Consider the following 140,545-nt stretch of genomic DNA (forward strand, 5'->3'; position numbering starts at 1 on the left):
AAAGAGTGGTATTAAAAAAAAAGAGTGGTATTTACACACAATGGAGCACTACTCTGCCACACAGGATGAACTTGTTTTGCAGCAAAATGGATGCACCTTCAGAGCATAATGTTAAATAACTCACACACACAAGCTTAAGTATTACATGGTATCTCATATGAAAAACCCAAAATATAAAGAGCAAAATAAAAGACAGACAATAGGAAGTATGTGAAAGAGCTCAAGAGATGGAGGGAAAGGGGAGGGAAGGGAGAGAAAGGGGATGGAAAAAGGAATTCAGATGTGTTATCGGGCCAGAGATTTAGCTCAGTGGCACTGCGCCTGCTTTGCAAGTGCAAGGTCCTGAGTTTGATCCTCAGGACTACCCCCCTGCAAAAAAACAAAGAAGTTTAACCAGACTGTTTCTTATCCTGGACACCAGAAACCACCATTCCCTGGTAACCATCCAGCAGTACTGACAACATTGCTCTGTCTCCCCTCTGTACATCCCTGGAATTAAATCCTAAATCTAGCTGGGCATGGTGGCACATACCTGTGCCATCTGCACAGAGGAAGCTGAGGCAGGAGGATTGCCGAGAGTGTAGCTCAGTATACAGTACTTGTCTAGCATGTGCAAGGACCTGGGTTCAATCAATCAGTCAAATCACCCTATAAACTTAGTTGGCCCTATACACTAACAATGAATTGTCTGGAAAGCAAATTAAGGAAATAATTCCAGTGCTGGGGGTGCAGCTCAGTGGCAGAGTACATGCTGAACATGTGTGAAGGAGGCCCTGTGATCCATCACCAGCAACCTCCCCTGCTCAACAGAACAGAAAACAATTCAGTTTACAATAGCATTAAAAAGGGGGGGGGCTGGGGATTTAGCTCAGTGGTTCCGGCACATGCCTTGCAAGCCCAAGGTCCTGAGTTCAATCCCCGGTACCAAAAATAAAATAAAATAAAATAAACTCACCTACTAGGTGTGAGACCCTGGGTTTGACCCCCAGCACCACAGATAAATAAGATAGAATACATAAAAACTGGACTCAGCCAAGGAGTGAAAAACTTGTACATTGACAATTACATAACACTGATGAGTGAGATTAAAGGAGACGCAAGTGAATGTAAAGACATTCTGTGTTCATGGACTGGAAGACTTTATATTGTTAAACTATCCATACCACCAAAGCAATCTAAAGGCTCAATGCAATGCCTATCAAGAACCTGATAGAACTTTTTACAGAAATAGGAAAAAATTTAAACATTTCTATAGATCTACATAAAAACTTGAATAGCCAAATTATTAGAGAAAAAACAAAGTTGGAGGCACCACACTTGCTGATTTTAAATTGATTACAAAGCTTATAGTAGCCAGGCATGGTGGCACACACCTGTAATCCCAGGACTTCAGAGGCTGAGACAGGAGGATTGCTGAGTTCAAGGCCAGCCTGTACTACATAGTGAGACCCTGTCTCAAAGCACCAAACAAAGCGACAGTAATAAAAATGTATGGTACTGGCATAAAAACAGACACTAAGCACAATGGAGCAGAGCCCTGGAATAATGGCCAACATAATTGACCCTTCTTGGCATGGGGCTGTGGATCAAACCCAGGGCCTTGTGCAGGCTAAGCATGTCCTCTACACTGAGCTACACTGCCAGCCCCCATCAAAAAAATTTTTTTTGGCTGTAGTAGGGGATTGAACTCAGGGCCTTCACACTGGGTTATATCCAAATCTTTTTTTTTTTTTTTGGAAAGGATTTTGCTAAATTGATAAATTGCTCAGGCTGGGCTCAAACTTGCTATCCTCCCACCTCAGCTTCCCAAAGTGCTGGGATTATATGCGTGTGCCACCATGCCCAGCGAAAAGTCAGTCTTTGACTACAGCTCCAAGAACACAATGGGGAAGGTCAGAGATGTAGCTCTGTGGCATCTGGAAAGAACAGGTCCTGAGTTTGATCCCTGGTACTGATCGGAAAGCCCCCCCCCCACCAAAAAACCCCACCCACAATGGGGAAAGAACAGCCTCTTCAATTAAGTGTTCAAAACCAGATATCCACATGCAAAATAATCAAATTGGACATTTATTAAGTATCATATACAAAATCTGATGCAAAATGGATTAAAGACTTGAACATAAGATTTGAAGCCTTTAATAAAATTCTTAGAGGAAAAAAGTCCAAATGCTCTTTGCCATTGGTCTTGGCAATGATTTTTTTGAATATGATGCCCAAAGCACAGGAAATGAAAGTAAAAATAATCAAGTGGGACAATGTCAACCTAGTTTCTACACAACAAAGAAAACAACCCACACATGAAAAACCAAATAGATTGTGAGTAAATATTTTCAAACAATTTATCTGATAAAGGGTTAATATGCGAAATATATATAACTCATGTAACTCAATAGCAAAACAAAGAAAAAGGACCTGAAAACACACTCCTCCAAACACATACAAATGGCCAAAAGGTAAATGAAAAGATGGTCAACATCTCTAATCATCATGGAAATGCAAATCAAATCCCTGATGAGGTACACCTGCACACTGGTTAAAATGACTTCTAGCAGCCAGGGATATAAGCACACACCTATAATCTCGGCACTCTAGGAGGTTGAGGCAGGAGGATCTCAAATTCTAGCTCAGCCTGGGCAATTTAGACCTAGCAAGACCCTGTCTCAACATAAACAAAGCCTGGGGATAAAGACCATTTTGAAGGCCTTGGGTTCAATCTTCACTACCATCAGAAAAAAAAAAAAAGATAGCTAGCATCAAAAAGTCAAAATAAGGGCCGGGGATTTAGCTCAGTGGTTCTGCGGCCTGCCTCACAAGTGGAAGGTCCTGAGTTCGATCTCTGGTGCCAAAAAAAAGTCAAAATACAGGCCAGGCATGGTGGCACACAGCTGTGATCCTAGCACTCAGGAAGATCACTTTGAGTTCGAGGCCAGCCTGGGCTACATGGCCAGACTGTCTCAAAAACCAAAACCAAAACCAAAACCAAAACAACAACAAAAAAAACCAAACCAAAAACTCAAACAAACAAACAAAAAGCATGGGAGACTGAGACATAAAGATCTCAAGATCAAGGACAGCCCAGGCAATTTAGCAAGCCCCTATCTTCAAAATCAAATTAGGGCTGCCCACGTGGCCCTTCCTGAGCCTCACTCTTCCTGCCCCCCACTGAGGCCTGGCTCTGCATGGTCTCCCAAGACCCCAAAACCCAGACCTGGGGTACCTGGGCCAGGACTGAGAAGATCCCCCTGGAGGAGGCCCAGGCAGTGTGGCCTTCTCAGCTCTTCAATCCACTCTTTTTTTTTTTTTTTTTTTTTTTGGTACCGGGGATCGAACTCAGGTCCTTGTACTTGCGCAGCAGGTGGCGAAACCACTGAGCTAAATCCCCGGCCCTTCAACCCACTCATTTGAAAGAAAAACAGAAGCGTCTGTGTTCTTAACAGTAAAACATAAATGATTTTTTTTGTTGTTTATTTGAGACAGGGTCTCGCTATGTAGTTCAGCCTGGCTTTCAACTCATGTAGCCCAAGCTGGCCTCAAACTGGTGGCAATCCTCCTGTCTCAGCCTGCTGAGTGCTGGAATTACAGATGTGCGCTACCATGCCCAGCTAAATTTGAGTTTTTAAAAGCAAAAAATAAAGATAAAATTTAAAAAGGGGTGTAGCTCTGTGGCAGAATACTTGCCTAGTATATGCAAGGGTCTAGATTCAATCCCTATTACCAATTTTTAAAAATCAAAACACGGCAGGCCTGGTGGCACAGGGCTGAGATCCTAGCACTCAGGAGGCTGAGGCAGGAAGATCACTTCTACTCAGTAGGCTGAGGCAGAAGGATCAGTTCAAGGCTAGCCTGGGCAACTTACAGAGATCCAGTCTCAAAATAAAATTTACAAAAGGCTGGAGGTATAGCTTACTGGTAGAGCAGACTTGCCTAGCCCACATAAGGTCCTGTATTCAATCCCCAGCCCTGCCAGAAAAAAAAAAAGTCATGCCAGGTCTGGTGTCACATGCCTGTAATCTCAGCACTCAGGAGGCTGAGGCAGGAGGATTGCAGAGTTCATGAAGAAACATGCACTGCTGGTGGGAATGTAAATTGGATAGCCATTGGGACAACCAGTATGGAGGTTCTTCAAAACATTAAGAGTAGAACTACTGCTACTCATGGTATATGCCTATAATCCCAACTACTCGGGAAGCTGAAACAAGAGGATCACTTGCAAAAAATCATTCTTCCAGGCGAAGGAGAAATAAAAATATTCCCAGAAGTGACCAAAAAAAGGACCTCAAACCCAGGAGTTCAGGACCATAGCCAGATCCTGTCTCACCCTCCCACAACAAAATAAAAAAATGTAATTATGATAGGATCCAGCAACTCTATTTAAGGAATAATTCCAAAGTACATGGAGCCAGATGTGGTGGCACACGCCTATGATCCCAGCACTTGGGAGGCTGAGGGAGGAGGTTTGCTGAGAGTTCGAGGCCAATCTGGGTTACATAATGAGACCCTGTCTCAAAAAAAAAAAAAGGTACATGGAAATCTGTATCTCAAAAAGGTATCCACCCTCCCATTTTTATTGTAGCATTATTCACAAAAACCAAGACATAAAAAAGGAGCTGGGCATGTTGACACACTCCTAGAATCCCAGTACTCTCATACGGAGGCAGGATTACAAATTCAATACCAGGCAGGGCAACTTAGTGACTTAATGAGAACCTGTTTTAAAATAAAAAAGGGGCTGGGGATTTAGCTCAGTGGTTTTGCCACCTGCTTCGCAAGCACAAGGACCTGAGTTCGATCCCTGGTACCAAAAAAAAAAAAATAATAATAATAAAAAAATAAAGGGGCTGAGATTGTGGCTCAGAGTGAAGACTCAGTTCAATCCCCAGTATTCCCCCTATATAAAAACAAAATCAAAACACATTACAAAAAACTCCCTAGAATGTCCACAACAGATGAATGGCTAAATGTGGTACACAATCTTTTTTTTTGAGACCAGGTCTTACTATGTAGTCCAGGCTGGCCTCAAATTCATGGTGATCCTCCTGCCTCAGTCTCCTGAGTACTGGGATTACACGTGTATATCACCATGCTCAACTCATAGTCACTTTTCTTGTTTTTTTTTCCTGAGACAGGGTCTATGTAGCCCAGACTGGCCTCGAACTCTCGGCAATCCTCCTGCCTCAGCCTCCTACGTGTTGAGATTACAGACATGTGGCACCACACCTGGCTCATATTTAGCCACATAGAAAAAGTAAAGTGTGCCACATAGAAAATGCATGAACCTATATTACATCTTAAGTAAAATAAGCCAGTCACATTAAGACAACTGTCCAATCCAAAAATGTTAGCTGGGTGTGGTGGCATACACCTTTAAACCTCAACATTCAAGAGGCTGATGCAAGAAGATCACAAATTTGAGGTCAATCTTGGCTATACTGTGAGTTTGAAGCCAGCCTGAGCTACAAGATTCTGTCTCAAAAAATAAAAATGAAACAGTACAATAGCAATCAGCAGAGGCTGATGAATGGGGAAAATGGTGGTCAAAGGATATAAATTTTAAGATGAGCAAGTCCTGGAGATAAAACGGCCACAATGTCTATGACTGACAGGGTACACTGTAAGATCTGCACAGTAGATGAGCATTTCCACCATAGTCACAAAAGGAAGCATGTATACTATTTTCATCAGCCACACATTAAGAGGGTAAAATTTTAAACAGCTGGGCATGAATCCCAATTAAAATTCCAACAGTATATTTTACAGAACTAGAGAAAGCAATCCGAAAATTCATTTGGAACCAGAGGAGACCTAGAATAGCAAAAGCAATTCTAGGCAACAGAGACATGGCAGGGGGTATCACAATTTCAAATTTGAAACTATACTACAAAGCTACTGTGATAAAAACAGCACAGTACTGGCAAAGAAACAGACCCAGCATGGTACTGGCAAAGAAACAGACCAAGGGGCCGGGGATTTAGCTCAGTGATTCTGCCGCCTGCCTTGCAAGCTCAAGGACCTGAGTTCGATCCCCGGTACCAAAAAATAAATAAATAAATAAAGAAACAGACCAAGGATCAGTAGAACAGATTAGAAGATGCAGAAACAACTCCAGACATACTCAGCCACCTCATTTTTTTTTTTTTTTTTGCTACCTCATTTTTGACAAAGGAGCCAACCATCCTCACTGGAGGAAAGATAGCCTCTTTACGTTGGAAAAACTGGATTTCAACCTGCCAAAGATTAAAACTAGACCTTTATCTTCCACCATGCACTAAACTAAAATCGAAGTGGATTAAAGATCTAAATATTAAAACAGAAACACTGAACTTGGTGGAACATAAGTTAGGTAGAACTCTTGAAGACATTGGCCTAGGAAAAGACTTTATGAACAAAACCTCAGTAGCAAGGGAACTAGCACAAACAAGTGGGATCTCTTATTAAAAAGCTTCTGAGGGCTGGGGATTTAGCTCAGTGGTTTCGCCGCCTGCTGCGCAAACGCAAGGATCCGAGTTCGATCCCTGGTACCAAAAAAAAAAAAAGCTTCTGCACTGCAAGAGAAACCACCAATAGTGTAAAGAGACAACCCACAGTATGGGAAAATTTTATCAGCTGTTCCTCAGACACAGGACTGCTATCTAGACTATATAAAGAACTTTAAAAAAATCAGACCTCCCAAATATAAAGACCCAACTCAAAAATGGGCATCTGAAATGAACAGACATTTCTCAGACAAAGAAGTAAAAGCAGCAAATAAACATATGAAAAAATGTTCATCACTGGTCATTTGAGAGATGCAGATGAAAACAACACTGAGACTCCACTTCACCCCAGAAAGAATGGCTGCTATCAAGAAATCAACCAGTAACAAATGTTGGCGGGGCTGTGGGGAAAAAGGGACCCTTCTCCATTGTTGGTGGGAGTGCAGACTGGTGCAACCACTGTGGAAATCAATATGGAGACACCTCAAACAACTAGGATTAGGCAGGGGATTTAGCTCAGTGGTGCCACCACCTGCCTCGCAAGTGCAAGGTCCTGAGTTCGATCCTCAGTACCACCCCCCCCCAAAAAAAACCCCCCTAGTATTAGAGGTCCCATTTGACCCAGCTATTCCTCTGCTGGGTATCTTCCCAAAAGAATCATACCACAGTGATATATGTGCACCCATGTTCATAGCAGCACAGTTGCTAATAGCTAAGGCTTGGAAACAGCCCAATTGCCGATCAACTGGAGACTGGATAAAGAAAATGTGGTTTTTTAATAAAATGGAGTACTACTCAGCCATAAAGAATGAGAAGCTAGAGACATTTATAGCTAAATAGATGCACATCGAGGCCATTAGTGAAATAAATAGGACACGTGTAAATACCAGTTTCTCTGCTGTGAGAAACTGAATGTAAACAAGGATCAAAATATATTTAATTGATAATGTGAAATAGGAAGAAAGGGTCTAAAGGGGTAGGGGAAGTGGGAGGGGTAGGGGAAAGGAAAGAAGGGAAAGGAAAAAATATGAGAAAAGGGAAAAATGGAAACAAAGTCTCTGTAAATACGGTGGAGGAGTTGAAGGGAGGGCAGGGGAATGGGGAAAAAATAAGAACCAAGACACATCATGTAAAGGTACAAGTTCCCAATGATGAATATAACTGTATTGTATACCTAAAATGTACTAATGAGCTTAATGGAAAAAAAAAAAAAACCAGCCAGACATGGTGGTGCACACAGGAGGCTGAGGCAGGAGGAAGCCAGCCTGAAGAACACATTGTTGAAGACCAGCTTGAACTACATAGTGAGATGCTATCTCAAAAGAAAAAAAAAAAACCCAAACAAAACACATACAAACTGAAAAGTGTGTGGGGAATAAGGCATTTATTCATTTTACAAATTGAGTATTTTTTGTTTTTTGGTACCGGGGATCGAACTCGGGTCCTTATGCTTGCGGGGCAGGCGGCAGAACCACTAAGCTAAATCCCCAACCCTCTGCAAAGTGAGTATTCACAGCCATGACTGTAAATTGTTTAAAGCTAAATCCCCGACCCTCTACAAAGTGAGTATTCATAGCCATGACCGTAAATTGTTTATCTGCTAGGAGTGTGCTGGGTGATGAGTAGGTGAGTGTGCCTTCTCAGCAGGCACATTCCCTAAGTAAAGGTTTTTGTTCCAGTTAAATCTCCTAGGAGACACAGGAAAATCATTACATAAATTATCTTTTAGTAAGACAACTAGCAAAGTCTTGTTCCATGCTGTGCACTTTGGGGATCATGGAGCACAAACCCATCTCCAAGGCAGCCAAGTCCCACGAACTCTGTATTCTAAGGCTGATGTTACAACTCGTGCTTCTAGAGGCCTCAGGTCACTCCTTTACCAAATGGTTTCTCACCACCGGGGGTTAACTCATTCAGACAGGGCCTGAGTGCTACAGCACTGGAGGGAACATTTTTAAAGGGAACATTTTACAGTGCTAGAGTGCTTGTCTTTCATGCGTGAGGCCTTGCATTTGATTCCGAGTTTCTCAGGGCAGAATGTGCTTTTTATTTTACAATGCAAGAGTCGTGTTGATCTCCAGCCTTCAGTGTAACATGAAGACATATGTCATAAACAATGGGGGCTGGAGATCAAACTCAGTTTTAGTGTTGTATTTACCTTAGAATGTACTAAGGTCCTGGGCTTGACCCCCTCAGCCTCACCAAAAGACAATGTATTTAAAATGTCATGAACTGTTTTTAGCACTATGGAGACCCACGCCTGTAGTCCCAGGACTTGGGGAGGCTGAGGCAGGATTGCCATGAGTTCAGAGGCTGGCCTGAACTACATAAGACCTTGTCTCAAAAAACCAAAAAACATGTTTGGCAAACTCAAGGGCCGGGGATTTAGCTCAGTGGTTCCGGCGCCGGGCTAGCAAGCACAAGGTCCCGAGTTCGATCCCTGGTACCAAAAACAAAACAAAAAAACCAAAAAAGAAAAACCAACCAACCCAAAAAAGAGAAATGGAAACAAAGCTTTGTACATAAGGGGGGAATGGGGAAAAATAAGCAAGATTATCATGTACTGGTACAAATTCCCTAAGATGAATGTTATTACGTCTAAAATGTACCCATAAAAAAAAAAATTCAGCCAGGGATTTAGCTCAGTGGCACTGTACCAAAAAAAAAAAAAAAAAGATTCCCCTCAACACAGGATCTGAGACAGCTCTTCATTACTATTAATCCTATTTCCAAGGCAAGCCTTATGTGTAGCCAGTCAGAAGCAGGTGGTGGTCATGGGCGAGCCTCAGCTAGTTAAGGAGAAAGGAATGCAGCTGGGAAGAGGAAGGCAGGTTTCACCCTTACAAACAGGTGTGATTGCAAAAAATACTGGCTATGGTCATTTCTTTTGATACTGGGGATCAAATTGGGGACCTTGTGCTTGCAAGGCAGGTGGCAGAACCACTGAGCTAAATCCCTGGCCCTGGTCATGTTTTATAGACACAATATTCACAGCAACTTAATCAGGTTTTGGTTTTTTTATAGCCTCCAAATCTATGTGGGCCAGAGGGTGGAGGAAGCGTCACAGACCTGGCCTGTTCCGAACATCATGCATCTGGTATTTCCAACTCCTCTGGGAGATGGGTGCCATTTCTATTTTATGTAAGGTGAAACTGAAACAGCTGAAATTAAGCTGGAAGTAGGGCCTGAAAGCGATTTTTCTTTTTTGTACCAGGTATCTCACTCAGGACCTTGCGCTAAAGTGACTTGTATGAGATGGGGATTTGGAAATTCATCTGTAGTTTATTCTGGAGCTCAAAGGGAGTAAGGGGAAGGGGGATGCAGCTTGGTGGTAAAGTACTTGCCTAGCATGTACAAAGCCCTGGGCTTGAACCCTGGCGCCAACAGAAATTTTCCATAGGCTCTTTAAGTACAGACAAGATCCAGGAGTTGAAAACGACATCTTTCCAGACTTTAAAATATTTTTCAAGGTATCTTTGAATGTTTGAGGCTTCTCGAAAACCCTATTCCTTTGTGAGATGTCGGCCAAGCCAAATCAGACCAACAAGCACTTTAAAAGAAAACTGCTGTAGTGCTTGCTTCAGCAGCACATATACTAAAAAGAAAACTGCTGTGCATTTTCTATGCCCTTTTCCTTAGAACCAAGTTAGTGATTGGGCCTCCCATGGCTGAACTGCAATTTATCTATTGACATCTAGAAAGCAGAGCCAGTTGCAGTGTGTGAGGCTACCTGGGTCTTTTCTGATTCCTAAGGAGTTTTTTTGGAGGGTTGATTGTAGGATGCTACCACAGGTACACAGAAGGCAAGAGGAACACTTTCCCTCCTGAAACAAGGACGGGATGTCCCACCACTTAGAGTAGTAACAGTGGTCCTCCCACCAGCTCCCAGTGCCTTAGCTTCTCGAAGGCCCAGCACATGCTTTTCCTCAGACCAAGGCACCTAGTGGGGGTCACCACAGTGCCCCCTAAGTTTGAGTCTCCATCAACCTGCCAAAGCAAATCCATGACCATCCAGGTGAGAGAAAGGCTCCTCTGGGACCCAAGAAAAGGCCTCCAAGACCAAGACTAACTGTACAGGTATCAGGTCCCATGAATACTGGGATACCATTCTGGAGCTTACAACCTGCTACTATGGACCTAACGATTGTTATAAACTGGGACTACTGGAGAAGTAACACCCATGGGGCCTTAATATAGATAGCCACTAGAATCATGGTGAAAGGGGGTCAGCAGTAGGAAACCTAAGAGCATCTAGACACAAAACAATGAGACTACAAAGGGCCACCATCATCTTACCACCCAAGACCCACCCAGAGCAACCCAATGCCTCAGCTCTGCCAACTGTCCTCTGTGGCTTCGTGTGCCTTCGCCTAACCATGGCAAATGTAAAATACCCACATAGAAAGGTTAAGTGACTGTCAAAGGTCAAACAGCTGGTGTGCTGGAGTCTGGGGTCTTACAACCCTATTTTCAAACCAGGTTTGTCATGTCTTACATGAACATGAATTCCATACCCAACTCCTATGACTTCAGGGGAGGGAATCAGTGTTACTGTTTGACAGGGTCTAGAGATCAGGTGCTCTTGTTTTTTTTTTGGCACTGAGGATCGAATTTGGGTCCTTACATTTGTGCAGCAGGCGGCAAAACCAATGAGCTAAATCCCCAGCCCATCATCATTTTTTTTTTTTGGTACCAGGGATCGACTCGGGACCTTGTGCTTGCAAGGCAGGCACTGGAACCACTGAGCTAAATCCCCTGCCCCAGGTGCTCCTGTTTGTAAGACAATCTTTTGGGGGAGGGGTTGAGGCAAGGTCTCACTATGCAGCCCACACTAGCATGAAACTCATGGTGATCCTCCTGCCTCAGCCTCCCAAGTGCTGGGATTGCAGGTGTGTGCCATCATGCCCAGCTCAGAACAATTTTGCTATGAGAGGGTGCTCACCTAATGGTCAGAGGCTAGGGAGAGTCAAACATTGATTAAATGAGACCAAGAAACCACATCAAGAAACCCAACTCCAGTAAGATAGTTTTACCTGTACCTGCTACACTCTAGGCCTCAACATATACCCAAACCAATCCCAAGCATGAGGACTCTACCCTTCCAGCAGTCCTTGCCCATCTTCCCACTAAATATTCTGTTAATCTTCCTTCTTCTTGACCTGCCTCCATTTTAAATTTATAAACTGTAGCGAGGAAAAAGCACTATCAGTATCAATTTGTGTTCAGGTTTCATCTTTTTAATCAGCTCTGAAGGTCATTCTAAACACTACATGAGACACAAAAGAATATTTTTTCTTCCAGTATTAAAAAAAAAAATGACATTCACAAACATTTTCAAGAAGCTCTTTTCATGATGGTGGATCTTGAATAAAAAACAGCTCTAGGCAATCATTTTTGATGCAGACTGCTTACAGGTACATTCAAAAATTTTCTAATCATGATAAAAATTTTGTACAAGTTTTAAAAATGACCCTAGATACATGTTAATTAAAAAAAAATCAGTCTGGCCAATTTTTTTTTTTTTTGCCAGAAGCAATAATCCTGAGAGTCCAAACTAAAAACTTAATAAAGAAAAAAAATCCCCATACTCTACAAATGTCCCAGAAATTTGTCTTTAAATGGGGGGGAAATTGAACACATCGAGCTTTCTAAAAGGTCTTTAACAAGGTACCTTGGGAGCTCAATTCAAAAATAGGTAATATACTAAAACAGAAGTTTCAGCGCAGCTCCAAAAATCTTTATACAGCAATTTGGAAGGACGATCCTGGACCAGAAGTGTTATTCCTTGTGTATCTGAGAACAGTAAGAAGGGGTAAATTGTGATGTCAGGGAGAAACAGGCTGACATTTTCACCACCCAGAGTGGATAAAGATGCTGATGGCTGGATAATACAAGTATCTCTTCATCTGTAAAGAGTAGGGGGTCATAGGAGATGGGTTTTCAGACCCCCACCCCCACCCCACAGACATGCACCTAAGAGCAGGGGCAGCCTGGAAATGGTTTGGTGGGTGGGCTGTTGAGGTATGTGAAGGGAGAATGTTGATCAATCCAGCCAGAATAAAAGGGGAGAAGAACATGACAGGGTCCATCCAATGGGAAGAGGTCTGCAGTGCCAATATTCAGGTATCACTTACGTCATGTGTACATGCTCCTCAGTTGTCATAATTGTCTCTGTAATTCCCTCCTGAATAGCGGTCATAACCACCCTGGCTTCTGGGAAAAAAACACAACTGTAATGACAAGAATGCATTCTAGACCACAGATAAAACTGCCAGGCGTGGTGGTGCACACCTGTAATCCCAACACTTTGGGGAGCTGAGGCAGGAGGATTGTTGAGTTCAAAGCCAGCCTGAACTACATAGCAAGACTGTCTCAAAATAAAAGAAACAAAAAAACCCAACCACTGAAACCATACACACATTTTTTTGGTACCAGGGATTGAACTCAGGTCCTTGTGCTTCTGAGGCAGGTGGCGGAACCACTAAGCTAAATCCCCGGGCCTAAATCAATGTTTGCAAACAACCTCAATTTTTTTTTTGGTACTGGGGATCGAACTCAGGTCCTTGCACTTACGAGACAGGTGGTGGCACCACTGAGCTAAATCCCTGGCCCCATACATACATTTTATAGTCTGTACCATAATGTACAAACTTTAAATGTATAAAGATAAGCAAAACACACATTCATGCAACAAACATACTAAACTGTATTTCGTATTAACCCAATAGACAATACCCAACATAGTATGATCAACATGCATAATTACCACTCACCATGTCCTAATTTATATGACCATGCAATTACTATAGTAGAGTACAAGATAAGTTTCACACTCAAGTTACCCACCTGCCACTATAGTCTCTGGATCGCCCATATCCATATCCATATCCTCCAGGTCGACTGTCATACCTGCCACTCCCATAGCCCTGGTCCCCACCACCTAAAGCACATAGAAATGATTAACTGACAGTTGTCCAGACACAGGCCACTAACAGAGATGGCCCTCCTCCCTCACCTCTTGAGAACCTTATTTCTGCACTTACCTCTAGAGTAGCTGCGACCACGACCATGGGCCCCAAAGGTACCCCCTCCTCTGGTGCCCCGGGCAGATTTGCCTGCATGGTCCACACGGATCTGGCGACCATCCAGGGACTAGGTGTGGGGGGGAGACACAAGGAAGGTGGGTTGGCGGTCAGTCAAGGCAATGGTGAGGGAAGAGTGGGCATGGGCAGGTGGGCAAGAGCCCAGAAATTCCTGCTGGGCACCAGATTCTGGGTGCCACGTTCCAGAACAAGCTCCTTTCACCAAAATGGCTTCATCAGGAGCAATGGAATCCCACAAAAAGTCCTGAATCCACCGTGTTTCCCCCTTGCTACTACTTACATCTTGACTGAACTCAGGCAGAGTTCTCCTCCCCACTCCTCTAAGCTGCCCGACTATTAGGGCTAGCTAGACAGACACCTCTCTTGGTTTGAGGCTTCAGAGTCCATCCCAGAAGACTCACGAGGTCCTCTCCGGGCCAGGCCCACAGGTCTGCAGACTCTACTACCTAAGCCCAGGGCAGGTCAACCATCCACAGGTGGCTTCTCGGCCTCATGCAGGACCAGTCGTCGCCTCCCAGGCAGCCCGGCTCTGTCTGCCGTTGCCCTCCACCCCCTAGAACAGAAGGCAGTCACGCTCCTGTGAGTGGGCACTGCGGGGCTTCATGGCCGCGCTGCCCCTAGCAGACAGAAGGAAAAACAGAAAGAATGGAGAAAGTGGCAGATGTAGACAGGGGCCCTCTGCAGGTAGGAGACCTCACCTCTCCATTCATGGCTCTCATGGCATCTGAGGCATGCTCTGGATTGGTGAAGGTGATGAAGCCAAAACCCCGGGATCGCTGAGTTTCCCGGTCCTTGACAACAACCACTAGAAAAAGAGGAGGAAGTGAGGATCAGACAGCATCAAGAGATTCACTGGCAAGGAAAGGTCTGCAAAGGGAGTTAATAGTGAATGGACTCGCTCTCACTAACCGTGTATCCTACTGGGTTCTGAGTCTAAGAATATTACAGTCCAAAAGATACAAGGGAAGTTCTTTTTTTCTTTTGCGACAGAGCCATACCCAGGCTGGTCTCAAACTTGCTGTGAACCTTTTGCCTTAGCGTCCCAGTGTGCTCGGATTACAGGCATGCGCTCTCATGCCCAGCCTTGTTTAGAACTTTAAGGCCCTAAGTTCTGATTATTAATATTCCACGAGACGAAAATGTCTCAAATTTGCTCTCTTCCCCGCCCCTGGCCCATGTCTCACCCTCAGAAATAGGCCCAAAGCTGCTGAAGTGGTCTTCCAGCGCCTGCTCATCGGTGTTGAAGTTGAGCCCGCCGACGAAGAGCTTCCCTTCTTCAGAAGACATGGCAATGAATTCGAGTTCTACTTCCGTAAAGGATGGGAAAAAGTTTAGATAGGGCGAGAAGAGAAAAGTATCAGAGAAGCCAAGAAGGGTGAAGCACAGAAAACAAGAGAAGTAAAAGATAAATCAAGAAGTAACTTACGAGGAAGACTCAAAAGGCGGGAATCTAACATGCTGGGCCACCGCGGTCGCCATTTCTAGGGCGCCGCCACGCATGCCCACAACATCCCCAGCGACCACGCCCGTCATTTTGTGCCGCCGCGCAGGCCCAGAACAGCCTTGCAGATCCTCTGCGCTCCCAGAACAAAATGGCGGCGATCACGTGGGAAAAGGGGACTGCGGGTCTCCGCTGTCGCCTGGTTACTGCCACCACGGACGCCACCAGTCCCTCCTGGCAGTCCTCGCCCTCTGGCACTGCGCGCCAGGCTCCCAACAACCCTCTGAGAACCAGATCTCCCCCCCTCCGGGGACGCCCAAGCCTATATGTCGGCGGCCGCTACTCCCCAACTCGTGTCTCCCGCTCCAGCCGCACGACGCACGTGAAACGAGAAGCTGCCCCGCAGGGTGTATGTCGCTTACCTTGGAATTAGAAAATAATAAGGCCGCAGAGACGGCAAGCTCAGACGAACACGGAGAACAGGGAAGCTACTGCGCGGGAAGGCGCCTGATAAAGCCTACGTAGGAGAAACGTCACGGAACGTCCTCCAGCGCCTGTTGGCGTATGTGTTCATTGGCTGAGGCCAGAAGGGGCGGGGATACGGGAAAGGAAGCGACGGCAAAGCAGAGGGAGCAAAGCGCCCTGCGTGCTTCCGGTAATACAGGTGAACTTTGTGCGATTGGTGTAGCCTAAAGTCAGCATCTGTCCACCAGCCGAGCTGTCTTCATTTCTTCTGCGCGTGACCATTTTAGCTCACATATCCCTTTCTGTCCCCGATGTCATCCTTACCGTCTATGAGCTCACTTTCCTTATTGTATCTGAGTTCCTTCACACTATAGCTCTATGTCCCTGCCAACATAATCACTGTCTTCTGATGTGACGCTCCCTTATTTCCTAGTTCTCTAACCTCATAACCCTCAAGGGCAAGACGTTTTATTCCCTAGTGTCCTGGAAGTCATCACTTTTCACAGTCCTGGCCATCAGACCCTGCATTTTCTCAGGACCCGATCCTAACCCATTTACTTGCTCTTCTGTGCCCATCTAGCCACCTGTCAATGGGACGCTCTTCCCTCGTGTCATCCTTTTTAATCTCTGACTTCAACTTTCATCCTTATCTCACTGCCTCCTTAAACCAGTCTCCTGATTTTTTTTTTTTTTTTTGTACCGGGGATCCAACTCGGGTCCTTGAGCTTGCTGGGCAGGTGGTGGAACCACTGAGCTAAATCCCTGGCCTCTCCTGATTTTCCTATCAGTAGATTACCTTCTGATGCCTTCCAAAAGATCGGGATGTATTGTGTTTCCAGAGGGTGTAAATCCAAATCACTGAACGAATTTTTCTGTCACTCAGGGCAGCTGAGGCTTTGATCCACAGAGGGGACTTATATAATACACAATGAAATCTAAAGTAAAAGTACTGTAAGTCCACTGGCAACAATTTAGTCTTGTCTGGCCTTCAGTATCTGAGCTGCCTTTACAGAGAATGGATTTGGCACATTTATCATTTCTGAGCTCCCCATCAATGAAGAATAAATTTCTTTATGCTAAGAAACTAAATTATTTACGTGTAGAATTAATTTGTCCCACCTCCTAAGGTCCTGCCCCTGTCCTCCTGGCACCAACGCAAATTACATCTGTTAACCTTTGGAGTGCGGTATTGCTAGACATCCATATTCCTATTGGGCCAATTCCCGTAAATCTCTTTTTGATTTTCGGGGTTCCTCACATAGTCTATTAATCTTACAAGTGTTGGAAATTGTAAACCCACCCTCCCATTCCAGCTTGGAGAGTCATTAACTTTGTAAGTTATATCTTTATTTAAATAAAGACCTTTAATTTTGATGTAATTGCACTTGGGAGGTTGAGGCAGGAGGATCACCGTGAGTTCAAGGTCAGCTTGGACTACACAATGAGACACTGGCTCAAAAAAAAGGACCGGGCATTTAGCTTATTGGCCCCTCGCTTGCCTCACAAGCACCAGGTCCTGAGTTCGATCCCCGGTACTGCAAAAAAACCCCAAAAAAGACAAAACCCTCCCCTGCAAAGCAGTCATCCCCCCCCCCCCCCCCGTGGCCTGTGCTTCTAAAGAAATCCTTCTCTTCTCCTAGGTCATAAAGATGTTCTACAGTTTCTTCTAGTAACTTTATAGTTTTGCACTTTTTGTTTTGCCATACTAGGAATTGAACCTAGGGACTTTGGATTGAGTTAAGTTCCCAGCCCCCTCCCCCATTGGAGGTATTGGAGATTGAACCCAGGTCCTTCACATTAAGCTACATTCCTAGCCTTTTTACATTTTTTTTTTTGGTACCTGGGATTGAACTCAGGACCTTGCCTTTAGGAGGCAGGCGCCGGAACCACTGAGCTAAATCCCCAGCCCTGCCTTTTTACATTTTTTATTTTGAGCCAGGGTCTCAGTGATGCACTAAGTTGCCCAAGCCGTGCTTGAACTTGAGATCCTCCTGCTTCAACCTCCAAGTTAGAATTACAGACGTGTACTACCATGTCTTGCTTATAATTAGGGCTGGGGATGTAGCTCAGTGGTAGAGCACTTGTCTAGCATGGGTGAGACCCTGTGTTTGATCCTTAATAGAAGAGACAAAGAGGAAGATGAGAGAGAAAGGAAGAAGGGGAAGGAGAACAAGAGGAGGAGATCGTGTATCACTTTCTTTTTCTTTTTTTCTTCTTTCTTTCTTTTTTTTTGGTCTTTTGAGACAGGGTCTCACTATGTAGTTCAGGCTGGCCTTGAACTCACTATGTAGTCCAGGCTGGCTTCGAACTTGCAGCGATCTTCCTGTCTCAGCCCCCTAAGTGCTGAGATTACTGTAGTGCACAACAACCACACCAGATTCATAGTGTGTCATCACTTTCAAGTGTCATGAAAGACACTTGTGCTTCCTGCCTCACGCAGCTTGCTCACCGTGGGACCGTTAGCTGATCTGTCAGGAGCAATCTTAGAGAGGGTTCTACAGAATCCTGTACTGTGGCCTTCTGCCAACAACCCTGTGAGCAAGGTTTCCTACCAGTGTGCCTAAGCCTTCAGACAACTGCAGTTTTAGCTGAGATATTGACAGAAACCTCATCAGAGACTTTGAAACAGAAACGCCCAAAAGCTAAGTTGCTCCCTGAATCCTGACTCTCCAAAACCATGGAAGATAGTGCTTATTGTTTTAACCCTACATGTTTTGGGGTAATGAAAATCTTCCTAGCAAAGATACATATGTGTGTGTATGTGTGTGTGTATATATATATATATCAGTGGAATTTCTAATTGTACCTTGGTTTCTATCTACTACTTAAGAGCAATTTATAAAAAAAGAACAATTTATATAGTTAAGTGGTCTTTATAGACAATCTGCATCCATCTCAAACATATTCTACAATAGTATAATGATGAGGTCACAATATTTTTGGGGGGAGACCTCTTAATGTAGTGATTTTAATATCAATGTTATTCATCCTTTGAAATATAAAGTGTTTTTTTCATTGTTGTTTTTGGTACTGGGGATCAAACTCAGGTCCTTGTGCTTGCGAGGCAGGCAGCAGCACCACTGAGCTAAACCCCCTGCCCTGAAATATAAAGTGTTTTAACTGAATTAAGGTTACACATTATTTTTTCTTTGGTACCGGGAATCGAACTCAGGGACTCATGCTTGCCAGGCAGGCACTGCACTGCTGAGGTACATTCCCGGCCCTACACATTTTTAAATACTACATACATCATGACTAGTATATTAAAACTATACTATTTATATCTAATACCCAAAGAAAATTTACTACCTAATTCTTACAGTAGCTATTAATCTGCCATGCTTGTAAATTGATCCCATAGTTATAATTATAGATCAGCATGATTTTAGTGCCTAATTCTTTCACTTTCCTAATCAGAAACATATACAGAACAGCATGTACAGAACAAATAAGTGGTGCAGCCACCCAAGGATCAGGATAGCTCAAGTTAGCTGTCACAAGCTCAGATACAAATCCCCACCATGTTAGCAAAGTTGGATCCAATTCATCACAAAGTGCTGGTGGAGGTTGTCAGATGCCTTCCAATGTAGATCTCCAATCCAATGGCTAGTGGATGAAGCGGCAGCAGAGACAGAAGAAAAACCTTTAGAAATTCTGCTGAGAAAATGCCCCCTTTCTTCATAACACTTGTTTCTCACGCGGAGCAGCTGTGTGCTTTGAAGGTTTAAAGAGGAACTCCTTGGGAGCATATTTTCTGGCTGACTTGACCAATCTCATATCCAATCTGAGTTTTTCAGATGCTTTCAACTTCTTTCCTTCTCTCGATATAATCCTCCTTGAACTGAGAGCTTTTTTCTCCAATGCTATGTGTATCTGTTTCAGAAGCTCTATTAGCATCTTGTGTCTATGAGTGAGGTGTACTGTCCCAGTGAGAACTCTTAAAGCTATTCTGTCCAGATTCATGCTGGACATCTAGCAGTATTTTTTCTATGTCACCGTTATAAACAGGAACTGACCTGCCTCAGCCTCTTGAGCACCATGGTAACAGGCATGCACCATCATGCTCTAGGTACATAGCTCTTTTTTTTCCCCTTTTGAGACAGGGTCTCACTATATAGCCCAGGCTGCCCTTGGACTCACTGTAGCCCTCCTGCCTCACTTCCTGAGTGCTGGGATTACAGGTGTGCACCAGCATGCCTGCCTTTTTTTTTTTTCTTTTGGTACCAGGATCGAACTCCGCACCTTGTGCTTTCGAGGCAGGTGGCGGAACCACTGAGCTAAATCCCCAGTCCACTCCTGCCTTTAAAAAAAATAAAACCCATCATAAACAGGTACTGTTATCAAATATTCTTCTGCTTTAGGCTAATCTTATGATTTTATCCATTATGTGGTTAAAAAAACTCTTTTGGCAGTTATTGGGGGTCAAATACAGGGGATAGCACTTTAGGCAAGTGCTCTAGGTAAATTATATTCAATAATTTTTTTTTTTTTTTTTTGGTACCGGGATCGAACTCATTTTTTTTTTTCAGACAGGAATTTGCTATGTAGTTCAGGGTGGCCTCAAACTTGATGATCCTCCTGCCTCAGCCTCAGGAGTGCTGGGATTACAGGCATGGGCCACCATGCCCCACCCTGGCAATTTTGTAATTAGGATCATGTTTGCATTCTTGAGATAAATCCTATTATTTGTTCTGAAGTAATACACTGTTATAGCTGGACATGATAGTGCATGCCTATAATCCTAGTAATCTGAAAACTAAAGCAGAAAGATCTCTGAGTTTGAGGCCAGCCTGAACTGCATAGTGAGACCTTGTCTCCAATAAGCAAACAAACAAGAAAAGAAAATTAATAGATCTTTTTAAATCTGGTCTCTCTCTCTCTCTCTCTCTCTCTTTTCACAGAGTCTTGCTGTGTAGTTGAGACTGGCCTTGAAGTCACTATGTAGTCCAGGCTGGCCTTGAACTTGTGGTGATCCTCCTGCCTCAGCCTCCTGAGTGCTGGGAATACAGGTGTGCGACACCATGCCTGGCTCCTCAGCCTTTAATACTGACACTAAATTTAGGGCCAGGGATTTAGCTCAGTGGCACCACACCTGCCTCACAAGCGCAAAGTCCTGAGTTTGATCCCTGGTACTGGAAAAAAAAAAGTGGGAATATTGATGCTAAATTTATGAGGCTGTCTTTGTGCCCTAACATGGTCTACTTTTGTCATTTATGAGTGTAAGCATAACAGGAGTCTTCTTATTTTAAGTAGAGGGTTACATAGATATGTTTTATATATGTGTATGTCTACATATGTATAAAAACCACGTAGCTATATGGTGTATAACAACGTGATAACTGAGATACATATCTGAAGCCTAAAAATGTTCTATCCATGGAGGGAGGGGAGGGGAGGGAAAGGGGACATAAAAAGAATTAAGATGTGTTATGTACATGTATCAACTCTCCATGATGAATACAATCATTATGTACTACAAACATGTACAAATAAAAAGTAAAATTTTATGTGCTGGGCCCAGTGGCACACCCAGCATGAGAGAGGCTGAGGCAGGAAGATCACTGTGAGTTCAAGGCCAGCCTGTGCTACATAGTGAGACCCTGTCTCAAAATAACTAAAACCAAAACAAATCCAAACCTCATAAATTAAAAATTTAAAAACGTGTTATCTGGAGCCTTTTAGGAATATACATGTTTAGGGAGTGGTGACCAGCAGAGAAAACCTCTCTGAAATTTGGTGTCCTGACACTGGAATATAGCAACGTGAGAGAAGGAGGGAAGTGGGACCCCAGGACTCAGGAAGGATCTGAAGCAAGAATTGAAGTCCAAGGGGAGACCAAAGAGGAGAGCAAAAATGAGGGAGATAGCAAGCAGCACTCCCTCCCAGAGCCTGGACTCATGGCGTAGAAACAGCGGGTTGAACGGTGACTACTGGTGACCCCAGAGGCCTCCACAGAGAAATGAACCAGTGGAACAGAGCAGTGGATGAAGTGGACTGCAGCAGCTGGTGAGTTATCTGAGTTGAGACCTCACCCAGGAGAGGGTGGTGATTGGCCAGTAGCCATCTTGGAGAGGGCCCAACTGAGCTTGGAACTCAGAACAGCTGCAGGCAGACTACATCCAGTGGCTCCCAGTGGCTCAGTGCTAGTGCTCAATTCCAGTCAGCAGAAGGTCAGGGAGCAGAGTTCAAGCTGGCAGGAGGCACATAGACTGTTGTAGGCTCAAGGAATTTGGTTCCAGCCTCATAGCCAGAAACTGGCTTGAACTTTAGAAGAACTAGAGGGGCAGGCCGGCTGGGATTATCCACTGCCCCACTGTGAAGCTGTGCTGGCTTGCTGGGATTAATGAACTCAGATTTGGACTCTGTCTGCCCTCGTTGTCTACCAATGACAGCAGACAGACCTTGAATTGGACTTTTTTTTTCTTTTTCCTTTTGGTACCAGGGATTGAACTCAGGACCTAGTGCTTGCCAGGCAGGCACTGTGCCACTGAACTACATCCCTGACCTCTTTTCTGGTTCTAGTTTTGTTTTTTCTTGATTGTTTCAACATGGTTTCTAGTGTTTTTGTTGTTGTTGTTGTTGTTGTTGTTGTTCTGTTCTGTTCTTGTTTTTATTTCTTCCTTTTCTCTTTTCCTCCTATCTTCTTCACCAGTTTCCTAAAGTATGTACAAGCTTCCTTTGTCCTCCAGCCTTGCTTCTGATCTCTTCCTCTTCTATTTCTCTGGTTTTTTTCTCCCTTAACCCCTATTAAATCTTCTCCCCTAAGGGTAAAGTTGCCATATTAAGGGCTTTTTTATTGTATACAATTTTCTGGTTTGTTTTAGATTTTGTTATGTAACTACAAATCTAGTCCAAACATTAAAGGTGGCAAATTAATAGTTACTACAGTTTGTCATTTTCTAGGCTGTGTTTGATCCTATTGTTATTGCTGATTGTACTACTTTAGCCAAGGTGACAAAATTGTGCTAATCACTTGTTCTTCCTGGTATACCAAGGCTGAGATTGCCCAAGGGTCTTAAAAACAAACTATAGGCCAATGCCAAAGAACTGGTGGCTGGGCCAAGTAGGCAGAAACTTCCCATCTCCAATAAACTGAAGAGGTAGGATCCTGCAACAGACTCAAAACCCAAAGCCAGCTACACCTGAAAGACATTCTGAGAAGTAGTCATTTCCTAAGGGTTCTGAATACTGGCAATAAAGCTACTTGCCATAAGCAATTTACAAGCATCAGCCCAGGAATTAAACTTAAAAAACAATAGAAAATGAGAAGACACTTAAACAAGATGCAACACCCCCCCCCCCAGACCTTCAGCTCCCCAAAGGCAAACACCCCAGGGGGAAATGAGGTGGAAGAATCCGAAAGCCAACCATGTGGACTCTCTGAAGTGGTAAGAGTAGAAGTAACAAAGCAGATGAACGAGGCTTTAGAAAAAAAATCAAAGCAGAAATAATTTCTCAGATAACTACAGAGATGGTGACCATAATGGAAGACATGGTTAGTGACTCTAGAGATACAGATAAAAAAAATAGAGGAGCTCAGGAAAATGATGGAAACCATGAATGCCCAACAATGAAAGAAATGGAATCCAATAATATACATGTTGATGGAAGACCTATCTACCTACTCAATGAGAATATGTCACTTTTTGGCTTTTTTAGTGTTCATTTTTATTTTGTTTATTTTGGGCTGGCCATCTCAGCTTTCTGTGAGGTTTTATCATGGTAAATCCGTTGTTTATCCTTTAGTTTTCAACATTTCTAAATCCTTATGTGTGTGTATGCTGTTGGACTTTTTTGTAGTCCAGTGAAGATCTCTGTATTTTAAATTTTTGTAATTACTATTGTATCAGGACTTGGCTTATACATGATATATCCTGCCTCTTCTTTTTTTCAGGCTTGGGTTTTTTTAAACTTTTAAAATTTTTTTCAGTGCTGAGTGTTGGAACCCAGGGCCTCACACGTGCTAGGCAAATGCTTTACCACTGAGCTACACATCCCCAGTCCCTCAGAACTTAGCTGTGGCATCTCATTTCTCTTTCTTTCTTTTTTTTTTGGTATCAGGGATTGAACTTGGGTCCTTGCACTTGTGGGGCAGGCAGCAGAACCACTGAGCTAAATCCCTAGCCCTTCATTTCGTTTTCTTAATTGGTATATTCTAGATATACATAACGATCACATTCATCATAGGGAATTTGTAGCTGAACATGATATATCTCGCTGTTTCTTTCTTGTCCCATTCCTCTCCTCGTCCTTCAACCCCTCTTCCCCTCATTTACAAAAGCTTTATTTCCATTTTTTCCTTCGATTCTTTTTTTTTGTCCCTTTGCTTTCCCCCTACCCCTCCCTTGTTCCCCTTCTCATTTGAACATTTTCTTCCCATTTCCCAACATATATTATACAGTTTGGTCCTTATTTCCACTTTCAGTTTCTCACACCAGAGAAACAATGCAATACTTAAATATGTGTGTCTGATTTATTTCACTTAAGAGTATGCTATCAGGGTGTATTCATTTAGCTATAAATGTCTCAAGCTTATACCTCTTTATGGCAGAGTAGTACTCCATTGTATTAAAAAAAAATCCCTTTGCCAGATGTGGTGGCACACACCTGTAGTTCCAGCACTCGGGAGCCCAGGGCAGGAGGTTCTCTGTGAGTTCGAGGCCAGCATGTGCTACATAGTGAGTTCAGGGCCAGCCTGAACTACAAAGGGAGACCCTGCCTCAAAAAAACCAAAAGAACAACAACAAAAAGCCCTGATCTTCTTTGGGCTGTTTCCAAGATTTAGCTATTATAAACTGTGCTGCTATAAACATGGGTTTGCATGTGGCATCTCATTTCATATTTTTTACTTACTATATATATTTTTTCTTTTTCCTTTTTTTTTTTTTTGAGACAAGGTCTCGCTATGGAGTTCAGGCTGGGCTTGAACCCCCTATGTAGCCCAGGCTGGCCTCAGACTCATGGAGATCCTCCTGCTTTAGCCTCCTGAGTGCTGGGATTACAGGTGTGTGCCACCATGCCTATTTTTTTTCATACCAGCATATGCATACCTAACATTTTGAAGATCTTTATAAAATACCCTTTTCCTTTATATTCAGATATTGTCTTATTCTTTTTCATTTCATTTTTTTGTCTTATTCTTATTTAAAATTCTTCATTAGTTCATCTCTTATACTTCTGGTTATTGTTATGTAGGGTAGCAGCCAGTGTCTAGTATAGCTCCTTGTGTGGGCCTCTCACATGTTGTATTAGGATTGGTCTGTGTGACTGGTAAGATGCAGCAGAAATGATCATCTGTCTTTTTTTTTTGGTCTGCCTCAGCCTCCCAAGTGCTGGGATTACAGGCATGGGCCACCAGGCTGGGATTCATCTGTGATTTGTGAGATTAAGTTGTAATAGACTGTTACAGCTTGTGTTTAGATGTCCCCCCCAAAGCCTCATGCGAATGAAGTGGGGCTTTTTTTTTCAGAGGTGGCTGAATCTAGTGTGATGCTGGAATTGAGGGCATGTGATTACTAAATCAATTCACTGATTAGTTTGACATTGCCCTAAGCCTGGTAGCCTAGAGTATAAAAGGGCAGAAAGATGCTGTTAAGCTCTCTGTTGCTTTGCTACTGTCTGCCTGCCATGAACTGTTGCCCCTCTGCCACCCTGCCTTGAAGCCAGCCGATTATGGACTGAAACCTCTATGAACTGTAAGCTAAATAAACCTTTTTTCCTTTAAGTTTGGGTGTCGGGTAGGGTATTTTGTCTCAACAATGAGAGAAAAGTAACTAAGACATAGACATTGCAGCTTCTGTCTTATGGTCTCGTCTCGACTGCTTGCTTGGAACATGTTTTGTGGAGCCCCATGAAAATGCTCAGGTGATGAGAAACTGAAACCTCCTCCTGTGGCCCTCTGAGTGGCCATGTTGGAAGTGGATCCATCAGCTGCGTCAGGGCTTTAGCTAACTGCAATCCTGCTGACAACTTGACTGAAATCTCAGGAGCAACCAAACCCTAAACCACCCAGTTAAACTGGGCATGGTAGTGTACACCTATAACCCCAGCTACTTGGGAGGCTGAGGCAGGAGGATCACAAGTTCAAAGCGAGCCCAGTCAACTGAGTGAGAACCTGTTTCAAAATAGAAAATAAAAGGCTTGGGCAGGGGATTTAGCTCAGTGGTGCTGCCACCTGCCTCGAAAGCGCAAGGTCCCAAGTTCAATCCCCAGTACCAAAAAGAAAAAAAAGAAAAGGCCTGAGGGTATAGCTCAGTGGTACAGCACCTCTGAGTTCAATCTTGGTTAAGATTCCTGGCCCTCAGAAACTGTGAGGTGGTAAAATCCTGTGGTTTTAACCTGCTAAGTTCAGGGGTATTTGTTATACTGCAGTAGGTAACACACAACTGGCGGGAGCTACACGGCCCCCACGTCTAGTGTTTTTGGTGGTGAGTTCAGACTGTCCAGAAGTTGTCAGCTCGATGGCTGGCACTTGTCCTGAGGAAAGGCTAAAGGCCAGACCCCAGTCTGCTCACTTTCCTGGAGTGCAGGGGCACTGAGTCCCATGTGGGAGATGAGCCAGAGGCTGCATAGTCCCAGGTGCCACAGAAGCCTTTCTCACTCCGACAGTGCCTAGTGAGGCGATCACCTCTGCACCGCCAGGAGCACAGCTGTAAGAAAGAGGCAGTGGTCTCCCTGCAAGGAATCTACCAGCCCTGGCACCTGGAGGGAGAGGTGCAGGACTGATTGCCTCTGGCTGCCCATTTCTTCCACCAGCAGGGCACTTGATACCCTGACACCAGCCTTCCTGCTTGACACCTGTCCCTGGGGTCTGGACAGCCTTCCCTTCTGCAGCAGACTTCCCAAGGCAACATGGGGAAGAGAAAGGCCAAAACTTGCACCCCTTTTTCCCGAGCCTACCCTCTATTTGCCGTCTCTAGCCACGTGCCCTTCACACACACACACACACACACACACACACACCCCTGCACACAGCAGTTGGCCTTCCATTTTGTGGAGGGTCTCAGCTATGCTGTGGTCTCTGGACTTTGTTTCCCTTGTAGTTTCTCCAGGGTTGGTTTTAGGCAAAGGAACCAGCAACTTGTACTGTTTGCCATCTTGGCAGGAACCAGAAGGCTGTCGTATCCTGGGGAATATTAGAGGTTTCTGCCCACCTGAGCTTCCTATTCACAGAAAGGACTCTGGCCCTCAAAGCTCATAAGCCGCCAAACACAGAATTACTTGGCAGGCCCTTGAAATAGCTAAGTTTATTAATCACAGCACATATCTGACAGGGTGTCAGTGGGACTGCAAGACATTTTAGGGCCAGGGATTTAGCTCAGTGTTTCCTCTGCCTGCCTCTCAAGCGTAAGAACCTGATTTCGATCCCCGGTACCAAAAACCAAACCAAAAACAAAACAAAACAAAAAGAGACATTTTAGGTAGGTCCCCACAAGACCAGACACCCCCATGAGGTGGACATTCCCAGGGGAGTGTGAGCACTTTATCTACAGCACCCACTTGGTAGGGACAGTGTTTGTACCCTGGACAGAGTGGTTCTGTCCTGTTCTTCAGGTGACTCAGCTCTCATCTGAGAAAGGGTCAGCTTGCCCTCCAATCCATGGGGAGGGATGACAGCAGCCTTTCAAGGGTGCTTTTTGTGAGACCAGGTATCACTAAATCCCTCCATTGCCCAGGTGGGGCTCAAATTTATGATTCTCCTGCTTTAGCCTCCCAGAGTGCCTGGATTACAGGCCTGCACCACCATGCCCACAGGTGGTTAACTTCTTAAAAGACTCCATCTTCTACCTCCTCACATGTTCACTCCTCAGCTTTTTATGGCAATCTGGGGGAAAACACAAGAGGACAGTTGCCCCAATGCCCCCGTATATCTGGCAGCATTGCTAAGTGTAGCAACTTTGGGCCACAAGGTGGTTTGGCTAGACCATGACCTAACCCCTGGTCACTCACCTGTCATCTGTCCTATGCTTTGCAGAGGACAGCACCTGGCCTGGGAGAAAAATCCCACCTTCTGAGAAGGTAAGTGGGAAAAAGGACCTGCTGTTGATAAGTATCTTCCCAATAAATAGCTTCTGAATTTTATTAGTGTTGGATTTGTTTGTCCACAGTCATGGAGCAGAGAAGGCAAATAAGTGGTTTCTACTGCTACAATGACTAAGACAGGTACTCATGAGCTAGAAACCCAGTTTAGGCCTGAGGAAGGTCTAGATCCTGGGAGGCTTATGCATAAATGCTGGCAGCCCTGAGCAGGGGTATCAGCTTGCTAGCTTGTCACTTGCTTTGGAGCCAGCTTGAAGGACTGTGGGCTTGTCATGCCTTGGGCCTAAACTAGGTTTCTAGGTCACATGTGGAATGCCAAGGGTGGCTGGCCAGCGTTTCTAAGTAGGCCCTGACTTCCCAGTCTTTGTGATGAATCTTGCCCCCTTACCTTTCTGAGACAGGGTCTTCCTATGTGGCAGGCCTCAAACTCTCTAATACTTTTTTTTTTTAAGAGTATGAAAAATTTATTGGGAGAAAGAAAGCTTCTGCCTAAGAGAAACAGAAGGGGGACTGGAAAGTGGGTTGCCCGCTCACCCCACTTTTCAAAGAGGTTTTATACAGCAAAGCCTTGTGGTGAGGCGGGTACATGGGACAAAACTGTAAGACCCAATGGAAATTTACAAGGTGGGCATGAGGTGGGACAAAACCATGACCAACCAATAAGATTGTGAGTACAGTCAACCAGGTAATATTGATTAAATGGGGGAACAAGTCCCGTAGCAAGCATACAACGATTTTCAGTAAGGGTGGGGGTCAGGGATATTTCCTGGAGAGGCTGGGTTAAGACCTTGACCCCCCACCCAGGTGATTGATACCTATTTAGAATATCAATCACTGCTATTTATCCCCAGGGGAAGCACAAGGGTGTGTAGTTTCTCTCCTTTTCTTTTAAGAGTAGGAAAAATTTATTGGGAGAAGGAAAGCTTCTGCCTGAGAGGTGGAAGGGGGACCGGAAAGTGGGTTGTCCCTCTCCAATACTTCTGCCTTAGCCTCCCAAGTGCTGACAATTACAGGTGTATGTCACCATGCCCAAGTCAATCTTGCTTTTTTTTTGGTACCAGGAATTGAACTCAGGACCTTGCGTTTGCCAGGCAGGCACAGCCCCGCTAGTAATGAATTCTTAACTTTCTCCTTTTGCCACTCTCCTTGGGGGCTGTCCTAAAAACTTAAGACTCACGGCCAGAATACGGACACTTACCGGAGGACAGATGTGCCAAGAAACAGACTTAGGCTTTCCGGAGCAGTCCTCCACCTGGGCTCACTTTCCATAAATGACTCAGCAGCCACTCTCCCTGTGACTAAAGAATCCAGAGCCACCCTCCACCAACTGAAGTATTTCAGCCCAATCAGGTAAAGATCCCCTGGGCACTCCATCTACAGCAAAATCCAGGGAGGACAGAGAAATACACAGACCACAGTGACCTTCATGTGTGCAAAGTATAGTTGTTTAAAAACAAAATAGGAAAAAGAGGCTGTGGCCTCCATGGGACAGTGCCAAAGCAGAGCCCCACACACTCAGACCTGGGGAGAGCAGGCCTCAGGCTTCAAAGGGTCTAGGGCTGGCAGGAAGGGAGGTGGGGTCTTAAGTGTAGGTCCTCATGGCAGAGGATGGACATTTGGTGGGGCTGATGGGATGCTGGAGGGAGCCTGTTCAGGACGGGGCTGTGGCTTCAGCGCCCTCCTCTGAGTCCCACATCTCAGACTGCAGGTAATCAGCAAAGAGAGCCTTGGCCCTTCGCAGGACTCGCCCCAGGTGATGTTTGCGCACAAGGCGGTCAAAGTGCATGGCCAGCTCGTTGTAATCCAGCCCGTTGCGCATGATGTGGTCACGGTGCTCCAGCAAGATGGCCAGGCAGAGGAACAGCATGAATGGGTTTCCCCGGCCAAACTCCTGGGGTGGGGGCAAGCCTGCCGGGGCTGGGGGTGGCAGGGACTTCCCAGGGTCTCTAGGGGAGCCTACCTCTAGCATCAGGGGGGATCCCACGGCCATGTCACCAGTGGGAGAGGCCTCGGGGGTGGATGGTGGAGAGGAGGTAGATGGGGAATCAGGGCGGGAAGAGGAGGAGAGCAGTGGGTCTGGGGAATTCAGCAAGGGCTCAGAGAGGGACTTGGAGCAGATGAGGGCAGCAGGGTGGGGCAGCTGGACTCGAGGGTTCCTCTTGGGGCCCATGTTATCCCTGAGTTGCTGGAGGCCATCCAAGCTGGCTTGTCTCAGGAGACGCCCCCCACCACCAGGCCCCTGGCTGGACCTAGCCAAGTGGTCAACCACATCTTCGAAGGTACCACTTCCTCTGCTGCCAGCAGGCCTCAGCATGTGCCGCTGTCGCACAGGTCGCCCCCTGCAGCCACTGAGGCCAGTGTCTGCCACTTGGCTGGGTGGTCCAGTAAGCTCTACTTCGTGTTCAGGAGGATCAGGGGGCAGTGAGCTCCAGGTGACCTCAAGCATTCGAAGGGCATCGTCAAAGGCAAACTCCCGCTTGAGCTCCAGCAGCAACCAGCGGTAACAGAAGAAAAGGTCATCGGCACCTGCTTCTTGCAGGTATTGATAGAAGTCAGGGTCAGCGTGTCGCAGTAGCAGCTTGAGGTGGGCAAATTTGGTGGCCATGGCTCGGCCATCAGGATGGAAGTTGGCAGCTAGGCGCTTCATGATGCCACAAAAGCAGACGAAGGCGTGGCCCTCATGGTCCATAACGGCAAGGATGGGTGAGGCCAGGTCGCTCATGCCCTGGCAGTAGGATACCTGTGGGTGGGTGACAGCGTAGGTAGTGAGCAGGTCGTGCAGCGCCCGCAGGTGAGGGCCATCCTCAGGCCCAGCATAGTAGGGGTGGGCCCGATCGGTGCGCAGGACATCCTTGAGAACTGTGCTGCGGATGAATTCCAGATCCTCGGGGCTTGCCCGCTGCGCCCACTCGCTCTTGAGCTGCTCATACTCACGACTCTTGCGTTTCATGTAGTCCATCCTCTCGCGGCCTGTGAGCCCATCTGGGTAGACATTCAGCAGGTACCGCCACACCACCTGCCAGGGAGGCAAGAACGAGATGAAGCCAAGGTTCTATAGGTGAGCCACCATCTGTGGCTCTGGGGGCCTCTGTCCTCCTTGTGTCGTCTGCCTCCCACTGATGACTCCTAGCCCCTCATAGAAGAGAGCTTCTCCCTGGAAGATCTCCACTGCCTGTGGCTCCTGAGGCTCCAGTGAAGACAGGACCAATGGATGTGGGCTCACCTTTCTTAGCGAGGGCTCCACACCACCATGGTAGATCCGCAGGCGCAACTCCTCGGGACGGGATAGCTGGCCCTCATGGTTCAGGTATGTGTGAAACTCAGCATCACTCAGGGGTGGCTTGAAGGGCTTGATGTCCTCCCCATATGACCAGCTCAGCACCTGCTGGACCTTGGACAAGGTGCGGCCCACCTGGGAAGGAGGGAGGGAGAAATTCACTGGTCAGCGGGACAGCTAGTGGCAAAAGCCAACCAGCATGCTCTGGATTGGGGTTCCAGATAGGCCTGCCCTCCAACCACAGCCAGGCCCCCGAGGTCCCTGAAACCACCTGAGAGAGGATGGACTGTGTGAAGGGCAGGGCAGCAGTTGTCAGCGATGAGCGTTTCTCAGCCAGCAGCACATCAGAGCCAATGACATCCTTGGGGCTGATTATGTCCCAATCTTCGAGCAGTGGGCCTGGACACACAGAGTGAAGTGCCATGAGAACCCCGACTTCAGGGAAGCTGCTCTCCTGCTCCCAAAGCCAGGCTACCTGCAGGGTATAAAAGACTCCCACTCCTCCTTCCCATACCATTGCCATCATAGAAAATATCCAATCCTGAACAATTCTGGGAAATGTCTCACAAAAGGGCTAGGTAGCCTCTAATATCTTAATGATATAAAGTAATGTTTATTGACCACTTACTGTGTGGGTCAAGGGCTTAGCAATAACACAGGAAATAATATTACTAGGGAGCTCGGTGTGGTGGTGGGGGGCGCCTATAGTCCCAGCTACTTGGTGGGGGTGAGGCAGGGGGATCACTTTAGTCCACGAGTTTGGGGTCAGCCTGGGCAACAGCAAAACCTTGGCTCAAAAAAACCCTAAAAATGAATAAATACATAAGTAAATAAATAAAAAGGACCAACTGGGTTGGTAACCCTTAAAAACAATAATAGAGGGAAAGGGAAAAAAAAATAATGAGACTAGCTAATACTTCCATTGAACTGAGTGCCAGGAACTGTTCTGAGCTCTTTGCAAATATTAACTCGTTTAAAATTCCCACCAATCCTATCAGTTAGGTGTTACTATTATTATTGTAGATAGGTAAGTTAATTAGATATCTTGTAGGCAGTTTGACAGGGCCGGCCTTTGAAGAACCAACATGGAAGACAATCAAGGCACATTCACTGAAGGCCAGCATTGTAAAAGAAGAGAAACAGGGCCGGGATTTAGCTCAGTGGTGCCACTACCTGCCTTGCAAAAGCAAGGTCCTGAGTTCAATCCCCAGTACCACCCCCACACACACAAAAAGAGAGAAACTTCCACACCCCCATGCTTCCCCTAAGGATGAATAGCAGTGATTGATAATCTAAATAGGTATCAATCACCTGGGTGGGGGACGAAGATCTTCCCAGAAAGATCCCTGACCCACTCCTTACCGAAAATCCTTGCTCATTCCTTGTACGCTTGCTAGGTGACTTGTTTCCTCATTGGATACCCATTTAATCCATACTACCTAAGCAACTATACTTGTCATAATCTTATTGGTTGTTCATAGTTTTGCCCACCTTGTGATTTCTAATTGGATCAATATTACCTAAGTGACTGTACTTGCAATCTTGCTAGTTGACTATAGTTTTGTCCCATGTTGAACCTGCCTCACCTCATGGCTTTGTCCCATAAACACCTTTGAGAAGCTGGGTGAGCAAGTAACCCATTTTTCGGTCCCCCTTTTGTCTCTCTTAAACAGAAGCTATCTTTCTCTCAATAAATTTTTCCTACTCTTGACTTTCGTTGTTCCTAGAATTCATCTTGGATTTTAGAGAACACAAACTCGCACTTCGGATATCTAGCAGGTTTGGGAGTTGCATCTATTCCCCCTATATCATTATCAGCACTTTTATATGAGGAAAGGTACAGCTATGGTAAGATACTTGCTCAGGGCTCCAGAGCTAGTAAGGAACTGACATTTGAAGACCAGGCCCAACGCCTAAGAGCCCAGACTCCTGATCTCACATTCATGCTAGTCTTCCCTCAATGAATGACAGAGGCTGCTGGGCTTGGTGGCACACACCTGTGACCCCAGCACTTAGGAGGCTGAGGTAAGAGGATCGCTGTTTGAGGCCAGCCTGATCTCCATAGTAAGTTCAAGGCCAACCTGAACTACATAGTAAGACCCAGTCTCAAAAAAAAAAAAAAAAGGCAGAAGCTGCTATTCATTACCATTCTCATTTTATAGACCAAAAGGTTTGGAACAACTAGTAAGGACTGTATTGGAACCTCATTTGCCTACTCCGGAGCCCAGATGTAGTTTGTCTGTTTGTTTATTTTGTTTTTTGAGGCAGGGTCTTGCCATGTATTTCAGGCTAGTCTTGAACTCATGGCATCCTCCTGCCTCAGCTTCCCAAGTGCTGGGATTACAGGTGTGCCACCATGCCCAGCTGTAAGGACATTTTTGATCATTAGTGTACATCTAACTCATGCATCCCACTAGAGGAGAACAAAGAAATACTCAAAGCAAATGACCACAAGGGCTCAAGAGAAAGTTAGGGGGCCAAGGTGTAGCTTAGTAGTATACATGCTGAGTGGGCAGTGCAATGCCCTGGGCTTTATCTCCAGTACCAAACAGTAAATAGAGGAACTAGGCATGGTGATGCATGCCTATAATCCCAGCTACTCCAGAGGCTGAAGCAGGATGATCTAAATTTGAGGCCAGTCTGTGTCAAAATGAAATGAAGTAAAATAAAGGGCTAGGAATGTAGCTCAGCATTCCCTGGGTTCAATCCCCAGTACCACAAAAAAAAACCCCAAACCAAAACCAAAAGGGCCAGGTATGGCAGTGCATGCCTGTAATCTCAGAACTCTAGGAAGTTTAGGCAGGAGGAGCCCAGCCTGGGCAATTTAGCAAGTTAGCAAGACCCTGTCTCTAGAAAAAATTTAAAAAGGCCGAGGAAGCTGGATGCTTATAGTTTCTGTGCTCAGGAGCCCTAGGCAAGAAGTTTTTCCATGAGTTCAAATCCAGCCAGTGAGAGTTCAAGGCAAGCATGAACTACATAGCAAGACCCTGTCTCAACAAAACTAGAACCAAAAAAAGGTTGACAATTAAAGAAACCTAAAGATAAACCTGACAAACACAAAGAGAAGCAGCAATGTGAATGTCAGAAAATGTTGGCTGAAGGTCAAAAGCATTTAACAGGCAAAGAGAGGCATTATATACTGGGTTTTTTTTTTGGTATGGGAGATAGGGGATCGAACTCCGGACCTTGCGCTTGCAAAGCAGGCGGCAGAACCACTGAGCTAAAACCCTGGCCCCATATACTGATAAACAAAACAAAAAACCCAAACACCCATTAATTAATAAAATAGGCAAAGGGGACGGGGATTTAGCTCAGTGGTTCCGAAGCCTAGGCCCCGCAAGCGCAAGGACCCGAGTTTGATCCCTGGTACCAAAAACAAACAAACAAAAAAATGGCACGAGACTACAGTATAAATAGTTATTACATAATCCACTTACCACGAATATACACACATTTCATGCAGAAACATCTAAGTGTGTCATCACAATGGGCTGCTGGCCTAGACCCTGTGCTGTCTTATCATAAAGTCTTTAAATTTGCCAAACTCAAATTCAGTACAGTGCCAAGCAGAAATCTAACCAGTTTTTTAAAAAATTGGTACTGGATAAAATCATTTTAACGTTTATATGGAAGAATTCATGTTTAAGAATAGCTAAGAAAAAGAACAAGGGGAGAAGGGAAAAGGCTTGTCTTTTTAAAACTGACCAGAAAACCACTGTGGTAAATATAATGTGGTGTTAGCATAGCAGCAAACAAATAGAGCTGTTTGATGGACTGCAATAGAAGCCAGAAATGAATCCAAGTGTATATGGGAACTTAGTATGTGACAAAGGTGGCATTTCAACTCAGCGCAGAAAAGTTAGTTATTTAGTAAATGATATTGGCATAATTGATCTGATTTTTTGAAAAATTATTTTAAAAAATTTTTTGTTGTTTTTTGAGACAGTATCTCACTATGCAGTTCAGGCCAGACTTGAACTCACTATGAAGCCCAGGCTGGCCTAGAATTCTCAGGGATCCTCCTGCCTCAGCATCTTAAGTGCTGGGATTACAAGCATGGGCCACCTTGCCCATCTTGAAAAATTTTTAGAAGCAAGACCACTTGTCAAATGTTGACAGATTTGTATGCAAAAAGGAAACAATAAGTATATTAGAATAAAATGTATGAGAATATTTATATAAGTGTGTGAATAAGGAAGACAGTTCAAAGTAGGAGGAGAAATTCAGAAATCATAAAGAAAAAGATAACCCAGGTATGGTGGCACAAGCTTATAATCCCAGCACTCTGGGAGGCTGAGGCAGGAGGATTGGATGTTCAAGCCCAGCCTGGGCAACTTAGCAAGATCCTGTCTCAAAAAAAAAAAAGACCAAGAGATAGGGTGAGGGGGAAGGGGAAGAAGAAAGAATTAAGATGTGTTATGTACATGTACCAACTCCCTAAGATGAATGTAATCATTATATACTATAAACATGTACTAATAAAAATTAAATACAGGGCTGGGGATTTAGCTCAGTGGTTCTGGTGCCTGCCTTGCAAGCGCAAGGTCCCAAGTTCGATCCCTGGTACAAAAAAAAAAAAAAAATTAAATACAAAGAAGGCTGGGGATGTAGCTCAGTGCAAAGGCCCTTGGTTAAATACAAAAAAAAAAAAAAAAAAAAGAAAGAAAAAGAAAAAAGGAAGGAAGAAAAGAAGGAAGGAAAAAATCTGAAAGAAAGAAGCCAGGCGTGGTGGCACATGCCTCTAATCCTAGCACTCAGGAGGCTGAGACAGGCAGATAGCCTTGAGTTTGAGACCAGCCTGGCCTATGTAGGGAGTTCAAGGCCAGCCTGGAATACATAGCTAGTCCTTGTCTCAATAAAATAAAATAAAATTTAAAAAGACAGACAGATGGAAAGACGGGCTATAGACAAATGACAGAAGAGAGACGTAAAGACAGACTGACAGAAAGCCAGACAGACAAAAAGAAAAACAGACCAAAAGATAATCAGAAAGACAGAAAGATAAACAATCAGAAAAAGACATACAGACATATAGATGTACAGACAGAAAAACAGACAAAATGTGACAAAGGAAGACTGACAAAAAGTCAAATAGAAAGCAGACAGAAAGGCATTCAGAAAGACAGATATTTAGAAAGACAGAGACAGAAAGATAGAAAGACAGCAGACAGGCAGAAAGAAACAGGCAGACAGAAAGCTAGATGGAGAGCTGGGTGTGGTGGCACACACCTGTAATCTACGAGTTTAATGCCAGCCAAGGGTACATAGTGATTTCAAGGCCATCCTGAACTATATAGAGTGAGACCCTGTAGCAAAGAAACAAACAAAAAACCCCAACCAATCAACCAAATAAGCAAATAAAAAAGCCAGGTGTGGTGGTACACACCTGTAATCCCAGTGCTTGGAAGGCTGAGGCAGGAGAATCCCTTAGTTCAAGGCCAGCCTGAGATACATAGTGAGTTCAAGGCCAGGCTGACCTGCATAGTAAGACCCTGTCTCAAGAAAAAAAAATCAGACAGACAGACACAAAGACAAAAACGGACAGACAGACTGAAAAACAGAGACAGAAAAAGACAGGAAAATAGAAAAAAAAGGACAAAACACTCCGACAGACACAGAGACAGAAAGCCAGCCAACCAGACAGAGATAGACAGACATACAGATAAGACGATGTACAGAGATGATGTATAGACAGCTGGAGTTATGGCTTATCCCTCCAAAGTCTCGTGTGCCCATAGGTAGCGCTTTTCAGAGGTGGCTGCATCTAGAGTGTGTGAATCTGGATCATAGGTGCCCAATAAATCCACTGATTGAATTAGCATAGTTCTGTTTATGGCTGAATGGATTTACTGAAGACAAGAGACCCATCTTGGGTGTGAGTGGGACTGACCAATAGGGTTGTAGCTTGGATAGAATAAAGAGGATAAGAGAGGCTCACTGCTTTGCTGCTTCCTGACTTGCCATGGACAGGTTCTCCTCTGCAATGCTCCTCTGCTATGCCACCTTGCCCTGGAACCAGCAGACTATGGACTGAAACCTCTACAAACTGTGAGCTAAAATAAACCTTTCTTCCTTTAACTTGTGGGTATCAGGAACAAGAAGGTAAGACAGACAGACAGAAATATGGAAACAGACCAAAGGACAGATTGACAACAAGATACATAGACAGTCAGAAAAAAGACAGACACAAGGAGACAGAAAGAAAAAAATGGGCAGACAGGTGGACTGAAACACAGAAGAACAGAAAGACAAACAGAAAGACAAAAAGATGAATAGACAGGCAGTCGTACAGAAAAATAGAAAGACAGGCAGATAGAAAGCCAGACGGACAGAAAGATGAACAGACCAGACAGAAAGATAGACAAAAAGAGAGAAAGACAGACAGACATACAGTGGGGCTCAGGCAAGAGGATCATGAGTTGAAGGCCAGCCTGGGATAGAGGGTGTTCAAGGCCAGCCTGAACACATAGTGAGACTTTGTCTGGAAAAAATTTTAAAACCCTAAACATTAAAAACTGCAACTCCAACCCAGACTTGGTAGCTCATGCCTATAATCCCAGCTACTCAGGAGGCTGAGGCAGGAGGACCCAAGTTGGAGCCTAGCTTGGGCAATTTACTGAGGCCCTCTCTCAACATAAATAAAAAGGGCCAGGTATAGTGGTACAGGTTGAGATTTCTGTGAGTTCAAGGCCACCCTGTACTACATAGCCAGACCCTGTCTCAAACAAATGAAACAAAACAGAATAATGGGCAGAGGATTAAGCTCAGTGGTGCCACGCCTGCCTTGCAAGTGCAAGGTCCTGAGTTCAATACCTGTGCCAAAACAAACAAACAAACAAACAAACAAACCACAGAATAAAAAGGTCTGGGGGATGAGTGGAAGAGAAACCCTGGGTTCAATTCTTAATATCATATCAAAATGCAACATCAATCAAATTCCCATCAGGATTTTATCATTATTATTATTTTTTTGTGGCAACAGGGATTGAACCATTGGGCCTTCACACTGAGCCTCATTCCTTGGTTTTTTTGGTACTGGGAATCAAACTCAGGGCCTCACGCTTGCCAGGTAGGTGCTGTGCTGCTGAACTAAATCCCTGGCCCTCCTCCTTCCTTTTTTATTTTTTGAGATTGGGTCTTGCTGAGTCATTAAATTGCCCAGGCTGGGCTCCAACTTGTAATCCTCATGCTTTAGCAGCCCAGAGTGTTAGAATTACAGGTGTGTGCCACACCTGGCCCAATGAAGACATTAATGGAATGTAAGATAATTCTTAAATCTGAGGAAGAGTAAGTACATGAAATTACTCAAGAAAAAATTTTGAGCTGGGCATGGTGGCACATGACTTTAATTGCAGCTTTCTGGTAGCCTGAGGCAGGAAGACTGCAAGTTGAAATCCTGCCTGGGCAATTTAGCAATACCCTGTCTCAAAATTTAAATAGGGTTGAATGCCAGGTACCATAAAAAAGAGAGGGGAAATAAAAAAGAAAAGGAAAGAAAGAAGAGGGAGGGGGGACTCTTTTAGGGCTGAGAGTATATCAGAGAATATAGCTTGAGCATTAGCATCCACAAGCCCTGGGTTCGATCCCAGCACCACACACAGAAAAGAAAGGAAGGAAGGAAGGAAGGAAGGAAAGAAAAGAAAAGAAAAGAAATTTTATAAAGGAAAACTTAAAAACCTGTCATAAAGGTATAATGATTAAAACTCCTTCTGCAGGGCATGGTGGGGCACACCTGTAATCCTAGCACTTGGGATCACCACAAGTTCGAGGCTAGCCTGGAATATATAGTGAGACCTTTTTGAAAAAAAAGAAAAAAAAGGTGAAAAGCCTCCTCCTACAACTGGTTTAGGATTAAAGAGATCAGTGTAAGAAAATCAGGAGTTTGGGGACTGAACGCAGGACTTTGTTCTTGTGAGGCAGGCGGTGGCACCACTGAGCTAAGTCCCTGGCCCAGAAAATCAGGAATTTAAAACAGACCTATTCATGTTCAGGAATTTGGTAAACAAGACAGATAGTTTCTGGAAACTATAGGGAGAGAACTGCCTCATCAATAACTGGAAAGCTGATTCTTTTTAGAAATATATTTTTTTGAGACAGGGTCTTCCTGTATAGTTCAAGCTGGCCTTGAACTATGTAGGCTAGGCTGGTCTTGAACTCAAGGTGATTCTCCTGCCTCAGCTTCCCCAGTGCTGGGATTACAGATGTGTCTTACCACGCATGAGCTAGAAAGATAACTTTTTAAAATGTGTTTCTGCCAAAAAGACAGGTATCTTTGTTTTTGCTTTACTGGAATTCCTCTCAGTTCTTAGGTAGTTGTGTTTTTCCTCACATGTTTATTAGCCAGACAGATTTATTCCTCTACTGAAAGAGTGTTATTCTATTTTTTTTCTATTTTTATTTTTATTTTTTGGTACTGGGGATCGAACTCAGGACCTTGTGCTTGTGAGGCAGGCGGCAGAACCACTGAGCTAAATCTCTGGCCTGAAGTGCTATCCTATTTTATAGGTGAGGAAATGAGGCATGGAGAATTAAGTGACTAAGTTCCTGATGCAGTGGCAAAGATAACATGTCTCAAGTTACCTCTCCTTTTCTCTCTGTCTCTGTGTTTGCTTAACATTACTGTGACAGAAGTAACTGAGAGAAGTGAACTTGAAGGGAGGTTTATTCTAGTTTCAGGGCTTTCAGACCATGGTCTGCTGGGTCCATTACTCTGGCCTATTGTGAGGCAGAACATCATGGCAGAAGGACATGGTGGTACACTCCCAGGAAGATGGAAGAGTGCTGAACAGCAGAGAAAGAGCCTCTTTGCCCACTCTGTCTACCAATGACAGCAGACACAACCTGAAGTGGACTTTTTCTTTCTGTTTTTCTTTTCTTTTTTTTATTGGTTGTCCTTGTTTTTATATGTGTGGACACTGTTTCCAGTTTTCTTGTTGTTGGTATTCTGTTGTTCTTGTTTTTATTTCTTCCTTCTCTCCCTCCTGTCTTCACCAGTTTCCCAGGGTTTGCATAATCTTCCTTTGTCCTCCAGTCTTGTTTCTAATCTATTCTTCCTCCTCTATTTCTCTATTTTTTCCCCCTAACCCCTTTAAAATTTTCTGCCCTGAGGGTAAAGTCACCATAGTGAGGACATATTTACTGTATACAATTTTCTGGTTTGTTTTAGATTTTGTTATATAACCACAAATATACTTCATACAGTTAAACATGGCAAATTAATAGTTACCACAATTTGTCATTTTCTAGGCTGTGTTTGATGCTATTGTTATTGCTGATTGTACTACTTAAGTCAAGGTGACATAATTGTTCTAATCAGTTATTCTTCCTGGTATGGCAAGACTGAGAATGCTTAAGGGTCCTAAATGATACTATAGGCCAGTGCCAAAGAAACAGGGGCTAGACCAAATAGGCAACAACTTCTTATCTCCAATAAATTGAAGAGGTAGGATCTCTTACTTTTTCTTTTTTTTTTTTTAACTCAGGACCTTGTGCTTGCAAGGCAGGCGGCTGGAACCACTGAGCTAAATCCCCAGCTAGGATCTCTTTTTTTTGGTTTGTTGACATAGGGTCTGGCTTTGTAGTTCAGGCTGGCCTTGAACTTGTAGCAATCCTCCTGCCTCAGCCTCCTGAGTACTGGAATTACAGGCTTGTGCCATCATGCCCCACTAGAAAGTTAGATCTGCAACAGATTCAAAATGTAAAAACTGGGCCGGGGATTTAGCTCAGTGGTTCCGCTGCCTGCCTCACAAGCACAAGGACCCGAGTTCGATCTGCGGTACCAAAAAAACAAAAAAACAAAACAAAACAAAAATGTAAAAACCTGGAAGATATCTCTCAGAATTAGTCATTTCCTAATGGTTCTAAATACTAGCAATAAATAGGTCTAGGGATGTAGTTCAGTGGCACAGTGCCTGCCTGGCAAGTGTGAGGTCCTGAGTTCAATCCCTGGTACCAAAAAAATGCTAGGAATAAAGCTACCTGTCATAAGCAATTTACAAACATCAACCCAGGAATTAAACTAAAAAAAAAAAAAAGAAAATGACACAACACTTAAGCAAGATGAAACCCCAGACTTCCAGGTCACCAAAGGCAAACCCAGGAGATAATGAGGTAGAACAAGTTGAAATCCACCCACCTGAACTCTCTAAAGTGCTAAAAGTGGAAGTAACAAAACAAAAGAATGAGGTTCTAGAAAAAATCAAAACAGAAATCTCTCAGATAACTACAGACATGGTGACCATAATGAAAGGCATGGCGAGTGACTCTAGAGCAGATACATATTAAAAATATAGAGAATCTTAGGAAAATGATGGAAACCATGACAGCCCAAAATAGGAAAGAAATGGAATCCATGAAACAGATTCAAACAGATATGCAGGAGATTAAAAATTTCATTGAAAGTATAGGCAGTAGAATGAGGCAATGTGAGGACAGAATATCAGATAGAGAAGACAGGATTTTGGTTAGTGATCATGAAAAGAAAGATTTCGTATAAATAGCAAGGGTCCATGAAATATCAATCCAACAGCTGCTAAAAAGAATAACAAAGAATAACAGTCAATGAAAAAGTAGGAGATAGTCCAAATGACAATAAAAAAACTCTTTGCAGAAGTAATGGCAGAAAACTTCCCAAGCATGGAAAAAGAATTTGACATACAGATAAGTGAGACATACAGAACTCTAATTAGCCATGATCAAAAAATCTACACCAAGGCATATAATAGTTAAGACTCCGGAAATTCAACACAAGAACGGAAGCTGTTAAAGAAAAGAAATCATCTATAAAGGAAAGCCCATCGAAATCACAGCAGACTTCTCAACACAAACCCTCAAGTCAAGGAGAGCTTGGAGGGAAGTATTTCAAGCCCTAAAGGAAAACAGCCTCCAACCCAGATTGATGTATCCTGCAAAACTATCTTTCAAAATTGGTGGAGAAATAAGATACTTCCATGACAAAGAATACTTGAAGAAATTCATGACCACCAAACCAGCACTCCAAAGGTTCTGAAGAACATTCTAGAAAGAGATAATGAGAATTACAACTTCATGAACCCCAACAGAATGAACCCACCAGGCAAGACAAGTAATTAAACAGAGGAGGGTTTAAAAAAGGGAACCAACAACAGGGAAAAAACATGACAAGAATAAGTCAATACATATCAGTTATAACCATCAATGTGAATGGTCTCAATTCACCAATCCAAAGAAACAGACTGGCAGAATGGGTCAAGAAACAAAATCCAACAATATGCTGCATACAAGAAACACATTTAATTCAAAAAGAAATTCCTAGGGCCAGGGATTTAGCTCAGTGGTTTCGCTGCCTGCTGCGCAAGCGCAGGAACCCGAGTTCGATCCCCGGTACCAGCCCCCCGCAAAAAGAAATTCATAGACTGAAAGTCAAAGGATGGAAAACAATAATCCATGCCAGAGGAACCTGGAAAAAAGCAGGGGTAACTATTCTATTTGCAGATAAAGTGGATTTCAAGCCATGATTGATTAAGAGACAAAGAAGGTCACTACATCCTTGTAAAGGGAACAATCCAAGAGAAAATGATAACAATCATAAATATAAATGCATTGCTGGGGATGTAGCTCAGTGGCGCTGCATCTGCCTGGCAAGTACAAGGTGCTGAGTTCAATTCCTGGTACCAAAAAAAGAAAACAACTTAAACAAATAAATATATATGCACCAAATAACAGTGTACCCAACTATATAAAACAAATATTAACTGATATGAAAAGTCAAAAAGCACTAATACAATTGTAACGGGAGACCTCAATATACAACTGTCACAAATAGGCAGATCAACTAGATAAAAAAATCAACAAAGAACTATTAGAACTGAAGCAAACTTTTGAACAAATGGACTTAGTAGATGTCTACAGATTTTTCCACCCCACAACATCAGAATACAGAATACTGAATCAGAATTCTTCTCAGCTGTACATGGGAAATTCTCCAAAATTGACCACATACTAGCTCATAGAACATGCTTAAGTAAATGTAAAAGAATTGGAATTATCCCATGTATATTATCACACCACAGTGCAATGAAATTGGAAGTCAATGGCAAAAAAAACACAAAACTTTCATAAACACATGGAAATTAAATAACATCCTCCTGAACAACCAATGGTCACAGAAGAGATCAGACAGTTTCTACAATTAAATGATAATGCCAATACAATATACCAGAACTTGTGGGACACAATGAAAGCAGTCCTATGAGGGAAATTTATAGCAGTAAATTCCCATATCAAAAAAACAAAGTGAGGGCCAGGGATTTAGCTCAGTGGTTCCGCTGCCTGCCTCACAAGTGCAAGGTCCCGAATTTGATGCCCAGTACCAAAACAAAACAAAACAAAACAAAACCCAACAAAGTGAGCTCAAATAACCTAACGCTGAACCTCAGGCTTCTAGAAAAAAAAAGCAAGTCAAGCCCAAAGCTTGTATGAGGGAAGGAATTATAAAGATCAGGGCAGAAATTAATGCAACGGAGACTAAAAAAAAAAAAAAAACAATACAAGGAATCAATGAATCAAAGAGTTGAAAGATTTTCAATTTTGAAAGATTAAGTAAAACTGACAAAAGCTTAGTCAAAAAAAGGAAAGAAAAGACTCAAATCAATGCAAATTAAGAATGAAAAGGGTGGGCTGGGGATTTAGCTCAGTGGTTCCGCTGCCTGCCTTGAAAACGCAAAGACCCAAGTTTGAGCCCTGGTACCAAAAAATAAAAAAAGAATGAAAAGGGTGAAATCCCAGCAGATCCTGCGGTAATCCAGAAGTTCATCAATACCTACTTTGAGAACCTGTATTCTAATAAGATTGAAAACACAGAAGAAATGGACAGATTCCTAGATACATATGAAATAGCAAAGCTGAATCAAGAAGATAGAAAAATTCTAAATAAACCAGTATCAGCCAATGAAATTGAAGATGTAATTAAAAACTTAACAACAAAGTAAACTCCAGGCCCTGACGGATTCACTGCTGAATTCTACAAGAAATTTAGAGAAGACCTAATGCAACTACCTTTCAAACTCAACAACTGGGATCTCATCTTGTTAAAAAGCTTTTGTGAAAAAAAAATAATAATAAAATAAAAAGCCTTTGCGGCGGGTGGGTTCCAGCAGCTCTGGCGGTGGCGGGAGGCAAGATGCCCAAGAGGAAGGTCAGCTCCGCCGAAGGGGCGGCGAAGAAGGAGCCCAAGAGGAGATCGGCGAGGTTGTTGGCTAAATGTGCTCCTGCAAAAGTGGAAACGAAGCCAAAAAAGACAGCGGGAAAGAATAAATCTTCCGACAAAAAAGTGCAAGCAAAAGGGAAAAGGGGACCAAAAGGAAAACAGGCTGAAGTGGCTAATTAAGGACCTAACCCACGGAAAACGGAGAAACTAAAAACGAGGAGAATGCAGCCTCTGACGAAATGGAAGAGAAAGAAGCCAAGTCTGACTGAGCACACTGCGTCTTATCAGTGCTCCCTGTCTCCCTTCTTGTACAAGCCAGAGGAATATTTTTATCAACTATTTTGTAAATGCAAGTTTTTTAGTAGCTCTAGAAACATTTTTTAAAAAGGAGGGAATCCCACCTCATAGCATTTTTTAAATGTAAGTGATTTTTTTTTTAGAGGTGAAATCATTTGCTGGTTGTTTATTTTTTGGTACAACCAGAAAATAGTGGGATATTGAATTATGGCAGGCTTTGACTGTCCTGGGTGTCAGCTTAACATTCCATAGGTGGGGGTTAGTTTTATATCCTGCAATATAAAGCATACTAAACAGTAATTTGGAGTCACAGTCGTGCATTTAATATGTCTTGGGTATTTTAAATGACTTCTATTCCCATGTTTTTAGTAGAATTGTCTCCTAAAGAAAACTACTTCCTGATGTCAGAACTGTGTGCGCTCTGTAACATCTTTTTTTGGTCGTGCTAGTCCAGTTTGCCTAATTTTGCTAATGTGCTGTGAAAGATCGAAAATTTGAGTATGTAGTGTATATGATAAGAAATTGTGAATTGATGAGACTTAAGTAACACTTTATCAGGATTCAAAGATACTGGTACTTAATCCTCTAATGGAAAATTTGCCTCCAAATTTGAAGCTGGAAAGTCACTGGAATAATTGAAAAAGAAACAATACATAGTTTTTTTTGTTTTGGTACCGGTGATCGAACTCAGGACCTTGCACTTTCAAGGCAGGCAGCAGAACCACTGAGCTAAATCCCCAGCAATACAGTTTTTTAGATTTTCGGTACGTGTGTTAAAAATTGCGTACAAAGTGAAGTGTCTGTACCGATCCTCAACACAACCAATAAAATCTCAAATGTGGGAAAAAAAAAGCTTTTGTACAGCAAGAGAAACCACCAACAGAGCGAAAAGACAATCCACAGTATGGGAAAAAATTTTTGCCACCAGTTCCTCAGACAAAGGACTAATATCTAGAATATATAAAGAACTAAAAAACCCCACAAAAAACAAAAAACAGACCTTCCAAATTTAAGGACCCAATCCAAAAATGGGCATCTGAAATGAAAAGATACCTCTCAGATGAAGAATTAGAAACGGCAAGTAAATATATGAAAAAATGTTCAATATCACTGGTCATTCATGAAATACAAATTAAAATAACACTGAGAGTCCATCTCCAGAAAGAATGGCTACTATCAAGAAATCAACCAATAACAAACGTTGGTGAGGCTGTGGGGAAAAAGGAACACTTCTCCACTCTTGGTGGGAGTGTAGACTGGTGCAACCACTGTGGAAATCAGTGTGTCAGTGTGGAGATTCCTGAAAAAACTAAAACTAGGGGTTCCATTTGACCCCGCTATTCCCTTCTTGGTATCTTCCCAAAAGAATTAAAAGCATCATACCACAGCATTATATTCACACCCATGTTTATGGAGACACAGTTTGTAATAGCTAAATCTTGGAAACAGCCCAAATGTCCAGCAACCAATGAATGTATAAAGAAGATGGGATATTTTTATACAATGGAGTACTACTCTGCCATAAAGGATCAGCTTGAGACATTTTTAGATAAATGGATGTACCTTGAGACCATACTCTTAAGTGAGATAAATCAGACACACATATTTAAATACCGCATTGTTTCTCTAGTGTAAGAGTGAAAGTGGAAATAAGGACCAAAATGTATAATAGTTATTGGGAAATGGGAAGAAAATGTTCAAATGAGAAGGGGGGGAGAAGGGCCAAAGAAAAAAATATTAAGAGGAAAAAATAGAAATAAAGCTTTTGTAGGGCCAGGGATTTAGCTTAGTGGTTCCGCCGCCTGCCTCGCAAGCGAAAGGTCCTGAGTTGGATCCCCAGTACCAAAAAAAAAAAAAGAAAAAGAAATAAAGCTTTTGTAAATAAGAAGGGGAAGAGGGGTTGAAGAGAGGGGAGGGGAATGGGGGAAAAAAAGAAGCAAGATATATCATGTATAAGTTCAAATTCTCTGTGATGAATGTTATCATGTATATGTAAAATGTACCAATAGCTGGGCGTGGTGGCACATGCCTATAATCCCAGCACTGAGAAGGCTGAGACAGGAGGATTGCTTCCAGCCTGAGGCCAGCCTGCGCCACACAGTGAGTTTAAGGTCAGTCTGAACTACATAGCAAAACACTATCTCAAAAAGAAACAAATGTACCAATAAAAAAAAGGGCATGGTGGAAGAAAAGATGTTAACATATGGCAGTCAGGAAGCAGGGGATGAGGTGTGGGGGGGCAGAGGCAGAAGGAGATCAAAAGCAAGGAGCTGGGGGACTATAAAAATATGAAGTTTCCAAGTCACATCCCCACAACTCACTCCTTCATTCAGGCCCCACCTTGTAAGAGTCCTTCATCTTCCAATAATATTATTAAATTATAAATCTATTATTGGATTAATCCACCAACGAAGTTAGCACCCTCACAATCTAGTCACCTTCCAAAAGTCCATCACCTGCAACCTAATCCTCAGCACCTGGCCACTGAGAGCCTTTTTAGATCCAAACCATAACAGTCTCCCTGCCCATCTCTGTCAGTATCTCTCTCTGACTCTTACTCTCTCCCTCTCTCCTCTGTTTCTCAGCTGCCAATATTAACAAACCTAAAATATTGTATAGTCAAATGGTAAAGAGCAAGAAATCAAGCCAGTTAATCCACTGCCCAGATCCAAATCTTGCCCTTTAGCTTACTGTCTGTGTAACCTGGACAAGTGCTGTCACTTCTCTTAGCCTGTTTCCTCATCTATAAAGTAGGGAAGGGCTGGGGATTTAGCTCAGTGGTTCCAAAGCCTGCTTTACAAGCGCAAGGTCAGTAGTTCAATCCCCGGTACCAAAAAATAAATAAATAAAGAGAGTAAAGCAGGGAAAACAACAACCCCTATTATTATGGCTTGTATCTAGATGTTCCCCCAAAGCCTCATGCATGCATAGGTGGGGCTTCTGGGAGTGACTGTATCATGTGTGTGTGATACTGGATCATGGGTGCAATACTAGATTAGTCACCTAATCGGATTAGCATGGTTTGGAGTGTGGCTGAATGGATTTACTGAACAAACAAGACCCACCCTGGGTGCAAGAGGCACCAAACATGCAGTACCCAGTATGGAACAAAAGGGAAAGCAGAAGGAAGGCCATGGACTATTGCTGCTCTTCTGTGCTGCCCTGCCTTGGAGCAGGCAACCATAGATTTAAAACTCTACAAATTTTGGGCTGGGGATTTAGCTCAGTGGTTCTGCCACCTGCCTCACAAGCACAAGGTCCCGAGTTTGATCCCCGGTTCCAAAAAAAAACCTCCACAGACTTTGAGCTAAAATAAACCTTTCCTCCTTTAAAAAAATTTTTTTTTGAGACAGGGTCTCAATATGTAGTTCTAGCTGGCTTAAACTCACTACGTAGCCCACGCTGGCCTTGAACTTGAACTCACAGTGATCCTCCTGCCTCAGCCTCCCAAGTGCTAGGATTGCAGCCTGTGCCACTATGACTGGCCTTAAACCCTTCCTCCTTTAATTTATGGATGTTGAGTATTTTGTCCCAGCAAGGAGAAAGTAACTAAGGCACTTACCCTGTACAATTACTTTGATGATTCATTGGAAAATATGTGCTCTACTGTTAAATCCCATTAGCTATTTATACGTTACTCTGTCAATAAAATACTTCAGTCATCCCAATGGGCACGTGAGTATCCTGAGGCTGGGAACTGTATCTTCCATTCCATAACTTTTATTTAAAAAACTTTAAACCTAGTTTTATATATTTTTTGGCTTTATTAGTCTGGCTGTTAACCTGTGTTTATGATAATTAACTTGATAAAAATCTATAAATCTGATGCTGGCAAAAAAAAGAAAAAATTTAAAAAACAAAACAAAATGGGGGTGGAGGAAAAAGGGGGAAAAAAGAACTGAGATGTGTTATGTACATGTAACAATTCCTCACAATGAATGTTTTTTGTTTTGTTTTTGAGTACTGGGGATCGAACTCAGGACCTTGCATTTGCAAGTCAGGCACCGGAACCACTGAACTAAATCCCCAGCACCCCCTCACAATGAATGTAATCATGTCTGCAAACATGTACTAATAAAAAATAAAAATTTAAAAAATACAATAATAAAAAAGCATTGTCTAAAAATAGGCAGCAAATATCAGAATTACCCAGAAAGATCTAGAGAAGAGAGAAAGAGAAGGAGGGAGAGAAAACAAAGAGACTGAAAGACTCCTAACCCTTGAAGAATTCAGTAGGTCTGGGAATCTGTTTAAAAGCTACCCAGGTGCTTCAATTTTGTGAATCAATTCCTCAAAGTAACCATTATATTCATATCCCTATTTGGAACACTAAGGAGAAATTAGTGAATTAAGAACAAAAATACAAGGCCAGGAATTTAGCTCAGCGGCACTGCACCTGCCTTGCAAGCACAAGGTCCTAAGTTCGATCCCAGATACTGGAAAAAAAAATACAGACTCCTCCCCACCAAAATACAGAACCCTTCAGGGCCCAGGATCTTCAGAGTTGAAGAGGAAAAAAGACACTTTTTGTTCACTGATACTAAGCCTCATCTTCCCGTAGATGGAACCAGTTGGAAAATCCCTCACTGTGATGTGCTTTTTAACATCATTTGAAAAGTTTTCTTACTCTTAATAATAAATGAGGTCTGGGCCGAGGATATAGCTCAGTGGTTCCACGGCCTGCCCTGCAACCGCAAGGTCCCGAGTTCAATCCCTGGTTACCCCCACCCCCATAATAATAAATGAGGTCTAAAAAGAAAAAAAGTGAGGCCTACAAATTGTAAAAAATACTTTGACAGTTAAAAAAAGAATACATTCAACACCCATACATCCCTCATCTAGATATCATTAATATTTTGATGCTTCATTTGCTCTCACTTCCTCTACATATAAACATTTTGTTCAATTAATCTCAGACATGACACTTTACCCCTTCATACTGTTTTCCCTAAGAACAAAGACATTTTTCTCCAAAAGCCCCCATACCATTACCACACTACTATAGTTTGAGGGGTGGGGATTTAGCTCAGTGGTACCACCCCTGCCTCGCAAGCGCAAGGTCCTGAGTTGGATCCCCAGTACCACAAAAAATGAGAACTACTACAGTTCGAATGTGTGCCCCAAAATTCTTATGTGGAAATTTCACTGTCAGTGTGATTTTTTGGTTTTTTTTGGCCCTGGGAATCCAACTCGGGACCTTGCGCTTGAGAGGCAGGCGGTGGAACCACTGAGCTAAATCCCCAGTCCTAGTGTTTCTGTTTTAATATTTAAGATCTTTGATATATTTTGAGTTTAGTATGCTTAAAGATATGTGTCTAGTTTTAATGTTTGGCATGTGGAAAGCCAGTTTTTCCAGTACCATTTATTAAGAGGCTTTTTTTTGGTACTGGGGATCGAACTTGGGACCTTGCACTTGAGAGGCAGGCGCCGGAACCACTGAGCTATCTCCAGCCCCCTATTAAGAGGTTTTCTTCCAGTGAAAGTATTTAGCTCCTTTGTCAAAGATAAGGTGGCTGAGTAAGTTTAGAGTTGTTTCTGCATCTTCTAATCTGTTCCATTGATCCTTGGGTCTGTTTTTTTTGTTGTTGTTGTTGTTGTTTTTGGGTTTTTGAGACAGGGTCTCACTTTGTAGTTCAAACTGGCCCTGAACTCACTATGTAGCCTAGGTTGGCCTCAAACTCATAGTGATCCTTCTGCTTCAGCCTCCTAGTACTGGGATTACAGGCATGCATCACCACACCCAGCTTTTTTTTTGAGACAGAGTCTTGCTTTGTAGTTCAGGCTGGCCCTGAACTCACTATGTAGCCCAGGCTGGCTTCAAATTCATGGCGATCCTCCTGCCTCAGCCTCCTGAGTGCTAGGATTACAGGAGTGTGCCACTATGTCTGGCTGGGTCTGTTTTTTTTGCCAGTACCATGCTGTTTTTATTACAGTAGCTTTGTAATACATTTTCAAGTTAGGGATTGTGATGCCTCCTGGCTTTCCTTTGTTGCTCAGAATTGCTTTTGGTATTGTAGGTCTCTTCTGGTTCCAAATGAATTTTAGGATTGTTTCCTCTAATTCTGTGAAATATGCTATTGGTATTTTGATTGGGGTTTTAAAATTAGAGATGCTGAACTGAAAGTCTCTGAAAATATTGTGACATCTGAAATCTGAAACATTTTTGGCTCTAACCATTTCAGATAAGGAATACTCAACATCAATTAAGAGGTAGTTTCATTAAGAGATGATTAAATGACATGCAGAATCCTAAGGGGTGAGATCAAGACATTCATTCATTCATTCATTCAATCATTTGAGACAGGGTCTTGCTATGTAGTCCAGGCTGGCCTGGAACTCACAGTGATCCTCCTTCCTCAACCTCCTGAGTGCTGAGATTATAGGCGTGGACCACCATACCAGGCCTCTGAAATTTTATTATTATTATTTGTTGTACTGGGGATTCAACCAAGCCCTTTCCACTGAGAAATGTCCCCAGCCCTTTTTATTTTTTTGAGACAGGATCTCACAAAGTCATGAATTTGCCCAAGCTGGGCTCAAACTTGGGATCTTCCTGGCTCGGTCTCTCCGATTATTGGTATGCACCACCATATCTTTTCTTTTTTTCCTCTTTTGGAGACAGGTTCTTACTATATAGTCCAGGCTGGCCTTGAACTCATGATCCTCTTGACTGAGCTTCCTGAGCGCTAGGATTATAGGCATTGCGCCACCACTAGAATATTATTTCTATCTAACGTATGGTCCATAATCAAAGTTTTGGTACCATGTCTTAATTTTTGTGTGTGTGTTCAGGGTACCAGCAAAGGTGAAAGTGGAAAAAGAAAACAAAAATGAGAAAAGAAAAAGTAAAAAAAAAAAAAAAAAAGAAAGAAAAGAAAAAGTGGCTGAGAAATCAAGGGAACAAATGAATGAGCAAGAGTGGAAACAAATGAGCAAATGAATAAATACTACCACCATTATCATGATAAGCATTGGGATATTTAGATATCATTATAATCTAATTGTACAAGACTAGCTATACCCTTACACTGCATTGGATAATTGTATCTTACTAGGTTATATGCTATAACAGTACAGTATAATTATTGTTAGCACTAATACTTTCTGATTATTCACTATGCAGATATGCAGGTCCAGGTGTTTATATAAATTTCTCTATTTAATCCTCAAAATAGTCCTAAAATACCAATCCATTTTTTGGGTGTGTTTTTTGTTTTTTTGAGACAGGGTAACACTATGTAGTCCAGGCTGGTCTTGAACTCATTATGTACCCTAGGCTGGCCTTGAACTCCTGGCAATCCTCCTGTCTCAGCCTCCTGAGTGCTGGGATTCACTGTCACAGATTATAGCTGGATGTCCCCTCAAAGCTTCACGTGCTCAGAAGCCAGGGCTTGCAGAAGGTGATTGGATTATGGTGCACCACAGTTGGCTTGGTGTTGAGAGGTGGGGCCTGGTGAGAAGAGGCAGGTCACTGGGGGCGACCTGGGAGGGCACATCTCACTCCTTGGTTCCTCCTTCACTCTTTGCCTTCTGGCCAACATGATGGAGCAGCTTTTCTCCCCAGGCCCTTCCACCATGCTGCTAATCTTAGAAAGACTAAAACTTCTGATACATGAGCCAAAATAAAACTCTCCTCCTTTAAATTGCAGATGTCAGGTGTTGTGTCTCAGTGACAAGAAAGGGACCATAATCTCTACAGGTGAAGAAACTGTAGCCCAGTAGCTGAGCTAGAATCTGGATACCTTGCTGCCTAGCCTATTGAAGAAGGATACTGTGAGGTGTGGAATCACCCAATGGGAAAAAAGGTGGGTCCCAGAGCAACTCTCCAGGGAACTGTATACTCACTGTCCTCTGAGGGCCGAATGTCCACACGCAACTGCAAGTAAGGTTTGGAGGCAGTCGTGAAAGCTATGCTGAGGTCCCAGTCAGAGAGGAGGGACAGGTAAGCTTCCTGTCCTAGCCGGTCCCGGGCCAAGTAGCTGATGCCAAAGTTCTTCTTCCTGAATAGAAGATTAAGGGAGCTCTCAGGGCCTCTAGTACCTTGGAAGCCTCAGGGACAGTTCCACAACAAGGGAGGTAATATGGAAGGTACTGAAAATAACTTCCCACTATCTGCTGGGTACTACTGCTAAGGATTGTGGGCAGTCCAAGGTCAGGTCATTTATACCCAGTTTGTTACACAAACACAGAAACAGATACACACCTGCTTATATCTGGTGGGCACACTGAAAACTGGTAAAATGTTGGTCCCCGCTGGGGATAGGAACAATGTAGTTGAGGGATAGATGTGGGAAGAAAGCAGCCTTCCTACTACATAAAAAAATAAAGCAATCTGTATGTTTATTAATTTTCACAACAAAAATGTTTATGCCCAAAAGTCAAATAACAACTAAAAATTTATTCTTTAGATATACGTGTGCAACTATACCAAGAAGTATGTTGTGTAATAATTACCACAGAAACATCCTAAATACTCATTAATTCTGTACTGTTTAAATTTGTTACTATTAGGGCCGGGGATTTAGCTCAGTGGTTCCGGCGCCTGCCTCGCAAGCGCAAGGTCCCGAGTTCGATCCCCGGTACCAAAAACAAAAAAAACCAAAAAAACCAAAAAAATAAATTTGTTACTATGAAAAAATAAATAAATGTCTTATCACTGGCATGTAGTCCTTCAAAACAGCCATTACCACAAAATAAGCATCACATCTGTCTCCAACAGAAACTAATTTTCAGCTATCAGTTTGGCAAATTTTGTAATGTTTCATAGTAGCCACTATTTGTGAGGGCATGAGGGAAACACATTTTATCTGCTGCTGAGGAAGGTGTAAACTGGTAAAACTTCTGGACAGCATTTTATACACATCCATTGAAGGTTTAAAAAGCACACATTAGCTCAGCAATACCACTGGGAGGAATTTATCCTATGACTAGACTACCTCACATACCCCAAGATAGATAGGTAGGTAGATAGATCACTTTTTATTGTGGGATTATTTGTAATAGAAATAGAAACAAGCTGGGCATGCTGGCACACGCCTGTAATCTCAGCACTCTAATCTCAGCACTGGAGAGGCTGATGGAGGATTGCCATGAGTTCAAGGCCAACCTGAACTATATAGCAAGAACCTGTTTCAAAAACAAACAAAAAAGAAATATAAACAAACAAAACCCTATCAAACAAAGAAACAAAAAACTCAAAAGCCAGACAATCGCTGTTGAGGTAAGTGGTCCACTGGCTGGTCCCCAGCACCCCCCACTCACCCGTTCAAGTCAAAGGCTCGGATGAGGATGTGCTGTAACACGTCCAGTGAGGTGATCTGGGGATCTACAGCAAAAGACCGGAACTCGGGCGGCAAGAAACTCTCACATTTCTGCGGAGAGAAGACACGGGGTAGGCCATGAGTGGCCATATCAACATGCTGAAGACTGAGGGAAGTGCAAAGTGACAGAAGGCAAGGCCAGAGAGGGGGTGGGGCCAGATTGAGTCTGGGGTTCTGGGTCAAGGTGAGGACTTTGGCTTTTGGTCTGAGTAAAGGGAACCATGAGAGGTTTCTGAGCAGAGGAGGGTTGCAGCGTGAGTTAGGATTTAACATGATCCTTATGGCTGCTCTGCAAACAGACTTGGGGGAGTAGGGTAGAAGCAAGGGGTCTAGTGAGGAGGAAACTACTACAATACTCTGGGCATCCAAGCCTTCTACGTTCCTCTGGATATGGTTGTCAGAAGCACCACGTGTAATCTGGCTATAAATAAAGCCGTCCTCCAATCTGGCACATCTATCTACGACACTCTCCACTTAACTCTCTTCAAAGGCAACCGACACCAGGGTCTCCAGCAAGTGGAACTAAAGGGCTCCAGCTGGCTCCTGCTACACTGTCGTAGTACCTTTGGAAATTACCTCAAACACATCCTGGCCCCAAGCCTTTGTGTGTGCTGCTCCTTCTGTCGGGAACACCCTTCCCACTTCCTTCATCTGCCTCACTTACAGCTCAAGCACCATCTTTTTTTTGACTTTCCAAGCTTCTATCTTAGAGGTCTACTACACAGAAGTCATCTGATGACTCTCTTCTCGTCACTGCCAATATCACCACCCCAGTCACTGCTTGCGGGAAATCCTGCAACAGCTTTCTTCAGAGTACACACCAAAGGCCCCTTGCCAGCTGGCCCCTCTGACCTGATTCACCGCCTACCACTCTTTCCCTCTCACTGCTCCAGCAGTATGGTAACCTAAAGGAGCATGCCAAGCTTATGCGCACCTCCCAGCCTTTGCCCTTTCAAGTCCTTCTGCCTAGAGCCGCCCCCACTCATGCACATGACTGACCACTTCTTTTTTTTTTTTTTGTACCGGGGATCAAACTCAGGACCTTGCTCTTTCGAGGCTGGCGGCTGCACCACTGAGCTAAATCCCCAGCCCGACTGACCACTTCTTATTCGGGTCTTTGGCCCTTCAGTATTTCCTCTGGGGATTTCCCTGTCAAGCTTGGCTAAAGTGACTCCTTAGTTCATTACCTTTTCCCTTATTTCCTCATGGCATTCACCAGTGTCCGAAGTACCTCATTTATTTAGCAGTCTGTCTCACCCTCAAAAGCACAGGGCTCAATGGTGGGGACCCTATCAAAATGCACTCTCAACACCTATGCATTGGCTGACTTCAGAGCGCCCCTTTCAGACAGCAACAGCCCCGGAGTCAGTCATTAGGGCCCCACCCCTCCACGACTGCGGCCCCTCCTTCAACCTACAGCCCCGCCCCCACCCCAAGCCCCACCATCCACTCCACAGACCCCTATCCCTCTATTTTCAGTCCCACTAAGACCTGTCCCTAAGACCCACACCCCCAGGTCCCCTATCATTCTGTCCTCAAGCCTTACCCCTGAGGTAACGTCCCAAGTCGCAAGTCCCGCCCGCCATCATAAATCAGCCACTGCCTTCTCCTCCCCTGGGATGTCTGGGCAAGTTGGCCGACCAGCCGCCGGCCTCACCTTGACTCGGACCCGTACCACCTCTCGCTCCTCCTCCTCAGCCGCTGCCTGGGCTCCCCCGCCGGGCGGGGGCGCTCCGGAGCCTGCCAAGTCCGAGGACCCAGAGGCCATCGCCATCCCGCCACCGGCGGCTGGGTGACAACCGTTGCCCTCCACTACTGCGCGAACCCTACAGTAAAGGTGCTCTCACCCGAGCGCAGGCGCAGAGGGCGCGCCCCCGCCCCTCCCACCAGGCCCTGACCGAAGATCGTCACTGCGCATGCGTTTATCTTGTTCTTGCCCGAAGCCCTGCCCCCACAGCCGGGTATTTTGCTTCTTTTCAGTCAATGTACAGGCGCTCGTTTAGGCCCCGCCTCCTCTGGTCCGTTGGTTTAGTTTGGCATTCTACTTTCGGTGCTGGTGAGAAGTGGGCGGGGAAAGAAGCTTCAGCGTGATGACGTCAGGCTCCGCCCCCGCCCCAAATTGCCTTGCTTCTGCTGATGATGTCATCTGTTTCAAATACCTGTGGCCCTTGCTTTAAATGAATCCACTGAATGAAAAAAAAAACAAACTTTCTCTAAGATCTTTTTTTTTTTTGGTACCGGGGATCAAACTCAGGTCCTTGCGCTTGCAAGGCAGGCGGCGGAACCATTGAGCTAAATCCCCAGCCCTCTCCAAGATCTTTTTAATAATAATTTGCATGTGAAAATTCATGGAACTGTACACTTATGATATTTGCTTTTTCTGTAATGCTTGTTAGATGTCATTAAACTACCGAAGAAGGTCATTTTATGCTCTTTGGATGTCTACACATTTTTTTCCAGTTCAACAGATTTTTTTTTTTTTTTTTTTTGTACCGGGGATGAACTCGGAACCTTGTGCTTGCGAGGCAGGCACTGGAACCACTGAGCTAAATCCCCAGCCCTCAACAGATTTTTTTTTTTTTTTTTTTTTTGGTACCGGGGATTGAACTCGGGATCTTGTGCTTTCAAATCCCTGGCCCAACAGATTATTTTTTAAAGTCTTAAGTCTATGATTCCAGATTTTTAAAGTTTACCTTTGTTGGGCCAAGGATTTAGCTCAGTGGTTCCACCACCTGCCTTGAAAGCACAAGGTCCTGAGTTTGATCCCTGGTACCGAAAAAAAAACAACACATAAAGTTTACCTTTGTTGGCTGGCATAGTGGTACACGCCTGTAATCTCAACACTGGGCAGGCTGAGGCAGGAGAATTGCTGCAAGGCCATCCTGGGCTACATAGTGAATTCAAGGCCTGCCTGAACTACATAACAAGACCCTGTCTCATAAAAACAAACAGAAAATAAAGTTTGCCATTGTTTTATTTAATCTTCATGACACATTTAGGTCAGTCCAGTTACTAAACTGGGTGTGTGTTGCAGTGAGGTTGTAGTGCAGTGCCAGAGTGCATGCCTAGCATATGCAAGGCCTCCATGATCCCCAGCACTGCAAAAAGCCAAAACAAAACAGAAAAAAACAAAATCCAGCGTGTGTCTCCTAATGTTGGATAAATGAGCAAACATATCTTATGCTCTTTTGAGAAAATTTATGTATGGTCATATGCAAAAAGGTATTCTCAGCCAGGCGTGATGGTGCACTCCTATGATCCCAGCACTTGGAAGGCTGAGGCAGGAGGATCTTGGGGAGTTCCAGGCCAGCCTGTACTATGTAGTGAGTTCAAGGGCAGCCTGCACTACATAATGAGATGCTGTCTCAAAAAATAATAAAAATGTATTTGCTCCCTCTTTGTACAATATCCATGTGGTTTGGACAAAATACAGAGTGCCTTCACACATGTTATTTCTTTTTTGTTTGTTTGTTTTGGTTTTCTGAGACAGGGTCCTGCTATGTGTATAGTTCTGGCTGGCCTTGAACAAGCAGTGTTCCACCTGCCTCAGCCTCCTGAGTGCTGGGATTACAGGTGTACGCCAGGCATAAATGTTACTTTTTAATTTTTCTTTTTTTGAGACAGGGCCTCACTATGTAGTTCAGGCTGGACTTGAACTCCCTATGTAGCCCAGGCTGACCTCGAACTCGCGGTGATAGACCTCCCTCAGCCTCCCTCAGCCTCCCAAGTGCTGGGTTAACAGGCGTGCACCACCACACCTGGCCACAAATGTTATTTCTAACAAATGAGTCTTTATAAGATGACAAGATTTCAGCTACTGCAGTCTCCTACAGATGCTACCTTTAAATTTAATTTGTGTGTGTGTGTGTGTGTGTGGTATCAGGGATCGAACTCAGGACCTTGCACTTGCAAGGCAGGCATGGGACCACTGAACTAAAATCCCCGCCCCATAAATGTAATTTTTTAGACAAGTTTGCTATTCCACTTCAGCATATTTTTAAATAATTTGTTGGGTCAGGGATTTAGCTCAGTGGCACTGCCACCTGCCTTGCAAGTGCAAGGTCCTGAGTTTGTTCCTAATCAATGGAGATTTGTCTTTGAAAGCTAGAAGAAGGTTATTGGTTATGTCTCCTCCTCTGTTCCACATGCATGAAGTCAAAAACACCTATAACACTGCTGAATTTTCTGACAGAAACAAGATTGAAAGTTTGCTTCTCATTTCAGTTATCATGAGATGGGATAAGCAAATCATTAGCCCGAGGCTTAGAGTTTATCCTGAGGGCATTGGTCCACAGTTAGACAGGGTTATGATGTGGTCAGGTGCCTCTGTCTTAGTTGTGCAGTCTTGGATGGAAAGCTACAAATTCAAGGAGGTGAAAAAAGAGGCCATTGCCAAAGTGCTGAAAACTTTCTATTTCATTTGTTTGTTCATTCTTCCATTCAACAAATATAAATTATATGCTAGGGCCGGGGATTTAGCTCAGTGGTTTTGCCGTCTGCTACGCAAGTGCAAGGACTTGAGTTCGATCCCCGGTACCAAAATAAATAAATAAAGAAAATAAATAAATAAATAAATTATATGCTAGACAGTGTACATATATCAATTCATTTAATCTGTATAAAAACCCTATAAATTCACAAAAAAGGCCCAATACTACAGGAAAAAAAAACTCTACAAGGTAGGTATTATTATTAGGAGTTGTAGTATTTTATTGAAGTCCAGGGAGAAAGAAGCTCAAGGCCAAAGGTAGTAAGTGGCACAGAGTAGGTAGTACAGTGGGCAGAAGCTATGACTATTGTATTTGAGGGGGAAGGTCAGTGTGCCTTTAAATAAATGACAAGAGTGGAAGCATATGAGATGAGAAAGTAACCGAGGTGAGAATACAGGGGGGCTTTTGCCTTAACAATGAGACACTTTTCCAAAGCTCTACTGTAGGCCTCAGCACAGCCAGCATCTGAAGTGAAGTCCTGCTTTACACAGGTCACCTAAAGTCAGGCTTCAGATATCTTCCATCTTATTATTTATCCTTTACCATCTCTTCAGAATTCCTCAGGTACCCCAGTTGTTTCTCAGTACTATGTGTTAGGATAAAGGAAAAGAAAAAATCAGAGGTACAAGCTCAGCAGGACAGATTTATTGCAAAACAAACCTGAGAGGGACCCCTCTGGCACTAGAGACCAGACAGCTCTCCTAAAGGCTGTGGGGTCTTTTGTAGGGTCATGGGGAAGGGGAAGTTCAGTGAGAGGGGGTTGTGACTCCTGCCAAGAACAAGTCTTGAGAGAGCATAGTGGTCATGGTTGCCCCACGATGCAGCTTGGGAGATGCAGGGAGTAGCGGCTGCTATCAGTGGCAGGGCTGACAGTGCTGAGTCCTAGGTGCAGCTGTGCTAGGAGGGGGCAGTTTAGAGGGGTCTCTGATCAGGATGGTGGCAGTTGGAGTCTTTCATTCCAGACTCCATGGTTGGGTAAGGAAAATGGGCAGTGTATCTCTTCCTTAACTACTTTTTTAACTGATTGTTAGGGTTTCAGTTGGACTGAAGAAGCGCCATGTTTGTTGTTGTTTTGGGTTTTTTGGTACCCGGGATCGAACTCAGGACCTTGCACTTGCAAGGTGGGCGCAGTGCCACTGAGCTAAATCCCCAGCAAGAAGAGCCATATTGATGTGGACTTTGGCTACTGTCTGTGATATAGGTGCAATTCTGTTGGGAAAAATCTTTGAAACAGATTAATTAGGCCTGACAATAATAAGTAGGCAAGTAGAGCAGGGGATTTAGCTCAGTGGCACCGCGATCGTCTGGCAAGTGCAAGGTCATGAATTTGATCCCCGGTACCGGAAAAAAAAAAAGTAGGGAAGTAGAAAGAGGAGGACAGGCACTATAAAGGGGAGAATTTAAGATAGAAAAGTGGACTTCCGTGAATCCCATGAACTCTTGAGAGGGGTCCTGAGACATCTGTTGTACTGCCTGAATCTCAGTGTCTATCCCCTGCAGAGCTGCAGTTATAGTATCATGAGTATCTGGGATAAAAGTACAACATGGCCATGGTGCATGAGACCCTTAGGCAGACTGCGTGGGGGCAATGGATCCCAGGTTCTTTTATCCTTGGTTCCATCTGCATGATCACTGTGAGTTTGGCAGTCTCTAGGTGAAAATATACAAACTTTACCAAGAGAAGAAAGCACATATGACCAAAGCATGAGGATCACAATGGAAAGACAGATTGGCAAAAGGTCACATCCAGTCGCTGTTCTCAAGGGACTGGTATAAGAGATGTTATTGTAAACTCCAGCCATGGGTCTCAATCTCCTACAGCACAGTAAAACATCCGCGGAATAGGAAAGAGGGAGAGGGAGAGAGAGAGAGAGAACAAAAGACACAGAGACAGAGACTTGAGACTGGGTCTTGGGGGGATCCAAGCTGCTCTGGGCAGCAAAGATGAAAAACACCAAGGACATCCAGTGTTTATTCATTACAAGCGTGGGAAGGGGAGGAACTGGGCAGGCCTCGCGATACCTGCTGATAGCAAGTATCAAAGACAGGGATTAGGGCTGGGGATTTAGCTCAGTGGTTTCGCTGTCTGCTATGCAAGCGCAAGGACCCGATGCCCGGTACCAAAAAAAAAAAAAAAGAAAAGACAGGGGCACTAGAATATCTTTTTTTTTTTTTAGAATATCTTTACCAAAGAGAACAAATGGTTAATTCAGAGGGGAAGAATTTAGTTGGAGTCAGTTGACCTTGGCTGGAAGTTAACTCAGCCCTAAATCTCCTGGAAGATAAAATAGGTAGAACTCTTGAAGACATTGGTGTATGTATGCAGAGACTTTATGAACAAAACTCTGATCCCACAGGAAATACCACAAAGAATCAGGACCTTGTGCTTGCCAGACAGGCGAGGTGCTACTGAGCTACATCCTCAGCAAGGGCATCTTTATTTATTTATTTATTTTTTGCAGTACCAGAAATTGAACTCAGGACCTTGTGCTTGCCAGGCAGGTGCAGCGCCACTGAGCTAAATCCCCGGCCCTAAGAGCATCTTTTAATAAGAAAACTTTATTGTTTTACTCATGGAGAACTCAACCCTTTTTGATGATAACCAATGTAAACATATTATAATAACAATATTTATTGAGGTGTGTCTCCCATGAAGTTATGGAAATTACCGGGAGTTCCCATTAGTGAATAAAGACCAGAATAATTTTTTTCTTTTCTTTCTTTCTTTCTTTTTTTTTTTTGGTACCAGGGATCGAACTCGGGTCCTTGCACTTGGGAGGCAAGTGACAGAACCACTGAGCTAAATCCCCGACCCCAGAATAATTTTTTTCTGGGTAGCTGCTCCTTCATTCACCAAGGGGAGTCTTGTCTAGCACTTTTTTTTTAAGCCTAAGGGATCCCCATCTAGTTATCTCAACAAATTCTTTTAGATGACTTATCAGATTATAACAATTTACCAGATTATAACAACTAACAGATTATTTTTGACCAATGAAAGACTCCCAAGCTATTGTACAGAGACAACAATAGTCATGGTATTTGTAAAACCAGTCCTGACATCATCTTTTTTTTTTTTTTTTTTTTTTGTACCGGAGATCGAACTTGGGCCCTTGTGCTTGCGCAGCAGGCGGCAAAACCACTGAGCTAAATCCATGGCCCCTGACATCATCTTGATTGGCTTGCAACCTGGGTGGAAGTGTGTCCTTAACTTTAATGACACTTATTTTATTTATAAACCAACTTAAGTTGTAGACATAAATATTTTAACCTATATAAACTTTTTTTTACCAGATATTTCAAAAAAGCAAAAAGAAGAAAAAAAAAAAAGAAGAAATTGTTGGGCTGGGGATTTAGCTCAGTGGCACCATGCCCACCTTACAAGCACAAGGTCCTGAGTTCAATCCCCAGTACGGGGAAAAAAGAAAGAAAGAAAGGAAGGAAGGAAGGAAGGAAGAAAGAAAGAAAGAAAGAAATTGTTGAGCTCAATCAAAATAGCTGTAGGTGTTGTAACTTGTATGTGGCACAAATTAAACAGACAAGCACATAAAACAAATTTTTTTTTTGTACTGGGGATCAATACCAGCCCCAACAATTGTTTTTTTTTTAAACAAAATATTTATTGGTACATTTTAGATATATATAGTGATAACATTCATCATAGGGAATTTGTACCTGTACATGATATATCTTGCTGCTTCTTTTTTTCCTATTCCCCTCTCCTCGCTTCAACTCTCCAAGACAAGTGTTTATAAATCAGAGTGCACTCAGATATATTTGTCCATGGTCTTTTATGAATCAGGCACAACTAATATTTTAGTTTATGACATAACCCATATAGAGCAGTTGTTCCTTTTTCCTTTTTTGTGTCTATGTTATTTTAAAGAAGGAAGGCTATCTCTCTTGGTTTTCTTTTTTGTTATTGTTTGTCTTGCAGTACCAGGGATCGAACTCAGGATCTTGTGCTTGCAAGGCAGGCCTGTTGCCACTGAGCTAAATCCCCAGCCCTTCTCTCTTTGTTTTCTAGGGTGTACTCTGGCTAAGCTTTAGTAAAGCAAAAGGCAAGAGCCTTCTTTCTCAAATCTAGGAATCTAGCTCTTTCTAGTGCTTAAGAAGACATTTCAGGGGCAATCTGATAGCCCCCCCCCCCCATCTAAGAGAAAGATTGAGGGCCGGGGATTTAGCTCAGTGGTTCTGGCGCCTGCCTTGTAAGCGCAAGGTCCCAAGTTTAATCCCCGGTACCAAAAAAAAAAAAAAAAAAAAAAGTCCTGAGGTTGTGGAGACATGGAAGATTGAGTGTGGGATCTCTTCTAAACATTTTGAGTGTCCCCTTAATGCAAAAGTTTCCCCCAACTTTAAAGCTGAGATGGGACATCTCCCATCTCACCAGGAAGTCCAAGTGCAGGCTTGACTCCCTCATTGGCCCCTTACCATTGTCGGGATTTATCAGCCTACCCATGTATGGATTTAGAGCAGTGTCTCTGATGAGTCTTTCTCTTTGGGGAAATGGACCAGGTCCTTTGTAACCCCTCTTATGTCTCCAGGAACAACATTCGTGCCACCTTTCAAACACAGAGAGCTCCCAGAAAGCACCCCCCCTTTTTCTTTAAAGGGGTGAGAATGGCTTTAAATGCCAGATTCTAAAGTGAATTGGGGGGAGGGGGTATTGTGGCTTATTTGTGTGTGGGAAGCCAGACGTGTAAAGGATATCTTAGGACAGCCCAGGTTTTTTATTTTTAATTTATTTTTAAATTTCACCCCAAGACTCTGAATCAGGAAGCTTCAAAACATAAAACAGGGAAAGAGAGGCCCCTGACACATCGTTTTTTTTTTTTTTTTTCTGTAGTCTTTTGGCTTATATCATGTAACTGTAATGGAATTTCTAGCCCTCATTTAGCATTTGTTAGCTTAGGAACATGCTCCAAAGAAGAATCATGGTGAGAGGGAGGCAGATCCTGGCTCCGTCAATGTCCATTTTGATTAGGGCTGGCATCCACCTGTGTGGATCTCTAAAAGGCTGTATCAGATCTGCTCACATAATCTCCTGTGCTGGGATGGCTTTACCTTACAAACCTATCAGTCCACCCATAGGGAGTCCTCCTGGAGGACTGACCGCAGCTAATCTGTGGCCAAAGACCCAGAACCTTGTCCAGTCGTCATCCTTTCACCGTTCCTGGCCTATGGACCAAAGATGTTGCATCTGGGGGATAAGCACCGCTGCTGTGTTGTCCAAGCATCCCACTGGGATCATAACTCAGCCCCAATAATAAATTAGAGGGACAAAGTTTAATGAAAGGTAAACACTTTATTTGTGAAGAGGAAAAGGAAGGAGAAAGTAGAAGATAGATAGCTATCCTGATAAGAAAGAATCAGGGTAAGGGGCTCCAGAAAGATGGAGGACCCATGAGCCCTTTGTTTTTTAGCTGTTTTTATGGGGTGGGATGACTCTTTCTCCTCCTCCTGGAACTTGCCATGACTGGATGGGCTTTTGGGCACCTCTGCCTAACGTCATTTTTTGGGGGGGCAGCTTTTTTTGTCTGATTAGTTTGTCTTTGATGTATCTTTTAAGGCCTTATCTTTGGTTTGGGCGGCTGGTTGGCAAAGGGGTGCCTTAATTTTGGTTAGCTTAGAATCAGTAAGGGGGCATGTGGATATCTATGGTACTCCATAATGACTAGAGTGAATAATATAGTAATTAGTGAATGCACATGTATATAAGTGTATATGTTAGTGGATAGGTATGAGTATATACTGTCTTAAAGTTAGTCAGCCCCCCTTTGTTTTTATTATATTTTATTGGAGGTGGGGTGGCTTATCCTTTGTGCTTTCTCTGTGTCCTGCCTGTCAGCTCTTTTTCTGGTCTCTTGGTGCAAGTCCCAAGGCCATTTGGTGCTTTTTTTGTTTTTGTTTTTCTTTTCTTTTCTTTTCTTTTTCTATCCCTGTCTTTGACTTGCTTTTCAGGGGAATCTTTCTAGTAAAGTTTGTCTTTTCTGTACAATTTTTTTTCGGTACCGGGAATCGAACTCGGGACCTTGGGCTTGTGAGGCAGGTGGCAGAACCACTGAGCTAAATCCCCGGCTAAAGTTTGTTTTTTAACTTCTTCTAGTCAGGATTAGCTGGAAGACTAAGGAGGCCCCTATTTTATTCTCTGGTCCACAGAGCCCTTTCTCTATGTAAGCATATCAATTTTTTTTGGGGGGGGGGGTACCAGGGATCGAACTTGGGTCCTTGTGCTTGCACAGCAAGCAGCGAAACCACTGAGCTAAATCCCTGGCCCTGTAAGCATATCAATTAAACAAAAATACCCACTCAAATTGGAAGTCAAAAGTAAATTTATCAATTTTTGTTTCCCTAGGCCTAAATTTTTTATTGTCTGGGGAAATAAGACAGTATTTCTGGCTGGTCCCTGTGATTGAGTTTCCAATAGTTAGAAATGAATTTGTTTATTTAGACTCAAATAGAATTCCAGAGGCTAAGTTTGGCTATCCTGAAAACCTATATAAACAGCTTTCCATGGAAATCTCAAAGACAGCCAAAGAAAGAAAAAGAAATTGTACTCCTCTCAAAGGAGTACTTGAGCTTTTGTAAAAATACTGATGGAAGTTTCTCCCTTTCTTTCTTTCTTTTTTTTTTTTTTGGTACTTGGGATCGAATGCGGGTCCTTGTGCTTGTGCAGCAGGCGGCTAAACCACTGAGCTAAATCCCCGGCCCTCTCTTCTTTTCTTTTCTTTTCTTTTCTCTTCTCTTCTCTTCTCTTCTCTTCTCTTCTCTTCTCTTCTCTTTCTTTCTTTCTTTTCTTTCTTTCTTTCTTTTCTTTCTTTCTCTCATTTTTTCCTGGTTAATCTGTCCCAGTTTGGCATAATTTACTGGCTTTTGTTGCCTTTAGCCCTTCCTTTTTGCAAAATAGACCCAATTGGCCTATACTACTATAATTTAGAGCTCCCTTGTAGGCCGGGTGTGGTGGCGCATGCCTGTAATCCCAGCACTCAGGAGACCAAGGCAGGAGGATCACCACGAGTTTAAAGCCAGCCTCGGCTATATAGTGAGTTCAAGGCCAGCCTGAACTACAAAGCAAGACCCTGTCTCAAAAAAAAATATTAATAGAGCTCCCTTGTAGGGCCTTATCTCTAGGGTAGGCAGAGCAATTTTGGAGGGGGGAGAGGTGGAGAGTGAAGAAAGCACGGAGATAAGGGACCTTCTGTCACTTGCCACTTCCCTGCAGATAGTTATCAAGATCACAAAGAATTTGGAAATTGAACTTGCCAAATTTAGGCCATTGGCTGAATAAAATATGAGATGTTTAGGCTGAATATCCCCTTTTAAACCAAGTGGGAGAAAATTTTTAGAAGGCAACTCAACGGGGTATCTGCCCTCCTGCTTTAATCTCTCCTGAAGTCCACCACAGAGCCCAGCCCTGTGAGACCCCCTGGGAGTCTGAGATTCTCTACATGGCCTGGCAATGTTAGAGAAGGCTTTTCTGGGAGATTGGGCAGGCAAAGACACTTGGGAGCTTATAGTAACTGATACTATCTGCCAGAATTTGAAAATTTGGGAGCCCACAGCAAATGATAAGAGAGTGGCTGGGAGTTCATAGTCCTGTGTTGAGGCATCCCCCAGACAGGACTCAGGACCCAGAGATTCTCCTGAGGACATGGCCGGGCCACGTCAGAGAAAGTTTTTCTGAGAGACTGGGCAGGCATCCCTGCTCCAGTGTCTGCAGAAGTCCAATGTAGAGTCTGGCCCTGCTGGACCCCCCGGGTCTGGGACAGAGCTACATTTCCTGGGCACGCCTAGGGGAAAGTAGAGGCCGATCTTACCTTTCCTGGGCTGGATAATGAAGTTTCTGGTGTTGAGTGGAGGGTCAGCAGGAAACAGCAAATGACCTCCTGGAGCTCGTAAAGAAGAGGGGGAGAGAGAGAGGACTGAGATGGGGACCCCACTGGAAAGCATTAGGGCCACAAAAAGAAGAGGTAGGGGATATTGGAATAGCCCCTTCATTGACCCTTCCCTGTACAGGCTACCAAATGTTCCAGAGTGCTGGAATTATAAGTGTGCCATTATGGCTGGCTGGGCCATCAAATGTAAGGAAAAGGAAAAGAAGAAACAGAGGTATGAGCTCAATGGGACAGGTTCATTGCAGAACAAACCTGAGAGGGACCCCTCTGGTACTAGAGACCAGACCACCAGCTCTCCTACAGGCTGTGGGGCCTTTTGTAGGGCCATGGGGAGGGGGGAGTTCAGTGAGAGGGGGTTGTGGCTCCCTGCCAAGAACAAGGCTTGAGAGAGCATAGCGGTCATGGTTGCCCAGGATGCGCTCGGGAGGCACAGGGAGTAGCAGCTGCTATCAATAGCTGGGCTGACAGTGCTGAGTCCCAGGTGCAGCTGTGCTGGGAGGGGCGGTTTAGAGGGGTCTCTGATCACGATGGTGGCGGTTGGAGTCCTTCCCTATGGAATGAAGGACAGGGTTTCAGAGTGATCGATGAAGGAGTCTTAGGGTGATTCTGGGGTATCTGTGGGGTGAATAATGGGAAGTTTGTTGGGAGAGTGACAGAGGCTCTGTAGGGGGGAAGGGAGTTGGTGGGTGCATGATAGGTGGTCTGAAAGGTACATGATGGGGTATGTGGGGTGACTGATGGCATCTGTGGTGAGTGATGTGCACACCATGACTTGGGGAGCAGTGTGGGTTACAAGATGGTAGGCAGGGTGGTAAGGGGCCATCAGTGGGATGAGGTGGAATCTAGTGTGCATTTTGTTAGGATGGGTTCTGCAAGGTGAGTTGTGGGGAGTCTATAGGGTTGGCGATGGGGGAATCTGTAGGATGCGTGATCAATGGGCCTATGAGATCAGGGGTGGGGTCAGCAGTGTGAGTGATGAGGGGGTTTATGGAGTGAGTTATGGGGTTTTCAGGGCAAGTGAAGAAGAATTTGAGGGGGAGTGATAGGGTCCTGAGGGGTGAATGATGAGGTCAAGAGTGATGGAGGTCTGAGGGGTTGGTTTTGGGGTGCGGTGTGACTGATGCAGGGGGTCTATGGAGTCAGTCATAGGGTAACTATAAGGTGACTTAGGAGCCAAGAGGCTCACTGATGGTGTGTGTGTGTGTGTGTTGTGTTAGGGACTCTGGAATATAGGATGTGACATTTGCAGGGTGAATGATACAGTCTGTGGTTTGAGCAGTGAGGAATGTTATAGAACTAAATTGTGTCCTCACAGAAAATGCATATGTTGAAGCCCTAACCTCCAAGATGATCGTATCTAAGACAAGGTCTTTAAGAGGGGAATTAAGGTTAAATGGTGTCCTAATGGTGGGAAGCTAATCCAATAGGACTAGTGCTTTTATAAGAAGAACTGATTCTAGGAGTGTGGAGCACAAAGAAAAAAAAAGGCCATGTGAGGGCACAGGCATCAACAAGCCAAGGGGAGAGCCCCAGGAGAAACCGAACATGGTGGCACCTTGATCTTGGACCTTTCAGCCATCTGCACTGAGAGAAAATACATTTCTGGTAAGCCACCTGGTCTCTGGCATTTTGTTGTGGAAACCTGGGCTAAGGCCGGGCATGCGGAGGGTCTGCAGGGTCACTGATGGGACCTCTGCACACGCCTGTGATCCCAGCACTCAGGAGGCCAAGGCAGGATGATTGCCAGGAGTTTGAGGCCAGCCTGGGCTACATAGTGAGTTCAAGGCCGGCCTGAACTACATAGCGAGACCCTCTATCAAAGAACACCCAAATAAATAAATAAATAAATTTAATTTAAAAAAGATAAGACTATAAGCTGAGTGGTGGGGAATCTGTGGGGTAGTGAGGGAGATCTGTGTGGTGAGTGACAGGGTACTGAAGAGTGAGTGGCAGGATACTGTAGGGTTGATAATGAGGCCTATGGGGCAAGTGATAGGGTCTGTAGGGTAAGGAAAGATCGTCCTTGGGTGACTGATGAGGTGATGGGGTGAATGACAAGAGGCGTGTAGGGTAAATGATAAGGCTCTGTAGGGATTATGCTAGCCTGTAAGGTGAGGCGGGGCTTTGTGATGTGAGCAATGGGGCATCTGAGGTGTTAGTGATAGGCTCTCTTCGAGGGAAGGAGGGATCAGGAGCCAGTGAGCTGAGTGATGCAGGGTGGGCTGCTGAAGTGAATGGTGTGCAGCCTGTGGAGTGGGTGAGGTGACTGTGTTGGGTTAATGATGGCCTGTGGGGTGAGCAAAGGGGGTTGTGCAGGATGAATAATGGGGGCCTACATGGTGGTGGTGGGGATCTGTGAGGTGAATAAAAGGGGTGCATGATGGGGGCCTGAGGGGGAGTGACAAGTCTGTAGGTTGAGATGGAAGTTCTGTGAAGTGAATATTGGGGAGTGGGGTGAGCACAGAGGATGTGATGGACTGAATTATATCCCTGAAAAGTTCACATTGAAGCTCTAACTGCTCATACTGCGGAGTGACTGTATTTGGGTATAGGGCCTTTAAAGAGGTGATTAAATTAAAAAGAGGCAGGTAGGGTGGGGCCTAATCCAATCTGATTCCCTATACAAAGATTAGAACAAATAAAATAAAATAAAATTTTTTGTTTTTTTGAGACAGAGTCTTGCTATGTAGTTCAGACTGGTCTTGAACTCACTATGTAGCCCAGGCTGGCCTCAAACTCATGTCAATCCTCCTGCCTCAGCCTCTCGAGTGCTGGGATTACAGGTGTGCACCACCATGCCCAGCAATAAAATAAAATTTAAAAAAGAAATTAGGCCAGATATGGGCATGAACACAGCAAGAAAGTGACCATCTGTAACCAAGGAGAGGTCTCATCAGAAATCAAACCTGCTGACACTGTGAACCTGAACTTTCAGTTTCTGTTTTTTTTTTTTTTTTTTTTTTTTTTTGGTACCGGGGATTGAACTCGGGACTTTGCGCTTGTGAGGCAGGCAGCGGAACTACTGAGCTAAATCCCTGACCCTGAACTTTCAGTTTCTGGAACTGTGAAAAAATACATTTCTGGGTTTGTTGTTGTTGTTGTTGTTTTATAGGGAATGGGAAAGTGGAGGTTACCAGAGACTTCTGCAGTGGGTCCTGGTCTCCTGAGTCAGTATGACTTCCAAGAGATAGGAAAGAGGGAAATAAAGACACAGAGACTTGAGAGAAACTGAGTCTAGGGCTGATCTAAGCTGCTCTGGGCAGCAAAGACAAAGGACTCTCAGGACATCCAGTGTTTATTCATTATAAGTATGGGAAGGGGGGAAAGCTGGGCAGGCCTTGGGACACCTGCTAATAACAAGTATCAAGCAGGCAGGACTGTAGAATGAGGGCACAAGCATATCTTTGCTGAAGAGAACAAACGGTTAATTAAGAGGGGAAGAATTTAGTTGGAGTCAGTTGACCTTGACTGGAAGTGAACTCAGGGAAGCTCTAAGCTCTGCTACTTCCAATGTAACACAGCCAAATTATGGAGGGGCAAGAAGCTTGTGCCACTATAGCCTGCTAATACTGGGCAGAGGTGTCTGCTACAGTTTTTGAGACAGGGTCTTGCTATGTAGTTCAGGCTGGCCTTGAACTATGTACCACAGGTAGGCCTCAAACTTGTGCCAATCCTCCTGCTTTAGCCTTCCAAGTGCTGGGATTACAGACATGTGCCACCATGCCTGGCTCTAAATTTCAGTTTAAGCTACCCGGTCTGTGGCACTTTGTTATGGCAATCCTAGCAAACTAATACAGATTTTGGTACCAGGCTGCTACTGAAACAAATATATAAAAATGCAAAAGTAGCTTGGAAACAGGGTAATGTGCAGAAGCTGGAAGAGTTGAAGGACATATTAGAAAAAGCATAGATTATGGGATGGGGGTATAGCTCAGTGGCAGAGTGCTTGCTTAGTGCACATGAGGACTTGGGTTCCATCTTTAGCACCAAAAAAGAAAGAAAAGGGAAGGGAAGAGGAGGGGAGGGGAGGGGAGGCAAGGGAAGAGAGCCTAGGTTGTAGCTATGGTCCGAATGTATGGTCTGAATCCCTCCAAAATTCCTTTGTTAAAACCTAATCCCAGGGTTGTGGATGTAGCTCAGCAGCACAGAGCCTGCCTGGCAAGCACAAGGCCCTGAGTTCAATTTCCAGTACCAAAAAACAAACAAACAGCAGGGGATTTAGCTCAGTGGTTCCGCTGCCTGCCTCGAAAGCACAAGGTCCCCGAGTTCGATTCCCCGGTACCAAAAAACAAACAAACAACTAATCGTAGTGTGATAGTATTAGGTGGGCCATGAGAGCATGAAGGTGGCACCCCCACAAATAAGATTGATGCCCTTATAAAAGGATGAAGGGGCTAGAGTTCTGCAGCTGTGAGGATACAGCAAGAAGGTACCATCTATGAAGAAGTGGGCCCTCAACAGACACCAAATCTCCTGGGCATGGTGGTGCATGCCTGTAATCCCAGCACTTGAGAGGCTGAGACCGGAGGATCATGAGTTCAAAACCAGCCTAAGCTACATAGTGAGACTCTATCTCAGAAAAAAAAATTAAACAAAAAACAGCCGGGCGTGGTGGAGTACCCCTGTAATCCCAGCACTTGCGAGGTGAGGCAGGAGGATTGCTGTGAGTTTGAGGCTAGCCTGAAACACAGCGAGACCCTGTCTCAAAACAAAAACAAAAATCCCAAAAACAAAAAAACCAAAGCAAACAAAAAACAGATACCAAATCTCCCAGTGCCAATCACTAGAACTGTGATAAATTTGTTTATAACCCACCCTATTTGTACTATCTTATTACTAGTAACTTGAAAAACTAAGACAATTGCCTTGAAAAGACAACGGAGACAAACTTTTGTACATAGGGAGGGGAGTTGGCTTGAGGGGGGAATGGGATAAAATAAAATTTAATAATAATAAAGAAAAGAATAAAAAGACTGTTGGTAGAAATATGGATGTTAAAGGGCCTTCTGGTGAGGCCTCGGATGGAAATGAGGAACATGTTATTAGAAACTGGAAGGAAGGCAAAACACTTGGCTGAATTTATTCTAGTGTTCTGAGTGATGAACTTGGGTATTTAGCGGAGATGATTTCTAGGCAAGGTGTTGAAGATGTAGACTTCTCCTTGATGCTTAGAGAAAAATGCAAGAGGGGAAAGATTGGTTGAAAAAGGAAGTGTTAAAAAAAAAAGAAAAAGGAAGTGTTAAGCAAAAAGGAACAAGAATGTGAAGATTCAGAAAATCATCAAGCTACTTAGTATTGCAAAAACTGTTCTGGCGAGAAAGTCTAGGGTGTGGCCAGACAGTCATTCCTTAGAGACTGTGGGTGCACCTCCCTCATCTAATCAGCTATTTTAGCAGATGCCAGGTGTGGAGGGGAACCGGCCTGCTGGCCAGCTAGGACAAAGGAGAAGAGATAGCACAAAATGAGAGGGCTATGGGGTGTTTGTAATCATACAGGTCAGAACCAGAGTTCACTGACTGCAGGAGCACAGTATTATCTTTCCAGATAAAGGCAAAGTGATCCCAATGGCAGGGCTGTCTCCAGCTTGGCTCTGGAGGGTTTCAGTGGGTCAGGCTGCCTCCTGAGGCTGAGAGCCATGCTGCTGCCCCAGTGGGCTCAGAAGTGGGGCCTGCACCCTAATGGGCCCAGAGAAGAGCATCCAGCCGAAGAGGATGACTCTCAAGCCTTCCAATCAAACAGAATTTGCCTTATTAGATTTGGGACTTACTTGGGACCTGTGATCCCTTTTTCACTGCGATCTCTCTTTTGTGGAATGGGAATATCTTTTTAAAAATTCCATTTTATTAGTGCATGTTTAGATTACATGATAACGTTTATTTGGGGAAGTTGGATCAAGCTTTTAACTATCTTAATGGACTTCAATTCCCTTGCCTCCAGGGACTATCCATCTTAGGTCTCTTGTACCACTGTATTTTGCAAACAGAAAACTGTTCTGGTTTCACAAGTTCATAGCTACAAAGGAATTTTTGCCTCGGGATGACTCATACCTCCTTTCAGCCACACTTTAGATGATATTTAGATGAGACTTGAGATTTAAAGTTAATATGGGGTTTAGGGTAGGGGTCAGTGGTAGAGTGCTTGCCTAGTATATGTAAGGTCTTGGATTCAGCCCTCCTCCCTGCCCCCAGCACCACAAAAATATGCCTAAATGGGAGAATTTTGAGCTGTCAAGATGGAGGTGAATGTAATTTGCATTCGGGAAGGTCATGAATTTGCGGAGGCCCAGAGCAGAATTTATATGTTGAAGCCTTAATCCCCAGTAATTTAGAATGTAACTATATTTGGAGGCCAGGGCCCTAATCCAATCTGATTGATGTTCTCAGAGGCAATCTGTACACCCATAGAGAAGCCAGGGGCCTGAGGGCACAGAGAAAAAAAAACAAGTGAAAACAGAAATCAGCCACTTACAGGCCAAGGAGAGAGGCTTCAGAAGAAACCTAAGCTGTTGATGTCGTGACTAGCTCCAGAATTGAGAATATTAATTTCTGTCGTTTTAGCCACCCCCTGGCTGGCATTTTGTTGTGGCAGCCTGAGAGGTGTTGAAGATGGAGTCCCTGCGGTGGGTGATGGGGTGTGTAGGGTGAATGATGTGTGTGGGGACAGGCTGAGGTTCATGAAGTCAGAGATAGCAGGTGTATGTGGCGATGGAAGTCTGTGAATGACTGAGTGATGGAAGGACCTGTGGGGTTAGCCACAGAGCATCCCTGGGATTAGTAAATGAAGATCTCTCAATGTTAGAGTTAAGATCTTTTATTTCCTGATTTTAAAAACTGCCACCATCACAGACCTCCTGCCTTCTCTTATATCTTTTTCCCAGTGGCTCCTAGCAGTAGCTCCACATAGCCCCTCTTTCCAGTCTCTGGCCCTTTGTGTGCTCACCATCAGCCTGAGTGCCCCTCCACCTTGTGGAGCAGGACTGGACTCTCCCGGCAGATGGGAGCATCTCTCGGCCTCTCTTCTGGTCCAGTCCTCCATTCATTAGTTCTGTTTGTTCTTGGCTTTCATCATCTTGGTGTCCAGTGCGCTCTGGGCCCCAGAGAGCTGCTTCATGGAATCAAAAATGAGGATTCCAGGTATCACCAGCCACAGGGCATTCATGAAGAAGAAATAAAACCAGAAATAGATGGGGTGGCCCGGCTCCCCGTGTTGGAATCCATCACGGTACTCTGTGAGGAAGTAGAGAGCATCCCCATAGAACTGGCCTGTGAGAGGCAGAAAGGGGAAAAGCCCAAGTGAGGAGGAGGTGGCTAACCCAGATTCCCTACTGTGAGGCATTTCCCAGTCATCCATCAAGATCTCTGAGCTCAGGATCCCATAATCAGAGAGCCAAGAATTCTGAACTCACACAGCTGAAAATCTGAGAAATCAGGAAAGTAAGAATTTCAGAAAGCACAGCACTGACAATTTCTGAACTCAGGAGCGCTCATAGCTCCAGAATTTTGTTTTTGGTTTTTTTGAAACAAGGTCTTTCTATGTAGCCCAGGCTGGCCTCAAACTCATGGTTATCCTCCTGCCTTAGCCTCCTGAGTGCTGGGATTACAGGTGTGCGCCACCACACCCAGCAAGAATTCATGGCTGTTCTGGGACTTCCCAGGCTTTGTCATTCTGGTGCACCCTTGGATGGACACCACCATGGAGACGCACCCCCCTCAGGGGAGCACCAGCCCCTTTAGTGCCAGCACAGGCCCTCTCCTCACCCAAAGAGATCACGAGCTGTAGGATATAGCGGATGCGTTGCTGGCGGAGAAAGGCAATCACCGCCCATAGGCTCAGTGGTCCCCACAGGCAAGCTGTGATGCTCTCCATACAGATGGTGAAGTTGTCACTGCTGTGGAAGGATGGGGGAAGGAACACTGGTGTCAGTGTGCTTTGCCCATACCGCACCCCATTAGCACACCCCAACTCACCACTTCTCCAGACCAGCACAGGCCACACTTACATGATGTATCGACTGTCTCCCTTAGCGTACTCTTTCCCTGAAGAGAACAGATATGAAGAATAAAGGTGGGAAAAAGGGCTGGGGATGTAGCCAAAGAGTGAGGGGCTTGGGTTTAATTCCCAGTAATGCAAAAAATAAAAAAGAGACAGCAGACTTGAATAAGTTCTTCACACACACACAAAAAAGGATTGCCAAATGGCCAATTAAGGTAGGGAAAGTGTGCAAACTTTCAATAATCAGTAAGAAAAAAGCAAATTAAAGCCATAAGGGAGTTATCACTCACATCCACTAGAATGACTAAAGTTTAGGAAACACCTGACCACACCAAGCATTGGTGAGAATGCAGAGGAACTAGAACTCTCCTATTCTGCTGGTGGGGATAGAATATAGAGAACCTTTTTTTTTTTGGTATTGGGGATTGAACTCAAGACCTTGTGCTTTCCAGGCAGGCAGAGGGCCAATGAGCTAAATCCCAGGCCCCTGGAGAAACCATTTTTGAAAACAGTTTGGTAGGTTTTTGTGTGTGTGTATGGTGCTGGAACCAAAACCCAGAGCCTCACTCAATGCTAGGCAAGCACTCTACCGAGCTACACCCCAGCCCCTGGTATTATTTTTTGGTACTGGGGATCCAATTTAGGACCTTGTGCTTGCAAAGCAGGCGGCAGTGAGCTAAATCCCCGGCCCTGGTAATTTTTCATAAAGTTATATATGTACCTACCATAAGACCTGGCTATTCTTTTTCTATATATTTATCCAAGAGACATGAAAGCAAAGATCAACACAAAGACATGTATTAGAATGTTCATAGCAGCTTTATTCATGAAGCTGAAAGAGAGTATTGTCAACACAGAAGAAGACTGCCCTTTAGTATTGCACAAGTCAAGGAATTTATAGCACCTATGCTTTGCAAGCTCTTTATGAAATGAGGAATGACCTCATGTAAAAATTAAAAATTCAGAAATATATAGCATGTTAGTATTTATGTAAAAAGGAAAAAATAATGAAATGGTGATAAAAAATTACATGGCATGCCAAGCATGGTGATGCACACCTGTAATTCCCAGCACCTGGAAGGCTGAGGCAGGAGGATTGCCATGAGTTTGAGGCCAGCCTGAACCACATAGCAAGACCCTGTCTCAAAAACAAAACAAAACAAAACAAAAATAATTACATGGCATCTGCGGCTTGCCTCTGTTTTAAGTACCTTGCATATATTTGAACATTTACTATGATCTGCCCCCTTTTATCTGTGGTGTCAGGGATGGAACCCAGGGCCTCACATGCTAGGCAAGTGCTATACCACAAAGCTAAATCCCCTGCCCTTTTAATTTTTATTACTTTTACTATTTATTTAGTGGTACTGGGGATTGAACCCAGGGCCTTTGCACTGAGCTAGCTACATCTTTAACCCTTTTTTTTTTTAATTTTTGGGACAGAGGCTCATTAGACTTCCTAGGCTGCCTTTGAATTTGAGGTCTTCCCACATCAGCCAAGTAGCGGGGATTGCAGTAAATGCTACTCTGCCTAGCTCTACTATTGTCCTTTTAAAACTGAGCAGACTGCCGGGCTGGTGTGCATCTATAGTCCCAGCACTAGGGAGGCTGAGGCCAAGGGTCACTGACAGTATGAGGGCAGTCTGGGCTACATAGTGAGTTCAAGGCCAGCATGGGCTACAGAGCAAGACCCTGTCTCAAAGCAAACAGACAAAATAAAATTGAGCAAGCTGAAGTTTCTGTGTGTAATTTATGTGCAAATAAACTTGGAAGGAAACAAACAATTGTTGTTGTTTTTGTGGGGGTACCGGGGATCAAACTCAGGACCTTGCGCTTTCGAGGCAGGCAGCAGAACCATGGAGCTAAATTCCCAGCCCAACAAACAATTGTTTTGTTGGTGCTGGGATTGAATCTAGGACCTCAGGCATGCTAAGCACACATTGTACCACTGAGCTACATTCCCAGCCATAGAAACAAATACCTTTTTTAATTTTTATATTTTGACACAGGATCTCACTAAGTCTCTAAATTACTCAGGCTGGGTTTGAATTTGTGATCTTCTTGCCTCAGTCTCCTAGAGTGCTGGGAATACAGGAGTGCACTACCATGCCCAGTTTTGAAACAGAATTAACAGTTGTTAGTAGTTTTGGGGGCAACTTGGTAGATACAAGGCAGATTTTAACACATATATCTTTAAATTTTTTGAGACAGGGTCTCACTACACAGTTCAGTCTGGCCTTGAACTCACAGTGATCCTCCTGTCTCTGCCTCCCAAGTGCTGAGATTATAGACTTGGGCCACCACACCTGGCTTAAATGTTTTTTCCACCCATGTGAATATATATGCAAAAGGCTACATAAAATGTTAAAAGAGATGAATGGAGGAATTGATGGGTGAGTAAAATCCAAGCCAACCTGTGCCCTGAACCCCCCACCACCACCCAGCACAAAAACCCAAAACTCACAGAGTTGGGATAACAAGGCTTGGTCTCCAAGAATGGCCTCGTGGTAGACAGCAAACCAGCCCTCAATTACCAGGTGGATGAATGCACACATCCCAAACCAGCACAGGGACAGTCTCCGCCATGTCCCCAGTGGGACAACTGAAGCACGACTGGACAACAGCCACATGGTCACGGCTAGTACCCCAAAGACGGAGAACAGGGCAGTCACGATATACCAGGCGGGAAGGTCATTAGGCACAAAGTGGTCCAGCCTCAGGTCCCGAGGCCGGTAAGGGTGCGAGGGGACTGTGCTGGTGCTGGCCATGTCTCTATGGGCTGATGACTGCATGTGGACAGACAGGAGGAAAAAAGGAACTGAAAAACCTAGACAAACAAAAAGCAGAGTGAGATAATTGCTATGAAAAATAAAATTGAGTTTACCAGTTAACAGACTGACTATAAATAGGGTCTCACTAAATTGCTCAGGCTGGGCTTAAACTAGTAATCCTCCTGCCTCAGCCTCCCAGACTGCTGGGATTACAGGAGTGTGCTACCACTGTCCAGCTTGGATTAAAAATAATCTAATCTTGCCAGGCATGGTGGTGCATGCCTGTGTTCAGAGCACTCAGGAGGCTGAGGCAGGAGCAGGAGGCTCACTCCACATTCCAGGCCAGCCTGGGCTACAAAATGAGTTCATGGTCAGCCTAACTACATAGTGAGACCCTGTCTCATAAAACCAAAACAATAACAATTTAATCTTTTTTTTTGGGGGGGGTACCAGGGATTGAACTCAGGACCTTGTGCTTTCGAGGCAGGGGGTGGCACCACTGAGCTAAATCCCCCGCCCAACAACAATTTAATCTTTTAAAAAAATTTTTTTTTCATTTTTTAAACAATTTAATCTTAAAAAAAAGTCAATCTTTTTGCACGCTGTTAGAAACATGACTAAAATATAAGGCCACACAAAGACTGAAAGTTTGTTCCAGCCCCTCTGGTAGCTGTAATTACAGGAAACAGACCTGAGTTCAGCCCTCTCTGGTCACAATCCACCGAGGGACACACAGGAACCCAGCCTGATCCCAGTCCTCATTCGTCAGTGTGATAAGGGAGTCACTGTCACTAAACCAGGTCCCAGAACTCAGGATGGCTCAGTTTGGTGGCAAGGCACAGAAACCAGGTCTGGGACTACTGTAGAGCCCAGTGTCTTGCACAGTTCAACGAAAAACACTCGAGGCAGGACGATCGCTGCGAGTTCGTGGCCGGCCTGGACTGCATAGCAAGACTCAGTCTCGAAAACAAAACCCCGCGATCCTGCAAACCACAGTGGATCCAGCAAGAGACTAGCCTGAGCTTCAGCTCAGCGTTCGGAAAGCCAGAGCCGCTCCGCGATAGCACACAACGCCGCCGACCCATGCGAAGAGTGGGAAAAGCTGAGGTCTCGTGCGGAGCCCCGCTAGGAAAAGGAGCTCCATCAGGAACCCACAAATCAGTCAGGACCTGTCGGCTCAGGGGCCCAGCGAGAGGGCGGGTCACCCGGATAACCGCGAGGAGCCGGGGACTCTGGGAGGCAGGGTGAGAGCCAGCTGCTGAGCGGTGGAGCGCTGGGGACCGAGCTCGCGAGCGGCGGGGGACACTCACCTGAGCCGCACGACTTCAGCGGCCGTTCCCCACGGACTCCCGACGCTCTGGGCGGCTCTCGCCAGACCCTCCTCCCCGTTTAATTGGAGCTTGCCAATGGGTAGGCGGGAGGGCGTCTCCAGCCAATAAGAGCTCTTCGTGTGCCGACTGCCCCGTGGTGCCACTCTCGTGGTTGGCCGAGGTTCAGTCAGGAACAGGTTGGTGGGCGTTTTTAGCCTGTGGTCATTCTGCAGGCGTTCTGGATTTCTTCATCCCCCTAATCGATCACGGCGGGGAATAATTAAGATGTACATTGAGTTTTCTTTTGCGGCGTTGAGTTGTTCTTTCACCTCTGCTGTGGTTTTCTAGGAAACTGATCAGTTGCCAGACCAGGTCTCAGTCCTAACGTGAGGAAACTAGAACTCGAAGGGCAGATCACACGCGGCGCCCTGCAAAACCCAGGCCCCGCCCCCTGGCCCCCTAAGCCCTTCAGCGCTCAGAACTACTCAGTCCTTAGAGTTGCTGTCATTCTCGCCTCTACCGACTTAAACTCAGAAAACCCAATCAGAACCCAGGCCCCTCAGTCCGGCTGGCCAATTGGCACGGAGACACTCAACTATGCCAATTCTAAAAAGCCAACCACAACGTCATAACGCTAAACAAGTGAGCACCTAGACCCGGCACTCAGTCAAAACCCAGAGCCATCCCAGACCTTCCATCCCATTAGAACCCACAGCCCTCAGTCCCAAGGACCAATAAGCATCATTCCGCCCTCTGCCTTGCCTTCCCTCTTAACTCAGTCAGGGCAACCAAGCATGATAGGAATCCTTCAGTTTTCTGGCCAATTAGCACAAGCCCCCCGCCCCCCATGCAGCCATGCAGTCCTTCCCGCTCCAATCAAATCCATCAGGACCAGAAGCCTGCCATCCTCAGCCTCATCATCCAATCACAAGTTATAAATCAACCATGCACCAATCACAATCGGCTCCCTCATGATGGTTTCCTTTCCAAACTTTTTATTCGAGCAGTACCCTTTTCCTCACTCCTATTCCCCTCTGAGCAGTGAAGAAAGACCCTATAGTATATTGCCTCTTTTATTTGACAATAACAAACTGTATATAAAAAGAAGGAAGGCAGGCAGGGAGGCCCTGCATCTCTCCCTCTCTGCTTCCCAAGTATCCCCCACCCCTAGGCCCCAGGAGGGATCACCCCTTCCTGCCTTGTAGGGGGTGGGGATTGACAGGCATGGGAACGCTGTGTGTGTGTGTGTGTGTGTGTGTGTGTGTGTGTGTGTGTGTGTGTGTGTGTGTGTGTGTAGGGCAAGTGTTTGGGGGTCAAGAATGGAGAGCGGTCTGGGAGTAGAGGGCCTTTCCTCATCCCTGATCAGAGCTGGCTCCCTAAGGAGGGATCTTGAGGGGTTATGGGGGGGTCCTATGCGTTAGCTTATGAGACGATAGCAGATCCAGCATCCAAAAGTGACCCAGTGACTGGCCCAGCTGAGCTCGGACCACTTGTGGACAGTGTATGTCATGCCGTAGCCCTGTGGGAGAAAAAGAGGTGATGGTTTCACTCAGCAAGAACAAATGGGGTCTCAGCAAAACCCATCCTCTGCCCAAGGACATTTCTGTGACTTCTCAGCATCCCTAGGGGATAAAAGGCCCTGGGCACATGTGAAAAGTGACCAAACACAGTTTTTGTTTTCTTTAAAAATTGTTTTAGCTCAGTGGTGCCACACTTGCCTGGCAAGTGCAAGGTCCTGAGTTCTATCCCTGGTACCGGGGGGGAAAAATCATTTCAGTTGGACATGGTGGTGCATGCCTGTAAGCCAAGCACTAGGGAGGCTGAGGCAGGAGGATTGCTGCAAGTTCAAGGTCAACCTGAACTGCATAGTGAGACCCTGTCTCAAAAAAAAAAAAAAAAGATCATTTTGCCGGGGATGTAGCTCAGTGGCACAGCGCCTGCCTGGCTAGCATGTGAGGCCCTGAGTTTGACTCCCGCTATAAAAAAAAATCATTTTATTTTATTTTTTTCAGTATCAGGGACCGAACTCATTACCTTGTGCTTGCAAAGCAGGTGCGGTGCCACTGAGCTAAATCCCCAGCCCTAAAAATGTCATTTTAAAGGGGATGGGTATGTAGCTTAGCAGTGGAGCACTTGCCTGGCATGCATGAGGCCCTAGGTTCCATCCCCAGCACTGCCAAAAACAATCACTTTAAGGGGCTGAGGGTGTAGTTTACTGTGTCTTTAGCATGCATGGGGCCTTGAGTTTGATTCCCAGCACCACCAAAAAAATCATTTTAAACAAGACAGTGCAATCCTACTTTCTGACCTGTAATCTCCAATATATAAAGAGGTACTAGAAGTCAATTTTTTGTAAAAGCCAAGAAATTACCACAGGGAGTAAGCCATCCCAGTAAAGGAAAATCAAATGGCTCTTAAGCACAGAAACATGCTCAGCTTTACTCACAATCTTACTCCTATCCAAGTGGCAACCATATCCAAGAGTCTGTGCTGGTGGGAGGGCAGAAAGTCACCTCTCCAGTTCAGTGCTCAGGAGCAGAGCCTGAAGACCGTTTGCACCTGTGTGAAGCCACATGGATACTGCACAAGGGCTTCTACTGCAGCTTCACAGGGACCATTGAGTGTCTACCAGTCAGGGACAAATTAAACCGTCACATTTTCACCATGGAAAATGAATGGGGACACTATGTACGGATGTGGAAGACTTTTAGAAATTGTAGAACAGTGTCATTCATGTGTTGCCTTTAGGTTAAAAACTCTAGGGGAGGGAATTAAAATATATCTTTATATTTGCTTGATATGGTCAACATTTTGAAGGATATATTTATAAAATGAATAAGTGATTACTTATAAGAAGGGCTAGAGGATGGGAGCAAGACTTCCCTGTGAATATCTTCATATCTTAAATATTGTTTTTTTGTTTTGTTTTCTTTGTGTGGGGGGGGTGTGAGACAAGGTCTTGCTATATAGTTCAGGCTGGCTGTAAACTCACCACGTAACCTGAGCTGGCCTTGAGTTTGTGGTGATCCTCCTGCCTCAGTGCCCCACCCCCTGCCCCCCAGTGCTGGGATTACAGGTGTGCACCATCACGTGCACCATCACGCCTAGCTTTGTTTTCTTCCTTTGTTGTTGTTTTGTACTGTTGGGGATAGAACCCAGGCCTGGCACATGCTAGGCAAGCACTCTACCACTGAGTTACACCCTCAGCAATAAATAACGACAAAAGAACTTTATTTAAGAAGGCAAGCCCAGATTTTGCATATATAATAAAAATTTTAAATTGTTGAGTATTTTGTTTGCTTTTTTCAAAGATCTTTTCTTAACCTTTTTTTTTTTTTTTTTTTGGTACCAGGGATTGAACTTGGGACCTTGTGCTTGTGAGGCAGGCAGTGGAACCACTGAGCTAAATCCCCCGCCCTCTTAACATGTTTTGATAGTCTCATTATGTAACCCAGGTTGGCCTTGAATTCCAGACCCTCCTGCCTTAACCTTCCATGTGCTAGGATTATAGGCATGCGCCACCACATATGGCCAATTTTTTTTTTCAGACACAGTCTCACTTTGTAGTTCAGACTGGCCTTGAACTCACTGTGTAGCCCAGGCTGGACTCAAACTGTAATCCTCCTGCCTCAGCCTCCTGAGTGTTGGGATTACAGGCGTGCACCACCACACCCGGCTGTAAAGGCAGCACTTTGAGACGCTTAGGCAGGAGGATTCCAAGTTGAGTCCAGCCTCTGCAACTAAGGGACCTAGTGAGAGTTTGTCTCAAAATAAAAAATAAAGGGGCCAGGGATTTAGCTCAGTGTTTCTGCCGCCTGCCTCGCAAGTGCCTCCAAGTTTGAGGCCAGCCTGGGCTATATAGTGAGTCCCCATCTCAAAACAACAACAGAAAATTAAATAAATAAATAATTAAAAAGTAAACCTGGGTTTTGTACACCATCTTTACAAAATGATTTTTTTTGTTTGTTTGGGGATTGAACCCAGAACCGTCACACTGAGCTACATCCCCGGACCTTTTTATTTATTTATTTATTTATTTATTTATTTATTTATTTATTTATGAGAGTTTCTCACTAAGTCCTTTCGTTACCCAGGCTGGGATCAAACTTGTGATACTCCTGCCTGAGCTTCCCATTTTGCTGGCATTATAGGCATGCATCACAACACCCATCCTATAATAAATTTTGAAAGGAAAATAAATAAATTTCCACATCTCTCTCAAAGAGCAAACACTGTAACTCAAACAGAGGGACACTAAGAAAGGGAGGGTGAAGCACACTCACTGCACATGCTAAGAAATAGGACTGAGGAGCTCCTCCCTCCTTCTCCCTGTCCCCAAGTTTCCCATGAACAGGAAGTGCCATTCCTGGTTTTCCCTCCAGCCCAGGGCCCCACCTCACCTGCTCCTCTGTGGTGTCATCCACATCAACATCAAACAGGGAGCCCAGGTAGGCCAGGTGGAAGATGGCCAGGGCCCCAAAGAGCAAGTTTAAGGCTCGCACCCCCAGGCCCTGTGGGGGACAGATGGACATGCTTGGTAGCTGTACCTACTCACTGTCCCCACCGCCGCCTGCACAGGGAAACCCAGCAGGATTCGCAAGGCACTGTGGGTCCCAGGAATAGGGATGCCCAGGTGAGACGGGAAAGAGATGGTTCAGGGAGCCTCTTAAGGGAGCTCAGAGGGCGAGGGTGTTGTGAACCATGAGGACGTCCGGGTTGGAAGAGATGCAAGTGTTCAAGTGGAGGAGCAAGAATGGTGGGGCTTTGAGCAAGGGTTTTAAGGTGATGAACACTGGTCCCACATGGACACAAACTATGTGACGTTGTCGGTATTTCTTAGGCCAAACAGAGTAACAACAACAAAACAAAAACAAGTCCCCGCTATGACCTGGAGGGCCCACATCTCCCCTGCGTTACTCTGCTCCAGCCACACTGGCCTCTCATGGTTCCTCAGACTGCAGGCATGCTCCCATTTTCCTCCACATGGGGGTCTCTTCAGCCTGGGATGCTTCTCTCCCTCACCTCCTTCCCTAAAGTCCCCTTACCTTGGAAGTGTCCCTGACCTTATTTAAAAGGGAACCCTCTCACACTTCCCACTCCCTTGCCCTATATTTAGCACTATTCACAACCTGACTAATATTAGATTTCATTAACTTAATTTTCACTTTATTCTCTCCTCTGTTAAAATGTTTGTCCCGTTGGGCCAGACTTTGGCCTGTTTTGTTCACCACTGTATCTCCAGCAACCTAAAACCAGCAGGTGCTCAGTGAGTGTTCACTGAGGGCACATGTGCCACGTGTACATACAGCAGGTGTTCAATAAATGCCTATTAGAGAAACAAATGCTAGTGAATAGAGGTGAGGATACAGGGATGGCTCTGGCACCAGAAAAGGAATCTGGGCACCCTATGACAGATACAAAATGCAGACAGAAGTGACATTTCTGAGGGGGAGGGCTGGGAATGAGGTTCCCCAGGCAGAACCCTCACCAAGCGATGCCGGTGTGGACAGTCTGGTCGACATGGCTTTGACAAGACGCAGGCACTGAGGATCTGAGCCAGGCGCTTCCGGAGGACTGGGGCAGTGCGGGGAGGTAAGGGGATCAGGTTAGCCTTAGGGGACAGTGGCTCCAGGCCTCCCATGGACCTTGGACCTTCAGTCTGCCTGCTGAACCAGGTCGGGCACTCACCATGCTCCACATAAGTGATAAACGCCAAGGACAGCAGTACCGCAGCCAAGTGGAAGCTGAAGCCCTGGGAGCCCAGGGGGCAAGGAAATGAGTGAGGAGGAGGCCCTGCCACCCACCCAGTGCCCCCATCCCACTCCACCTTACTCACGTGCAGGAGGGCGCTGGCCGCATAGGTGACCAGTATGGCTGAGAAGGTGCCCAGGCGGAGAGCATTCTTGAAAACATCTGGACGGGAGAGATGCAGGTCAGGATTTTTTTTTTTTTTTTTGGTACTGGGGATCAAACTCAGGTCCTTCCACTTTTGAGGCAGGCAGCGGAACCACTGAGCTAAGTCCCAGGCCCAGGTCAGGATTCTTCAGAGATTCCTGGTGCCATTCCCAAGAGCCACAAGCAGGATGAGAACACCCACAATTGGTTGGGGCCCCTGGGATTAAAGTCCTGATGATGATCTCCATCTTCACCTGCCCAAATCCTAGCTTCTGAACCTCCCTGGCTGCCTGCTCCTCCCACAGTCTTCCCAAATTCAGTTCAGGGACCTCAGGGCACATGGCTCAGAATCACCCTGGATCTGCAATCTCCCTTAATCTGAATCTTTAGCGAATCCCCTGAGCTCCACCTTTAGAATTTATACCTCCTGTCCTTGTGACCTGCTGCCACCACTGTCGCTGGCCTGGACTGCTGGTTCTGGCCTCATCTTTGCCCTCAGTCTGTTCCCCAGCAGCCAGAGGGATCCTGTTACAACATGGAGCCCTGCCCTGAGTAACTCCTGTCACCCTTGGAGAAAAAGCCAAAGGCCTTTCCATGGCCCACATGGCCCTACAGGACCTCCTGGAGCTTGTGTCCTAGCACTGGCATCCTGACTTACTCTGCCCTCCCCAGCGACCTTCTTCCCTTCTCCCCCAACTCCATGATGCTAGGGATGGAGCCCAGGGCCTGGCACGAACTAAGCATGAGCTCCACCTCCAGACCAAAATGACCTTGCCATTCATTCTTCACACACCAAGCAAGCTCTTGCCTCAGGGCATTTGCACCTGCTGCTTCTTCATCTGTTGAATTTCTCCCTCACATATCTGCATTCCTTTATCCCTCACCTTCCTCAGATGTCACATCCTCAATCTCTTTTGTTTTTTTTTTTTGGTACCAGGGATCGAACTCAGGACCTCCCGATTCAAGGCAGGCAGCTAACACTGAGCTAAATCCCCGGGCCCCTCCCTCCATCTCTTGATCCCCTTCCCATTTGAGAAAGATCTATCTCCCTACTTCCTATTATGTTTTATCTTGCTCTTTATTTATAATTTGAGGTTTTTATTATTTCATTGTAACACTTCTCACCTTGAATTTTGATACATTTATTACATCTAAAAAATTTTTTTGAGACAGGGTCTTACTATCAGGCCAAGCTGGCCTTGAACTCATTATGTAGGCCAGGCAGGCCTTGAACTCATGGCGATCCTCCTGCCTCAGCCTCCCAAATGCTGAGATTACAGGCATGCACCGCCATGCCTGGCCTACATCTGAACTAGTGTAGTTTTTTCTTATTATGTCCCACCACCAAATGGCAGTTCCACTGGGGCAGTGACTGTGTGGTTTTTTTTTTTTTTGTTCCTGCTGTATCTTTGGTGCCCAGTGCAGTTGCTCAGTAAATGTCTGTTATATAAATATGTGACCAGGCCTCCTGGATTACCAACTCCCCTGCAGTGGTGACTTGGTGACTCACAGTTATTTAGCCAATAAGACATAGGCAGGTTCCAGCTTGTGACAACTTCCACCATTGACCGGGGGAGCTCCACATTCAGTGGCCTGGACACTGTTAAGTCCCTGTGGGCAAAAGAGCCATGCAAATCCAATTGGGATCTCAACCCATCTGGCTGCTGCACTTTTGTCTCGCTGTTCCCTCCCCTGGGAGCACCCTCCCTCCTCCCTGCAGCTCCCCTAGGCAGCACCATGGGGAAGAGTGAGCCCTCAGTCACTCCCACCATTCCAGGTGATCCTTCTCCTCGGTGAAGCCGGTCCCTGCCAGCGTGGCTGTGGCCTCAGACAGAAAGCCCACAAAATAGTTGCTGAAGTGGAAGGAGACTGCACTCTCGTAGGCTCTCAGCCACCTGGAGAGGAAGGGGTAGGGGAGAGAGGCATGAGCCTAGGGCCCCCATGACACCCCACCAGGTGTCACCATCCCCGGTCCGGCTCGGTGGACTCACCTTACTATGGTGCCCCTAGGGCCCCCAGGGGTCAGGAAGGCAGCAGAGAGGAAAGAAAAGACAGAGAGGTCTTGAAGACTGGGCTGAGTTGTTCATAGACAAGACAGACAGAAATGTAGTGGCAAAAGAAGCAGCCTATGATAGTCACACGCAGACATACACTGGCAGGTGGTTCGTTTCACGTGGCCCACACAGATGCACGAGCTGTCCTATGATCTGACACAGCCCTGCAAGCTAAAACACCACACCACCAGCCACAAAGGCTATCAGACTCCCAGCCTTGAACCTCTCATCAGACTCAGTAACCATAAGTCAGTCAAAACCCTTTAGTGATGCTCTGAACCATTTAGCATGTGTGAAAACAAACCATACACACACAGATGCATGTACACATACACATTCTGTCAATTTTACAATCAGATATGGCCAAAACCAGGCAGCATCCTGCATCAGTCAAAGCATAAGGTCTGAAAATAGGCCTGGGATTCATGCCTGGCTGCTTAGCTGGGTGACAGTGGTCAAGTCACTGGACTTTTTGGAAACTCATTCATTAGCAGACATAATTAGCAGCCAGTGAAGGGGGGAGAGGCCATACAATCACACAGCCAGAGCCAATCCTAGGTCAAAGCAGAGGCAGCCAGTCAGTCCTACAGACAGGTGCAGGTTCCTAGTTGGTCACAACCCAGCGGCTAGCCAATACCAAGCAGTCAGAGACAGCAGACACACAGGCGGGATCAATCAGACAGGCACACAGCATGCTACAGTCAGACCAGAGTGACCACCAAGCCAGAATCACCCACTCAGATCTACCCTATCCAATGACAGCCACACACCCCATCAGTGACAATGACACAGCCAGCCAGCCAGAACTCTCAGTTCCACATATGGGGGAGTCAGGGGCCATAGGCAAACAACCCATATATCCCCCTAGCCAGAGTCACAGATAGGCCAGAGTCACCAACTAATGCACACTTGTCACTCCCAATTTTGGGCACATAACTTGTTCCTAATGATGAAAGAGATGAACAAATGGACAGCCAGACACATAGTATGTGTCGCAGTGTCAGTCACATACAGTCACAGAGCCAATCTTGGTCAGTCTCTGTCTAGTCATGGGGTGGAAGGTCAGGTAGATTCAGACTTCCGGAAGCAAGTGGTCCTAGGCCCTGCCCCACCCCTAGGCACCCCACTCGCCCTTAGCACCTGCCCTCATTTACCTGGCTTTGCGTTTCTTGCTGTAGCAACAGAAGAGGACAGAAGTATTAAGAGACAGGCTCAGAATTGGGGAGACCCCAGGCCCCTACCCAACCCCCTCACTGCTGGGCTGGGGCCTCAAAGGCTGTGCTCACTTGCGAAGGAGGCGGTCACCATCAAGGGGGATGAAGTAGGGGAAGAGGTAAGGGCCCACACAAGTGGACAATACAAGGCACAACAGGGCCAGTGCCAGGCTCCGGGCCACCTTCTGTAGCCATCGGCGGCTCTGTGGGGATGAAGGCTCCATGAGCACTGCCCTCTGGTGGCTCCCACAGTCCCTGCCCACCTGTCTACCCAGGACCTCACCAGTGGGCGGCCTTGGACAGCCTGTAGGTAGCTGTCGAAGGGTATCCAGGGCCCAAAGACGATGGTGCCCACGAAGTAGAGGTAGCCCATGAATTCCACAGGTGAGGGCACAACACCCACCTCGCCTCGGTCCAGGTCGAAGCCCAGAGACACCGCCTTCATGGCCACAATCATCTGGGCCCCTATGTGTGGGGCCCATGGTCAAGTGGATGGGCAAGAGAGCAGGTCAGCACGGAGGGAGAGGGTTCACCAAGTGACAGATGTGAGGAAAAGGGGGTACGAGAGCAGGGACGCAGGCACAGGGATAGACAGGCAGGTGGACAAATGAGCCAGGACAGGGAGACACCCTTACTCAAAGATGTCAGGCACATATATAACATTGGACACTCAGACTTGTGGGGGAAAACATGGTAGAGAGACCCAGAGGCAAGGGGAATGTCAGGCCTGCATTGTTGGGTGGTGGATGAGGGAGAGAAGTGGAGGAAAGACTCAGGTTGAGGCCAATGAGGAATTGTGGAGGGGACAGGAGGGCTGGGGCAGGGCTAACCTACCTCGCATCTTGTGCCATGTTACGGTGTCCACCATGTGCATCTCACTGAGGGGAAAAGGTCCTGGTCTTGGCCCCACAGCCCCCATGGCCTAAGATCATGGGGGGACATGGAGGGGGAGCACCAAGCTGCCCAGAGGACTCCCCATTCCCTTGTGCTGCACAACCTCATGAAGGAAAGTTGTCCCAGGCTCCCTCCTCCAGAGGAAGCCCACACCCACCTGTCCTGTGCAGCATGGTGGAAGGACAACCCTTGCAGGTCCCCTCCTCTGGCAACACTGCACACTCCCCATTTAGTACCTCTGCCTAGAACAACTCTCTCAGACACCCTTCTTTCTCCCTGGACTCTCCAAACTTCCCCATCTTGAACGACCATGTCAGGTACCACAGGGGGCCACCCACACTTCTTCCCACAGCGAGAGGATGAGGAAGCACAGCCGTACCCCATGAGCAGGTAGATGAGGATGGTGACAGAGAGGAAGACGCCACGATGGGACGAGTGTCGGCAGAGGAAGAGCACGAGGTAGCACAGGAGGCTCAGCAGCACGACCCAGACCATGTGCAGCTGGAAGAAGTGGTAGAGGCTGAAGAAGCCACCTGCCACGGTGCTTGCATGCTTCAGGTAGGATGGCAATCCTTCGGGAGAGGGAGAGAGGGGAGAGAGAGAGGGTGGGAAGGAGAGAACAAGAAAGGGAAGGTTGGTGGGCTGGCAGGAGGGGGAGGAAGACACGGGCACAGGGAACAGCCTAGAAGTCACATGTGGTGGGGACTGAAGGGGGCCCATAACTGATATTGCGGAGCTGGAGAGGGTGATAGGGCCTGGGTTTAAAAAAAAGAAACATCTCTAAAGGACATTCTGGGGACCCTGGAAGAAATTCAAGTATCAGTTTATGTTGGATAATATTATTGCATCTGGGGATGTGGTGGCACATGCCTGTAATTCCAGCACTTAGGAGTCTGAAGTAGGAGGATTGCCATGAGTTTGAGGCCAGTCTGGGCTACATAGTGAGTTCAAGGCCAGCCTGAACTACAAAGCAAGACCCTGTCTCAAAAAAATTTACTGCATCCACAATAAAACTTTAGAGAGTGCTGGTTAAAGATATAGTTGTGGGAAAATACATTCTTTTTACTGGTGGCCACATACTAAAGGATTTGGGCTGAAGTGTCATAATATCAGCAGGTTATTCAAGTGATTCAGGAAGACCATAGGTAGATAGGCAGATAGACAGATAGATAAAGCAAGCTAGTATGGCAAAATTCTAACAGTTGGAGAATCTGTTGAAGTATATAGGCATGTTCCCTGTACTATTTTTTTCAACTTTTCAGTAGCTTTGAAATATGTCAAAATAATAAACCTGGGAGGGCCGAGAATGTAGCTCAATGGCACAGGGCTTGCCTAGCATGCATGAGGCTCTGGGTTAAATGCCAAACACCACAAAATACTAATACTAACAAACCTGGGAAAAAACAAAACATTCAATTAAAATTAAAAGAAAAAACCCCCAGCAGAGCCTTTGAATTTTATATTCCCAGAAATCTCTGCATCCTATAGGAACCTTGGGGACTTTGAACCTTATCCTTTGGATATGCCTGCTATGATTCTGGCCAGAACCCTAGAATCCAGAAATCTCATCATGTCCCGATTCTAGAAATCCAGAATGCTAACATTTTGAAAGCCTAGAATGTGAGAATTTCAACTTGCCAGAATCTCCATATGTTGTAACCATGGCACTTTGAGATTCTTTAACCCTGGACATCAGCATTCCAGAGCAACCTTGGGATGTAGATATTTCAGGACCTCACCAAGAACCTCAGCTTTCCAGAATCCTAGAGCCCACAAATACTGAAGGGCGTGAGTTGGTATGATAGGATGTGGCTTGGCATGGTATGGCATGTGGTGGCTGAGCACAGTAGGATGTGGTAAGGTGGCATGAAGCTTGGGGGGTGGTGGGATCTGATGGGGCTGAACACATCTAGACCTAGCTTGGCATGGCAGGGTGTAGCAGGGTGAGGTGTGGCTTAGTATGGACAAACATGGCAGATATGGTATGGTCTGGCATGGTGGCAGGCACATGGTGGGCAAGGCACTTACCCAGCCTCCAGAGGAGGCGACAGGCGAGGCAGATGGCAAGGAGCAGCCAGATCTGGTCAAGTCCCTGCTGGATGGTAGGCAGGAGACAGCCCTGCAGTAGCTGCTGGAAAAATTCCTGGCGGCTGAAGGTGGCCATTGTGGACCCCCACAAATGGGTGGACAGATGGACAGATCTGCCAAGGGGAAGGACACAGAGGGAGCAGGATGTCCACGGGGCTGCCCATGCCCAAGGGAATAGACTTGAGCATCCTGTTTCATTTGGAGCTGCTCAACCCACAGCTGGTACTGGGGGGTCTGGGGAAGGATGGGAACATCAGGTACATTAGACTGAGCCCCCAACTGTGCGTGCGAGTAGGTGTTCTGGGTGCACAAGCACAGCTGTGACCCGCGGTGAATGAATGCCCGTGTATCTTGAATGCTGTGAACAGTCCGGTCGAATGATGATCAAATGATGTACATTCTAGGCCCACAGATCAAGCGGGGCAGGGGGAGGGGGCTCTGGTTTCCAAGGTATAGTGGCTCTGTGCGGAGAGCAGAGGGGGAATTCTGTGACACTCGGGGGCTGTGTGCATCTCTTCTTGTGTGGATGGAAGAGGATCCTGCATCTTCCGCGCTCCGCATCTCACCCCCGCCCGGCGAAAGGCCTCCAACAAAGCCCTGCCCAGGTCCAGGGGCTGCAGGGAGGGAAGATGTAGGCGGGGGACACACCAGGAGGGGGACTGGGAAGGTGATGCGGAGGGGTCCCAGGACATGGCTCAGATTGGTACGAGGAGACTTGCTCAAGGATAGGGGCGAGGGCGCGGCGTGCACACCACTGGCGACCTACCTGGCAGGAAGGAAGCCTTGGTCCTGGGGGCCGGGACGCGCCGCCGCTGCCACTGTAGCCACCTCCTCCCGGCAGCCTCCCCCGCAGGCCTCAAGGCCGGGACCAGCAGCGGCTCCCAGGCGGGCTAGGCGGAGCTGGCCCTTTAAATCCCGGGCGGGCCGGCAGCCGGGTTAGGCCAATCGGAGAACGGGATCGGGGCGGGTACCTGGAGGAGGGAGCGGGAGGATCGCGCCAGAGAGGAGCGACAGGGTTGCGGGGATCCGGGCGCGGGGCACGTCGGCACGCAGAATGTTAGCGCGCGCACTTTTCCGGTCTGTTGTGTTCCAGCCCCGAACATTCCCACAGCAGGTTTTCTGATCTCGAAGAACAAACTTCCGAATGGCCAAATCTCTAATCCTAGGGAGTAGAGATGGGAAAAGGGGAGGGGGGAGGCAGGCTTGGTCTCCTCCGCACGCTTACCCGTGCACGTCCTCTCCACTTGTGTCCCAGTCTCACAGATGGCAAATAAAGCGAGGTCTGACCTTCCCCACCCTTCGAGACAGCTGATGGAATTTCCAACCCTCCCCATCCCCAGAACCAGTGGGAGCATTTATAGGTAATGACTGTCACCTAAGAGCACACACCAGGCGTCTGTGTTTCCCCTGAGGGCTAGCCTTGGGCGCTTGGCTTATCCAGGCCCTTGACTTATCGGTAACTGATCGCCCCACCTCACTCGACCCTAGATGAAGGTGACCCCGCCGACTAGTAAGGAATCCTGCGGAGCAGGAGGCTAGCGTGGAGCACTTCTACAGGGGGCATTTAAACATGCCTGCTATTTCAGCACGGAGCGAGGCTGAGGCAGGAGGGATTCACAACTTCGAGTGCTGAGCAATTTAGCAAGACCCTGTTTCAAAATTTTAAAAATGAAAAAGGGTCGAAGCTGTAGTTCAGGGGTAGAGTGCCCCGGGGTTCAATCCCCAGTATCACAAAGGAGGGAGGTCATTTACAGAGCACTTACAGTGGCCCCAACAAAGATCATTTTGGGCTCATAGTGCAGCACCACTAAGGATTTATGCAGCACCTGTTGTCTACCTAGGCGACCCTGCTTCTGAACATGCTACTTTATTTCTAGGCTCTTGAAAGCCCCTTTCCCTCCCTTTTTTTTTCAAAGGAGGGTCTATTCTTCCAAAGGAGCATTTATTGGCTACCAGGGCGCTTAGCTCTGATGCGGTTGGGGAAGGAAGTGTAGGTCAAGCTGGACCCCACCATGACCCCAGGAGATAAGGAAAAGGATTTTTAATAGATTAGTGTCTACCTGTGTGGAGTTAAGGAAGTCGAACCCACTCTCCCAGGGCCATAGGCAAGTACTCTGCAGTTGATCTACACCTCAAGGCTGGGAATGTAGCTCAGCAGCGCAGGGTAGCATAACCTCCCTCCACCCTCTCTCTCCCTCTCCTCTGGAAGAGGCTTTATTAGGATTTAGGCTGTAGCATAAGGTCCAGGAAGGGTACACAGAATGACAGCCCCTCCCTCCACCCTTTTCTGGTGGTACTGGGGGTTGTATCCAGGGGAGCTTTGGACTGGGCTACATCTCCAGCCCTTATTTATTTATTTATTAATTATATTTTGTTTGTTTGTTTTCTTGTTGTTTTTTGAGACAGTCTTGCTATGTAGTTCAGGCTGGCCTTGAACTCACTGTGTAGCCCAGGCTGGCCTCGAACTCACAGCAATCCTCCTGTCTCAGCCTCCCAAGTGCTGGAATTAGAGGTGTGTACCAGCATATCTGATTTACTTTTTAGTTTAAAAAGGGGTCTTATACTTCCAAAATTGTTATACAGATTTAATGTAATCCCAATCAAAATTCCAACAGCATATCTCACAGAATTAGGAAAAACAACCCTAAAGTTCATTTGGAACCAGAAGAGACCTAGAGTAGCAAAAGCAATTCTGGGCAACAAAGGCAAGGCAGGGGGCATCACAATCGCTGACTTAAAAAATTATACTACAATGCTACTGTAATAAAAACAGCATGGCACTGGCAAAAGAACAGACTTGAGGATCGATGGAAAAGACTAGAAGATGCAGAAACAACTCCAAACATACTCAGCCACCTAATCTTTGACAAAGGAGCCAAACACTTTCACTGGAAGAAAGATAGCCTCTTTAATAAATGGTGCTGGGAAAACTGGCTCTCCACATGCTGAAGATTGAAACTAGACCATATCTTTCACCATGCATTAACCTAAAATCGAAATGGATCAAAGGTCAAAATATTAAAATGGAAACACTAAATCTGCTCCAAGAGAGAATAGGTAGAACGCTTGAGGACAAGCAGAGGCAAAGACTTCATGAACAAAACCTGGACTGCATGGAATATACTACAAAGAATCAACAACTGGGTCCTCATCTTATTAAAAAGCTTTTGCACTCAAAAGAAACCACCAACAGAATGAAGAAACAACCCACAGTGTGGGAAAATTTTTTTTACCAGCTATTCATCAGATAAAGGACTATTATCTAGAATATATAAAGAACTAAAAAAAAAAAAAAAGACACCCAAAATTTAAAGACCTAATGCAAAAATGGGCATCTAAAATGAAAAGATACTTCTCAGATAAAGAAGTAGAATCGGCAAATAAATAAATGAAGAAATGTTCAACATCACTTGTCACTTGTGAAATGAAAATTAAAACAACACTGAGATTCTATCTCATTCCAAAAAGAATGGTTGCTACCATGAAATCAACCGATAACAAATGCTGGAAGGGGGGCTGGGGATTTAGCTCAGTGGTTCCGCCGCCTGCTTCGCAAGCGCAAGGACCCGAGTTCGATCCCTGGTACCAAAAAAAAAATTTAAAAAAAAAAAACAAAAACAAAAACCCCCACAAATACTGGAAGGGTTATGGGGAAAAGGGAACCCTTCTCCACTGTTGTTGGGGTGTAGACTGGAGCAACCACTGTGGAAATCAGTGTGGAGATTCCTCAAAGAACTAAAGGTAGAGGTTCCATTTGACCCAGCTATACCTCTTTTTGGTATCTTTCTGAAAGAATTAGAAGCATCCTACCACAGTGATATATGGGCACCCATGTTTATAGTGGCAGTTTGTAATAGCTAAAGCTTGGAAACAGCCCAAATGCGCATCAACTGACAAATGTATAAGGAAGATGTGGTTTTTTTTAATACAATGGAGTACTACTCTGCCATAAAGGATGAGCTTCAGACGTTTATAGCTAAATGGATAGACCTAGAGACCATACACTTAAGTGAAATAAATCAGACACACATGTTTAAATACTGCATTGCTTCTCTGGTGTGAGAAACCAAAAGATATTGGGAAACGGGAAGAAAATGTTCAAATGGGAAGGGGAACAAGGGAGGAAGGATGGAGAAAGGAAGGAAGGAACAAGAAACAAAAGTGAAAATAGAAGAAAAAAATGGAAACAAAGCTTTTGTATATAGGGAGGGGAGGGGGAATGGGATAAAATATAAATAAATAAATAAATAGGGATCTCAATAAGTTGCCTAGGCTGGGCTTGAATTTGTGAACTTCCTGCCTTGGCCTCCCAGAGTGCTGGGGTTACAGGTGTGTGCCATAATGCCTGGTGAAAAAAGTACTTATAAAAACATGCTTGAGGCCCTGGGTTCAATCCCTAGTGCCACAAAAATAAATAAAAAGCACAAAGAACAAAAGTGGTTCTCCACAAAAGAAACAAGTCTAACCTGGGCGTAGTGGTGGGTGTCTATAATCTCAGCTATTTGAGAGGCCCAGGCAGCAGAATCACAAATTCAAGGCTAGCCTGGGCAATTGAGCAAGACTCTGTCTCGAAAAATTAAAAAGGCTGGGGATGTAGCTCAGTACTCTCTGGGTTCAAACCCCAGCACTGAAACAAATAACAGAAAAAAAAAATCAACATCAGACAATGCTGCTCTGTGTCCATGATGAATTAATCCAAAAACAAGACTAATCTGTAATTTTGTCTGATTGCAATCTCATGAACATTGTTTAGACAAAAAAAAAAAAAAATCCCCCAAACCTGCCAAACCTGGCTGCTAAGTGGTTGTTTTTATCTGAGGTGCTCCATATGGAACCCAGGGCCTTGCACACATTAGGCAAGTGCTCTGTCACTGAGCCACACCTGTAGGCCCAACCTGGATAATATGTAACTTCACTATCAGTTACAACTTTAATCCACTCTGATTCCCTTCCTAGATAAGATTCATTGAGATACCTACTCATAGACTTATCCTTACTTCCTATTCAGAGCAAATCCCTGCTTTCCCTGCTTCCTTTTTATGGGAGAAGGTTGGAGTCTTTGAGACAGGGTCATGCTATGTAGTCCAAATTGACCTCAAACTTGTAGTGATCCTCCTGCCTCAGCCTCCCAAGTGTTGGGATTACAGCATGTGCCACTATGCTCTGCTTCTTTCAGCCTTCACCTGTAGTCCCAGCTACTCCAGAGGCTGAGACCCTGTCTCAACACACACACACACACACACACACACACACACACACACACACACACACACAGGGCTAGGAGTGAAATTCAGTAGAGTGCTTGTTTTGGAGGGATTGGTAACTGGGTATTGAACCAAGAGCCTTCCCTTGGTTCAGATCTTTATTTAAAATTTTTGAGACAGCGCCAGGGATTTAGCTCAGTGGTTTCGCCACCTGCTGCACAAGCACAAGGACCCGAGTTCAGTCCCCAGTACTAAAAAAAAAATAAATAAAATAAAATAAAATAAAATAAAATTTTTCAGACAGGGTCTTGCTAAGTCACTACATGGCCTAGACTAGGCTCTGTCTTGTGATCACACGGCCTCAGCCTTCCAGAATGGTGGCATTACAGGTGCACCACCACACCCAACTTTACCAGTACTTTTCTAGTATGTACAAGATGTTGGGTTCAAGCCAGGCATGGTGGTACGTGCCTGTAATCCCGGCACTCTGTAGGCTGAGGCAGGAGGATCCCTGCAAGTTTGAGGCCAGCCTGGATTGCATAGGGAGACTCTGTCTCAAAACACACACACACACACACACACACACACACACACACACACACAGAGCTGAGTTCAATACCCAGAACTGCAAAAAATAAACCAAACACACTGCCATAAATCACCTAACAAGCCCAAATCCTATAAATTCTATTTTTTTGAGGGGGGGTACTGGGAATTGAACTCGGGTCCTTGTGCTTACAAGGCAGATGGCGGAACCACTGAGCTAAGTCCCAGGCCCTAATTCTATCATTCTTTTACTGACGTCCCCAGTTTCCTAGTGTGAGCTCTCCCATGTTGCTATGAGCAGTTAACCGAGCTTGTTTGGGCTAGGGGTATAGCTCGCTCAGTGGGGTAGCTCAAGAGCCCTTGCCAGCACCACATACGTGCATGTGCGCACACACACACACACACACACACACACACACACAACATAGAAACCAATCACAGATGTGTTCCTGAGGCTCTGGCTGGCAGCTTTGACAGAGTTGACTCTTTGGAACACTATGGACACCCCTAGTCCACAATTTCCTCATTAAGTTGCTTCAAGCCTAGAGTATAAGTAATACCATTAAACAGATGGAGAAAGTGAGGTTTAGACAGACTGACTTCTTTTTTTTTGTCCCAGTTCCCTGTAGCACTCCAAGATCTGGCTGTACCAGCTCTCAAGGCTGAGAGCTTTTCTTGGCAGGGCCTGACACCTAGAAGGCTGGGAGCATCGGGTAAGGTTGGTGATTCAGCCACTGAGCCCCAGACCTACCAGGGGGTCATTTCTAGGCTGCCCCCCCAACTCTTGCTCCCTGTGAAAGACAACTCCCTCTGACAGAGCCAACAGTGCTCAGTGCACCTGACAGGGGCCTAGGGTGCTTTCTTAGAATCAAAATTCAGACACATGCAAGAAAATTCAGGAGCTACTGCCCTCAAGGAAAGCCCAGCTGGGAGAGGCATTTACTCTCTAGTCCTGTTTCCATGGCCATGCATCCATGAGCCCCCTAAGCCTTGTGGAGCCAAGCACATTGGGGTGCACAGGCCTAATGCCCGTGATCCTGACAGGTCCCTGGGATGTGTCCCCAGAGTGCAGGTGTGGCTCAGCGCTCAGGATTGTGTCTGGACACCCACCTGGTGTGCAAACATCCATTTGTCTATCTGTCCATCCATCTCAGGGGCAGTGCCTATGAATGGCATCTTTCCTGAGGTTTAGGGTGTCCTGTCCTGTCCTTTCCTTTTTGTAGTACTAGAAGTTGAACCCAGGGCCTGCACACTAAACTATATTTCCAGCCCCCTTTTTATTATTTATTTATTCATATTTATTCTTTTGAGTTCAGGGTCTCACTACATAGTTCAGGCTGGCCTTGAGCTCACTAGGTAGCCTAGGCTGGCCTCAAACTTCACAGTGATCATCCTGCCTCAGCCTCCTGAGTGCTAAGATTACAGGCGTGTGTCACCACACCTGGTTTACTGTATTTTTTATTTTGAGACAGGGTCTCACTAAGTCACTCAGTTGCCCAAGCTGGCTTTGAATTGTAATTCTTTTGTCTCAGCCTCCCAGAATAAGTTTACAGGTGTGCACCACCATGCCAGACTTTTTTCTTTAAATTGCAGGCTGGAGGTTGGCACGTGTGTCTCCTTGGGCCTTGAGCAAGAGCCTGCTGGCCATCCCAGACCTCTAGCCACACACTCTGGGTGCTGGGTTTTTTTCTTTTCAAAAGCCACCCCTGGCTCCTCATGGTCAGAATTAAAGGCCCTGCTTAGCTTCCCACTGGCAACTTCTGCCTCGGCCCTCCCTCCACCCTATGCTTCAGGCCGGCTTGTCTCTTTTCTACCTCCCAGGGCTGAGCTGTGCTCTTCCCCTGCTGTCCTCTCTCCTCCTTGCTCCTGGCAAACACAGACATGTCTGTCAGCACATAGCCAAAATATTGCCAGCATAATCAAGTGCTCCCTGCCGTGCCCACAGCATTGGTCACAGAATCAGGCCACGAGGTGCATCTGTGGACATCTCTCCTGCCAGACTGAGAGGCTTCAGGGCAGGGGCAGATAGAGCTCATCTCTGTGCTTCCAAGGCTGGATCCCAGCAGCAGTGCCAGGAATGTTGGGGGTACAGAGATGAATGGAGGAGTGTAGGCGAATGCATGCTGGGTGGCTGGGGGGGGTGCATTGTGGGTGGGCGGAAAAGCAGGATAATTAATGTTCTAATGTTCTCACCTGTCCCATCTGCTTCCAGGTCCCTCCTTCCCACATTCTCACACACAAAACAGCTGTAATGGTTCAGAAGAGAACTCTCTCTTTTAAAAAATCAGTATTAGAGATTGATGCCTGGGACTGGTCCTGGGTTCTGGGTTCTCCATCCAGCACGGGGGCGGGGGGGGGGGAGAGAAGAAAAAGGAGGAGAGAGGGAGGGACCCAGAGAGAAAGGGAGATAAGCGGGGTGAGTGTGGGGGGACAGCTTTGGAGCAGAGCTGAGCTGACACGCTGACCAGGGCACAGACAGATTCCTCAGAGGAAGGGCACAGCCCAGCCTAGAACTCTAATGTGCCAGAAGGGCCATGTGCTTGCCATGGAGACTGGAGCTGGGGAGGGAGGTGCTCACCCCGACCTCTGGCTGCCTTTGAGCAGCTGGGTCCCTGAGGACTTGGAAATCTCCTCAGAGATCCCTGTCCTTTTGCCACACCAGAAGATTCACTCATTTCCAGTGAGCTTTGCCTTTTTCAGGTAGCCTCTGCCACAAACATGTTTCCCCTTTCTGGGAGTCACTGGCATTTTTTTTTTTTTTTGGGAGACAGGGTCTGGAATGTAGTTCAGGCTGGCTTTGAACTCAGTATGTAACACAGATTGGCCTCAAACTCTCTGCTATCCTCCTGCCTTAGCCTCCCGAGTGCTTGGATTACAGGCGTGTGCCACCACATCCTGCTTATTGGCATTTTAACATGAATTACCTTTCCATTTGTCCTGGGTGACACAATTGCTGGTGGCTAAGAGAGACGGAGCAACTTTGTGGCCTACAACTCTAAACCTCCAGCACATGCCTGTAACCACAGCTACTAGGGAGGCTGAAGCAGGAGAATCAAGTTTGAGCCCAGACGGGGTTACTTAGTGGCTTTGTGAGGCCTTGTCTCAGAATAAAAAATAAAAAGGATTAGAGATGTGGTTCAGTATGAAGGCCCTGGGTTTGATCCCTGGTACAAAGAAAGACAAATACAAAAACAAAATAAGATTGGAGACCTCCCAATAGTGGGCAGAAAAGGACTAGGTCTGCCAGTGTTTTCCTGAAAGACTCAGTGATGGCCTCCTAGAGTAGGCACACATTACTTTTGCCCACTCTCCAGTTTCTCTCCTTTTTGGAACCCAGGGCCCCTCACTAGGTAAGTGCTCTGCCACAGAGATCCACTCTCACCCCTCCAGTTTACGCAGGATTTGAGCTTGTGACCCTCTTACCTCAGCCTCCTTAAATCCTGGGGTTACAGCCACTGGGCCCTGCTTCCATTTCCTTTTGATGACTTACCTTGTCTTGCTCATTGCATGTGGTTCTGTTTGGTTTGCTTTGGTTTTTGTTTGTTTTTGCAGTACTGGGGATTGAACCCAGGAAGTGCTGAGCCACATCCCCAGCCCTTTTTATTTTTTGAGACAGGGCCTTCCTAAATTGCCCAGATTGGCCTTGTACTTTCAAGCTTCCTGCCTCAGCCTTCATTGCAGGTGTGCACCTCCGTGCTTGGCTTGCACGTAGTTCCTGTGGCACTAGATTAGCCTGGCCAACCAGAGCAATGTGTCATCCTGAGTATAGGATCAAGAAGGGCGTGTGACCCAAGCTAGGCTGCATAAGCTGACACTGGCATTGAAGGGACAAAGCAGCTTCTCTGAAGCTTAGGGTTCTTCAATGTTCACTGGGAGGGCCTGCTGAGGGCCAGGCAGAGACAGGAAGTGCTGTGCCCAGATCTCTCCCACTGCTAGGCAGCTACCTTCTCCTCACACCGGCTGGACTCATGTTTCTGCCACTTGCAATGCACACTTCCTGGAGACCTCTGCCCCAATGGGCGATCTTCCCACTCTGCACGGTGGCCAGTGCATGCCAGTGGCACAGGCAGGAGTCTTGACTGAAAGGGACCCCTCAGGCCCTGGAATCCATTCCATGGGGATTAAACTGGGGCCTTTGCACTGAGCCACCCCAGCCTTCTTTATTTTGAGATAGGGTCTCATTAAGTGGCTAAGTTGCCCAGGCAGGGCTCAAAATTGTGATCCTTTTTTTTTTTTTTTTTTTTTTTTTTTGTTACTGGGGATCAAACTCCGGTCCTTCTGCTTGCGAGGCAGGTGGTGGAACCACTGAGCTAAATCCCCGGCCCAAAATTTTGATCCTTTTTCCTCAGCCTCCCACAGCGCTGGTATTAGAGGTGTTCACCACCAATCTTGCACCATGGTTCCCTTTCTTATCTGATAGACTTGTCTGCAAGAGCAGGGCCTGCACTGAGGGAGGTTCAGCTGCCAGCCGGAAACCATCTGCTCTTCCCCCAAAATGGCCACACAGGTTCTCAGCAATGCACAGCTCAAAGTGCCCCTTGTGTGTGGGGGAGGGGGGGGACCAAGAACCTAAGAAGTGACTCCACCCTGAGCACCCTACAGGTACCTGCTGGGGATTCACTTCACCTTTCATTCCTTGCCATTGTCTTCTGGGCCCCAGGATCCCCTGGATGGCAGCATGGAGGTCCCAGAGGCAATAAGCCAAGCACACCCTCTTGGCCAGGGTGCTCTCCCTCCTCCATCACCCAGGGAAAGCTTATTGGGTGTCTTCTCCAGAGGTGACGTAGCTGGGCCCTGCTAGGCCAGAATCTGGAATGGATCCTAAGCAGCCTTTCAAAAATACCTGTCATTAGCCGGCCATGGTAGCACATGTCTAATCCCAGTGCTGTGGGAGGTAGAGGCAGGCAGATCACAAGTTTGAGCCCAGCCTGGGCAACTAAGTGACCTAGCAAGACCCTGTCTCAAAATGAAAAATATAAAAAAGGCTGGGGATGTAGCTCAACATGAAGGCTCTGTGTTCAATCCCCAGTACTGCAAAACAAACAAAAAGAAAAACAAAACAAACAACCTACCAGTAGTTAGATGTGGTTGCAAAAGCCTCTGTAGTCCCAGCTGCTCAGGAGGCCAAGGTGGAGGATTGCATCACCCCAGGAATTTCAGAGCAGCCTGGACAATATAACGAAAACCTGTCTCAACAGCAGCAATGACAACAAATCTGCCATTGAACTTCCACAAAGCACAGACCTAATGACTAATGGCTGCTGTGTATTGCCAGGTACTGGGCTAGCGATTTGAAGAGCTCCAGGTCCGTTATTGAACTCAATCTTCTGTCCATCACTGACAGGCAGGAGCCAGAATTATCTGTACCTTATCAATACAGGAGCTGAGGGATGGCAGTTGAAATAACCTGAGAATAAAGCCCTTCCCACAGGTGTCCCCGGCATTGTGCCCCAGGACAGCAATGGGTATTTCAGCACTGCCACTGGCCAGGATGGCAGGTTGGGGGCTGACTGTGTTTGGAGGTATGGCACAGCCCCAGGAGCAAGGCAGAGCCCAGGACGGCCTGGGTTCAGTCTTCCAGTCCTAGTCTCCGAGAGTCACTTCAGGAAGACCCTCTCCTCTCTGCCTGGTGACCTCAGGTATACTACAAGATGGTTGATGCAAGGCAAAGATTCTTTCCAAAATGGTGACATCATGATTATACAAATATAAAGCAAACACACATCAAAGAATTTACCTGGAGGTGGGTGTAATGGCGTACACCTGTAATGCTAGCACTTGGGAGGCTGAGGCAGGATTGGGTGTTTGAAGCCAGCCTGGGCTGCATAGCAAGACCTCAAAAAAACCCCCAAGAAACAAATAAAGAATTTTATTTAGTTGGTGGTATGGCTCAGTTGGTAGACTGCATCCTTAGCATTCACTAGGCCCTGGGTTTTGTTTTTTTTTTTGGTACCGGGGATCGAACTTGGGTCCTTGCGCCTGTGAGGCAGGTGCTGGAACCACTGAGCTAAATCCTCAGCACATTAGGCCCTGGTTTTGATCAGTACTCTTTTTTTTTTTTTTTGTACCTGGGATCGAACTCGGGTCTTTGCACTTGTGCAGCAGGCGGCAAAACCACTGAGCTAAATCCCCGGCCCAAGGCCCTGGTTTTAATCCCTGGCACCAAAAATAAATAAAACCCCAAATGCTTTTATGTCAGTTATTTACCAATGCAGGAACTAATAGTTTGTTATAGCAGGCTCAAAGGGGTATCTAAAGAACACACATGAGAGAGGAGTTGAGCAGCTGTCACCAGTGTGGCCTAGTTGGAGTGGTGAGGAGACCAGCCACCCACTTCCCTCCACCAGTGTCGCTGACTTGTACCAACAACCCATCAAGACACCGGATATTACTGTGATGTTCTAGGCATGAAGGGACATGGCTTACGCAAGGAGATTCAAAGGGCATACAGGGAACTGGTGCTAAGGTGGCATCCAGATAAAAGACCTGAGAATAAAGAAGCAGAGAGAAAATGTTATCAAGCAGCAGGGACACCTGAGGGTTTTTCACATGCTATAAAATGGGATGTCTTGGCCACATTTGTGGCCAAGAAGGATTAAATGGTGGAGGCAGTGACGGAAGTCATTTTGCTGGTCCATTTGAGTTTGGCTTCACATTCTGGAACCCAGATGATGTCCTCAAGGGAATCTTTTGGTGGAAGGTACTGTTTTCATTTGACTTCTTTGAAGGCCCATTTGAGGTTTTTTGAGAACCACAGGCTCCTGAGGACGCAGCCTTGGTTCAGGCACTTTGTTCTCTTCCATCGGTGGGTTCTCATCCTTTAGAGATGGATTTTTTTTTCATTTGATACAGGCCAGGCTTTACTTCTTTCAGGTCTCTAGGTCATGGGGGCCTCACTTCATTCTCTCCATGTCATTTGGTGGCAGTGGAATGGGCAACTTCACATCTATATCAAGTTCTACTGAAATAGTTAATGGCAGAAAATTGCCATGAAGAGAATTGTTGAGAATGGTCAGAAAGGGTAGACCTTGAAGAAAACAGCCAGTTAAGCTGTTAACAATAAATGGTAAGGAGCAGCAGCTACGCTTGGGTAACAAGTAATTCAAAGCACACATTTAACAGACATGTTGAACTACAACAAGCACAATTTGAACATTAACAGGAACATTATTCTTGAAGGTTTTAAATGTACTTGACTTTCAGTGTAATTATACCTAAGTATGTATAAACAGCTCATTGGAGCCCCTATTTGTCATAGGCAATTTTTATTTTGGGTTTTTTTTTTTTTTTTTGAGACAAGGTCTCTCTATATAGCCCAGGCTAGCCTCAAACTCACAACAATCCTCCTGTCTCAGCCTGCTGGGTGCAAGGATTATCGGTGTGTGCCACCACGCCTGGCCTGTCATAAACTTTTTAGTTTATTGTTGGGACCACACTATATGACTGTTTTAGTCGTTAAAATTGTTTTTGTTGTTGTTGTTGTTGGGTGTGGAAGGTTGAGACAGGAGAATTGCTGTGAGTTCAAGGTCAGGCTGAATTACATAGTGAAACCCTCTCTCAAAAAACCAAAAAAAATTTTTTTAATGGTAGTAAAGTTTTATTAAAGATAGGAAAAGAAACAGGCTCTGCAGAGCAGGTTTGGGCCAAATAAAAGTAGGAAAGAAGTATACTCTACAGTGTGAGGGTGGCCACCGTGCAAGAGCGAACACAGTGGCCAGTGTTTAACATTGTTGTAATCTCTGTATGCACTTTTTTTTTTTTTTTGGTACCAGGGATTGAACTCGGGTCCTCGCGCTTGCACAGCAGGCAGCGAAACCATTGAGCTAAATCCCCGGCCCTCTGTATTCACTTTTTTATTAAACATAATTTAAGGTGAGTCTTGGCTTTTGAGTAGCACTAAATACTAGCACGCATCAGCTCCCATTGTATTTGAAATGTGAGCCGAGTATTGTCCGCCTGCTATGAAGCTAACATTGTCAGAACAGGTCCTCCACAGAAATAATTTCTAGTTTTTCCTAATTTAGTAATGAAAGATACTAATGCATTAATGGTTATACATTTCTGGTTTAATTTAAGTTTAAGGACATTTTCAGGCTGTGCATGGATGCTGGCAACTTAGTAAGGTTTGGACAATTGTTAAAATATGTAACATTAAGCTTAGATTTTTCCAAAAAAGCTAGCAAACTGGGTTTTGTCATTTGCTTTTTCTTTCTTATTGATTTTTTTTTTAGTACTGGAAATTGAACTCAGAACCTTGTGCTTGCCAGGCAGGCATGGTGCCACTGAGCTAAATCCCCGGGCCCTTATTTATTTATTTTTTTTTAAAGGGGAAAAGGTTTATTTGGCCCTCAGTCCATACAGGTTTCAGTCCGTAGTTGGTTGGCTCCAAGGCAGGGTGACAGAGGGGCAACATAGCAGCAAAAGCAATGAGGCCCCCTTATTGATTTTATTTTGAGACAGGGTCTCACTATGTAGTTCAGACTGGCCTTGAACTCATGGTGATCCTCTTGCCTCAGCTATCCGAGTGCTGGGATTACAGGCGTGCGCCACCATACCCGGTTGCTTTTTATTTTTTAGTCATTTGCTTTTTAAAAAAAGAAAATCAATGTGAGTGTGTTTGGTGGAAAAAACCCCCTATTTACAGGCAAGTAGGGAGATTGAAACGAATTTGCTATATTAACATTTGGAATCATCTTTTACTACAAGGTAGGAATCAGTTATACATATATCTCTATAGGACAAAATTCATTTGCAATTTTCACTCTTTTTTGAGACAGGGCCTTGATAAATTGCCCAAGCTGGCCCTGAATCCCTGGCCTCAAGGGATCCTCTTGCTTTAGCGTCCACAGTAGCTAGGCTATCAGTACAGGCCTAATTTTGTTTGCATTTTTATGGATGTCAATCATCAGCCTTGCACCAGGTAATTTCTGTCTCTACAGTTTCAAAATGGCACAGCAGATTGCAAAGATGCAGCCCCCTATAGAACCAGATGAACCTTAAGGTCTACTAGGTCACAAGAGCTCCTGGAAATCATTCTGTCCATTGAAAAATTTCCACAATTTTTCCTATGTATGGGACTGTACCTAACAATTGCTGAGTGTTTCTGCAGCTCACCAACATCCTAGGCTGAGGCCTGCGCACTCCTCTGGCTATGTCGGCTTTCTGCTTCATCTCCAGACTTCCTTTGCCTTTAAAGATATGGATGCTGAGGGGAGCTGGGAACTCAGGAGTGCCTTCAGGAACTATAGTAGGATGTCCTTCCTCCTGATGTACACAGAGGAGCCCCGGTTATGTCTCTGTTCCTGCTTTCTTGCTTTGGCCAGGTGTCTCCTGTCATGGCACAGCCGGCAAAACTATGCATGTGGCCTGGTGCTGCCAGGCTCTTCCCGGTCAGTGTTGTGGGCCCCTGAAGGATCTAGAAGACAGCATTGGGTTGGGGTTGAGATGAGGGCCCAGGGAGGTCTTGACCCCACACGTGAGGGTTTAGGGGTGAAACTAGGCGGGCCTGGTGTGCTGAGGTTGGAAGGGGAGATCCCTCTGTCCTCTCAAAGGTGCTCTCCATCTGGGCCAGATTGGGAATTTAGGAGCAGCAGTCGCCTTTCCTCAAGCACACAGATACCAAGATGCAAAGCCACAGGCACAGCTAAATATATGAGCACATTCACGCGCAGACCCCTAGGGCTATGCAGACCTCAAACACACACACATAGGCTCCTGGACACACACAGGTCTAGCCCTTTGGGCACACCTGCACTTGTGGGCATGGGCATCCAGAGGTAATGTGCACAGACACTGAGTACTAGGGTCATGGGCATGCCTGATCACAGAGGGTTTGTGTGAAGAAACACCCAGTTTGGACCCATGGACAAACATGTACCTATGTAGTCGTACATGTTTATGGGCACACAGGGGTATAAATACACAGAGGCCCAGGCCAATGGGAATCTCTGTAGCCACACATACATGCATATTAGTGCACAAGGTCCCAGAGGTTCAAACATCTGGACACCCAGACTGACTCAGGCTCCTGTGTGCACCTGTTCACTCACACTTGCACATGCATAGGCACTATGCACACATAGACACCGGACATATCAGCCTGAGCCAATGGGCTCTCCTGCACTTATGCACTTACACACAGCATGCATGTGCACTCTGGTGTAAACATGTACTTGTGCAGACACAAATAGGCTATCAGCTGTGGCTATAGTGCTTTGCACATGGAATCTCATGCACCAGCACCCTCTCATGCATATGCACAACTACTCTTCACAAACACCCTTGGAGGGTATAGGTCTCCATGTACCTGCTGAACACATCTCCACCCTAGCATCTCCATGAGAATGTACACTTGAATTTCTGCAGTACACATGTATAACCACATCTGCATCCAAAACAGCAAATCATGAATACATGCACATATATCACATATGTATACACAGAAGCATTGTAAATGTGTACACACATGGGCATGAGCATACTACGCACACACCTTCACATGCTCTGGGATGCACATGTGTGTGCAAACACCTTCGTGTGGGCATTCACACCTATTTATCCTCTGAGCCTCTCATTCACCAACACTGCCTGCCTGGTAATGACTTCACCTCCTGCATCTAGTGGAACTTTCTTTTTATTTTTGGTACTGGGGATTGAACTCAGGACCTTGGGTTTGCGAGGCAGGTGGCGACACCACTGAGCTAAATCCCTGGCCCTCTAGTAGAACTTTCCGCCATGGGTTGTGACCCATGACTCATTTCAGCTTTTTTTTTTGGTAGTGGGGATCGAACTCAGGACCTTGTGCTTCCTAGGGAGGCGTGGCTTCATTAAGCTACATCCCTGACCCCTCATTTCAGCTTTTGCCAGCTCCTGTGTTGTCATCTAGATGGTCTCAGACACTTAAATGTTTTTCTTGGGCTGCCCCTAGGCCTGAGGTTACACCATTATGCCTACTCTTCTGAACCAATCCATGGATGGCTCTAAAACCACATGTTCTGAGGGAGAACCATGAGGCACGAACCAAGTTTGGGTGGAGTATTAGAGGGTGACTCTGGGCAGTTCTGAAAGCTTTCCAAGAGATTATTGCTCAATCTGCAATGTGACTGTAGAACCCGATTGGCACCTAGGGCCTCAGCTTTTGAATTTGTTGAAGTGACAATTCAATTTGTAAGCCCAAACAAAGTGATATCTCAAGCAGCAGCAGTGGTCAGGGTCTCCTGCTTCTTCAGGTGCATCCTTGGCCCCTGGCCTTATTTGTGCAGAAAGCACAGGAGAGGAGCAGGGACAAGCTTCATCTTAACTGCCTTTCTTGCAGACAAAACATTTTTTTGGTAGTGCTGGCGATTGAACCCAGGGCCTCACATATGTTAGGTAAAGTGCTTTATCACTGAGCTACAACCCCAGTCCTTTAAAAAATTTTTTTATATTGAGGGCTGGGGATGTAGCTCAGTGGTTCCAGCACCTGCCTTGCAAGCGCAAAGTCCCAAGTTCGATCCCTGGTACCAAAAAAAATTTGTTTTTAGATTGAGACAGGGACTTGCTAAATTGCCCAGGCTGGCCTTAAACTTATGATCTTCCTGCCTCAGCCTGCTGAGTAGCTGGTATTACAGGTGTGCAGCACCGCACCCAGCTTGTAAAGGAATTCTTTTTTTTTTTTTTTCAAATGAAGAGATCTTTTATTGCCATCATTAAAATATCGCAAATTTATCTTCCAATCCAGAAGCTTGTTTCTGTAGCTGGATAACTCTTGGATCTTATTCATCAGGCTGCTGAACTGTTCCCTTTCCAGAAACATAGATGCCATCCCAAAATTTTCTGCTATCTTTGTTTTGACTGTGGTTGCTTGCTGAATCAAAGCAGCTGAATTTGAAACAAGTTCAATGCCATTTCCTTCAAGGTTTAGTACCTCTTTCTGGGCTTGAGATACTGAGCAAGCAACACCTGCCCTCATACGAACCCGGCAGATGTATTTTTCACCCAAGAAATTCCGGATTTCAACAAGAGACCCATTCTCCTGAATAACTACGTTGATGGGGAAGTGAGCACACACAGACCTCATCTTGTAACAGAAGCCCAGCGTAACATCCTTGATCATGTTCTGTACGTGATTACAGATTCTGTAAACAGTAGCCAGTTCCTTTCTGTTTCCCCACCATTTGTCAACCCTCTTCTTTTTCTTTCCAAGGAGACTGAGTTCTACATTAATGTGGTTGAAGTCCCTCCGCAGGATTCCTCTGGGGCCCTTGTGAAGGAATTCTTTATTGTGTGCAAAGTATCACATGTTTTTAAAAAAGTTACAATTTAAAAAGAATTTACATAGGCTAAATTTCACCCTTTTAGCATACAGTTCTGAGTTTTGAGAAAAATAGTTGGGGAGCCACCAGAACAGTAGCCAGAGGGGTCTTGTCACAATCCATATCAGCTTACTGTCCTCTGTACTGAATAACTTCCATCTCTCTCAGAGGAAAAACTGAAGCCCTCTCCTTGGTCTATAAGGCCCCAAAAGCCTTCTCTGACCTTATCTCCTACCACCAGCCCCCTCATTCATTCTGTTCTAGCCTCAGTGAGCTTACTGTTCCTCAAATGTGTCAGGCATGCTCCTGCCTCAGGGCCTTTGCACAAGATCTCCCTTTTGCCTGCATCACTCCCTTTAGATATGTCTTTCCTGGGTCACACTGAGCAGAGGGCACCCCTGGGGTAGAGAAACTGGAGCAGACACTTCTGAGGTTACTGGCCTGGAGCAAAACCATTTCCAAACACCACAAACTGAGCTGTTTATTTTTCTGGGTCACCTATAAACTGAGCGTGGACATTTCTGTGGTCACACCACTTGCAGTGTTCGCGATCATGGTGCCTCTAATTAGACTGTAGAAACTCCTGCAGCCACAGACTAAGCCATTCCTGCTGCTGAATTCATGAACCTGGGCTCTCAGAGGTTCTTGCATTGAGAGGACAGCTTCAGGGGAGAGGCCCACTCCATGGTCTGGGACCCCAGTGGGGAGCGTCTGGCTGTGCTCATGAAAGGAAACCCGCAGGTTCAGGATGGGAGGCCAGTCATTCTTCTTTTTCATACTAGAAACAGCCCTGTTTTTGAGCTACTTCCCTGTGGTATTATCCAGGGGGAGCCAGGAGCCCAGGCCCAGCTCATCTCTTGCCAACCTTCCTTCAACAAAGGGGCCCTGCTCAGCGTGTGCTGGTCTACAGGCTGAATTGCCCACATCCCTCTGTACTTCGCCAATGCCCAGTTTCTCCGTTTTTGCCCAGTTCTTGGCCGGGACCAAGAGCCTCCAGCTGGAGGTGTAGGCTCTATGCCTGACTTCCCACTGTTTACTCAGACAGCCTCAATCTCTGCCCCTTGGGATCCTCTCCTTGGGCTATCGCCGGCTCGGCCCCACTCCCCTCACATCTAATAATTAAAAAAGTGTTTTCCACTCAACAACAACAAAAAAGATGACATGCAAATTCGCGAAGCGTTCTTTTTTTTTTTTTTTTTTTTAAACTGTTGAAGTCACACTGTAATAGGGGCCATTCAGCCTCTGTGGACACCTGGGCCATACATCCCTGGGCTGTGCAGATTCCCGACTAGGGTGTGAATATTCCTGTGGTCACACTGACTTGGAGGAACCACTATGTTGGGGACACTCCTGATTCACATGAAGTGGGGTACCGACACTGCTGGCGTCAGGCATAGTCAGTGTCATCAGACTGAAGTGTGGACACACACTCAAGTTTAAATACTGCTCCCAGAGGTAGAGTGGACACTGTGCGTCACAGACTTGAGGGTGTATACTCTTGGGGTTAGACTGGGGTGCAGCCACTCCTCAAATCACAGCCAGGTAAGGAACACCTGGGGTCATAGACTAGAGAAGGCACGGATAGTCCCTGGGTCACAGAAAACAGGTTCCTAAACATACAGGATTAGCTCCTGTTTGGTAGGTTGTAGTTTCAGGACTGTAGTCAAGGCAGACTTTCTGACATTTAAAGATTTTTTTGATAGGGTCTTTCTATAGTTCAGGCTGGCCTTGAACTTGTGGTGAGCCTTCTGCCTCAGCCTCCTGAGTGCTGGGTTTGGATTAGGTTAGTGCTGAGATTACAGGTGTGCCACCACACCTAATGAGGGGATTGCGTGTGCGTGTGTAGTGCTGGAGATGGAAGCAGGGCCAAGCACATGCTAGACAGGTGTTTTACCGCTGAGCCATTCCCAGCCCATCATTCAGTATTTTAAAAGCACATATGTGCATACATGCACACACACAGGACAATGAAAACCAGTTGTAATTGTACAATTATCTATATTTTATTAAAGAAAATTGGGATGCAGTAATAAAAGGGCTTCTTAAATATATATATATATTTGTTGTACCGGGGATCGAACTCAGGTCCTTGTGCTTGTGAGGCAGGTGGCATAACCAATGAGCTAAATCCCTGGCCCTAAAATATATGTTTTTGAGGCATGGTCTTGCTATGTAGTTCAGGCTGTCCTTGAACTCATCAAGTAGCCTAGGCTACTTGAGGCAATCCTCCCACCTCAGCCTTCTGAGTGCTGGGATTAAACCATGCCTGGCCAAAGGGGCTTAATTAGAATATCAATATGAGATCTGCTCTCACCCAAAATGGTGAGGACTGTGAACAGTATTTCAACATAACAGTAACAGTCTTGTAACATAAAGTGACTTGCTGTAGTGGGAAAATTGCATACTGCTTCTGTTGATTTTTATCAATATCTATAACTGGCAGTAAAGCTAAGTTTCAGTTATATTAGTGAAAATAAAAGTGAAACATTTTCCTCCTTCAAGTTCATGGTTACCTGACATCTATCAGGTGAAGAATCCCTACTTTAGGGAGATATTACAGTCAGGATATCTGAAAGGTTTAGAAGAGGCAAGTCCTTACAAAGCTTACAAAATTCACTATAGTATAGCAGACTTCTGTGCTATTTCTTTCCTGGTTATCCTTGTGGAGTATTAGTTTAGATCTAAAATGGCTCCCAAAGCCTTATGTGTTCGGTAGGTGACGAATTATGGGGAGCACTATAGCTAACTTAAGAGACAGTCTTGTCAGAAGAGGCAGGTCACTGGGAACATGACTAGAAGAGTACATCTCCCTCCCTGGCTGCCAAGAGGTACGGTCTTCTTTTGCAACAGGCCCTTCTACCATGCTGTTTCTGCCCTGGAGCCATACAACTACAGACAAATCTCTAAAAACAGGTGAACCAAAGCTAAACATCTCAATTTGTTGGTGTCAGGCATTGAATCCCAGGAACAATAAAGTGACTAAGGCAGATTTTGGTAACAGGAGTGGGGTCATTGCTGTGATGCTACCTGGCCATGTGGTTTGGAAGCCTTTGGACCTGGTTCTTTGGGGCAGGGGTGTTTAGAAAGGTCTGGTAATGCTAGCTAGAAAAGCCCTAGAATGCTCTAAGCCAAGCTTGATGGGAGATTCTTGTCAAGAGCTCAGAAGACCAGAATGCTGAAAGGCAGATGGCATCAAGACCAGGCTTGGGAAGTTTCAGTTTGGAACAAGGGCTCCATTGGCAATTGGACTTCAGGCCACGTGTGTTACACTGGCAGAATCTTTGTCTACGTTCTGTTCATGTCCTGAGACTTAGTGGGAGACTGAGATTAAAGGTACTGGATTACTAGATCAGGAAAAATTTCAAGGCAGGCCAATGCTGAGGCTGTGTCATGGGTATTGTTGGCAGCCTTTAGCCAGATCTATATTGAGAATCAAGAGCAAACTGAATAGCTGAGTGATTTTAAATTTTGAATGTCACCAAAAAGGAAGTCCCTTGTAAAGTTTTGGCCAAGGAAAGCTTGGTTGCTAAAAAGATTTGCATTAGAAAGCCAAATATTTTACATTAGGACAATAGGAAGGATGCCTTGCAGGCACCTAAGAAATCTGCAAAACCCCACTCCTCTGAGGCTAAAGTTTGTTGAAGAACCTCAGGGCACCATGCTGGAGAAGGGGTACCTAGGGAATTGGTTCCCTAGGATTTGGTTCACAGTGCTCAGCCATTGAGGCACTCAGGGGCGCTGCAGCCATAATATAAGAGGCCCCAGCTACCACTTGAGCTGGTGGCAGACCTTGGCATCATCCACATGGTGCTGCTTTTACAGGCATACAGAATACAAGTGTTGTGGGGTCTAGGAAGCTTCCATCCAGATTTTGAGTGTGCCTGAGAGGGCAGTGCATGAAGCTGAAGAGTGAAGCTGGTGGTGCAGTGGAGACTCCAGGAAGTTACAGATGCCAGGAATGTGGAATATCAGCTAAGGAATGCTACAGTGGAGCAAAGCTACCCTGAGAGAAGCCCTTGGGGTTCAAATGGCAAAACTTCAGGGGTGGGGCCACCCAAGCAATTTGGTTTCCATCTCGCCACAACTTGGCGCAAGTATTGGACATGGAGCTACAGCATTTAATGCTGGGTTTCAGTCTTGCTTTGGTCCCACTCCTTTTTTTCTTCTCTATTCATCCTTTTTGGAATGGGAATGTTCATTCCATAGTATTGTATGTTGGAAGTATTTAACTTTGATTTTTACAGGTGCTCACAGCTAAGAGTTCACTTTGAGTCTTAGAGGAGACTTTGGACTTGAACTTTTCAGCAATGCTGAAACTGTTAAAAACGTTGGCAACTCTTAAAACACCACCCATGCCCTTCATCCTTGGAGCTAGTCAATTATGGACTAAAATGTGTGAGCCAAAATAAACCTCTCCTCCTTTAAGTTGTAGGTGTTAGGTATTGTGTCCCAATGACGAGAAAGTGATTAAGACAGGGGGTTGTTGCAGATTCCCATTTCCAGCTTGTCTGTTCAGGCCCCGTTGATGATGTGAGGACAATTTCACCAACTCAAGTTCTCCTTTTCCTGACAGGCAGCAGCTTCTGAGTTGTGTCAGCTTGCCAGCTAACTGAAGGTCAAAGAAAAAGAAAGTTTTAAATAAGATTGTATGTCCTCAGTGGGTAGGGGTGTAGCTCAGTAGTAGAGTGCTTGCCTAGCAAATGCAAGGTTTATAACCAGCACTGGTCCCCCAAAACCCATTTTCTTTTACTATAATCATTGTTCACTAAGCAGTGAACATTTTTGACTTCCCCTTTTTATTGTAAACATACAGAAAAATGCATAAAGCATAGGGGTTCAATCGATTAACTGTCAGCTGCTATTTTGTATAAGTGTAGGATGTTCACTCTCATTGCTGTGGTTCTTCACTATGAACAGACCACGTTTTAATGGGGGTGCTACAAAGAGTGCTGCTATTCTACTTCTTTCTTTTTCTGCACTGCTGAAGATCTACCCTTGGGCCTCACACATGCTAGGCACACAGCCCACTACTGAGTGACATCTGACATTCCTCTAGTACTCATTTCTTAGGAATGGAATTGGTATATGTGCAGCTTTAGTAGAAAATACCGGCGAGTGGTGGTGGCACACACCTGTAATCCCAGCACTCAGAAGGCTGAGGCAGGAGTATCACTGCCAGTTCAAGGCTGGCCTGGGCTACATAGTGAGTTCAAAGCCAACCTGAACTACATAGGAAGACTGTCACCAACCAACCAACCAAACCAACCAACAAACCTGAACAGCTTTCTATAGTGGTGGTACTATTTTATGCTTCCAGCAGCATGGACCAAAGTTGCAATTGTTACCTATTCTTCCAAATATTTAGTGTTGTTGTCGTCAATCTTTTTAGCTGGGCTGGAGCTTGTGATCCTCCTGCCTTAGCCTCCCAGAGCTGTGATTTCATTTTTTAAAAAAGGTCTCTTTTTAAGAGAAGGCTTAGTCTGAATAACCTGATACGCCACTGTCAAAAAATGGACATCCTCTAACACCTGGGGCTTACCAAATTCTGCGATGGGTCAACTGAGTCTCCGTTTCCTACCACAGCGGGCAGTTTCACCCTTGGAACTCTTCTGCGTCCTCTCTACTGTGTCAAGTCTCTGCTTAAACATTAATCCAGCGAGACCCTTGCATGACAGCCCTTCCCAAACTGCTAACAGCAATACCTACCTAGAATTCCTAACTCTCTTCATTCTGTTTTACTTTCTCTATTTTTCATATCCTATATTACTTTTACATATTACATATACAAGCATGCATCATTTAATGAAAGGGACACATTGTAGGAAAAGCATCCTTAAAATGATTTTGTCCTTGTGCAAACATCATAGAGTATACTTACACTGAGATGGCTATGACATCACTAGGTGATATATTATGGAACCACTGGTGTGTATGCAGTGCACTACTGACAAAAATGTCATTACACAATACATGACTATTGCCAAGATACATAAACATGAAATAACAAGCTATATAGTGTTTGTGCATTAATAGACTGTTTTTTTCCCTGCAGCAGTGGGGATTGAACCCAGGGCCTCACACATGCTAAGCAAGTACTCTACCACTAAAATATAAATCCAGTCCTTTTTTAAAAAAAAAACCTTCAGAAAGAATCTTGTTAAATTGGCTAGGCTGGCCTCCAACTAGCAATCCTCCTGCCTCAGCGTCCTGAGTACCTGGATTATAGGCATTGCAACACTGCACCAGCTCATAGTGGGTTTTTTGTTCACATTTTAAATTTGTTAATTTTTTTGCTCTGAGGGCCACAGCTCTCAAGTCCCAGCTCTTCTCTTGTCACTTATAGCTCCCACCCTTTCTGCCTTCTCATTTGGGTCAGGGAACAGCTCTGCTCTTGTTTTTTTGTTTGTTTTTTGGTACCAGGGATTGAACTCAGGTCCTTGCACTTGCGAGGCAGGCGGCAGAACCACTGAGCTAAATCCCTGGCCCTGTTAATTTTTTTGTACACAAATGATGGATTAAATAATGCAATACCTTAATAGTGTTTTATTTATTACTCCTTTCCCAAAATAGTAGCTCTATAAGGACTGAGCTATTTGCCTGTTTTGTTCCTTGCTCTATCTCCAACCACAGATCAAAGCCTGGCATACAGTATGTCCTCAACAGATGTTTACTGAATGCCTCAAAATGTAATATGTAAAAGCTTCAAGCAGTTCCTAGCACACAGCAACAATGTCTAGTAACTATCCATTGACTAAAATCTTATCAGCTGATGGAACATTTCAAAGGTGAATCTGAGCCAGCAGTCCCAGCTGTTTTGGAGGCTGAGATAGGGAAGAGTGCTTGAACCCAGGACTTTGAGACCAACCTGGGCAACACGGCAAGATTCATCTCAAAAAGGACAAAAAAAAGTTAAATTTTACAGAGCTTTTTCTTAGAGATGCCTTTTACTCCAACTGTGAAGGCAAACTTACTTTAATGTGTTAAGGTGTACAGTTCATTTTGTTGTCCTCTATCTATCCAAGAAAAAGAAAAGGGTCTCAGGTGTTTGGCTAAATCTTTCCGTTCATTATGCTTAAGTCAGCCCATTGATTTTTACAGCTATTGGGAGGCATGAAAGAAAGAGGGACCATGGGATTCAGGGCAGAAAGAGGCACACAAGGAAGGGGTCAATATGGGCTCAGAGCCACTTTTACAGACCTCAGGGCCCAGCAAGGTGTGGCGCTGAGGCGACCAGGGGCTGGGACAATGTATCCACTCTGCTGATGGTGCAGTCCTGGGGGCGGATCTCCTTGGCCAGCTGCCCCTTCTTCTTCAACGTGCAGGCCTCCTGGTATGGAGGCGAGATGGGGGGCTGTGTGGGAGGAGTATACTTGTACTCAGAGCCATCCTGTAACTGCAGAGACACAAGAGGCAGGAGATGGTGAGGCCCTGGGACCTAGGAGAACCTCCCCTTCCCGCTTCCTGCTGGCAGGGCACTCACGTCCAGTGGGTAACTGCAGTCTGAATCATATGCGCTCAGGTCTCCACAGGTCACAAAAGGCACAATAATGCGGGTGGGACCATCCAGTTGGTTGAAATCTGAGTCTTAGGAAAAGGCAGGGGTAAGACTGAGGACAAGACCAGTCATGACTGAGGCCACAGTGTGGATACCTGGTCCTCCCAATATATCCACCAGCCACCCTTCCCCCAGCAACCCTTCCTTCTGTTCAGATTACCTCCTTGGGAAACTCTCCACCACCCTTCTAACACTTGTGCTCTGATTTTTCTCTGCACTTGTGTCCTCTTCACATTCTATTATACACTGCCTGTACCTTCTCCCTCATGCGGCAAAAGTCTGACAATGGATGACCTTTCCACTTTGGGACATGTAGTATGACTGAGTGTCTTCCTTGGGTGTGACTGAGGGTCTTCTTAAAACAGAATTCCCTCAGTCAAGTGGAGTCTTCCCTAGGGTAGGGCTCAGGATCCTGGGACAGAATTTTCTTCAGGACCAAGAGTTACCACCAGGGAACTGGCTGGGCTGAGGCTGCCCCTGGGACTAAATAGCCACAAGACATCCAGTGCACAAGGCGGGGGGAGCATCCGAGGGATGGCCCCCAGCTCTGGCTCTCACCGTACGAGTGGTCCAGCAGAGGCTTGGTCAGGTCTGGCACAAAGCCCTCCGGAGGGTCATAACCCCGACAGACAGCGAAGGCCTCTGTGGGGGGATGTGGGTTGAGGGGTGACAGACTGCCACCTCTATTTTGTGCAGGCTGCATTCCTGGGCACCCCCTTGCCTGCCCAGCCTCCACTCTACTGACCGATGCTGGAGTTCCGGCTGCTCCTGGGTTTCGAGCAAAGCACGCTGGAGAAGAAGACTCGCAGCTGGCTGTAGAGCAGTGTCACGTCCCGGCCTCGGAATATCTGCGGGTTGGACAACATGAGGTGGAGGGGTGAGGGTGGCCCTCAGCAACCTCTCACTCTGCTCTACCAGGTTCCCCAACACTTACCTTGGCAACAAAGCAACCCCCTGGCTTCAAGACGTGGGTAGCAATGTTCAGAGCCTGTGGGCAGGAGAGATGGCTGAGGCCGAAGTGGAGACAGACAAGAGGGGACCAAAGGAGGGCAGGGGCAGCCAGGGTTACTCACAGCTAGGAGGAGCTGGGCCTGCATGTACTCATCGACATCATGGAGGCCGGTGACTGTGGCGAGAGAACAGTGTTAGAGGCCCTAACGGGTTCTGTGGATCTTCTCGTACCAGAGAGATCAGACAGCCAAAATAACAGTTCTCAGGCTCTTACTAAGGCTCTGGGTGCAAATTACTATCTGCCAATTGGACACTCCCAATCCTTAGGAAAGAAGTCATTTTAATTCTAAAACAACCTCACACACAAGCAACATTAAGGTCTCTACTTGCAGCCTGACAGTTCCTCTGAGCTCGGTTCACAGATCAGACTCCACAGCTCCAACAAGTCCAAATCCAAACTGCTGGACCCCTGTTCAAACCCGTTCCTTTCCCCTCTCACCTGGGCCATCCAGGGATTCTGGCCCAAACTTCAGTTCCCCTTGACACCCTTCTCCTATCTTTTCCCCTATGTTCCAGACATTAGCAAATCCTAGTAGCTCTGCTTTCTAAAGGAAAGTCCTAAATCAACTGCCCCCTTGCCAGCATTCCTCACTCACCTGACCTCTGCAGTGGGCCCCCCAACCCCTCTTTCTGGCCCTGCCTCTCACACTGCTCAAACAGCCTGAAGGAGGCATCCTGCCATGACCCAAGCCATGTACAATCCTCTGCCCACAATCTTCTCGTGGTTTGGTCCAATCATCTTAGAAAAAAAAGGCAACATCCTCACCATGGCCCACCAGCATCTATCCCACCCCCCCCCCCCTTTGCCCATTGGGGACTGATCCCAGGGACTTTGCACTGAGCTACATTCTCAGTGTTTATGTTTCTGTTGCCCAGGCTTAAATTGTGATCTTCCTGCCTCAGCCTCCAGAGTAGCTGGGATTACAGGCATGTATCACATGCCTGGCCTGATATTATCACTTTTTTTTTTGGTACCAGGGATCGAACTCAGGACCTTGCGCTTTAGAGACAGGCACCACTGAGCTAAATCCCCAGCCTTATCACTTTTTAACATCACTTAGCTCAACTGTTTATTTTCTTTGTTTTTTTTGAGACATGGTTTTGCTATGTAATTCAGGCTGGCCTTAAACTATGTAGCCCAAGCTGGCCTCAACATCACAGTGATCCTCCTGCCTCAGCCTCCAGATTGCTGGGATTATAGGCATGCACCACTGAGCCTGGCTCAACTGTTTGTTTTCTTTTCCATTGGCTCCCACTGGAACATCAGCTTCAAGAGGTAAAAGAGGAGAATTCTATACACCAATGCTTTCCCAACAAAACAAGTGCCCAGCAAAAACTTTTTTTTTCTGATTCTGGGGATTGAACTCAAGAGTTTCTGCACTGAGCTCTATTTTTTTGCTTTTTTTTTTTTGTACCAAGAATCGAACTCAAGACCTTGCGCTTGTGAGGCAGGTGGCGGGACCACTATACCACTGAGCTAAATCCCCTGCAAGTTGTTGTTGTTTTTTTTCCATTACCAGGGATCGAATTAGGACCTCGCTCGAGGTGTAACTGAGCTAAATCCTCGGTGTGACTATTTTTTGAGCCAGGGTCTTGGTAAGTTGCCCAGCTGGGCTTGAACTTATAATCCTGATTCAGCCTCCTGGAATGCTGGAGTAAATGTGTTATGAATAGAGGAGTAACTAAAACATATGAAGAGTAAGAGGGATTGAATTGGTGCAGAGATGAGAAGAGGGAAGGGTGGACAAGAACAAAACTGAAAAGGAAGGCTGGGAGTGTAGCTCAAGGGTAGAACACTTGCCTAGCAAGTGTGAGGTCCTGGGTTGATCCCTAGCAGCAGGAAAAATAAACCTAAAAGTGGGTGAGGATAGGGAAGAAGGCAGAGGCACAAAGCAGGGAGTTAAAGAAGTTAGGTTTATGTGTGTGTGTGTGTGTGTGTGTGTGTGTGTGTGTGTAGCTGAGATCAGAGGAAAGAGACAGAAAGTCAACCAAGGTGAGAGACGCATGTCACCTCCCCCTGCCCAATTCATTTACCATCAGGAGCCCCGTCACACACCACTAGGTCTGCATGGCAGCCCTCAAAGTGCTGGATGATTTCCTTGGCAGTGGAAAGCTAGAGAGAGAGAGAGAGAGAGAAAGGACGAACGACCTAGTGCCCCCCCCCCCCCCACTGCCCATGAGTCCAACCAGCCCTGGCAGCCCCAGGTCAGTCAAGTCCTCAGGCTTTGTTGGTCTAAGAGTGGGTTTCATCTGGGACCTGGCTTCATCACTTTTTGTGGTCTGTGAGATGACTTGTTGGCTCCTTTCTGTGCTGCTAGTCTTTTTTGGGGGGAGGGGGTTGAGACAGGGTCTTACTATGTAACCCAGGCTGGGCTAGAACTCACAATGATCCTCCTTAATGCTGGGATTACAGGCATGTGCCACCACGCCCAGGTACATCAGTCTCTGATTCTCTGTCTGCGATGCTGGGCCTCTTACAGACCAAGGAGGCACACTACCACTGAGCCACACTTGACTTCTCTGTTTCTCCGATAAGCTTTCTCTTCTTCTTCACCCACCATATACCCCAACACCCTCTCACCTGAGTGATGTCTCCTTGGATCTGTACCACACCTGGTAGGGGAGCCATAGCCTGCAAATCCACAGCTACCACATGGCTGGGCCCCTGGCCCCTGTGGACAATGTGGCCCATGTCAGCCCAGTTTTCATTCATGGCCCCTCCCTCGACCCTCCTCCCAGCCCCCCACTCACCGAATCTTCTGACTCAGCACCTGGCTCCAGCTGCCTGGGGCTGCACACAGGTCAACTGCCCGTGTTACACCTGAGCACACACAGGGACAGTGTACTAGTCAGGTGGACCCACCTCTGCAGCTCCTCAACCCTCTCCACTGGGGAGCACCCAGGCCACTGCCCAGGTGCCCAGTCATCTCACTGTCTCCCTGTCCCAGAGGCCCTCCAAGTCAGCCCACCCTCCACCAGGAGCTCTGCAGACCCAGCCCACTTGTCTGTCTCCTGAGCCCACCCCTACTTCTGGGTGTCTGGCCTGCCTCAAGGACCTTGGAAGAGCTGGAATTCCTCATCAAGTTGTAGCAGCTTGAAGGCACTGCGGGCCCGCCAGCCATTCTCCTTGGCCAGACGGTAGTAGACATCCCGCTTATCCTTTGACGTCCGTCCCATCTCAGTTTGCTCACCTGCCAATAGCTGATGCCACCTGTATCAGTAACAAGGTGAATGGGCCACCAATTACCTATGTAGGGCCGAGAGAATCATGTACACCCCAAACCGAGCTAACATGACCAATACAACAGCTCACAGGAAGACTAAAGCCAGGCACTGACCCCATTGACCTCACAGGGCCCAAGGGCTCTGTCACTGAGTTCTTAGACTCCATCAGTTGCCTCCCAGACCCCACAGCCTCAATGCTTATTTGATAAATGAACCATTACTGACCCTGTTTACCACCTGTCACCGTCACCAACATTCCACTTTGTAACCTGACTCAACCCTTTGCCTACTTCACCTCCTTTACCACCTCACTATCTCCCCTGTTGTCCCTACATTCACAGAGCCCCATTAACCCTTGCCTTTCAGTTCCATTACCCTAATACTACCTCACTATACCTCCTACTCCCTTAATCCGTTTACCCTATCCTGTACTTCACTAATCCCTTGAATGATTAGGCCCTCTGTAGTTCCTTTATTAACACCATCTTTAACCATTATTAATGTCTAGAGCAGTGATGGCGAACTTTTTAGAGCTTTCAATGATACAAACACACTGTGGCACGCGTGCCATAGGTTCACCACCACTGGTCTAGAGGATCATGGCCTATTAGCTCCCTGTTATGTTCTCAGTTACTTTGCAGCCCTCCACTTCACACTACTTGTCCCCAGTAGCTTGTCATTAATGTGGTCCAGTTACTCCCTGATGCTCACGCATCAGCTCCCCGCTCTCCCCCTGCTGCCCACCAGCCCTCCACTCATCACTTAGTGGCCACGTCCCAACATCTTACTATTACTTTTTTCTCTCTCTGTCCCCACTAACTCCTTCTCCTACAACATCCCATCAGCCTCTATCTCTTCTTTCATCACTGCCCTAATTAGTCCCTTGATCATGACTCCTACCTGTCTCTATTATTCCCTCCAGACCCTCATCATTACTGTTTTCATTACTACACCCCCCACCCACTCCCCACTATATTAACCCCTTTCACTAATCAATTAACCAACGCACCTACCGGCCCTCGACACTCCTATCAGTCCTCAAAGACACCTTCTAGACTTCTACAACCCTTGCAGTCCACCCAACCTCCCACTAGCTCCCTGGCCACACTCCCAATGCGTCTTCATCGCCTCAAAGACTGTAGCCCCACTGGGACCAGGACCACCAGATTCCGCTCCAAGAGTTGCCACATGCCTCACTCCCTCGATCTCTCCCCGCATTCTAGTCCCTCGTGTAGATAAACTTTGGGTCTGCAGCCCACCTGGTACTAGGCACCCGGACTATGCGGTTGCAGCACCAAGGACCGACCTCCCTCTAACCCTGCCGGGGGGTACAGCGCAGATGTGCCTTCAGTCTCGGCCAGAATTCACATCCTACGTGCCCGAGGGCCTACCTTAGCTCTCGGAACAAAGAGGAAGGAGGCCGGTCCGCCAGCAGCCCCAGCCTCCGCAAGCGCGTCAACCTGCAAGAAATGGTAGGGCTACTCGGATGCCTGCCACACATGCCTAATGCTTACCGCAGCGGTGCAAACTTGGCATAGCAGAGCCGCAGAGCACCCGTAGGGGACCCAAACGTACCACGTGGATCCCGTCATGCAGTGTCGACGCTTCCGGGTCCTGGGAACGGCCGCTCCCAGCATGCAACGAGAACGACCAAGGGCGGAACCCACGTACTACAGAGCCTAACGTCGCGACTCAGGACAGAAGCTTTGTTCTTTTGTTCGGAGGCCAAGTTCGGTTTACTCCTCCGACCCTCCCTTTTTGGAACTGGGGGTGGAGGTGGTGGTGGTGGTGGGGTCACTGAATCAACGGACTACATTTCCCAAGATGCAGCGGCACAATTTGGCCCACTCCTTTTACTCTTGGCGCGAAGCGAAATTTCCGTTGAGGGCGTGAATAGCCAAAAGAGTGTTGATAAAGTGCGCCAGCGCGGGAAAGCTACTCTGATGCAATTTCAGATCCCGCTTTCACTAGTTGGTAGCACTGCATTTAATTTTGATCTCTCAGAATTTTGTTTTCTTCATGGGGAAATGGGGATGATCAGTGATGCAGAATGTACAGCGTTAGTGAAGATTTAAAAGGTGTCGTTTAGGACACTATCCCAACCTTTCTTTTTTGTTTTTGGTTTTTTTTTTATTTTTTTGAGACAAGGTCTCACTATGTAGTTCAGGCTGGCCTTGAACTCACGCCGATCCTCCTGCTTCAGCCTCCCCCAGTGCTGGGATTAAGGCACTGCTACCACATCGTTTTGTCTTATCTTTTTTTACCTACCATCCACCAAAAACTATATACATTGTGACCCAGTGCACAAGACGTAATATAATAATGGGACATTTATTATAGCTTTTACCATGTGCTAGGCACGGCACTAAATTCTCAGTGCTGGGCTGGTAAATGATTAACCGGCTTTGGTCAACTTAGGGACTGGTTTCTAACATTTGCCAGTTTCCATGGTTTACACAATCTCATCTGGTCAGATTTCAGTTTACTTGTGTATAGTCTCTGAACGTGAGATGCACTGGTATATTATATACTATTCATACTACACAGATAAAATAAGGTAAGGGTAAATGACCTCAAGAGCATAGGGAATGAGTGAAATGCAATAAAGTAATTGGGAACTGATGAATTTTGAGTATTACCTTTAAAAGTTTAATTCACTTACTGTAAGCCTATAGTTTTGTTTTATTTTGAGACAGGATCTTGAACTCACTATGTAGCACGGGCTGGCCTTGAACTCACTGTGATCCTCCTGCCTCAGCCTCCCCAGTCCTGGCATTACGGGTGGGAGCTACTATGCCTGGATAGCATTTCATTTTTAACAATAGTTTTTCAGCCAATTCACAAAATTACTGAAAATTGAACAAGTGATCCCTGCAAACCTCTACAAGTTGTTTCTGGTGCACCATAGAATTCTTTCATTTGTTCCCTCATTTCAGTCTTCACAACACCCATATGAGTTACTGTAATTATTCCCAGTTTACAGTGGAGGAAACTGAGGTAAGGGAGGGTTATGTTACAGTAAGTATATAAACATGCTGTTTGGACTGTGTATGTAGCTCAGTGATAGAGTGCTTGCCTAGCATGCATGAGGCCCTATGTTCAACCCCCAGCATAATACAAAAGCTATTTAACATGATATGTATATGATTATATAAAAATATAGTGATGTATAATATTTACTGTACAGGCTGGGCTTGGTGGTACATGCCTATAATCTCAGCTACTCTGGAGGCTGAGTCAGGAGGATCATAAATTCAGGCCAGCCTGGGCAATTTAGTGAGATATTGTCTCAAAGTAAAAAATGAAAAGTCAGGGCCAGGGATTTAGCTCAGTGGTCTGCAAAAAAAAAAAAAAAAAGAAAAGAAAAGTCCTGGGGATGTAGTTCAGCAGTAGAGCATTTACCTAGCATGTATAAGGTCCTGAGTTCAAACCCTAGTACTAAAAAAATTAGTACAAAAATTACCTTCCAGTAGACAATAAAAATGCTGTTATATGTAAATATCAAGATATAAATAATGATATACATTTTGCATATTGTGTACATATATAAATGAATATGTCAATATAAATAAATATCCTAGGTAGGATCTATACATTTACTTGCTAAATTAGCTATAAGAAATACAGATATAGCAGAAATGGTGGTAGGCACTCTGGGAGGCTGAGGCAGGAGGATTGTAAATTCAAGGCCAGCCTGGGCAATTTAGCAAGACCCTGTCTCAAAATGAAAAATAATAATAAAAAAAGAATCTCCAGTACTGCTAAATAAATAAATAAATAAATACTATTAAGTCAATAGATAAGGTTTTGTCAGGTGGTGATAAAAGCTCTGAAGAATGATAAAATATACTGAGAAAAGCTGGACATGGTAGTGCATACCTGTAATCCTAGTACTCAAGAGGCTGAGTCAGAAGGATGGCTGCAAGTCTGGGCTACATAGTGAGTTCAAGGCCAGCCTGCATAGCATGACTCTGTCTCAAAAAAAAAAAAAGTATGGTGGGCCGGAGATTTAGCTCAGTGGTTCCACCGCCTGCCTCACAAGAAAAGGTCCTGAGTTTGATCCCTGGTACCAAAAAAAAATAATAATAATAATGGCCAGTGCAGGTGTGAGGCAATATGGGGCTGGGGATTTAGCTCAGTGGTTTTGCCACCTGCTGCACAAGTACAAGGACCCGAGTTCGATCTTTGGTACCAAAAAAAAAAAAAGTATGGTGAAAGGAATGGAAATTTTCTGTTGTTTTCATTTTTTCTTTTCTTTCTTTCTTTCTTTCTTTCTTTCTTTCTTTCTTTCTTTCTTTCTTTCTTTAGGGGGGAGGGGTTTATTTAGCTCACAGTTCATAGAGGTTTCAGTCCATAATCAGTTGGCTCCAAGGCAGGGTGGCACATGGCAGAGGGGCACTTTTATTTATTTTTAAATTTTTATTTACTTTTTGGTACTGGGGATTGAACTCGGGACCTTGTGCTTGCAAGGCAGGCACTGGAACCACTGAGCTAAATCCCTGGCCCGCTTTTATTTATTTTTTGAGACAGGGTCTCGCTATGTAGTTCAGGCTGGCCTTGTACTCACTACGTAGCCCAGGCTGGCCTCGAACTTGTAGCAATCCCCCTGCCTCAGCCTCTAGAGTGCTGGGATTAAAGGTGTGCCCCAACATGCCTAGATTTTTTTTTCTTTTTTTTTTTTTTTTGTTTGTTTCTTTTGGTACTGGGGATCCAATTCGGGTCTTTGCGCTCGTGAGGCAGGCTGCGGAGCCACTGAGCTAAATCCCCGGACCTTCTTTCTTATTTTTAAATGAAATCTTGCTCTGCTGCCCAATCTGGCTTCACACTCCTGGGCTCAATCGATCCTCCTGCCTCAGCCTCCTGAGCAGCTGGAACTACAGGGGCATGGTACTGCACTCGCTGAGTTGTTTTTTGATGGCATGGTCAGGGAAGTCTTCTCTGAGGAGATGACATTTGAGTGGAGACCCAAAGGGGAGTGCACCCCTGGAATATTTGGAGGAAGTGAATTTCAGGAAGAGGGAACACCAAACAACACATAGACTTGAATAGGAACAAGTTCAGTGAGTATTGAAGGAACTGTACTGGGGATTGAAGCTCGGGCCTTTGGACTGAGTTACATCATTAGCCATTAAAAAATTTTTTTTTAAAATTTGAAGCAGGGTCTTGCTAAGTCACTAAGTTGCCCAGGCTCAAACTGGCAGTCATCCTGCTTCAGCCTCCCAGAATGCTGGGATTACCAAACCTGACTAATTCTTCATGCCTTTGAAGGTGAGTTTCACTAGGCAAAGGTTCCTGGTGTCATATTCAATGCTGCCTCCCAGTACCTAGAGCAGGGCACAGTGCACAGTTTTGGTTTTTTTTTTTTTTGGTACCGGGATTGAACTCAGGTCCTTGCACTTGTGCAGCAGGCAGCGAAACCACTGAGCTAAATCCCTGGCCCAAAGAATTTTAACAGCTTTTTTTTTTTTGGTACCGGGGATCGAACTTGGGTCCTTGCGATTGCAAAGCAGGCGACAAAACCACTGAGCTAAATCCCTGACCCCACAGTGCACAGTTTATCTGCAATAAATTGTTACTGATACTATTACAGACAGCTAAATTAGGTAGAAATATTGTAGGCAATCAGGGCTAGGCCCTCAAGAGTCAGTGCAGAGGATGAAAACATATTACAACTGTGACTGGATGTGCATCAGTTGGAGGCCAGGCCTCAACGTAAGGATGAAATGACCTGGCAGGCCTGCATACTTTTCCCAGGGATGAGATAAGTGGTAACACCTGGCCTAATGAAGTGTAGATAGATATCAATCACCTTGGTAGGTGACCAAGACCCCTGGACCCATCTCTTCCTGAGAAGTTCTTTGTTTTTTCCATGTACATTTGCTACATGACTTGCTCCCCCACTGGATCACTATTACCTAAGCAACTATACTTGTAACCTTATTAATTGATCATACCTTTAACCCATGTGGTTGTGCTTTGTAAAACTTCCCCTGAAAAGTGGGGTCCCTAGCCACCCATTTGGAACCCCTCCTGCCTCTCAGGAGCTTAAATCTCTCTCTCAATAAATATTTCCTACTATTAACTTCCATTGTTCCTTAGAACTCATTTTTTGATTTTGGGGAACTCGATATCGGCATTTCTGACATCTAACAGATTGGAAGTTATAATATTTTCCCTATATCATTTGGAGGTCCAATATCATTTCTATAGCAATACCACAATACCACACTTTTGTGGCATTGTTCCTTCATTTTTTCCTGAGTGGTGCATTTTACACCATTTGGCAGGGCCCTGGGAGGAGGTGTAGTTAAAGATGCAGAGATTCTTGAAGAGGTCCCTGAGAGCCAGGGAAGAAGTGATTGCTTGGTGTGTATCTCAGTAATACACTTGCCTGGCCTGCCCAAGGCCGTGGGTTTCAGCTCCAGCACCACACAAAAGCAAAGAGCCAGTTTTGTCAACAAAACTCAAGGGCCTCGTGAAGCAGTGGGAGCCTAGCTCCCTGTAGAGGTGAGCGAGTGTGAGAAAGGAAGGGTTCAAGTCACCAGCTTGCTGCTCCACAGGCGAGGAATGGGCCCATGTTCACTCTGGGGGACGCTTCCCATGTCCTGTTTTCTTTCGGCATACAAAGAGGATGTTTAATTTTTGGCAAAGAAACTTGCTTCCTCCAGCAGGGCTGGGAGTTTGGGGGACAGGAGCCAGGCTCTGAACTCCCCAGGCTCTTCCTGAAGAAGGGTGTCGGCCTGCAGCTCCCACCCAGCACCCCACTGAGAGTAAAGGTGTCCTCCCCTCAGCCTCCTGAAGAGGTCAAGGAGTGGGGAGCTGCCAGACCAGCTCTTTCCCAGAGGGGCATCTGAACAGCTCCAGGGAAAGAAAGGGTTGGCTTGAAGGGGCAGGCTTAGCCCTGCAAAAGTTGCTTTGCTGCCCAGGGGCTACTTTGAGGGACCAGAAGAGACTGGAGAGTTACTCAGTGGGGGATCTGCATGAAAGGCCAGATTAGAGACTGAAAACAATTCATTAATTCCTTTCACAAATATGTAATTAGCAATTATGATGGCCAAGCATTGTTCTAAGCGCTTTTCCTGCATTAATTCATTCAATCTTCTCAGTAGCCTTCTGCACTAGCCATTCTGGTGCTCCCAAGGAAGCAAAGGTACAGGGAAGGGCAGGAACTTGCTCCTGGCTGCACAGCTAATGAGTGGCAGAGCCGGGAAAGCCTTTGCTGTGAACTTCTTTGTTATGTTGCTCCCTCTTCCCAGTGCTCCTGAGCAATGACCCATGTTAATGAAAATTAGAGAGCTCCTTAGAGCAATTGATAAGACCCAAAATGACTCTGACTTGTTTTTTCATGGTGGGGATGGAACCCAGGGCCTTGTACATGCTAGGCAAGTGCTCCACTGCTGAGCTACACCCCCAGCTCTTTTAATTTATTTTGAAACAAGGTCTTGTTAAGTTGCTCAGGCCGGTCTTCAATTCGCATCCTCCTGCTTTAGCTTCCTGTGTAGCACACCCAGCAAAAAATGACTTTTTTTTTTGTTTTGGTTTTTTGAAACAGGGTCTCACTAGTTAATTCAGATTGGCCTTGAACTCAGTATGTAGACCAGGCTGGCCTTGAACTCATGGCAATCCTCCTGCCTCAGCCTCCAAGTGCTAGGATTATACAGGTGTTTGCCAACACACTGGGCTAAAAATGACTTTTAATAAGCTGAATAGGAATCTCAAATATCACAGAAGGGTATGGTTTATTGAACCAATAAAACCTTTAAGTGGGTTAGGGGTCCTACTCTGATGAACTAACAAGCCTCAAGTCATGATCAAGTTTAAAGAACATGTGTTCCAACAGGCATGGTGTTGCACTTCTATAATCCCAGTGATATAGGGGAAATAAATGAAACTCCTAACCTTCTAGATGTCAGATATGTTGAGTTCATGTTCCCTAAAATCAAAGAATGAATTTTAAGGAGCAGCAGAGGTTAAGAGTAGGAAAACTTTATTGACAGAGAGAGCTCCTGAGAGACAAGAGGGGACCCAAAAGTGGGTTGGCAATAACCCACTTCTCAAAGGAAGTTTTATAGAGCAAAATCACAAGGTAGATAAAACGTGGGTCAAAACTATGATCAACCAATAAGATTACAAGTAGGTAATATTGATCCAATTGGGAAAGCAGATCATGCATCAAGTGTACATGGAAAGAACAAAGACCTTCTTTAGGAAGGGATGGATTGGGGGTCTTGGTCACCCACCAAGGTAACTGATGTCTATCTAGACTTTATTGGACCAAGTGGCTGAAGGGGGTCATAGTTGTGCCTGGCAGTCAGAATACTCTCCAGAGGATCTATCTAAAGGTCCTCGATAGATGCCAGATGGTCTCATCTTGGGTAGGCATATAGTGTCAAGTCTGGAGGAGACAAAGCCAGAGAAACAGTTGAGTATGCATGGTCTGAATAGTAAGATCAACAAGACTGTTATGAGTACAACCAACAAATGCTTCCACCAGGAGAGCCAGTAATAACCTCCCACAAAGAGGATAAGAAGAAGGTCCAGGGAACTTCAGAACCCGACATGGCATTAACCTGTCGTTTAATATCTTAAACAGCCATCAAGATATTAGCAGAAGGATCAGGAATGTACACACAACATTCAGCTTTTACAATTACACAAGTATCCCCTTGTGCTGCTGTTAGGATGTCTAATGCCATCTGATTTTGGAGGACAGCTTGCCTCATTAATTTTATTTCTTCATTTAGGAGAGAAAGACCACTTGAGGTGTCATTTAAGGCCTGTTGAGTATAGTTAGCTAAGTCCTCGATGTGTTGCATGACATCCTCTAATCCTAGGGAAGGGACAAAGATAGACGCCAAATGATCATATCAATGAAACACACTTCTAGACCAACGATGTCATAAACAGGGTAAGTTTGCAGGTTTGTCGATATTTTTGACACTCCTGTCTTGTAATCACGAAAATCCCAGTATGCATCTTTCTACCTATCCAGGGGGTAGCCAGGGCCACAAATCGGTTCCACAGGAACAATGAGTGCCATTGTAGCAGGTTGGGAGTTATATTTATTTCCCCTGTATCACCAGCATTCTGGGAGGCTGAGGCAGGAGGATCACAAGTTTGAGTCCAGCTTGGTCAATTTAATGATTTAATGAGACACTGTCTCAAAATAAAAAGTAAAAAAGGGCTTGGGATGTAGCTCAGTATGAAGGCCCTGAATTCACTCTCCAGTAACCGCCCACCCCCATAAATCTGTCCTGTTGCATAGGGTGGCACACACCTGTAATCCCAGCTACTTAGGAAGCTGAGGTGGGAGAATCATAAGTTTGGGGGCAGGCTGGGCAATTTAGGGAGAACTTGTCTCAAAAATTAAAAAAAAAGTTTTGAAGGGTTGGGGGTGTATCTCTGTGCTCTGTGGTAGAGTGCTTGCCTAGCATGTAAAAGGCCCAGGGTTTGATCCCCAGCACTGAAAAAAAACAAAACAAAACCCAAAAAACAAACTAGAAAACAACTGTTCCTTCTTAAGCAGGTTGTCCAACACAGCCAGATCCCACTTCCCTCTGTTTTGCTCCACCAGCATATGTTGAGTACCTGGTATCCACATTTCATGAAATTCCACAGAGCCCCAGCACATGCAGAGCATGGTGAATGTACATCCCCTCCCTCTCCAAGAGTTCCTTTGACAGAAATAAAATAATGACACTCCATAAATGGCATTTGTTGAGCACCTGCTGTGTGTCTGATACCTCTGTTCTGGGTAATTCTGGAGAGCTGGGGAAGGGCTAGGGTGGAGAGGGAAATGATCAGAGCACAAGGCTGTGGGTGGGCAATGGTAGGTGGATGGGTGGGGTGTCTGTGTTTTGTCCAAGGTACACTAATTCTTTGGACAGGACACTTTAGACTTTTCTTGAAATATGTACACTTGCCTAGCTTACCCTCCTCCTCTTAGTCACTAAGGCCAAGGACTCTGGTAACAGGTGTATCTTTTCCTGGCCTTCCTGGTGTGTAATGGCTTTGGCTGGGGGAGGGGTATTGGAGGGGAGAAAAATCAGAGTAGGCTGGGATAGACCCTGAGGAGGGAGGAGATAGGGGCTGGAGGGCGCTGGGCAGCTACGTGTGTGTGTTTCTTCTCTGTGTGCCTGCCACTACGGGGGTTTGTAGCTCTCCTCAATGAGTGAGTGGCTGGCGGGGTGTGCCCTACAGGTGTTTCTTTGGGAGCCATTGCATGTGTCCTATCTGAGCCCTTTGTTTCTCCCTCTTGGAGATTTAGGTGTATTTTCTGGATTTCCTCTTTACCATTATAGTAAATGTACTCTCCATTCCCCCATTTCTTATTTATATCCCCTTTTTTTGGAGACAAAGTCTCACTATGTAGTTCAGTCTAGCTTTGAACTCACTACGTAGCCCAGGCTGGCTTCGAACTTGCAGTGATCCACCTGCCTCAGCCTCCAGAGTGCTGGCATTACAGATGTGTGCCACCATGCCCAGCCTTTTGTTTATGTGCCTTTGTAAGCTTTTCTTGAGTGTTTCTTTTTTGCTTTTTTTTTTCTTGAGTGTTTCTTTTTTCTTTCTTTTTTGAGACAGAGTCTCACCAGGTCACTAAATTGCCCAGTCTGAGTATGAATTTTCAATCCTCCTGCCTCCAGGAGTGCTAGGATTACAGGCACGCACCACCACGCCTGGCTTTTCCTGGGCATTTCTTCTTGGACTCTATTTGTGTGTCACTGTGTTTGTACTCGGCTGTGTACAGCTATCTGCTTGAATGCACTTGGCATGTGTGTGACTGGGCTTCTCTGTTTGTACAATCATGTCTGTCTGTCTCTCACCAGAGATGCATGTGGTTATGTGCGACCACAAGTGCACACATGAATTCACATGCACAGAGATGTCATTTTAGGGCTTGAATCTGGAAGTTGGCCTCCCGGGCCATTGAACATGGAATGGTGTAAACGGGAGAGACATGGGGCTGTGTATGAAGTTGTGCTCTCTATGTGCTCATCTGTGCCCTCTCCATGTGACTTGCCAGTTGGCTCTGTGGTGTAGTTCTGAGTCCAGAGGCATGGTGTCTGTGAAGCTCTATGGGGCCGTCCGTTGTCAGTCTGTGCTGTCTGAGTGTGTGGGTGATGAGACCTGCGAGACTTTCATCCCGCTGTGTGGCTGTGAGTGTGTGACTATCCCTGGAGTGCCAGTTCACCTCGTGCAGTTGGGAGTCCATGTGTGTTCGTGTCTGTCAGCCTGGACTCTCTGTGGGTGGCTATGAGTCCACATGCACATTTGGCCACACTTGTTTGCACCTCTATGGCTGACGGTGGCTCTGCCCCCCCGCCCCCCACCTTTGAGTGCCTCTATGGGGCTGTTGTAAAGTTGTGGTCCCTAGGTGTGCAGGAGTCTCTCCTGCTGTGGGGAAGTAAACACTCGGTCCCTTGTCCTCCTCCAGCTGCAGGTGGGGCGGGGGTATCTAGCCTCTCTTTGAAGGCCCAGCCAGCTCTTGGCCTTTCCGGGAATTCTGTGCTCCCAGTGGGGGGTGGGCAGGCAGACCAGGGACCGATTATTCATCTGGGCTGCAAGCAGCCCAGTCCAGTTATGCCCGACCCTAGGTTCATCCTGCTTGACTCCCTGTAGAGGATACATGTCTTGCCTGGGATTGATGTGCCTGTCATGTGCATGGATGGGAATGAATAGACAGACCTCCATATAAGACAGTGAGCTGTGTGTGGTGGCAAAAACCTATAATCCCAGCACTCAGGAGGCAGAGGCAGGAGGATCATCATGAGTTTGAGGCCAGCCTGGGCTATATAGAGAGTTCAAGGCCAGCCTGAATTGCATAGTGAGGCCCTGTCACAACTCCCCCCCCCCCCAAGAAGACTGACAGTAAGATAGGGAGTGGGGCTCCTCTGTTATCGTGTAGGGAGGCCTCACACCTTGCCTGGTTGGGGTTCAGAACTCTGGGACACACCTAGTTTTCAGACATAGTGTGTCCATTCTCCCACCCTCCCTGCCTCCCTCTGGGGTCGCTGAGTTCTGGGGCCCTCTCCCAGGTCTGCCCCGAATGACCTGGCTGTATCTAACCCTGAACCTGTCCTACTGCTGTCCACAGGCCTGTCCATCCACCTGTCTGGTTCTCTGTCCAAATCTGACGTAGCCTGCTGACTTCTGTTCTTCTAGATACCTGTCTTAATCACGCCCTATGTCTCTGTCTTTGGGCTGTGTCTGGCCCAGACCTGTTTGGTGATGGGCCCGGCTGTATGCACCTGTCTATCTGCCAACCTGTGTCTCTAATCTATTACTGGCCCCATTGCCTGGTGCCTTCCTTCATGTGCCTGCATGTATCTGTCCCTCTGTCTCTCTGGCACCTTCTCCCTATTACTGCCATCTCATCCTCTCCTCCCAGCCCATCTGTCGTTCTGTCCCTTCAGTGAGCTTTCAAACCCTGTGCTATATTTCCTATTTGTGAATGTTTCTTTTTTGTCTCCTCCTTCTCTGTTCCTTATCTGCTGTCTGATCTCTTAAGTCTGTTCCCTTTTTTGCCCAGTCCCTCTCTCTAGATGTGAATCTACTCCTTCCAATCTTTCAGCCCATCTCCCCACCACCAAGACAAACGCTAACTTCTGTCTCCCTCAGTGTGGCTCTAGATGTGGGCAAGCCTCCCCCCACTTCTTCGCCTAAGCCAGAAGAAGGGAAACTCAATTAAAATTAGCCCTTATTCTTAGAAAAGAAAACTATCTGCAGGCCACACTGATTAGCCAAGGAACAAGCGGTAGCAACCTTAGAACAGGCGCTGGTGGAGCTGATTGGCTGAAAGGCAGGGCGGGAGCTATGGCGGGAACTGAACAGGTTGGGTCCCTGAGGCCCAGTCTGGTTGCTGCCGCTTCAGAAGCTGAGAGGAACAAGGAGGTGAGGAGGGTTCATGAGCCGTGGGAATAGTGGGCCTGGAGACACGAGGTACGAGTGTGTGTGTGGGGGGTCTCAGAAAGGGGTTCAGGAGTCTCCCTGGAGACTTTTGTAATGTTAGTGAGGAATTGAGCAAGGATGTCCTTTCAGTACCTTGGACCCAGGAAGTGGATTCAGCAGTGGTGAGAGGTTCCCAGAAGGAGCTCATAGCTAGGGAGGGAGGAGGCTTGTGACTCCTCCTCATGCCAGAAAGGAGATTTACGACTTGAGGAGGGGTTTCCTGGTGCCAGTTTTAGATCTGATGGGGACCTTGAATGGCGGGTTCTCGGATACCTCGTTTCCAGGAAGTGAGGCGTGGGCTGGAGGTTTTTTCTAGTATCTCCATCCAGCAGACAGAGGGTCCTGGTTGAGATGGGGACCTCACAGACACCTCCATGGAGGAACCATGTTGGGCCCTGGGAGGGAGCACCTGCACACAGAGACAGCTCCTCTTCTGGAGCGAAAAGCCTAGCTTATGCTCCATCAGGTTCCTGAAACACCACAGGGCAGGAAGGGTCTCAAGATTGGAAGTACCTCCAAATGTAGCTCTGCTAAAGAGGAGTTTTTGTTTGTTTGGTTTGGTTTGGGTTTTTTTTTTCAGACAGCTTCTTGCTATGTAGCTCAGCTGGCCTCAAACTCTTGATCTTCCTGCCTCAGTCCCCTAAGTGCTGGGATTACTGGCGTGGGCCACCATGCCGGGCTAGAAGAATGTTTAAAACTTGGTGGGGGTCCTAGAAAATACCTCTAGGCCTTAGAAGGCGCATTAAATGGGAAGTCCCTGGGTAATTTTTTTTTTTTTTTTGGTGGTGCTAGGAACCAAACCCAGGACCTCATGCATACTAGGCAAGTGCTGTCTCACCTAGTAACACCCTCAGCCTCCCTGGTCATTTCTGTCCCTGGAAGAGGGGTGTTGGGTTATCTTCAGCTTCCAGTGAAGATATTCAGAAAGCAGCTTGCAGCATCTGGGGCTGGGGTCGAGGAGCTCCTCCTGCCCAGCCCCTCCAACAGGTTGCAGCAGCTCTGGGCTACTGGGCCCAGGCAGGGACTAGCAGAAGTGGGGGTTAGTAGGAAGGGTGGGGCAGCGGGCGACACGTGTCCCTGTTAGGAGTGAGCCGGCTGGCCACACCGTAAGGGTGGAGGGAAGGGGAGGGGTGCGGGGGAAGGGAAAGGAAAGAGACCGACAGACACTTGGAGAGAGAGAGACAGAGTGAGTCTGGGGTCTGGGAGAAGCAATCCCCGCTCTGAATGGCCATCTCATCTGCTGTGGGGTTGGTCTCCCCTGTATCTTGCTGTCTCTCCCTCCCTCTATTTGTCTCTTGCTGCCTTTTTTTTTTCCCTCCGTGTCTCTCTGAGCTACTCCTGGCATTTCTCCTCTGAGCCTCGTCTCTCCTATTTCTTTCTTTCACACTTGTCTCTCTCCTTCTATTTGTCCCCTTGCCTCTCGAATTCCTCTCTGTTCCTGTTCAACGTGCCTGTTTGTTTTCTGCTTTTTTATCTATGTGCATGTGATCTCTTTTCATCTGGTTCTCTTCACTTTGTAGCCCACCTCCCATCTCTGACGCTCCTACCCCATTTCTCTGCCCACAGGATGGAAATGCAAGATCCAAAAATGAACGGAGCGCTCCCTGTGGGTGCTGAGGGGTGAGTTGGGGGGTTGCAAAGAGGGAGAGTGGGGGGAGGGGAGGGTCACTTCTCATCAGCTTCTATATCCTTGCCCTGTCTAGTTACAGGCAGGAATGCGAGGGCTTCCTGCCCAGCCGTGGTCCTGCTCTTGGGAGGAAGCCAGTCCAGTTCATGGATGTGAGTTCGCAGCATCTGTGCAGGGTCGCACCTTCTCTAATCTCCCTACTGCTCTCTCCTCCTAGATACTCCTCTCTAGCCGTCCCTCTGCCTGTCTCCTTCCCCTAACTGTTCCCCAGCCTACTCTTCTCCAGCTCCCCTCCATTCCTGCTTTGTGCCCCAGCCACTCTCTCTCCTCTAATGGCCTGCAGTTGATCAGCATCCCCATTTACTCTCCCTTCCTGCTCCTCTCCACTTCCAGCTGCTCTCGGCAGTTTCTCCTGGTTTTCCTCTTCCCAGCTCTCCCTTTCCTACTTTCTTCCCATCTTCAACTCTTTTTCCCATCCAGCTTCCTCCCTCCTCCCATAGACCTTCTCGGGCTACTCCCCACCCTAGTTGCCCTAACCCTCACCTAGTCTTTCCCTGGCTCCAGCACTAGTCTTACCTGCTTCCCCCCTTCCCTTGCCCGCAGTTTGAGGGGAAGACATCGTTTGGAATGTCGGTGTTCAACCTTAGCAATGCCATCATGGGCAGTGGCATCCTGGGGCTGGCCTATGCCATGGCCCATACAGGAGTCCTCTTCTTCCTGTGAGTCTATAGGTAGCCCCGGGGGGGGGGCGAGGCGAGGGGGAGGGCTGGGGCCAAGGCTGAGCTGCACCTTCTGCCACAGGGCCCTGCTGCTGTGCATTGCATTGCTGTCTTCATACTCCATCCACCTCCTGCTGACCTGTGCCGGTATTGTAGGTGAGACCCAGAGCTCAGATACCTGTTTTCTCCCGTAGACCCCAATCCCGGTCCCAATTCCTGAACTTAGGCCCCAGATCTCAACTCAAACCTCAGACTCTGTATATAACCACCTAGACACCAGATTCCAGACCCAGCACCAGAAACCTCACACTCAACCCCCTGAACTCCAGATTCCACACTCAACCTTGGCCTCAGACTTTATCTGGGCTCCCAGACCTTAGGTCCCAACCCTTTAGTCTGGCCATCAGACACTGTTACTCAGGTCCTCCCCATCTGAGACCGCTGCACTCCCCTTTCACCTCACCCTCCAGTCCCCAGCTCCCCTTACTCTGGAAGCCAGTCCCGCAGCCCCAAGACCCCCACATCCGAGGCTTCTCTCCCTCCCACTGTGGTCACAAGACCCCCACACCCCACTTCCAGTCCCTAACCTCTTCCTGACCTCTATTGCTATCTCCCAGACTTGACCCCCCAATTCAACCCTGACTGCTTAGCCCTCACCTCCAGCCTCCGTCAGTCAGAGCCAATCCCCTCAAGCCCCAGCTTCTAGTTCCTCTGGCCCCTCCCTCCCTGCCCAGCCTGATCCCATACCTCATTCCTTTCTGCCCATCCCCAGGCATCCGAGCCTATGAGCAGCTGGGACAGAGGGCATTTGGGCCCGTGGGGAAGGTAGTGGTGGCCACCGTCATCTGTCTGCACAATGTTGGGGGTGAGGATTCTGGGAGGTGGGGTCATCTGGGGGGAAGGGTGGGATGAGGTGGGCTTCCCGAGGCTGGGCTAGGGTAGACAGGGAAGGAGGCCGAGAGGAATCCTTCTGCTTACATTTTCCCCCACCTGCACCAGCCATGTCCAGTTACCTGTTCATCATCAAATCCGAACTCCCCCTGGTTATCGGCACCTTCCTGAACAAAGAACCCGAGGGGTGAGTGAATGACACCCCTGGCTGGCTTGTAGGCCCTTGACTCTGCCTTTGAGGGCCACTGTCATCTCCAGCTGTATGTCTACGTGCTGCCCAAGTGTTCTACTTTGAGCCTGTTGGGTGGGCAATTTGAGTCAGACTGATACGTGTATATTGTGATGCCAACAATATATCTGATCATTGCCAATTCGAGGTGCCTAGTAGACCCCATGCTGATTTTGCGATTGTTCCGGCTGGCAGCTGCCTCTATGTCCACTGTGCACTGATACTGACTATGTGAGTGTGACTGCGCACAGCCAGTAGACGTGGACTCTGGGATTGATTCAGGGACTGTGATACTGGCTGATTCTCTTTGGCTGGACGTTTGATTGGCAACAGCTGTGTCCTGTATACTGTGATTGCAACCATATGTGTCTGACACTTGGCTACTCTGACTTTCCCTGTCCAGCTGATTTGGTGAGTCAGATTCTGGGTCTATCAGGCTGCTACATTCTGTTTAGCTCCAAATGTCCAATCTCTGACTCCACTGGGGGGTACACATGCCATACTGCCGTGCCAGCTGTGTCTGTGACTTTCTCTACATCCATTCAACTCCATCTTGGTTTTTCTTGGTGGCTATTTGTTCTTGCATATTTTCTCTGGCTGTGTACATGTGATCTCCAATTATGCCTGTATATGTCCTCTGTATTGTGGTTACAACCATGTGTGTTTGGTTGTTCTGACTGTTTAATTCTGGACCCATCCTGGTGGCAGAATCTGTCTGGTTATTTGTGTACAGTGAGACTCTGGGCATTATTTTTTGAGACAGTCTCCCTAAGTTACCCAGTCTGTCCTTAAACTTGTGATCTGTCTGCTTTAGCCTCCCAAGCAGCTGGGATTACAGGTGTATGCCACCACATCCAGCTGTGTGGGATTTTTTTTTTTTTTTTTGTAATGCTAGGAATCAAAGAACCCAGGGCCTCTGTTGGGCCAGGCAAGTGCTTTACCACTGAACTATATGGCCAGGCTCCTCCCCTATACATGTTTTTGACTCACAGCTCTGACCCTGATACTGACTTTGTTTGGTATGTGTGCTTGTCTGGTTTTGTCAGTCGACTCTGGGGTAGTTGGTCTGTGTGTCTGTTAGGTTAAATTGAGAACTTGCTTGCATTTATTTGTTTGTTTATATTTAGTGGCACTGGGGATGGAATCCAGGGCCTTTGCATTGAGCTACATCCCAAGCCCTTTTAAAACTTAAAAAAAAAATTTAAGACAAGCTCTTGTAAGTTACTAAGTTGCCCAGCCTGAGCTCACACTGTTAATCCTCCTGCCTCAGCTTCCCAGAGTACGAGGATTACAGGGGTGTGCCACCATGACTGGCTTTGCTTTTTATTATCTGTGTGTATTCTGTTAGCTGGTTGATTTGATTCTGAGAACATCAAGTATGACTAGGTACATCTAATTTCTTTTGTGTGTGCCATGCTGTGCACTGGGCAAGTGCTCTGCCACTGGGCTACACCTGGGCCCCAGTTCTGTGTATTATAATTAACTCCCATGTATTTATGGCCAATGGCACTTTGTTGGTTTATTTCTGTATTAACAGTGTATGAGGTAGAGAACATGTGAGTGCCTGTAACATACTAGGCATTAAATAAAGTTCTTTTGAATGAGTAAGGCGTGGTGGAGAACTCCTGTAATTCCAGCACTGTGAGGTTGAGGCAGGAGGATCACAAGTCTTAACAAAAGACTTAAAAAGTCTTAACAAGTCTAACACAAGACTTAACAAGTCTGTCTCAAAATAGAAAATAAAAAAAGGGCTGAGGATGTAGCTCAGTGCAAAGGCCTTGGGTTCAACCCCCGGTACTGAAAAAAAGTGAAGAAACATCTATCCAGCCAATTCTGCATTAACTGTGTCTTACTTGGGCACCTCCCTCCAATGTCTGTGGAGCTCCCTTATTTTTTTCAGCACCAGGGATCAAACTCAGACCTTGCATTTGCCAGGCAGGCTCAGCACCACTAAGTTACATCCCCAGCCCTTGTTTCTTTCTTTTTCTGAGGCAGGGTGTCACTATGTAGTCCAGGCTTGAAAGTCCCTGAAACTTGCTATGTAACCCCAGGATGGCCTTGAACTCATGACCTCCTGCCTCAGCTTCCCCAGTGCTGAGATTACAGGCATGTGCCACTGTAATGCCCTTTTTTCCTTGAGCTTGGTTCCAACAGTGAGGCCAGCTGGCTGACTCTGTTTCTGTGTCAGTCTTTCTTTGGCTGTGTGGCCAAATCAGCTCAGCCACTTTCAGGCATCCAACAGAAATTGAGCTGTTCAAAAAAGTAAGCATGTGTGTTTCTGATGTTCTGGCTGACTGCATTGTGGTGTGTCTGCCATCAGACTGTCGTTCTACATGGCATGCATACCAGGATCATCACTCACTGTCTTTGTGTTTGGCAATTTTCACATCTGATCTGACTGATGTGGGGTATTTGCCACCTGATTGTATGTCTGCTTGCAAATCTGATGGCGAGTTTTGTCTGGCTGTGCTTGTGTTTTTAGGTGGACTCCAGTGGTCTCATAAATCAGTCTGTTTCTGTCAATTCTGTTGTGCCATTTGTCACTGCAATGACTCGAATAACTTTACAGCCTGAGGTGTCTTCCCCCTCCCCGCCATGGGGAGCAGAAATCTGGCTGGCTGGCTTCTATGTGTGTCAGCCTCATGGTTTTCTTTGGCCAGCAGCTAGTCGTTGTGTCTTCTTGTCTCCCTAGGGACTGGTTCTTGAAAGGAAACTACCTGATCATAATTGTCAGTGTGTTAATCATCCTGCCCCTGGCTCTCATGAAACACTTGGGTAAGCTGTGCTCTGGTTGGTCACTGGGTAGTGGGGTTACAGAGGGGGGAACTGGAGGGAGAAAATCTCGGATTTCAAGGGCTGTGGAACACCAGGGGGGAGCTTGTTTGATGTGGGTTTTCACAGATTTGTAGAAGTTCATTAAAGAAGGGAGGCTGGTCTAGGTGGAAGTATAAACTTATGTAAAGGTAACTGAAGTGAGGAGGTCTTGAAGGCCAGACTAGGGGCTTAGGGTTTGCTATAAGGGGTCCTTGATTTCTTGGGTTTTGTGTATTGCCCCCTGTAGGCTATCTGGGGTATACCAGCAGCCTTTCTCTGACCTGCATGCTGTTTTTCCTCATTTCGGTAAGTCAGAGAAGAGGGGCCAGTTGGAGCACTGGGATATAGCCTCCCTGGTGACCTTGCCTCCCTGCTGCCCCACTTCCAGGTTATATATAAGAAGTTCCAGATTTGCTGTGGTCTAAACTGCAATGAGACAGCAATAGAGAGTACGTCCCTGGGCCTCCCCAGCTTGGGGCTCAACAACACTTGTGAGGCCCAAATGTTCACAGTTGACTCGCAGGTAAGTGTGTAGGTGTGTAGGAGCTGGCATTACACGGAGACCCCTGTTCCTGTTCACACTCTAAACTGCTCAGGGTCGGGCCCTTGATAGACCTCAGGGGCTGCCATGTAGAGGCCAGCGGTGGGACCAGGGGATGAAGGAAGGGGACCTCCAAGGCCCCTGTGGGCTCTGATCACATGTGCTTGGACCATTCCCCCAGATGGCCTACACAGTGCCCATTATGGCCTTTGCCTTTGTCTGCCACCCTGAGGTGCTGCCCATCTACACAGAGTTGAGCCGGTGAGTGGATGGGCAAGTATGATGGGCCAGCTAGGGGAGGGGTCAGAGTCATAACGTCTGACCATCCCCACATCAGCCTTGGGACTGTAGCTTGAGGAGGGTAGGCTGTATCAAGGGACAGGTTTGGAGGACTCAGGGCGGTGGCTGTTTATGGACTGGGACCTGGGATGTCTGCTATTTGAAATTCCAGAACAAATGTGAATGGATGGAGTTGGGAAGCAGGGATCAGTTGAGCATGGGAGGGGTGGTGGTCTACATGGATGGAATTAGGGACACAGGGACGGACGATGGACAAAGGGGCAGGCAGGGCTAATGCGATGGAAGGAAGTGTGGGGGATCACATGGAGAGACAGCATGGATGGTCAGATGGAAGGTAGAGGTAGAGATGCTCATGTAGGGTAAGACATGGATGGACAAAGAGGGGCAGCTTGGCCAGTTACACAGGACAGCCAGAGACAGGACACTAGTGTGCCCCAGCTG

At 45.9% G+C, this 140,545-nt stretch overlaps 6 protein-coding genes and 3 pseudogenes across 20 annotated transcripts in view; 3 read left to right on the forward strand and 6 right to left on the reverse strand.

Annotated features, from left to right (window-relative positions):
• Positions 1 to 11,688: 11,688 nt before the first annotated feature.
• Positions 11,689 to 15,612, reverse strand: Rbm3 (RNA binding motif protein 3). 4 transcript variants are annotated; one of them, XM_087189776.1, is made up of 7 exons: positions 15,440 to 15,612; positions 14,761 to 14,880; positions 14,275 to 14,381; positions 13,517 to 13,625; positions 13,320 to 13,413; positions 12,608 to 12,683; positions 11,689 to 12,266 (listed from the first exon to the last, which is right to left on the reverse strand). In XM_087189776.1, the coding sequence occupies exons 2-6, from the start codon at positions 14,861 to 14,863 to the stop codon at positions 12,626 to 12,628; spliced, it is 471 nt and encodes a 156-aa protein (XP_087045902.1). In that variant the 5' UTR covers positions 14,864 to 14,880; positions 15,440 to 15,612; the 3' UTR covers positions 11,689 to 12,266; positions 12,608 to 12,625. The 4 variants fall into 4 exon arrangements, with proteins under 4 accessions (XP_087045902.1, XP_021105644.1, XP_021105643.1 ...); XM_021249985.2 differs by having other exon boundaries at positions 12,608 to 12,686; XM_021249984.2 differs by having other exon boundaries at positions 14,761 to 14,883; positions 15,440 to 15,572.
• Positions 15,613 to 28,944: 13,332 nt separating this feature from the next.
• Positions 28,945 to 55,460, reverse strand: Tbc1d25 (TBC1 domain family member 25). 2 transcript variants are annotated; one of them, XM_004871936.4, is made up of 6 exons: positions 55,259 to 55,460; positions 53,543 to 53,652; positions 52,127 to 52,281; positions 31,070 to 31,197; positions 30,745 to 30,933; positions 28,945 to 30,537 (listed from the first exon to the last, which is right to left on the reverse strand). In XM_004871936.4, exons 1-6 carry the CDS (start codon positions 55,373 to 55,375, stop codon positions 29,173 to 29,175), a joined length of 2,064 nt encoding a protein of 687 aa, XP_004871993.1. In that variant the 5' UTR covers positions 55,376 to 55,460; the 3' UTR covers positions 28,945 to 29,172. The 2 variants fall into 2 exon arrangements, with proteins under 2 accessions (XP_004871993.1, XP_087045901.1); XM_087189775.1 differs by lacking the exon at positions 55,259 to 55,460 and adding an exon at positions 54,178 to 54,385.
• Positions 43,958 to 44,380, forward strand: LOC101702084 (non-histone chromosomal protein HMG-14 pseudogene; annotated as a pseudogene).
• Positions 55,461 to 72,777: 17,317 nt separating the features above from the next.
• Ebp (EBP cholestenol delta-isomerase) lies at positions 72,778 to 78,851 on the reverse strand. The gene is made up of 5 exons (XM_004871935.4): positions 78,057 to 78,851; positions 76,440 to 76,802; positions 73,983 to 74,019; positions 73,741 to 73,871; positions 72,778 to 73,245 (listed from the first exon to the last, which is right to left on the reverse strand). The coding sequence occupies exons 2-5, from the start codon at positions 76,765 to 76,767 to the stop codon at positions 73,022 to 73,024; spliced, it is 720 nt and encodes a 239-aa protein (XP_004871992.1). The 5' UTR covers positions 76,768 to 76,802; positions 78,057 to 78,851; the 3' UTR covers positions 72,778 to 73,021.
• A 262-nt stretch (positions 78,852 to 79,113) lies between these two features.
• Porcn (porcupine O-acyltransferase) lies at positions 79,114 to 91,373 on the reverse strand. 3 transcript variants are annotated; one of them, XM_021249987.2, is made up of 15 exons: positions 90,968 to 91,369; positions 90,142 to 90,314; positions 88,493 to 88,685; positions 88,054 to 88,097; positions 87,503 to 87,684; positions 87,292 to 87,422; positions 87,160 to 87,177; positions 85,943 to 85,957; positions 85,721 to 85,846; positions 85,462 to 85,562; positions 83,893 to 83,969; positions 83,745 to 83,808; positions 83,545 to 83,630; positions 82,457 to 82,567; positions 79,114 to 79,575 (listed from the first exon to the last, which is right to left on the reverse strand). In XM_021249987.2, exons 2-15 carry the CDS (start codon positions 90,275 to 90,277, stop codon positions 79,474 to 79,476), a joined length of 1,386 nt encoding a protein of 461 aa, XP_021105646.1. In that variant the 5' UTR covers positions 90,278 to 90,314; positions 90,968 to 91,369; the 3' UTR covers positions 79,114 to 79,473. The 3 variants fall into 3 exon arrangements, with proteins under 3 accessions (XP_021105646.1, XP_021105647.1, XP_021105648.1); XM_021249989.2 differs by lacking the exons at positions 79,114 to 79,575; positions 82,457 to 82,567 and adding an exon at positions 82,574 to 83,382 and having other exon boundaries at positions 90,968 to 91,373; XM_021249988.2 differs by lacking the exons at positions 85,943 to 85,957; positions 87,160 to 87,177.
• Positions 91,374 to 101,442: 10,069 nt separating this feature from the next.
• LOC110347121 (dnaJ homolog subfamily B member 6 pseudogene) lies at positions 101,443 to 103,008 on the forward strand (annotated as a pseudogene).
• A 4,615-nt stretch (positions 103,009 to 107,623) lies between these two features.
• LOC101702913 (large ribosomal subunit protein uL6 pseudogene) lies at positions 107,624 to 108,799 on the reverse strand (annotated as a pseudogene).
• A 3,865-nt stretch (positions 108,800 to 112,664) lies between these two features.
• On the reverse strand, positions 112,665 to 121,704 carry Ftsj1 (FtsJ RNA 2'-O-methyltransferase 1). Its single transcript, XM_004871930.3, is given in 15 exon segments — positions 112,665 to 112,853; positions 115,216 to 115,257; positions 115,442 to 115,475; positions 115,477 to 115,637; positions 115,725 to 115,828; positions 116,358 to 116,441; positions 116,545 to 116,647; positions 116,734 to 116,787; positions 116,873 to 116,925; positions 118,845 to 118,923; positions 119,392 to 119,482; positions 119,562 to 119,631; positions 119,867 to 120,021; positions 121,427 to 121,495; positions 121,611 to 121,704. Coding segments are annotated over 14 exon segments (1,152 nt in total). The 5' UTR covers positions 121,673 to 121,704; the 3' UTR covers positions 112,665 to 112,853; positions 115,216 to 115,224.
• An 11,131-nt stretch (positions 121,705 to 132,835) lies between these two features.
• Positions 132,836 to 140,545, forward strand: part of Slc38a5 (solute carrier family 38 member 5) — a 10,269-nt gene continuing 2,559 nt past the window's right edge. Inside the window, exons 1-11 of one of the 9 annotated variants that reach the window (XM_087189779.1) lie at positions 132,836 to 132,926; positions 134,550 to 134,603; positions 134,687 to 134,762; positions 135,214 to 135,329; positions 135,412 to 135,485; positions 136,102 to 136,194; positions 136,329 to 136,407; positions 139,142 to 139,224; positions 139,511 to 139,569; positions 139,652 to 139,786; positions 139,986 to 140,065. In XM_087189779.1, coding sequence (XP_087045905.1) covers positions 134,551 to 134,603; positions 134,687 to 134,762; positions 135,214 to 135,329; positions 135,412 to 135,485; positions 136,102 to 136,194; positions 136,329 to 136,407; positions 139,142 to 139,224; positions 139,511 to 139,569; positions 139,652 to 139,786; positions 139,986 to 140,065 — 848 coding nt within the window. In that variant the 5' untranslated portion in view covers positions 132,836 to 132,926; position 134,550. Of the gene's footprint in view, positions 132,975 to 134,075; positions 134,231 to 134,549; positions 134,604 to 134,686; positions 134,763 to 135,213; positions 135,330 to 135,411; positions 135,486 to 136,101; positions 136,195 to 136,328; positions 136,408 to 139,141; positions 139,225 to 139,510; positions 139,570 to 139,651; positions 139,787 to 139,985; positions 140,066 to 140,545 lie in introns of those variants that run through there. The other 8 variants (XM_087189780.1, XM_087189778.1, XM_013068204.3 and 5 more) reach the window with 8 other exon arrangements.

Source organism: Heterocephalus glaber, unplaced genomic scaffold, assembly GCF_053883595.1.
Source record: "Heterocephalus glaber isolate CG9 unplaced genomic scaffold, H.glaber_assembly_v1.0 deba00001546, whole genome shotgun sequence".
Taxonomy (NCBI): domain Eukaryota; kingdom Metazoa; phylum Chordata; class Mammalia; order Rodentia; family Bathyergidae; genus Heterocephalus; species Heterocephalus glaber.

Excerpts from the sequence above, each read along its gene's own strand:
- Tbc1d25 (XM_004871936.4), bottom strand. The coding sequence starts at position 55,375 with ATGGCGATGGCCTCTGGGTCCTCGGACTTGGCAGGCTCCGGAGCGCCC. Across the intron at positions 53,653-55,258 it reads TGGTACGGGTCCGAGTCAAG|AAATGTGAGAGTTTCTTGCC; the intron begins GTGAGGCCGGCG and ends TTCTCTCCGCAG. Across the intron at positions 52,282-53,542 it reads CGAGCCTTTGACTTGAACGG|GAAGAAGAACTTTGGCATCA; the intron begins GTGAGTGGGGGG and ends TCTTCTATTCAG.
- Ebp (XM_004871935.4), bottom strand. The coding sequence starts at position 76,767 with ATGCAGTCATCAGCCCATAGAGACATGGCCAGCACCAGCACAGTCCCC. Across the intron at positions 74,020-76,439 it reads AGCCTTGTTATCCCAACTCT|GGAAAGAGTACGCTAAGGGA; the intron begins GTGAGTTTTGGG and ends TGTTCTCTTCAG. Across the intron at positions 73,872-73,982 it reads GGAGACAGTCGATACATCAT|CAGTGACAACTTCACCATCT; the intron begins GTAAGTGTGGCC and ends ATCCTTCCACAG.
- Rbm3 (XM_021249985.2), bottom strand. The coding sequence starts at position 14,863 with ATGTCTTCTGAAGAAGGGAAGCTCTTCGTCGGCGGGCTCAACTTCAAC. Across the intron at positions 13,626-14,274 it reads TGAGAGCCATGAATGGAGAG|TCCCTGGATGGTCGCCAGAT; the intron begins GTGAGGTCTCCT and ends CCCCACACCTAG. Across the intron at positions 12,687-13,319 it reads TCCAGAGACTATAGTGGCAG|AAGCCAGGGTGGTTATGACC; the intron begins GTGGGTAACTTG and ends TTTTTTTCCCAG.
- Porcn (XM_021249987.2), bottom strand. The coding sequence starts at position 90,277 with ATGGCCACCTTCAGCCGCCAGGAATTTTTCCAGCAGCTACTGCAGGGC. Across the intron at positions 85,563-85,720 it reads GAGAAGGATCACCTGGAATG|GGACTTAACAGTGTCCAGGC; the intron begins GTGGGAGTGACT and ends TTTTGCCCACAG. Across the intron at positions 83,809-83,892 it reads CGGCCAGCGCCCTCCTGCAC|GGCTTCAGCTTCCACTTGGC; the intron begins GTGAGTAAGGTG and ends CTGGGCTCCCAG.